Source organism: Epinephelus lanceolatus, chromosome 20 (genome assembly GCF_041903045.1).
Source record: "Epinephelus lanceolatus isolate andai-2023 chromosome 20, ASM4190304v1, whole genome shotgun sequence".
In the NCBI taxonomy this organism is placed as follows: Eukaryota; Metazoa; Chordata; class Actinopteri; order Perciformes; family Serranidae; genus Epinephelus; species Epinephelus lanceolatus.
In genome coordinates this window covers 17,656,392-17,782,725 of record NC_135753.1, presented here as the reverse complement: position 1 = coordinate 17,782,725, position 126,334 = coordinate 17,656,392, and the positions used below count along the sequence as shown (strand labels likewise).

Genomic DNA, 126,334 nt, shown 5'->3' with positions numbered 1-126,334 from the left:
CTATACTATGACGTTTTTTGACATTTTATGGCGTACTATATTATGATGTTTTTTGACATTTTATGGCGTACTATACTATGATGTTTTAATGACTATGGCGTACTATACTATGGCATTTTTCGACATACTAGACTATGCCGTTTTTTACTTTTTTCGACATACTATACTGTGACTTTTTTGACTTTGTCCGACATACTATACTATGAGTTTTTTCAACATACTATATTATGACTTTTTTTCGACATAGTATACTATGACGTTTTTAAGACTTTTTCATGGCATATATATACTATGATGTTTTTCCAGCTTTTTTATGGCATACTACACTATGACATTTTTACGACTTTTTTTATGGCATACTATCCTTTGATGTTTTATGACATTTTTTTATAGCATACTTTACTATGACATTTTAATGACTGTATGGCGTACTATACAATGACGTTTTCTGACATTTTATGGCGTACTATACTATGGCATTTTTATGACATACTATACCATGACTTTTCTGACATACTAGACTGTGACCTTTTCGATATACTATACTGTGCTGTTTTTTTTTTACTTTTTTCAACATACTATCCTGTGACTTTTTTTGACTTTTTCCGACATACTATACTATGAGTTTTTTCAACATACTATATTATGACTTTTTATGGCATACTATACTATGATATTTTCATGACTTACTATACTATGACTTTTTGACTTTTGAGGACATACTATAAAATGACATTTTATGACTTTTTTTATGGCATACTATAAAATGACATTTATGACTTTTTTTATGGCATATTATACTATGACATTTTTATGACTTTTTTTATGGCATGCTATACTACAGTATGACGTTTTTCTGACTTTTTTTTACATACTATACCATGACTTTTTTGGACATACTATACAATGACTTTTTTCGACATACCGTACAATGACATTATTATGACTTTTTTGACATACTATACTGTGACTTTTTTTACTTTTTTCAACATACTATACTATGACTTTTTTAGGACTTCTTTAGCCATATGATACTGACTTTTTATGACTTTTTTTCGACACACTATACTGTGATATTTTTTACATACTATACTATGACGTTTTTATGACTTTTTTTTTTTTACATACTATACCATAAGTTTTTTCCGACATACCATACTATGACATTATTATGACTTTTTCAACATACTATACTATGACTTTTTCATGACATACTACACTATGACATTTTTATGACATACTACACTATAATGTTTATGACTTTTTATGGCAAACTACACTATGAGGTTTAATGGCTTTTTTTGTGGCATACTATACTATGACGTTTTTATGACTTTATTGACAACTATACTATGACTTTTTTCAATATGCTATACTATGACATTTTTATGACTTTTTTCGAAATACTATACTATGACAGTTTTATGACTTTTGACATACTATACTATACGGTTTTATGGCTTTTTTCAAAATGTTATACTATGATGGTTTTGACTTTTTTGACATACTATCCTATGACATTTTATGAATTTTTGTCTGACATGCTATACTATGACTTTTTTTTTTTTACTTTTTTGACATACCATACTATGACATTATTATGACTTTTTTCGACATATTATACTATGAATTTTTCCGACACACTATACTATGACTTTTTTATGACATACTATACTACAACGTTTATGACTTTTTATGGCATACTATACTATGAGGTTTAATGGCTTTTTTATGACATACTATACTATGTTGTTTTTTGACTTTTTATGGCATACTAAACTATGACGTTTTTATGACTTTATTGACACACTATACTATGACTTTTTTCGACATGCCATACAATGACTGTTTAATGACTTTTTTTTCGACACTATACTATGACGTTTTTCAACATGCTATACTCTGACATTTTTATGACTTTTTTTCGACATGCTATACTATGACTTTTTTTTAAACTTTTTTCGAAATACTATACTATGACGGTTTTATGACTTTTTTGACATATTATACTATGATTTTTTTCAACATACTATACTATGACTTTTTAGGACTTCTTTCGCCATACTATACTGACGTTTTTATGACTTTTTTTTTACATACTATACTATGACTTTTTTTGACATACCATACTATGGCATTATTATGAATTTTTCGACATACTATACTATGACTTTTTCATGACATACTATACTATACGATAACGTTTATGGCTTTTTTTGACATATTATACTATGAGGTTTAATGGCTTTTTTATGGCATACTATACTATGACTTTTTTATGACTTTTTCCACATACTATACTGTGACCTTTTTAGGACTTCTTTAGTTATACTATACTGACTTTTCATGACTTTTTTTTCGACACACTATACTTTGATATTTTTTACATGACATTTTTTTTACATACTATACCATGAGTTTTTGTGACATACCGTATTATGACATTATTATGACTTTTCGACATTCTATACTATGACTTTTTCATGACAAACTACACTATGACATTTTTATGACATACTATACCATAACGTTTATGACTTTTTATGGCATACTATACTATAATTTTTTAATGACATATGACTTTTTTCGACATACTATAGTATGACTTTTTTAAACAGATTATACTATGACTTTTTTTCGACATACTATACTATGACTTTTTTGACATACTATACTTTTGTTTTACTCTTTTCAACATACAATACTATGACTGTTTTTTTACATACTATACTCTGACTGTTTTTTTTTTGTCATACTACACTATGATTATTTTTTTTTACTTTTTTTGGCATACTATACTATGATGTTTTTACGACTTTTTTGACACAGTATATTATGAATTTTTTCAACATACTACCCTATGATGTTTTTTTTACTTTTTATGGCATACTATACTATGATGTTTTTATGACTTTTTTGACACACTATATTATGACTTTTTTCATCATACTATACTATGACTTGTTTTTTTTGACATACTATAGTATGACTTTTTTTCGACATATTATACTATGACTTTTTTTCGACATACTATACTATGACTTTTTTAAACTTTTTTCGACATGCTATACTATGACTTTTTTCGAAATACTTTATTATAACATTTGAATGACTTTTTTCAACATACAATACTATGATTTTTTTTTTATTTTTTCGACATACTATACTATGACTTTTTTAACCAGATTATACTATAACTTTTTTTCGACATACTATACTATGACTTTTTTGACATGCTATACTTTTTTTTGACTTTTTCGACATGCTATACTGAGGTTTTTTTTTCTGACATACTATGCTATGACGTTTTTTTTTTACATATTATACTTTTTTTAAAAAATTTTTTTGGCTTTTTTTCAACATACTATACTATGACTTTTTTGACATACTATACTATGACTCTTTTCAACATACAATGACTGTTGTTTGACATATTATACTATGACCTTTTTTCAACATATTATACTATGACATTTTTGACTTTTTTCAATAAACTACACTATGATTTTTTTATTGCTGTTTTCGCTGTACTATACTGATGTTTTATGACTTTTGACATAACTACATCAAATCAATACAGTGCAGTTTCCAAAAGATGAGAGGCAGGACTAATCCACCCAAAAGCTTTGCTTACATCTGATTGTATACATTGTGTGTTCTTCATACCTGCAGTGTCCTGAGTGGGTATGGCCATGAGCTAAACATGGAGCTGGATGACAAGGAGGAAATGGACGGCTTCACTCAGGACACGTGTACCTTTTTGTTTTGTTATTTTGGGAATAAACTGCCTCACCCAAAGCCATTTTCACGCTTTGTCTTGTCAGTGTTTTCTTTGCTCATTACTTCAGTGCAGAGGCTTCACTGAAAAGTGAATGTATAGTACCATTTAGAGGAAAACATTACAGTGAAATGGCTATGTTGTACATTATTTTTTAGAAATTGAGAAGCTCCTTTTACTTTCCTTACAAATGGATATATTGCAGAAGTGAATATATTAGTGTTTGAATCACACTTAGCTTGGTTCTTGTTTAAAAAACAAATCACTAAAATCACCTTGTTGGCTTTGTTTTGTGGATAAATGATGGTGGAAAGTAAACACTTTGGCCCAAGCTTAAATGTACATGTCTGATATTCCTTTAACTCCTATCTAGAATTGTGTTCACATGTATTTAGAAAAAAGACAAACATCTATTCAGGCTCAAAGTTCAAAACAAACTTTTATTGAAAATAAAACTGATACAGTACATGACCCAGACCGGACATCACCACACCAACAGTATAAGATCAGTTCTCTTGCTTTGAGATCAAGGCAAAAGCTGTAAACCTTAATGCTGCAAGGAGTCTGGGGGCTGCACAGTTCACCCTTTTTCCTCTTAGTGTAAAAATACCTTGTCCCACAACAGACTCTAGAGACCCAGAGGCACCCCCTGACCAAGATGGACACCAGTACTTCATCACTGTTTGAATTCAGACTCAATGAAACTCATGCACCTCCTCCTTTTTGGCCACTGTGGACCTTGCAAAAGGTAGACATGGTTTCAAAGTGACACGTGCATAGATCTGTTCAAGGATTCTTATACCAGGTGAAAGAGGGAAACAGGTAAAAAAAAAAAATCATGGGTAGACTGTCAGATTCATACACAAATGGTCCTTCAAACACACAACAGCATGATTAAGGCTGAGGATCAAGTATTGTAACTGTATGATGAGATGGCCAGAATATTAAGATCATCTTTCTGCTACTGAACCTTAAAGTCCAGGATGGTTGATAAGTAACAACTTCTCCATGACTGTGTGGCACCTTTTGATGGTGGCTCATTGTGATCCCTTTCATTATAAAGTACAAAATGTTTAAAGTGGAATATGCGCCAAAATGGCTGCAGAAAATTAAATGTTTACATGAGGATGCAGTGGATCAGTCACACACCTGCAGAGCACCAATGATCATTTGTTAATACAAAACAGGTCTAGATGCTAACAAGCCACAAGCACACCTGCACTCCCTATAAAAGCACAAATAAAATGAATAAAATTAAATAAAGATCATAATGCATCATTAACAAATCGTAGTGTTTAAATCAAAAATACTGTTATTAAAATTAAACGTACTTGCACTTGTTTCAGCCATTTAATGCTTTGCAAAATTAAATAAACGGCTTAAGTAATGTGTAGATTGAAGAAAATATTTGCATGCCGACACAAGTACAGGCTCAAAGTTTATAAGGAAGGGAGATATACGTTTGACCACATTTCATTAACGGTACCAATAAGTTCTAATGTGAAAATAACCACCAACAGTGTAGCTTATGAAACTGAAATCATGTGTAACAGATATTATTGGCTGTGCTGAAAACAATAACGGAAATAAAACATGAGAACATTATTCTGAGAAACTCCCTGGTGCCACCTTTCCCCATCAGAACTGGTTTTACAATACTGCTTGTAATCCCTTTGTTTGTCCTGCCATTATTTTCCTGAACATGAACAAACTTACAAAGAGGCAAAAAGAAAATAAAAAATAATAGAGCTGCACCGCTGTGATGTTTATGGCATACTCTTGATATGATATGGTGTGGTGTAACATGATATGTAGTGTAAATTATGTCCAGTGCAGCCCTGCTTTACACTTGAACATACTCGTAACTTACTGAAATGATCCTCTTCTCCTTTACTTTAAAAGTGACTTCCTGTTCCAGATAACCAGGTCAGTTTATCACTCCTGGCCACGTTTCTACTGACTGGGAGAATACCAGTTTCCACTGTAACAGTTAAGCTGTGGAAGGTGCTCCTCCTTCCTGTGCCATCTCCAGAGGTCAAAGTCCAAGTTTGTCATTAAAAAAATAAAAAGTAACAATAAGCCAGTAAGGACAAGCTGTTGTTGCCACCAGGTAGGTGGTGCAGGTAGTCAGGCCATCGACGGCTGAGGGACGGGCTATCTGAGTCCAGCTCTGGAGGTCATCCACTCAAGGCCTTGACATAAACTGGAAGAATGAAAAAGATGTGTCAGTGGAAGAAGAATGTACATACTTAAGACAGAAAGTAGAAAATAAGTTGATTCAGAAAGTAAAGAGTTAGTACATACTTTGGACAGAAAGAAGGAAGAAAGTTCATTCAGAAAGTAGGAAGTATATATATATAAGACAGAAAGTAGGAAGTAAGTACATACTTTATACAGAAAGTACATACTTAAGACAGTAAGTATGAAGAACGTACATACAGAAAGTAGAAATAAAGTATATACTTTACACAGAAAAGAAGAAGTATGTACATACAGAAAGTGTACATACAGAAAGTAGAACGTAAGTATACTTAGGACAGAAAGTAGGAAATAAGTTTATTCAGAAAGTAAAAAGTACATACTTAAGACAGAAAGTAGGAAGTATGTGAATACTTAAGACAGAAAGTATGAAGAAAGTACATACAGAAAGTAGAAAGTAAGTACATACTTAAGAGAGAAAGTAGGAAGTAAGTACATACTTTAGAAAGTACATACTTAAGACAGAAAGTATGAAGTACATACAGAAAGTAGAAAGTAAGTACACACTTAAGACAGAAAGTATATACTTTAGATAGCAAGTCGGAAGTATATAAAAACTTAAGACAGAAAATACATACTATGGTTAGTAAGTAGGAAAAAATGGACATACTTGAGACAAAAAGTACATACTTTAGACAGGAAGTAGAAGGAAAGAACATACTTTAGATAAAATGTAAGAAGTATGTACATACTGTAGACAGAAGGTAGGAAGACTGTACAAACATTAGACAGAAAGTAGGAAGAATGCACATACTCAAGACAGAGTAGGAAGAAAATTCATACTTTAGATAGAAAGTATGAAGTATGTACATAAGCTAGACAGAAAGCAGGAAGAATGTTCATACTTAAAAGTAAGTAGGAAGAGTGTTCACACTTTCCTGACAGGAAGTAGGAAGAATGTTCATACTTTAGACAGGAAGTGGGAAATATGTTCATACTTTAGACAGGAAGTGGGAAGAATGTATGTATTTAAGACAGAGAGCGAACACTCTCGACAGAAAGTAAGAATAATGTTTGTACTTTAGACAGAAGGTAGGGCTGCACAATATATCATTTTATAATCATCTATGTCAACTTGCGCAAAAAACACATCATAAAGGCTGTGTTATTGCCACCAGGATTTCTTTTGAGTCAGTTGAAACAGAGTACCAGCAGAAAGTAATATCATTATCATAATATTCAACATATCACGTCTTCTCCTCATATTGTACAGCCCATATTCAGAAGGCATATTTCAAGGATGTTTTAATGTACTTAACACTTGGCTGTTTCTCCCCTGGCTGCACAAAATGTTTACAACATACTAGTGCTGAGCAGATAAAGCTCAGTGAGACGTTCCTCCTGTTTGTGCTGAGATAAGACGCTTCAGGGCTTTAATGTCAGCACACACACTGACCTCTGGTGGTTGGCAGTAGTTATAGCAGCCCTTAAAGACTGGTGTTAACACCTAGTCTCCATCTCTAAAGTGTGAAATAAATCTCCAAGACGCCTACATATTAAATCTGTTATATCTTTGTTCACAAGAGCTGCAATATGCTGCAGTAAAATGACATTTAAATGCCTTGTCCACAATGTTTTTTTGATACAAAATATTAATGTACCTTTTAGTGTGGTGCAGGACCAGAGTGCAGATGTGTTTTAGCTTTGTGGTTGATATCTGTGTGACAATTTATATGAATTGCAACATTATGTGATGCAATCAAGAAATATATTTATAAAACATTACATTCATAACCCTTATATTAGGTAAAAGATGGCATTATGTCCATATTTATGATTATATCTCTAAATAACTCTCCTTTCCTCTTATTCTATTTATGTATACAAACAATTTATTGAAACCAGTGTTGGCTCTTTCACAAACTGGAAACAAATCCAAGTTTGCACAAAGAAATATCTTGCTGATGCACATTATCCTGTGACAAACCATCTGTCTACATCTTTTAAATCAATAAATTTGTCCCAGTTTTTCTGTTGTCATGTAAAGGAAACATGGTATTGATTATATAGGAATGGTGAATGGAGCCTCGTGAAGCTTTGGAGCTTTCTGTTTGTGCTGAAGAAGATTTGAAGCTTTGGGCCTTCACACACAGCAAACACAGTGACACCTGGTGGTTTGCAGATGTACAGCAGCCCTTCAACATGGGCCAACGTGTCTGATTTTAATAGCTTTGGCCTCATGTGTGCAATAAAAGCTCACGAAGCCTGTGCCTTATTATTAAATATGTAAAAGTTTTAAAGTGATGCCTTAAATGTAGATGGTATTGTGGAGTGCGTCACAGTGAAATAATTAGGTACTGATTATCCAAAAAACCTACATATGAAACTTTTTTTTTTTGACACAAAGCCTTAATGTACCTGATTGCCTTTTCAGACTTTTTAAGAGGGTTTTAGGACTTTTGCAGGGCTCCTGTTCTGGAGCGTCTGTATCATACACCCATCTCTACAGTTATAATAAGATCAGTTTAAAACATCTATATAGTACTAAGTATAAGGGCTCATTTATGCTCAACGTTAGATACGGAGACAGAAGAGGCCTTCAGTCTGTACTCTGTGTTCGTGTTCTGAAAGCTGACGGATATGTACAAAAGGAAGCAGTACCACCAGAGATCGTGAAGAGAATGTAGCGTAGTTAAAGCAAGATTCAACCATAGGAGACGACAAAGAAATATCAATAATGGCAGAACTGAACAAATGGGTGATATACAATAATATAGAGGGAAGTTTGTGAAAACAATTATCCATTCACTACTTGTTGGGATGTATACAATGACTGCACAGATCACAGCCATCTACAAAGCTACAAAGCGACCTCCTCCACCATCACCTCATTTGTTGTGAGGTTGAACTTTTGACTCTTTACATAAATCGAGTATAAATAAGGCCGTAACTCTAGGTCTGTTTGCCAGATGAACAGGATCTTGATGGAATTTCATCACTGTCTAATCACTGACTTAGTTAGTAAGCATCAAGATATATCTCTTACCCCTCTCCTGTAAGTGCACAGCAGGACTGTATGTGCCAGGGGTGGTCTTTAATGGAGCTCAGGGTGAGGTATTTGGAGATCTCCGCTGCAGACATACAGTCCTTCATATCCTGCTTATTGGCAAATATCAACACAGCTGCTTTCCGCAGGTCCTGAGGGGAAACAGTACAGAGAACAATGAGACCATAACCCACTCTCTGCCACCATCTGAAGCTCTAAACAATGTAGCAGGGTGGAAGGTGGAAAATCACAGTCCATTATAAAAACAAAGTGTGTGTGTAGACTATTTCCTCACAAAGATGTGTTAAGATGGGCGTTTTACCTCATGAGCCAACATCCTGTAGAGCTCCTCTTTAGAGATGGCCAGCCTCTCTCTGTCTGTGCTGTCCACCACCAGGATGATGAACTGCAGAGTCGGAGGCAAAAATCACACTGACTGACCTCTTTTCAAAAAGACATTTACAGCAGTGAAATGCGACACAGCGGGTGGGCATTTCCGGGCCAAGGGCCTCACAATGGGTATTGGTGACTGCTTTGCTAATAAGCCCTGTTTGAATGCGAGAGACAGTGACCCCGTATGACAAAAGACCAAAGGCACGTTAATGGTGGTGTGAGGGAGACGCCATTTAAACCAAACGACCCAGGAAAAAGTTTCAACAGCACGCGTTATCCAACATGACTGTGACCCAAATCACAGCCGGGGATCTACACGAGTCTGACACTGCTTAACTGTGGAATGAATGAGTGACGTTACCATAGTAACTGCAGGGTTACTACAATATATGGTTTCTATAGTAACCTTAGGGCTCCTAATAACTCTATTGTGACAGATATTTAGTGCTTCTCTGCCATAAATCTGAGCTTCTTCACTGCTCTTTATAAGATCAAGCAATAAACCTGCCTTGTTATATTTCAAAGTATAAAACTAAAATACAAAGACAAACGTGACCCCTACAGTTATTGCACAGTATTTTCTGGATTATTTAATTATGTGTTTGGTCTATTAATTGTCAGAAAGTAGTGGGAGTGAAGCCAGCAATTTCCTCATCTGATTGATTTAACTTTTAGTCTACAACCGCAGGGGTGGGTAGCACTGCATTACAAGTAACACACGAGTAAAAAAAAAATGTTTTTCAAGGTACTTTTCATGTTCCTTATTTAAACTGTACTTCTGCTCTTTACTCAATTTATTTTTGAGCCACTAATCCACCTTTTACATTGCCACATTTTGCATTTATACCTTCGTTACAATGACTCTGCTCTCAATGCAGGGATTGAGTGTACAGGGGGAGAGCTTTTCTATTGCAGATGCCAAGTTGCAGCTGCCTGGAAGAAAAAGAAGCACCACCTGTCTTTTGACAATGATGCAATGATGATGGCGCAAAACCCAGAACAAGAAGCAGCTTTTCTTGTGTGATTACAGATATGTTATTTTTCGTGTCTAACATTAATCTTTGGTGTTATGAGCAGCCTTATCTTGTCGCTAGGGGTCTGTTGGGCTTTTAAATTAATTAATCAATTAATCCTCATTAAAAGAGGTTAGGGTTATGAATTCATTTATTTTGCACTGGTCTGCACATAAAAAACAAACAAATAAATAAAAAACAAAATGGAAAGGATCTTGTACTTTGAGGAATTTATTAACCACATACTTTCTTACTTAAGTAGGTTTCTCAAATTCTAATTTTCACATTGGCTTGAGTCAGTTCTATAGGGGTAATTGCACTTTTACTTAAGTATAGTTTTTTAGTACTCTACCCAACACTGATAAAAATTTTAAACAGGAAAGATTACAAAGTCTCCAAGCCCATGGTCGTGTCTTTAATTGTTGCCCTAAAAACAGTCCAAAACCTGATCAATTCTTGATTTACTCATATATGAAAAGGAACAAGCAAATCCTCAGATGTGAAAAGCTGAAATCAGAGAATGCTTGGTCATTTTTGCCTGGGGAAAAAACCTCCAAAACACTTGAACGATTACCAAAATATTTGCAGATTTATTTCCTGTCATTCAAACAGTCAAAAACCCAAACACAGTCAATTAACTATCACATAAGACAAAGAAATAAAGCATAATTGAGGCTTGAAAAATGACTTAAATGGTTAAGAAATGATCAAAATAGCTGCTGAATTATATTCATTCTATCAGCTAATAGTTTCAGCTCTTTAGCAGAGACATGTAAGACAGCAGGAGTTGAGGAGTCAGGTCATATGTGAATGGAGGTGGCCTTGTGTTAACATGTGACCTGAAGAGTCAAATGCAGCTTAAACTACTGTAACTCTGAATATCCCACCATGCTATGCACATGGGTTTGTGTGTGTGTGTGTGTGTGTGTGTGTGTGACAGAGAATCAGAGAAGTATGTTGTAGTAAAAAAAGTGTCTGCCAGATGTTACAGTAAAGTTTAATCCATATGGTTCTCTAGGGACCTCTCTTTAAGACACATCTGCCTCGGCTGTGACTCTCCTCTTCTTCTCCTTTCTCCAAAACACTGCCATGGCTGTCCCTCACTTTGCTTTTCAGACTGGCCCCTTTGTGAAAGGGTGACCTCTGACTTGGGCGGCCCCTGCTGCCGTCTGTGCTCTGAACAAACACGCCAGCTGCCACGCTCAGGAAGAAAACCCGCAGCTGGACAATACTTGTGTTCCCTGCCTATGCTAGAAAGTAGTACACAGTGTACAAAGTGTGTTGATGTGTTTCTCACCTCTGTATTGGAGTAGTAGGTGTTCCAGGAGGACCTGAGAGACTCCTGCCCTCCTATATCCCACATCAGAAAGTGAGTGTTCTTCACCACTATTTCCTCCACGTTGCTGCCGATGGTGGGTGACGTGTGGACAACCTCATTCATCAGACTTGATGAAACAGAATGGTAAAGTGAGTTTTTGCTGCAGTAAAGGATGACTGACTGTACATCTGAAAATAAAACTACTTACAACTGGTAGAGGATGGTGGTTTTCCCTGCATTATCTAGTCCGACGATTATCACTTTGTGCTCTGCAAAACAAATACAGCAAATAAACTGTGTGATTAGCATGAAAAACAATCTTCAAGAGGACACTGTTATCAAGAAAACACTCAAGTGAATTCTCTTCACTGTAAGTCACTGTAAAAACATTCAGTGACAGTGAGTCATCTGGTTTCAGTCTTTACAATGCATTCATGTCATTCACTGCTGCCTATTCAAAATCATACAGGCTGAACTCATTTCAATGCTTCCTGACCTCCTCTTTTCCCATCGTCGCTGAAACTACAGGAACTTCTTTCCATTCATAAAACCAGCGAGCACAGTCTGCAACAGCAAAGGCTTTGATGGCCGTGAAGCAGACAAACATAACAGACTAAAAGCAGAATCAGAGCTGACACACACATGCCAAAATATCCCACTTTAGTGCTTTGACTTTTCCGCCCTTCAGAGGCCCCTGGCAGCCGAGGAGGAAGGAAGTCTGGTCAGAGGGCTCGAGGTTCTGACAGTCTGGGTGCATCATACTGGGTGTCCGAGGATGTTGCATGTCTAGTGCTGCTACCCTACGATGACCCTGGGAGCACAACTAAACTGAATGTGGCCGTTACCAGCATCTCCAGCACATCTAACCCAGTTTGGGTCAGATTCCATTTAAATGTTATGTTACTGAGAACTAGAGCTGCACTGATTCATCAATTAATCCATCTGACTAGAACTATTTTGATAATCTAATAGTCGTTTCGGTCATTTTATTTTAGCAAAAAAGCCAAACATTTGCTGGTGCCATGCCTCTAAAATGTGAGAATTTGATGCTTTTCTTTGTCATTCGTGATACTAAACTGAGTAGCTTTGGATTTTTGGACAGTTGGTCAGATAAAACATGACATCTGACGACGTTGCTTTGAGCTTTAGAAAATTACACAGGTTAAGTTGTCACTGTTTTCCAACATTTATTAGCAAAACAATTAATCGATAAATCGAGAAAACAATGAGCAGGTACAGCCCTACTGAGGACAGAGCAGATGTTAATATAAGCAATCACTAATTTATTCAAATGGATTACCTGAAAATAGCATTCTAAGCAGATACACTTACAGGTTACTAATCTCTGAAACATTAATGTGTTTCTCACTGCAGATTTATAAAGCAAAATCGTGACAGTTACAATCAGGAGGAAAAGCTACTTTGCATGCAAGTATCTTCCTTATTGATGTCTAGGTCTTCTACCACAGAACGGAGCACTTTTTAAAGTGCTGACACCCCAGGCTTGCTTTTCTGTAGCACACACAGTGCAGCAGAGTAGAATAAAGCCATAAAAATGACATAAAGACACATTTAAAGTGAAATTAAACAAGTGTGAGCACCAGCACTTCCTTTCTTATCAGGTGATCTAATCACTGTGTTGCTTACATTCCACTCAGACCACTCTATCACCCCTTAGATATGAATAAAACTAGACAATGGGGAGGATAGCAATAATGCTACACGGGCCAAAAAACTTAAGAAAAGCCGAATATGTATATAAATACAATCAAAGGATAATAACTAATCATTGGAGCGGAGCATAATATGACTCGGTCAGTTCTCCTGTAGCTCAGCCTGCAACGAACCCAGATCCTTTGTCACTTCAGCTCAACTCAAAAACTTTCCTACTCCTCATTACAACAAAAACAATACTCACACTCTGAAGGAAAAATGCTGCACCAACCAGTATAATGTATCTTAGTATCTTCAGAATCAGACTAAGATTTCTTAGGCTTCACTTAAAAGGAATTTGCTTTGGTTTATGCTGCATACATTAAACATGAGATAAGATATTCCTCCATTAGTCACACTGCAGGGAAATATGCAGCATATTAAGATGAATAAAATTAAGGCAAAGTACTGGTACTGCAACAATCAAGAGCATGAATATAGAATAAGACAAATATAATAAATATATGACAAAGATACTTTTAAAAAGTACTATAGCATTACAAGCTGTTTTTAGTATAAGAGAGCTGTGAGGTTTGGTGCAGGATGTGCAAACATATATCTGATAAGAGAAGATTCAATTTTCTTACAAACAAAACAGCCATATTATATACCCTGCAGCATTAAATGGGAGACATAAAGCATTTTACATCCCACATTGGAAGACATAAGGGTTTTTTGGATGATTTTCTCAGCTCTTTGTTGCCCTTTACTCGTTATTCCTCTGCCTTTGTTTCCCACTTTCTGCCTGGGATAGTGACCCTGTATGAGAGCATGTAGCTTTCTGCAGAGTTGTGGTAAAGTTATGTAATGTGTCCTGGACAGTGGAGTAAATTAAAGCTGATTGACAAGTGGATGAATACGCTCCTGCAGGCTTACTGTGACTTACTCGTGTTGATTGACAAACTGATAACCAGATTAACTATGAGAGTGGCCGACAAAGGTTGCTAACTGCACTTTAAACTGTTGTTGTGACGTGCGAGTGAAACGCAGCCAGCTCAGATGGCTGAGTCCTTAAGTCACAGTGAGATGTAGCGAGATAATTCACCCCCATCTGTTATTATGGCTCTGGCTGCTCACTTTATGCTAACGGGCTAACAGTTATTATCCTCGGTTGAGTAGCTAGCGGGACGTTAGTGAGCCGTTAACAGTTTCACCGACACCCACCTTGATTGCAGAAGAAGCTCCACAGTTTGGCGAATATGAGGCCCATTGTTTAGGTTAGTGTCCGTCCGTCTGTCCGTCAGTAGAGTGGGCAGCAGCAGCGAGCTTCTCCACTCTCAGGTCCACACCGTACAATCCGCGGCTAGCTAACATTAGCTGGATGATCTCTTGTCCGCTAAACACCTCACCGACCTTTTGAACGCGGACTCCATGCGCTCCGGCTGTAACTAACACGGTGATAAAATAGTGTCAGGTAACATAGATGTGACGACTTGTTACAGAGCGGCAGAGGTTAACGTTAAAGTAAATCGCATAAACACAGGGTGGTAAGCGCAGCACTGTCTTGACTCTGCTGCTTGTACGGCGTCTTCTGCCCGTTGGCTGCTGCTGGCAAGTGGTTTACCGAAAAAAGCAACCCAAGCTGTTCAGTTCTCTTCCGGTTGCGTGATGACGTCAGGCGTTGGCCCTTCTTTGAGAGCAGCTTTCAAAAACACTGATTTATATTATCTTGATTTATATTATCTTGTGATTATAAGTGTAATAAACTGCCTCTCAAGCTTTCTTACTTTTACAGACAAGCTCTTGCAGCTTGGATGATTGTTTGCAAACATATTTTTTCTCCACATTCACATAATATGAAACAATTAGCTTGTATTGTCTAAAAACAAGTCCATATTTAAATAAGAACTGATTGACAAGGGTGTCGTATTATCCTTGATTTAAATGTATTTAAGGTATGAATATTTTTCTGAAATGTGTTTAAAAAGTGTTAAAAAAAAAAAAGAATATCAAAGCCACCGTTTCTCATCAAAGTGCATCATTATATGGCCCTTTGGAGAAATTCTCAAAACTCTTAATTGGTGGGAAAGACCTCATAGAGTATAGAGTGTAATAAACACCATATAAAAAAATAGTTACCTCAGATCAGAGTTACTTTCTAAAATCAACTATTTTATGAAAATTAATTGTTCTGGATATCATAGCAGAGAAGGTTTGGCTTGACCCTAATAATTTTTTCCTTATTCCGAATATAATATAATATAATTATATAAGTTCACCTGAAGATATTACATAGATACTACCCCAGCAATACATTAATGCACACTTTTAAAGAAGAAAATTCTCCAAAATTTTCTTATTATATTTCTGTAAAACAGAAATTGAACTTATTTCTCCTTATATGTCTTGTTGGCAAATATGACACTCATAAGGCTGGAGTGCTTTAGATTACACAAAATGTCTGTCTGTTTTGTGTTGAACTATGAACCATAAATATCTTCCTGACTCTGTTTCAAATGTAAGAACAAACAGCTATTATGACCTCTCAAATAATGGGGAAAATTATATGTCATAAAAACAAAAATGTATTTTATGTTGAGGTTTACGTCTCCCTTTTACAATTTAATGTTGTCTGTATTCATTTTTGTTTTTATGTTGATTTCTTTTGTTATGTTTCATATCGTTGTTTCACATATGATGTTCAAATAATATTTTTCAGTGTTATGAAATGAAATATATATGTGTCTGTACAATATACTGTTATATTTGAAATATAATCAATAAAATAAAGGGAGCAGATGCAAGAATACACATCAGTAAAATGTATAACAATTATAATTCATTATAATATAAAAGTTATAGTACTTATTGCAAATATTACTAGCTAATCTACGAGGCACAGTACAAATAAAATAAAATAAAAACATACAGAGGAACTGCATTTAGTCCTACTGTTTTAATTTAATGTAATTTTATTTTTTTTTATTGTTTTTATATTTTGTGTTTCTTATTTATTTTCTGCTTTATTTTTAATGCACAGAAATGGAAAAGTGTTCTACCGGCAACACTTTTTTATTTGTTTTTTTAAATTTTATTTTATTTTTTATTAGTGCAGTTGGACATGGTACACAAAGGTGACAGATTAGACCGATATAGATATATCAAAATATAGAAACAATAATAGTAAGCCATAACAACCAGACAAATGATTTATGATTTCTTACAGATTTTTTTTAAAGTGGGAGTATTGCATGTGTCATAACACTTTATTTTACCTCCCCTTATATAGCACTTAAGCTGTACAGCTGTAATGTAGATGTTAGCAAATATAAGTGTTTCTTCATTATTTTTCAACAACTATATATATATATATATATATATATATATATATTTGGTCACCCATAAGTGGAGGCTGCTGGCGTATAAAAAGATTATTAATGACAACATACTAAAAGACAGTGGTAATAATATAAAATATGTTTTCATTTGAGAACTTTAAATTGTTGATTAACACTGCACATGAATAATCACTTAAAATGTCATTATATGTGCTTACAGTCACATTATAGTGTGTATTAAATCATTTATTAAATGTCTGTATACGGTATGTATCATATATTATGTTTATCTTAATAAAACACTCACAGATCACACAGGTGCTGAGATCAACAGGCTGCATTACTGCGGTTTATGAATTCAACTAGTGTCATGTGACCAAGTCAGTGACGTATACGGAAGTACCGGTCAAAACACGGATGCTCCATGCTTCCATAGAAAGTAAGTACAGAAAGATGATTTTAAAAACCTTTGCATCGCTATTAGACTTTAATTAGGAAATTAATTTAAATGAACGCCTTTTAATTATGAATTTAAGTAGCAGATGTGTTTAACAGCGATGACGACAAGCTGTCAGATTATAAATATGAGCCGTGTTAGAGGTAAAGTAGGTTTATTATGAGTTATTATTTAATGTTAAGAGGAGACACACTCCGTCAGGTTATCACCACACACGGCTTCTGTTATTTAGATATGTCACATACATTTTATTTTAAGATAGTGCCGATAATAGGTGGGTTAACAGGATACATAAACAAGAACTATAATCAGTAAAAGACCAAACTAAATTAGTTCTTCATCTACATTTGTCTTTTGAAAACATATTATTTTAGAATTCATTTGCTCAGCTTGTTTTAATCTGAATTTTTACTGCAGTTAAATTGTGACTCTTTATAATTTTAGTGATTTTAAATTGATGAAATTATCTATTATTTTTCATTCATTATTATTGATTGATTTACTGTTTAATTGTGTTGGGACGCAAAACTCAACAATAACATAGGAACAATACAGAGCAAATCATATCAAACTTTATTTATATAGCACCTTTCATACAGTCATGCAGCCCAAAGTGCTTCACAGAGCTGCAGTAAAACAGCACAGAAAAAGTAACAAGTGAATAGCTAGACATTACAACAACAAACAATAAAAAATAACATTTAAAACCACAGATAAATGCAAAGAAAAGGTAGAAAATGCCAAAGATGACACTTAAAATCAGAGGCAATAAATGATGAGGCATCATAAAGTAAAAGCCAAGTGAAAGCCCCACGGTTTCTTTGAGGTGGAGATCCTCAGATGCTCAAGTGCACTGTTCCATAGACTTGGGCCACAGTGGTTAACAAGACATAAGCAATGTACAAATAGATACAACTTACAAACAATAATACGATAAAATTACAGTAAAAGTCAAGGACAAGCATCACATAGACCATGACCTCTTAAAAAGTGTTTCAGCTTGAGTTAACAATGATCACAGGCATGATTTATTTTGAGTTGTTTTGGTATTATTATTATTATTATTAATGTTATTAAAAATGCCTTTGTTCTGTGGGACTAAACTGCTGCAAAGAAGTGTCTTTCTCATGTGATTATAGGCCACAGTGTAATCAAGCTTTAACCATTTATCGATTTTCAGTCTCATCCAATCAACCTCAGAGGCTCCAGACTGTAACCACATCTGTCTGCAGTCCCCTACGACAGCTCATCAGTCATGATTAATTTGCTTTTCTCCTATTGATTGGATATTTTTCTTTGTGCAGATTGAAGAAATGTCTGTTTTTCCGAGGATTTCTCTGAACCCTGAAGTCACTGATTATCTGCAGAGTGTCTTCTTAAACAAGGAGGTAGGAATTGAAATGATTGCTCTCTTCTGGAGAATCATAAATGCGCATCATGAAAATAAATGTCTTTCTCTCTTTCAGTGCAAAGACACTTGCTGTGCATTCCAGTATCCATACTACCATACTGTATAGCATGTCCCAATACAGTACATAGTATTTCAAATGCAGTGTGCCATAAGCACCAGGATGTTCGATTATATTCAGTCAGATTTTGCAGTATGCATGCTAGCATGCTTTTTCTGGCTATTCTGACCCACAATCCTTTGCACAGTGAAAGATACGTCACATTGACTGTCAGAAGTCACACTGATGGATGACTTCAGGTGACTGATGACCAGTCCATTAGTAATAACAGGAATATTAATTGTTTAATTGAATAAAATAATCACAAATATAACCAACAACAAAAGAGCATAACTATTAAATAACAATGACAGAGAAATTCACAGCCTCTGTAATTTTACTATCATGAATATAATATGTGTGCATTTATTACTTATTGCTAAGTAACAACATCAGAGCTGTCAAGGTTGACCCCGTCTCTGGTGAGCTAAGTAAACGGCATTATATCTCCAATGTAATGGATGGATATATGAGTAAGAGGGTCAAAGTTCAGGGCGTAATGTTATGAGACAATAGTATGTCCCAGCTATGTGCATACTGCATGTAACAGTACATACTTTTTAAGGGCACCTGCAGTACATACTAAAGGTAAAAAGAAAAGGTATGCGATTTAGAACGCACAGAGAGAGGATGCGGGAACCTTCACGGCGTAGCTTAGATTTGAGATAAACTGATGCCATGATTACAAAATCCCGCTGTAAAACCCTCCCTAAGACAGTTTTGGCTTTTAACCAAAATGATGATATCATTTTCAGGGAAATTTATCTCCCCACACAATTGTTTGAATTGTCTTTAATTGCCTGTTTGGCCCAAAAACAGACATATGTAATGATACTGACTCTGAGAAACACCAGAATCAGCCCTAAAAAACACATTATTGTGTGATTTGTATGAAGTAAACTGCAGATGTGCTTGATGTCCTCAGTAGCAGCTGTGGGCCTGGGAACTATTTATTAATGCTGTTTAATCTGGTGACCTGAATGATGTTAATTCAAGTGAAAGTAGTGTTATAATAATAATAATGATCTTTATTTACAAAGCACTTTTTTAAAAACAGAGTTACAAAGTGCTTTACATGTCAGTCATTAAAAAAACAAGACATGAAAACATCAACTGAAAAAACTGATAAAAAACACTTGAGTATATTAAAACAGAGGAAATATAAGACACTCTAAATGAACTTAAAACTCAAGTAAAATCAAGAAAGGCTCTCCGATAAAAGTATGTTTCAAGAAGGGACTTAAAACAGATCACTGACTCGGCCGACCTGATTTCCACAGGCTGACAGCAAATGCTCCGTCCCTTTTAGTTTTCAGCCGGGCCTCTGGAACAGACAAAAGACCTCTGCCGTCCAAGTACCACAAAGTACGTCCTGGCGTGTACGGCATATAGCTGGGAGAGAGACCATGAAGAGCTTTGAAAGTAATCACTAAAATCTTAAAATCTATTCTAAAACACACTGGGAGCCAGTGTAAAGAGGCTAAAACTGGAGTGATGTGATCACGTCTCATGGTTCTGGTTAAAAGCCCAGCAGCTGAATTCTGTACAGTCTGCATTTGATTAAAAGATTTTTGATTCAGGCAAGAAAAGAGGCTGTCGCAGAAATCCAAGCGTGAAGAGATGAAGGTGTGTAATATTGTCTCTGTCTTTAAAAGTTAAGATGGATCATATTTCTGAAATATTTCTAAGATGAAAAAACCTGATTGCACAAGCTTTGTGACGAGCTGCTCAAAACTTAAATTACTGTCAAACCAGACTCCCAAGATTTCTTCCAACAGGTTAGCTATGATCCAATAGGGGACCAGCCAAAGGCAGAATTTCATGTTAATATACTGTGAGGTTGCTTTTTGGGATATTCGCCAAATTTGAAAGGCTGAAACTTGAAATCAGTGAAGTTCCTGTTTAACATTATTTTTTTCATGTCATCACGATCATGTTCAGGTGTTGGCTGCAGTCGGCCATCAGGAGGCAGAGAGTCGTTTCCAGAAGCTGCTCACGTGCCTGTCTCACCCTCCCTTGTACACTTGTGTGCGGGTCAGCACTCATCTCGCCTCCCTGGAAGAGATCAGACACAAGTTAGGAGACGAGCTGAGAAAGGTGAGAGCGACAGACAGGAAGTTACCCACAGTGGTGGTCACTGGAGTCCTAATCATTCAGTGTGTTATTGTTGTTGTTGAAGCAGCAGCTGTGTGGCTCATCAGCAGACGAGATCTCCGTTCAGATTCTTCCTCACCCGCAAATTCCAGATGTGCTGCTTCTTCCCGTCGATGGCCCGAGGTATGTGAGGAATGCTGGAGCAGTGTCTGTATCTGCTCTATGGCGTACACACTTAGCCTTAAATTGCAGGATCAGTCCGACCACTGGGCGAATGTTTCCTGAGGCCGAACCCACATGGAATGTCAGCCAATGACGACAGAATGAAAAAAGAGATTTCCTTTTTTTTTTTTTGGTGCGCATTCAGGTTTGTTTTGATCCAAAGAGATAAATACAGTAATGGCACAATAAAAGATCTGTTTTGGGGTTACATGGTGGTGTTTTCGCATAGGAGTCCCCCTTTATCTTTAATAATAATAATACCATAATAAAATCGTTAAAAGCTAAACTAAAAACTGGATAAAGTAGATTAAAAGAACAAAATAAAAAGATTAAAAAGATATAAGAGGGCTAAAACAATTACAATAATAAAATAACAGATAAAACAAAATAGAATAAAAATGTAAAACATGTATAAGTTCAATGAAAAAGGTGATAAAATTATGCAAATGTGTATAAACCATTCCTAATCAAAAGCCCTGCTGAATAGGCAGATTTTATGTTTATATTTAGAGATCTCAATACTTCCAGCAGCTCTCAGGAAGTTAAGATATGCTGTATCTCTTGAGTATCTAGGCTCTGCTACAGTCAAGGACATCCAATGTGTTTATAAAAGTGTGACCTCCCTCTGTCTCGTCTTCTCAGACCTGTGCAGCAGCTAAGCTCAGAGGTGGTGGTTGGAGCTCAGTGTGGCAGTGCCGTACTGAGAGGTGCTCATGTCTTTGTCCCAGGGATCCTCGGCAGCCCCAAGTGTGAGTGACACAAAGACAGATGCTGTTACAGTCGATTAAAATACAAATTTAGTTTGTTGGTCGTGGTTATCTAACATGACTTTGTGTCTTTATTTGTGCACAGACATGAAGGCAGGAGATGCGGTGTCTGTCGTCTCTGACCTGGAGGGTCGGTGCACCCGAGGATCCTCAGACTTTCAGGGAAAGAAAGTGTTTGTGGGGAATGGAGTCGCTCAGATAGACCGCTCTGACATCTTCTGCACAGATAAACCTGCCAAGTAAGTGGAGTTTTTTATTATTATAATGATGTGTGGACAGGACTGACACAGCGTCCTGATGTTAAAGGAATACTTCCCCCACAAAATGATCATGAGTACATGAATTACTCATCACGTGATACATTGAATTATTGAAGAAAACTTTGTCTTCTTGCATGTCTCTACAGTGAATGTAGAATCCAAAAACAGAAAATTCTTGAATGAACTGAAGTCATCAGGGGCTGCATACGCTATATAGAAATGTCTGTTTACAAACTCAGTAGTGTAATCTGTGTCATTTTGGCTCAAAACTTAGCATTCAAAACACTTTTGCATAAACCATCTCATGTACAGACAGGTGGTGCACCTCTGCAACTCAAGAAAATGCACATGCAGAGTTCAAACACACACACACACACTGGCCCGGACATGCAGCCTGTATGAAAGTGATATAAAATAGAAGAAGAAGATATACTTTATTAACCCCTGAGGGGAAATTCATTATTTGAATACACACACGCACAAACAGGACCTATACATGCATTAAATGGAGAGATATAAGGCCAGGTGGCTCTGACATCTTTGATAGGCACCCTGAGCAGTCTGGAGTACAGTGCTTTAGTCAGGAACACCTGGCACTTCTCCAGCTGCCAGTCCATGCCCCATACTTCGCCCGTATGGGGACTTGAACTGGTGACCCACCAGTTCCCAACCTAAGCCTTTATGGTCTGAACTACAGCTGCTCTGATTGGTATTGGATTGTAAGATTTTAGTAAAAATGCTTGTGTTTGGGAGGTGCTGAGCATTCGATGGATAAATGAGACTTGGATCACACTGCAAGAGTTTGTAAACAGATGCTCTGATATAGTTTTTCTCTTGTTAAATGAGGCCCCCCTTTACCCCAGTTTATCAAGAATTTTCTTAGTTTTTGGATTCTTCGTTCCCCGTGGAGGCATGTGAGAAATTCAGCGTAATACAAGATGAGTGATAAACAAATGGTCATTTTGTGGATGAAGTATTCCTTTAAGTAGTTATTAGCTTCAGTGTAATATGAGAAGGATAATGTGAAAGTGATGTGACACAAAACAGGTGCTCTTGATGCAGAGATAGGTCGTCACTGTCCACAAAACAAGACAATGGTCTATCACTCACATCTCCCCCTGGGTCAAATTGGTGATTGTCTGGCCTAAAATGAAAAGAAAAACATGTATTCAGTCCTTGTCGTCTGTTATTCTAGAGGAATAGGTGTTCAGATGGTGGAGCCACTTTATCACAGTCCTTCCTTCGACGGTGTTCTACCCGACCTGGTGTTCCTGCAGGTATTTATATTATCAGAATGTATAACAAAGTGATTATGTGTATTGTTCCCTCTACTGCTGCACTGGTTCAGTTTGTGTTTAGCCACTTTACATTTGTTGTCTTGTCATGTTGTACAGAACCTTCCCTCTGTGGTTGTGGGACACGTTCTTGGGCCTCGTCCTGGAGAACGGATCCTGGATATGTGTGCTGCGCCCGGAGGGAAGACCTGCCACATTGCTGCGCTCATGGGGGATCAGGTACAAGTTGTACAGTCAGCTGCAGATGTTTGCTGCAGAATCCAGTCATAAAGAATACATCTCACATATCAGGCTGTATCAGCAGTGGTTCCCCAAAATGGAGTATTTTTACATAGCTGTATTGAAGTAAAGGATCTGAATACTGTATAGCTGATGCTTTTTGTGCCTTGTCTGTCTCACACAGGGTGAGGTCTTTGCTCTGGACAAGATCAGAAGTAAGATCGATAAAATTCGTCAAAACGCCCAAATGTTGCAGTTACGTTCCATCAAAGTTTACTGCTTTGACAGCGCTAAAGCTGTGAGCAGTGACTCGGGACAGGACGCTCAAGGTACAGAGTGACAGCAGGGTCACATAAATATACATATATATGATGCCAGGACTCTGTGTATATATGAAGCACTTGTGTTTCTGAACGTATCGCAGGACCTCCCTTCCCTCCTGAAAGCTTTGACCGGGTTCTGCTGGACGCCCCCTGTAGTGGACTCGGACAGAGACCCAACATGTCCTGCACCTGGAACCTGAAGGAGATCTGCTCCTACCAGCCACTGCAGCGCAAGTTATTCCATGCGGTAGGTTTTACCACACAGATTAAAGCATTTAACACATTTCTTTCCCTCACATCACAGTGACAGTAGCTTATGTTGACCAGTAGATGGCAGCATTGTGTAACTGTGACACTGCTGTGTGATTAACCAGCTTGAATTCACATATTAAAGGGAGAATACACCTCAGAATATTTAAGGAAGTTTTTTCTCATCTTTTCCTTGTAAATTTGATCATCAAGAGACTTTTTAAAATTCATTGCACTGATGCTGTACAATAGAAACTTTTCTATGCTTCTACACTGACCTTGGTGTTAAAAAAACTTACACATCGTGTCCACAGTAGCTGGTTAGTTTTGCAAAACAGCTCCAGAAAGTATTTCTGCTTCTACCTTCAGCAGTAGTCACACTGTTTTTTCATTACTTGTTATACAAATATGCATAAATGTAAGCTAAAGCCAATACAGAGCTCCATCAGTGTCCACCAGCATTTCCTCAAAGTTATTCAGCATCTAGACTGAAGAAAGACTCATTTTTGGCAGATATCTGTCACCTTTATAAAGCACATACTAACAGAAGTAAAAGGTCCAATCTGTAGGATTTAATGGCATCTAGTGGTGAGGCTGCAGAACTCAAAACTTCTATGTACCGTACTGTGGCTGATGCAAAAACAGGCATGGCCCTGTCTGAAGCCGGTGTTTGGTTTGTCTGTTTTGGGCTGCTGTAGAGCAGCATGGTGGCCTTTATGGATCAGGACTCGCTTCCTATATACATATATATAGCTCATTGTAAGGTAACAAAAACAGGTGGTGGTGATTATACACTAATAAAGACATAATTAAGAATATTTCACACCATTTCTGCCAGTAGTTACCCCTAGATCCTACAAACGGGACCTTTAAACCCGCAATGGACTCTTTGGCCACTTGGGGTCAGCAGAAATAATTTGTTATCAAAATATTGACACATCATCAATATTAAAGTTGATATGGAAAACCTGTTAGTCAAGAGTTTCACATTTACACATCCAGCAGTTAAGGAAAAACATTCAGTTTCATTTGTTTGGACTCTGGATTTTTGAGCACTTGGTTAATTTAAGTCCAACAGTCAACCCTCCTTTAGCTCTTTTTAGAACTCCACTGTGTTCACTAGCTAGTCTCTTACTGTGATGGTAAACAGTTAAAGTTTGCTGCTGAGTAGGTATCACACACTGGCTTTATAAAGGTTCAGTGTGTAAGATTCAGGGGTATTTGTGGTGTCTAGTGGTGATCTGAAGATTGCAACCAGCTAAAAACTTCTGCCAGCCAGAATTCCTTCAGTGTTAATTGTTCAGAAAGTTTTTATCAGGAGCCGAATTATCCACACAGGTCTCTTCTTCTCCAAAACAAACGGACCAGGTACTTAGAATTGCTAAAAATACTGAATCAAACAGTTTCACGTTACAAATCAATGCATCTCGGACGCTATTCGGCATCTTGAGACTCACCCACAACATGCTATTGTGTGCTCACCCCTTTTCTCTCATAAGTTAATGTTTGCTCACCTTTGTCTGATCCAGACGTTCAGGAGGTTTTTACCATAACCTGTATTATCCACAGAGGTCTGTTCCTATCCAAAACAAACAGACCTGGTAAAACACAGAATAATGTAGTTTCACTTTATAAATCCATGTATTTCTGATGCAGTCTGGCATGTCACTGGAGCCGGCTAGTCCAACACATGCTAATGTGTGGTCACCTTTTTTCTTAGATAACGTAAGATCCAAACATTCAAAAGGTTTTCATCAGAAGCCGAACTATACCCAAAGGTCTCTCCCTTAAAAACAAAACAAATGGACCAGGTGACTGAAACTGGTAAAAACACTGAGTAAAGCAGTTTCACGTTACAGATTAGTGTAACTCCGGTGCTGCAAATTGCATTTGGGCTTCTTACTTCTTACTGGTTTGTCCATTCTGGGCTACTGTAGAAACATGGTGATCTCTATAAATGAAGACCTGCTCCCTATGTACATATAAACGGCTCATTCTAAGGTGAGAAGAACATAACAATTCTTATTTTCAGGTGATTATACACTAAAGAAAATATACTAATTTCTGCCAATATATCCCCTAAATCCTACACACTGGACCTTTAAGGGGGATTTAGTGGCATCTAGTGGTGAGAAGTGCAGATTGCAACCAGCTGAAATTTCTCCTGGTTAGAATTCCTTCATGTTCATTGTTCAGGAGGTTTTTACCAGGAGCTGAATTATCTACAGAGGTCTCTTCCTCTCCAAAACAAACAGACCATGTGATTCAAACCAGTAAAAACACTGAATAAAGCAATTTTGTGTTAAAAAAAACCAAACATTTTTCCGGCACTGGTCATTGTGAGGGGCTGCTAACTATGATGGACGAGGCCAAAATGTGAATGGCCCTATCTAGAGCCAGTGTTTGGTTTTTCTGTTATTAATTACAGCTGATTTAATAAAAAGGTTTTTGTTTGTTGCAGGCAGTGCGGTTGCTGAAGAAAGGCGGGGTTCTTGTTTACAGCACCTGCACAGTGACTCTAGCAGAGAATGAGGAGCAGGTAGCCTGGGCCCTCAGCACCTTCCCCTGCCTCACACTTAAGCCTCAGGTATGACACCTCAGCCTCGTGGACAGACTCACAAATATGTATTGAGATGTTTGGAAACCTCACCACATCACGCTCTCGTTTCCAGGAGCCTCACATCGGCGCAGAAGGCATGCTGGGAGCCGGCCTGTTACCTGAGCAGCTGCGACTCCTCCAGAGGTTCAGTCCCGAGCTGAGCTGGGATCAGACAGAGACTCCAGCAGCCGCCCTCCCCCGCAGAGCCGACGGGGACACTATCGGCTTCTTTATTGCCAAGTTCCTGAAAAACTGACCAGAGGGCATGTTTCCTCTTACGGCACCATGAGCTCTCACACGAGAACGCAGACGGGAACAATAGTGTTTATATTACCACACTGTGTGTGCTTTGACGGGGCAGTGTTGACAAAGACGCTCACTGCGCTGTTTACAGCATCTGCCTCTTAACAGCTGCTCTCAGAAACTGCGGGCCATATAGGGATAAGCTTTATAAACACCCAGGGCAGGAGAGAGGAGAGTGCACGGGAAAGAGAGGGAGGGAGGGAGGGGGAGAAAGGGAGGCACGTGGGGATGGAGACTGAATGAGTATTGGCAAATGCAGCAGTGCTTGCATCGCCATAACAACAGTGACGACACAGCTGCCATGGTGACAGTGGATTCACTGGATCTCAGAGATCAGGAAGTAGCGTGCAGAAAGAGGTCATGAGAGGTATTAACAATTTGACTTGATTTTTGACAGACTTGTCCAGCCTGTGTGAGAGACATGATGCTGCATGGAGCTCATCCAACAGGAGGAAATTACAGTTTTTCAAAATAAAAGTTCCTTTAAAATAAGATTCTTCTCTCTTCATGATTGTTAAATATTAAACAAGTCGTCTGATTACACTCATGAGACGTTGGTTTGAATACAAATTACAATACTTGAACACAATAAAAATAATGGTCGTCCATTAAAGCTGCTGAATTTATAGACTTGTGCCGACGGCGCACAAACATCTGGCCCGTTCTCCCATCATGCAGCATTTTGAGGACCTTCACAATGACCTCAGCTCAATCCCTCTTCACCATTAGACTCTTCTTAGTCCCTCCACCCACACATCTGTCTGGAAACGCACACCACCTCCCTGCATCTGTGCATTTCACCGTATGCAAACCACCCATTATAATGGCCGCTCTTTTCTGAGATCAGATCTCTGCGAACGCTTGTTTTTCTATTTTGGGGGCGTCTGTGTGTGGAGAAGCTATTTTAGATGCATCCCCTCAGTATTGTCATTCATGTCGATGTTGTCATGACGACTCAGGAGGCAGCCCGATGAGTCTACCTCAATTTTTCAGCAGAGTTTCAGACTATTTATAGGCACCGCTCTCCTCCTCTGTCTGGGTCCCCTGACAAAGCACACATCAAATCCTTCTCCCCCCTCGTCAGTCCTTTGTTTCCAACTTTATTCTTTATATTTATGCATTATGTACATACACATGTACACTGTTAGAAAATCTGTAGTGCTACCAACGTAGCATAGAAATGGAGGAGATCCTGTAATTACAATTGTCAGGCAAAATCAAAGGGAGTGAAGGGACGGGGTGGGTTTGTAAACAGAGGGGCAGCTCAATTCAGATCTCAGTATCATTAATTAACACATGAAAAGTTGACTCTTAAAATAGATCCTGTTGGTCAGGAGAGTGATGGTAAAAGACAAAACTATCTTTGTCTGGTAAACATTTGAATTCTGTAGTGAGGAACCTACTGAGTGAAGAAGAAATCCTAAAATGAACATTCTTAACGTGGGAATTAAACAACATTCGTTAGAAAAAAAGGGTTCAGACTTAATAGAAAGATGAACCTGGATGGAGTTTTGGTAGTAGACCTATCAGTTAGGTTGCAATGTCTTATCAAATTTCACTTTAAACCAACGTGAATCAGAAAAAAGTGCAGAATAAAGGGTGTATCAATGTTATAAAATGTTTCTGGACCCATACAAAGAGAACAGTACTGCATGTAAGAGAGGAAGTTGTCATAGAACTCGTTCGTCTTGGAAAGCAAGACTAAGGTGCACCTCAAGGGAGGCTTAAATATGTCTGAACCAAATTTTTAAAACCATGGACGCAGAATTTTAAAAAGGAACTAAGCAGTAAATGATGAACATAAAATTGGGGGAGTGGTCTGACACTTAGGGAAATATGCTCATTAGCCTTCTTGCACACAGTTTGATGGGAAGATAGACACCATTTTTACCACTGTGTTTGGTAAATATGCAGCTAGCGTTAGCAGCTGGATAGCTTACAGTACATTAGCTGAAGTTAAAGGGATAGTTTGGATCTTTTGAAGTAGGGTTGCATAAGGCACTCATCCACAGTCAAGGTATCACCTATGATAGATGTCAGTCAGCACACCCACAGTTTGAAGAAGGAGATAACAGTACCAACATGAAAGCTAAGCAACTGCTTTACGTTGCCGTCAGACAGCAATTTCCGAAGGGGAACTGAAGCCGTTCTATCCCTCTCTTGAAAGCCAGACTCTTGAGATTAATAATACTTTATCACAGCTGAACACAGGAGCTGCTGGTCTACTGCTGCTTCAGGCAATGAGTTTGTGGCAGACACAATAACACAAACAAACTAGTAGACCAACAACTCGTGTGTTAAGTGAGTTTTAGTTGTTCTTCTGTTCTTCTACTGTTCTTCTCAGTGGAGTCTAGTGGCTTTGACGAGAGCGCAGATAAGGAACTGAAGCTGTTCAGGCTTCCACTGTTGGGAAGGTTACAATTGAAATGTATTTTGTTACAGAGTACTAGTTACTTTGTTGAGAATCGAATAAGTAATGTAACTATTTACCCTATTTTACCAATGATATACTCTACATATAAACCTTTTACCGAAAAGAATATGCTGTTTTCAAATATTAACCCTTTGTAATTACCAACATTTTGATTAGTAACTGTAATTTAATACCTTTTTTCAGTAACTATTACTGATTATAACTACATTCATTTTGTAGTTTAGCATGCACTGGGGCAGTTTGCAGCCAAGTGTGAAGCGGGCGGGATGAGAGTCAGCACCTCCAAATCTGAGGCCATGGTTCTCTGCTGGAAAATGGTGGATTGCCTTCTCTGGGTTGGGAGAGAGTTGCTGCCTCAAGCAAGGGCGTTCAAGTATCTCGGGGTCTTGTTCACGAGTGAGGGTAGAATGGAGCGTGAGATGGATCGGCGGTTTGGCGCACCGTCTGCAGCGATGCAGGCACTATGCTGGACTGTCGTAATGAAGAGGGAGCCGAAATGCAAACCTTTTGATTTAGTGGTCCATCTACGTCTCAACCCTCACCTATGGTCATGAGCTCTGGGTGGTGACCGAAAGAATGAGATTGCAGATACAAGCGGCCGGAAAAAGTTTCCTTCGTAGGGTGGCTGGGCTCAGCATTAGAGATAGGGTAAGGAGCTTGGACAACCGTAGGGAGCTCGGAGTAGAGCCGCTACTTCTTCGCGTCAAAAGGGGTCAGTTGAGGTGGTTCAGGCATCTCTCCAGGATGCTTCCAGGGTGCCTCCCAACTGGTAGGAGGCCGCGGGGCAGACCCAGAATATTACATATCTCATCTGGCCTGGGAACGCCTCGGAATCCTCCAGGAGGAGCTGGAAAGCGTTGCTAGAGCAAGGAATGTCTGGAATACTTAGCTCAGCCTGCTGCCCACGCGACTCAGCTTTGGATATGCAGTTGAAAATGGATGGATGGAATTCCATTACCTTGAACTAGTAAGGGCTACTTGACAGGTAAAGCAGTAAAAATATTCTCAATATAGCGTACACTTTTTTTTAGGTGGACTTTTTTAAGTTGTCTAAAATCGATTTTGCTGCTGCCCCCTTCCACAGCATTGCTTAGCTTCCATGTTGGACTCCAGCCTGCTTCTCCAAACTGGAGGTGTGCTGACTGACATCTACTATGGGTTATACACTGTCTATGGATGAGTACCTCTTACAGCTCCACTTCAAAAGATCCTAACAATCCCTTTAAGCCCTGCCGTAAAACCAAAACTTGTGCTTAGACTTAATTTTTTGTACAGACAAAACACGAGTTATAAAGTGTTTTACTTCAGACTAGCTGTTTCTCCTTGTTTCCAGCTAAGCTAAGCTAACAGGTTGCTAGCTGTAGCTTCATATTCACTAAACATACAGTATACAATAAGTATTGATCATCTCATCTAGACTGAGTTGCCAGTTTATCAGGTAGCTAAAACTAAAGCAGTCTAATACTGTTGTGCTGTTTCTATTATTTAGACCAGTGGTTCCCAGCTGGTCCAGATTTCTCCTTAGTTACATGTACAAGGTCCACACAGTTTAATACATTCAGTGTCATACTTGCATTTGGCCTTGTTGTCAAGCTGTCTCTGTCAAGTAGCTGTCTATTAGTCACTTACTCTACAGCAGGAAATAGCACTTCAAAATAAAAGCCCTGGGCTGGAAATTCACTGTACTTCATTCACTGTACTACATAAAGTGTGTTTTTTACAAAGTTGACACATTCGTGATTCACTTGCGGTCCATTCACAATGGACCCGCGACCCACCAGTTGGGAACCACTGATTTAGACCACCCTCACTGATATAGGGTGGACAAAATAATGGAAACGCCTGCCAGTAAAACCATACGTTATATAATCAGATTGCAGTTTGCAAAATGATTCTAAAATTCAATTTCAAGAAAAGCTGAACATTGTGACCTTCATGAAGTCAGGATTTACTGCAGGACTGTTTTCTTAGATTGCATTTGTTTTAGCTACGTGTACCTAATAATCTGGCAACTGAGTGTAACTCTCAGTAAGAAAGCGAATGAGCTTATTTTCCCAAATGCCAAACTCTTGTTTTAAACAAAAGACCTCTGCAAATACAGCATCAAACTAACTTGGTTAGTCAACCGTTGCAGTCAACCCTAGCAGTAGTCTGAAGGAACAAATTATTCAAGTGGTAGCAAGCAAAACAAATTAATAAAAATAAAAATGCTAATCACAGAAAGCACAGCTCAGTACAGAAAATAATTCTGCTTTTGTGTCATGCTTTATCAAACACAGGTTTAAAATATGCATATTTGAGAATATTCATGCATATCCACACATAAACAACGTCTATGCATAGATACACACATACATATATTTATATATTTATATTTGTATCTATGTAATCAAAATCCTGCCATTGAAAAAGATGCAACAGCATTTACAAAGGAAGTGTACATAAATAGGATGCTGTGGTTTCAGGGTATAGCAGCACGATGGGAGAACAGAATGGTTACGAGTCCAGATGAGCTTCAGGAGGGATTTGGTCTGTCACTGGTGGATGTAGGAGTCTCTGGCCCATTCCCCTGCGTCACCCCTCTTTTTGGGAGCCACCTCCCCCTCTCGGTCCCTGTCTCTGTCCCGGTCATAGTAGTGGTGGTGGTGGTCACGTGCTGGCCGGTGGTGGTGCGAGCGCTGTTTGTTCCGTTCATTATGGTCCTGTTCGCGCTCCTTTGAACGGTGGTGTCCTGTGCTGTGGCCAGCCTCGTCCGCCCCACCGCGGTGATGGTGGTGGTGGTGATGGTGGTTGTGGTCCCGGTGGGGCAGTGGCTCGTAACGCTGTTGCTGCTGGGGGTGCCCCTCCCCCAGGTCCTCCTCTTCTTCCTCCTCCTCCTCTTCCTCCTCCTCCTCCTCCTCTTCCTGGTGGAGGAGCTGTGTGCGTGGCTCGATATAAGCAGAGTCCTTGCTCTCTCGGCTCTCTCTGCTCTCGGGGGTCTCCGAGTCCAAAGTCTCCTGCCGGGAGAGGCCCCGGGTTCGGTTGGTGTGGTGGTGGTGGTGGTGATGGTGGTTGTGGTGCTCAGTCCTGGTGGAAGACGAACGGTGGTGGATGTGCTGGGCTCTCCTAGAGGACTCTGTTCTCAGAGGCCTCTCCTCCTCATTGCCCTCCCCCTCAGCCTCTGCATCGGCATCAGCCTGGTCCTGGCTCTGGTGGTGGTGGTGGTGATGGTGATGATGGTGCTGGTGATCCTCTCTGGAGCCCTTTCTCTCCACTAATGCTTTGTCTCCTTTCTGCTCAGCACTGCTGCCCTGAGGTCACAAACACATGTCAGTCAGTCAGGTGACAGAAAACAAAAAACTGCACTGCAAACACACAAACACGACTCATGCAGATTAAAATTCACTTCACCCTCGTTGCTTCTGGTGCATCATGTGTTTAAATATACACACACTGGAACACACACTCTGCTTGAATATTCATCAACCATCCACTGAAGGTTAATGAATCCTGGAGGAGGCGGACTTTACAGAAAACTTCAAGGTGTTTGTATTTTCAGTCTGCAGGACCACGGCAGCCTCTGTATCTAAAACACCATTATCTGAGGGCCTCTCCACACTCACCACACTAAATCACATGTCACAAGTCTCACTCCTGCTCCTCATCAATATCAGGCATCTCCTCATTTTCAGTCTTACATTTCCCATTGAGATGGCAGTGGATGGAGAGAGGGGCAGAAGTTAAGGGATTATGCAGCATTTACACACTAGCTGAAAAAGGAGTAATAGTTATGTTACACCACACAAAATCATACCATGACAATGACAATCTAATCTGCTTAAAAAAATATAGTAAGACATATAAATTAATTGCATTTGAAATCAAAGGTTTCATTGAATCACAATGTTGACCCACTTCCTGTCTACCTCTCCTCTAAACTGCCAGCCCACAACACACTTAGGGCCAGGACACATGCTGCGTTTTTTTACCGCCTGGAAAGGACGACTCTGTAACAACTTTCAAGGGCACGTAGGCAGGTGGCGCCTGATGATGTAAAGTGACCGTAACCTGCACTATCATAGCCTGACCTGTCAGAAATCTGGAGTTCAGAGCTGAACTTCTTCCAGGTGATGCTCTGGGTAGCCCTGCACTAATATGATCAACTTCTCCTTCATATTTACCACAGACTGATATCTATGGGAGAAAAGAAAAGATATCTGCTGGCTGTGGTTGCTTGTTTCTCGTCACAAGGCATGCAGTGCTTGTTGCTGCATTCCAAAAGTTGAACACTGTTTATCTCAGAGAGCAGCCGGAAAAATAGTCTCTTGGGAACGCTTGTGTACTGCAAAGGCCTCGCTGTTGCTTCTGAGCATGCCACACTTGTGTCTACATCGACAACAATGGACTTCAGAGCGCAAAAATGTGGCATGTGTACTAGGGGTGGGGTAAAAAAATCGATACAGCATAGCATCGCGATATTTTGCATGGCAATATTGTATCGAAACATGGACGCCAGGTATCAGTCTTTTATTATGTACATCATTAATTTCTGCAAATACACATTTTAATACAACTTTTGGTACTAGAATAATAAAATCAATTGCTTTTTTAGTCCACTAGTTGGTGCTGATGTTTATTTTCCTGGTGAGGTCAGCAGAAGACTCAGTCAACAGCATTTGGCAGAAAGTTCATCAAAACGAAGATGAAGGCACTGGACAAAGAAATCGGAAACGTGCCGTCTGTGTTTAAATCAAACGTTTGGACTTATTTTGGATTTTTAACATGGAAGGAACAGAGGACTTGATAGGTGCGATTTGCAAGCATATGAGAATAAATACTCTGGGATTGACAAAGTTCATGACCTACGCCATGTGCAAAGATCTGCGTCCATACAGTGCTGTTGAAAACGAAGGCTTTTGCTACATGCTAAAATCACTTCGTTGGCATGTGACTCCGCCCTGAAGTTTTTGACCGACACAGCCATACCCAAGCTCTACAGAGAAGTGAAGCATAAAGCTGAGGAGTCTTTGAGTACAGCAGGAAGGGTGGCATTAACTCGTGACACCTGGACTTTAAGGTCAGTGGATTCATATGTGACTATAATGGCACATTATCTCACAGATAACTGGCTACTGGTGTGTCTCACGTTCTCCAGACTAGAGCCGCACACTCAGCCTATCTCAATATCACAGCAATATTGTATTATGACCTAAGTATCGTGATAATATTGTATGGTGGGTCCTCTGCTGATTCCCACCCCTAACGTGTACGGGGTCTTAATACGCACTTGTGGCAGACTTCTATCCTAATTCTGCTGTGAAGCGGTTTTCAACATGTATAAGAGCAATGTCTATCCCAGAATTCATCCCAGTTTCCTGCACAGTCCAGTTGTAGCAGTAATGAGTCTTTTAACTGGTTTGAGCACTGATAATTATAGACAGACAGAACAGATGGACGTTAAAGTTTATGATATGTTACATTCATTATGGATATTATTATTTCTGTCAAAACACTACAACAGAGAATCATTCTGTAAAACTGTATGTTTGCTCCAACTTATTGTCTATTATGTTGAAACCTCATTTACTGCAGGTTTTCTTCTTCTCTCCCTTTCCATCCCTCTAGCATTGCCTCTACCACCTCCTATTCCCGCCCTCTCTGTGGCCTCAGCTCTTGTACCTGCACGGCGAAAACTGGGGCCGGGCTGGAGGGCAGGGTGGCTGTGGGCAGCTTCGTTAGCAGTGGGTTGGGGGGGCTGGAGCTGGTGGGGTGAGTGCTTTTCCAGTAGGCCTCCAGGTAATCAGCCATATGCTCACATGCATCCTCCAGCTGGTTCTCATCGAGGATGATGTCGAACATTTCCTGAGGAAGGAGAGACGGGTGCAGACAGAGTTGAATATGAAGGAGAGGAGACATGTGGAGGTCGAGTAAACAAGATGTTAGACTGTAAGACCAAGACGTTTCTTATCTGTAAAGAAATCATCCTGATGTTTATATATACTGTCAGAGCTCTGTTACCCACTGAATTAAACACTAAATAGCATTAGGCCTTAATGCTGAGAAAATCTTAAACAGTAATTCCCTGAAGATATGGACTGCTATTTGAATTAAATTAAGCCTGCACTTTCACAAGCCTGGGGTGCTTGCTTCATTTTCTAAAATAATAACTAAGCAGATTATAGAAGAGCAGAAATAGAATTGGCATGAATTATAACGCTCCCAAAAAAATTCTGACTTCAGACATGCATGAAACTGAAACTCAAAGCCAAAACCATCTCCAAGGGTCAAAACTCTAGGTTGTTTCAGACACTGTTTTCAAGTCAATGGTAATTTGGGCAAATCTGGGCCCACTGCAGAGACTTACAGGAGGGCACTGAGCCAGCTTGTCAGCAGCCACCATCTGGACATTGAGGTGTTTGGCCTGAGACTTGCCTCTGGACTTGATGAGCCTCTGCAGCACCTGAGGGCAAATAAGGCAGCAAGGTCATGTTGGTTTTATTTTGACAAAACTGAGTTTAGGCTTCATGTGGGAAATATTATAATGTACAAAAAATCCAGACACAAAGACGACAGCTTCTTTTGAAGCCCTTACAATCAACAAACTACATCAAGTAGTGTGCTCAAAGAAGAACTGAGGTTCTTGTACTTTACTTGAGTATTTGTTATTTCTGCTACTTTATATTTCTACCCCACCACATTTAGGAGGTAAATATTGTACTTTGTAATCCACAAAAAACATATGATGAATTTATAAAACACAAGGCATTGTTAATCCAGTTTCCTACGGTGTTGTCTTGTGACTCCTAACACAAAAGCACTGTCTAGTTAGGAGCTATTGTCACATTTCAAACATGTATGAGTCGTCAGCAGTTCCATCAAAGAGACATTTCCTCTATAAACTTCTCACATTTGATTAACCGTTTGAGGCCCAAAGAGTAGCATTATAATACATTATACAAACAGTCAGTTCTGACCAGACAGGAGGCACTCCATGAGTGAGGTTGTCACGATGCTTGTAATTTGTTCACAACTTAAGTTTCACGCGCAGTCTATCAAGTCATCAAATAAAAAAGAACACTGCTTCATTGCCAGGTCACTAGCGGTGCTCTGTAGGCCAATGATAGCAACCCCTGTTCGTACCCGAGAGGATTAGAAGAGCGGTAACAAGTGCAGAAACTTAGCTGCTGCGGGGTGGGGGGTGGTCATCGTCATCAAAAGTGATTCATGAAGCCAAACTTCATTTTTCGCTTTTTGCAACCCCATTAATCATTTCAGGATCCCTCAAATTCATCTTGTGATCCTTTGAAGGGGACGCGACCTCCAGGTTAGGAACTGCCAGACTAAATTAACTGTTAGGTAAATTAGTTAGGTCCTTACTGTATCTAAGGCAGTTAACCCAGCTCAGTCTCAGCCTGCTACAGTATTAAAATGCAGCTGATGCCTTCATGCTTTAGTAAAAGAGTAATCCACAAATTTAACATGTCACTCCTGTAGTGTTGTCAGACATCACTGTTTCCCCATACACTGATTTATTGGTGGCGGCCCACCACAATATCGACATTGGCCGCCACGCATTCATTTTCTATCTGTCTTTTATTTTTTTACTATGTAAAATTCAATAGCCGATCAAATAAAACCTGGACTCTTGCTCTGATGTCTGCAGTCACTCCGCAGCCTCACTCCGTGTCCTGCCCACAGCAACATTCATTGGTTACATATCATGAGTAATGAGCCACAGACAGCAAAGACAAACAGACCTGAGCTGCTGTGCCCTCGTAAGTGAGCAAAGCTGTGTGTCGAATGTGAGGGAGCAGATATGATCGAAGTTGTGAGAAACATCAACATCCTAGAAGCAGCAAAAACTCCTGGTGTTTCTCATGGTAATGTTCTGCTGTTAGCAGGCTAATAGTAATATCTGCATGTAATTGCAGTTGTGTGAGTGTGAGAACTGCAAGGAGAAGAAGGAGTGAGGCTGGATGCAAAAGATGTAGTCCATGTCCAGATTATCATAGTTTATAAGTGATCAAAATGCAGCAAGGTGACGTACAGACATTTCCTATAACTGCTAATAGTTCTTATTAAGTATAGCATTTACTTGTAATGGAGTATTTTTACGGAACAGAAATGACTAGAGTATTTTTTCCACCACTTTTGATACAACTTGTAAAAGCAGTTTAAGTTTAGCTGTATATGATGTGGCAGCAGACGTAACTGAGACGACAGCTGGTAGAGAGAGTTTTATTTTATCCCACTGCGACTGTGACTCACACTGATGCCACTTTAATTCTAAGCTTGTATCTCATCCCTCCTTAGCTATGCCTCTTCTCATTCTTTATGTTACCCAAATGTCTGTTTTTTTTATTGATCACTGAATCATGAGCTGTTTTTACTCATGCTGAAGGTCAAAGTGATGAATCAGTTCCGTCACACACGCTGTATACACGTATTTAAAGTCACAGCTAGGGTTCCTGTTATTACACACACACTGACTGGCTCTGTGACTGGATCAGACGTTTGACTCACCTTGGGAGAGGTGATCTTGACGTAGACAATGATGGGGGCGAGGGAAGTCTTTCCGAGCTGTGACGGGTGGTTGATGGTGTCGGCGTCCAGAACAACCAGCTGTAACGTGCGGGCCAGTTCGAAAATCCGCTCAATCTCACTCTGGACTTCAGCTGAAGAAGAAAAGGAGAGGAGGAAAGTTCAACTTATCATGTTCTGTTACCTCTAACAAATACCGACTGGTACATTACACAACCCCACTCCAACAGATGACAACGTGACTGCAAAAACTATCCTACAAATATCAGAGCAGGGCATGGTGCCCAATCAGAGAAGAATCATGGCCAGGCTTCATGACTTCCAGTCACGACAAAGTCTGAAGTAAACTGATAACGTGAAAATATTCCAGCCCAAATGCTCATTCAGACCGCGAATGAGTCACCAACTCTTGTTTCACTAAATCTCGCTTAAGTGTGCCCAAGGGGTGAAACAGTTTCACTTGTTTCCGATACAGAATTTTCCTGAAATCATTTATTGTATCTTGACGCAAGGAAGGCTTCACTCACATCAAACAAATGTTGCTTAAGAGTCAAGAAAATTCATGAAAATGTTCAAATCTTGATCAAATCTAGGCAGATTTCTTTTGGAGAAAGTGAAGATTTCTGACTCTATAGAGCACGAAATGGCCTGTTAAAATGGATATATATTTTCTTTTAGATTAAGAAACTGATTAATTAAATAATGCATGTCACTGGATACTTCATCCCCCAAATGACCACTTGTATATCAGTTACTCACCATGTGCTACGTTGAAATAAACAACACTAAGTTTTTCTTGTTTGCCTCCGGTGAGCAAAGAATCCAAAAACTGAGAAAATTCTTGATGAACTGAAGTTTAACAACAGCAAAACTATATCAAAACATCTGTTTACAAACTGTCACACAACTCATGCAGTATGACCAAGACTCACTGATCCGGTCTGATGCTTAGCACTTACCAAACTGACAGCCCTTTGTGACGAGGAACTGAATTAAAAGTGAAACTTATCAATGCTCCTTCCAAAGCCTGGCTCCACTGACAAAAACAGTCATTTTACTTCACTGAACACGGGAATTTTCTTAACAAATTTAATGTAACAAGGGGTGAGTAACTGATACACGATAGGTCATTTGGGGATTGAAGTATTCCTTTAAATCTAAGAGTTTTGGGTGAAATACGGAGGAAGTTTTTGCTCTTAATGAGTCTCTATTCTAATGTATCATTAAAATGACAGTAGAGGTATTCAAGTTTCATGTTCCTTTATTTATGTCTAATTGTTGTTAATTGTTGCTTCACCTTTAATCTTGTTATAGGTATTGATTCACTTTTTTAAAATTTATTTTATTTTTTATTTATGTGGATTTTGTTTTTATCATTATCATTTTTGTCATTACTATTATTATTATTATTTTTGCATTTTCTACTGCATGTTCTAATCAGGGAGAGTTCTTGTATGTATGCATAACTTGTTAAATGTATGAAATCAATAAACATATGTTTAAAAAAACAGATGAGGTGGAGGAACTGTTGCCTTAAAGCTCCCTACAGTTTTTATCTGGGACAGCAGCACACCACTGAAAAAGACTGGGTCAAATCATCAAGTTGTAGTGTGGCGGCTTTGGGTAAAAATGAAAAAAATCAAAGATAATACACGTCTTTCTTTCAGCTTTTCCTGGGACTTTTTACTCTGCCGCAGCCGCTTACTGATGCTTTTGTTGATACATAGTAAAGATTGTCCTCTCAGTTTGACTCAGGAATCTGTTTTATTCTAATCACATCTGAACCCAGATCAACCTCAGTCAAATCAGAGCGGCTCTTGAACTTGTTATCTTGCATTTATGCTCTATCTTTCATTCCCAACAAAAGAAAACTGGCCAAGGCCTCTCCGGGCCGTCAGGAGTTATCATTACCATTGTCAAGAGTTCCTTTAATCGTTTCCTTCCTTTTCCACATAAGCTGGTCTCCTTGAAAACATTATAAATCAAAACACCAGATGTTCCCAGGCATTGCAGGGATTTCTGGAACAAACGTACCCAAGTTTGAGCGTGTGTTGGAGCGTTCGATGATGGCATGCTTGCTGGGATTGTTCAGGACTGAGCGTTTGGCAAGAGAGATGTCCGCCGTGACACGAGTGATTGATATTCTGAAACAAGGCACAAGAAAAAAAAATTTTTGACCAGATATTATGGATTTTATTTAACATGAGAAAGAAAGGCAAACACTTGTCTTGTCGGTGTGTTAAAACCAAAAATAGGGAAGCAAACAGCTGCCAAAAATCAGAGTCAGATGAAAGAGAGTAGAGTCTGAGAGTAAAAACAGAAAGAAAACAGTCGTAGATTTGTTGAAGCAACATTATGCAACTTTTCGGGAATGTTGAGTCACATTCCCAGGTCGTCAAATACCAACTTTTTGGGTTGATGCTTCAAACAATAACTAAAAGCTGGATATTGTTACTTTAAAAATCATGTCAGCACACAATATCAGTGGGGATACTTAGTCTTTAAACAGGGGTAACTAAGTTAGCTTGATTTGATTGTGGATAATTTGACCTGGATTTTACAGTTCTTTGCCAACAAACACGTTATTTCCTGCACTCTGGTGAATTTTTATGCACAAATTTGTACATTTTATGCATCAATTTATGGTGTAAATGTCTTAAATTTTGTTAAAAGTCCCCTGCTACTTTTACGTTTTTATTGGAGGGGGCAAATGGACATGTTCTAAATATTGATATTTATATGCGTCCCCCTGAAATCTACACCTATGTTGAAAGGTGATTTAAAATCAGAGCAAGTCCTTAAACCCAAACCTGCAAAAACACTGACTGGATCATAACCACGACTTCTCAGTTTGAACCCGGTGTGTGAACTAATTTTCTAACACAAATTAAAACAGTAAATATTGAGAAAAAAATAGGTGGAAACTAAACTAGTGCTGGTAATAACTATTATTATTATAATGCTATGGTAACAAATTGATATATGTTGGTGCACTAACATATTACAAGCATTGTAACAGTAGATGGTATGTACTTTTAGATTTTTTTTCTTTCTGTTTTACAAATACCATGAAGTGACATTTCAACTGTTTTGTAGAGGTCTATATTTAAAAAAACTATGGGGTCTGTTAAAAAAAAAGTTAATATTACCCCAAGGAAACAAAAAAATATCCAAAGAAAAAATGTTTGCCATTGTTTTTTTGTTTTTTGTTAATAGTGTGGACATTAAGGAGTTAATAGAATGTGCGGATCTCTTGTCTGAAAAGTTTGATTTTTGATCCAGCACCTGTAAAACTTTTTGTTGGATGTGCATGCTCTCCACCCTGCCTCCCTACACACAAAACTCATATACTGTACAACTACTCCTGTGCCTGTATTTCACAATAAGATTTTCAAATTTTCTGTTTATCCTGCATTAGCTGAACTGTGTTTAAAGAACAGCACTCAGAGGGAATTAACAGCACTGACTGTGGCTGCTGGTGGTCTGAGTGGATCTTAGTGTTGTGTAACTTCACGGCCTCTCTGCTTCAGATGGTTGGATGGACTCAACATTGAGTGAGGAGAATCCTGCTCCGCTCTAGGGCCCACTATGGCCTATTAAGGACATGGAGAGGGACTATTTAAAGCAGCAGCACACATCTCCAGGCCAAACAAACTTGTTACACACTCCCTCGGCTAACCTCAGGGGACAGATAAATACCAGCCTATAGAGTTGGAGAGGGAGAGGAGGAATGAGGAAGGAAGCAGGATGAGAGTTTGTTTTTTAAAAGGTCACAGGGATCTTACCTTCCCTCGAATCTGTGTTTCAAAAAGTCAAACAGTGCTTTTTGCATCATGTCTGTCACCTGTGGACGGACACATTTAGGAAGAAAACAGTTAGAAAGGGACAAACATTCTGCAGATAACTTCCCAACAAATGCAATGTTGTGTTTGAAAAGTTCTGATGTTACCTCGTAGCCCTTCAGTGACGGTCCAACCAGAACCACGGGCCGCATGGAAGGCACAACGTCGTACGGAGGTATGTGTTCCGCCTGAGGAGAGGAGAAGGAGAAAAACAGTTGCACACATTTATGGAGACAAACTAAACACTCACCATCACAAATCACTTGAGGGATTTGGAACAACAATGACCCAGACTAGATTTGAAAGCACTGGAACATTGTGAACCATGAAATGGGACGTCCCAACTGGCCCGACAAAACACAAGCTTTGATTTATATAATAAATTTGGAAGTTTACTCTATGGATTTAAGCATCATCAGGTCGTCAATATTTCAAAGTATCTTACAGTAAACTCCAATATTTTATAATGATTACTATCCAATATATAAATCCCCTCATTTCATGGTTCTGATGTCACTGAATAAAACTATGTGACAGGAAAGGTTAGTCGGACGGGGAGAAAAAGCTACAGTAGATCAACAGAAGCTACAACTGAAAAACGTGGAACCGTTTAGGACAAAGGTAGAAAAAGTTGGGACAAAGTGGGAGCTCAGTTTGTGTAACAGCCTCACTTTTAAAACAAAATCATCGAGGTGATTTTAACAAGATGTTTGACATTAGACCTAAAAAATCAGTTGGTCGTCACAACTAGTCCTGATCAGATTAGCCTAATGGGTATTGGTGTACCCATCAGGCTAGAACCGACTGGAACACATTAGTTTTCTGGCCAAAAATTCAGTTTCTGCTTTCCGCTCCACTATTACTGCCCTAACAATCCATGTGTGTAACCTTACATAAAATTGATTCCAATGAGTTCAACCTGGTAGCTTATACAGATATTAAATTATAAACAAAGAGGACCATTATTAAGTCCATTGAGGTATTAGATTGTGAAACTGGATAGAAAAACTTGGGTCAACGCCTCCCTTTGACAGAATATTATTCTGCAACAATCCTGCTAATCAGTGAAAGAAATACTTTTAAGAAAAAATGCCAAAAGATGTAATTATTCCAGCTTCTCAAGTGTAAGTATTTGCTAGTTTTTATGGTCTTACATGATAGCAAAACTGATGAAGTCAGCTGATTGATCACATGATTACTTTCAATGCAACTAATTGGCGAATCTTTTTCAGGGCACCCTATTTAAACTGCTCTGGCCTGCCTGCTGTTGCTGCTTCCTCTACAAGCTGCTTTGCTGCTGCTCTCCCTGCCTTAAGTTTTCCATATAGGCGCATGGAAGGGCAGGGAGGTTTGCTCTCTCTGCCTCAGACCTTCCTCGTTTGCACGTGGAAGGTCAGAAAGGTTTGCTCTATCCGCCTTAGTCTTTCCACATAGGCGTGTAGAAGAGACTTTCTGCGTAGGCCCAAGGAAAGAGCCATACCGCCAAATATAATACTGCAAATGGAAATAAAGTTTTCTTTGACTAAAGTGTTCCTGACTGAATTATTATTTTGCAGCATCACAACTAGTATGGTAGCAAATCCTGGTCCAATATGGAATGGACTTTACAGTTAAGTAGGAAGCATCTTGGGTATTTAAAACTTAACATTTTATATATATTAAAAGATTCTGCATTTTTTTGTGTGGAAAAACCATAAGAAACTAAAATGAAGTTAATTTGTGAACTTAGGTTCAGGAGCAGGGCCACGCCTCAACCACACTTGTTATTATCTGCCTAGTCTACTTATACCTCGTCAACCCATTCTGCTCTGTTTGTCTCAGATTTCTCAACCCACCCTCCCTTCCCTTCATCCATCATCCTCCCTACCTCATACCTACCAACATTCCTTCATCCTCTCTTCCCTTCTCCCCTCATCTTTTCTTATTCAGTCTGTTGCAGACCTCTCCCATGTCTCATTGTAGGTCATTTGTCTGGGGGGCCTGCAATCAGCTTGGGTGGAGAAACGCCTGAGACAGAGTCCCCACACTGAGTCTATCTCTGCCCGATCTCCAGTTCGTCCTATCAGAAGACATCCCTCTTCCACTGTCACCCCCACTTACATCCCTTCACCAGTCCTTAACAACTAACATGCCCTGAATTACAATTAAACATTTAAACGACATATTGTTGTGGCGTGGTCCTTGCTAGTAAAATCATTATTCAAATGTCTTAAAATGTGTGAAGAAGATCTTTAAATATGTCACCTTGGGTTCTGTGAAAATGCATTACATATATACAGTATATATAATTAATTAATCAATATAAATACTCTGCAGCTTAACTGATAACCGTTGTTGGCTGACAAAGATTAATAATATCCTAAAGGGAAATGTTAAAATCTGAATAACTGCTAATGACGGTTGGTTCTGGTGAAAAACAAAATGACAAGTGAACAGTGTAATTTTCTTTTTTGATGCAGATTATATTCCTCTGGTGTTGTTACAGCTACTGCCATGTTTAGATACTCAGAGTCATGTGTATAATTTTGGAGAGACTGTCGTTTTAATTTGTTTAAATTGTTTGCACACTGCTTTTACATTCTGTGTGCGTCTGACAGCAAGGCGGTGAACCTGATGCTGCTGTGAGTCCCGGGCGTCTGGCAGAGCAGCATGTTTGAAGGATGTGTGTGGATGTGTCAGCGCACTGGAGGAAAATTTAAACACTTTCTCATCTTTTAGAAACGCGGTCACAGTGCATGATCTAAGTTGAAGCTCTGTTGGAGAGCAGACAGCTGGGAGGCAGAGGGTTGACTACTTAAAAGGACTGTTGATTATCATATCCACCACACAGTATTTTTTTTCACTCATTTTCTTCCCTTATTTGTGCGAGTGTTTATGCTGCTCTCTCAGCCTGTGTTATCTTTATGATGAGTGTTTTAAGTAGATTTCATGTGTGCTCTTCCTCCTCTCTCCACTTCTAAGGATTTTCTTTCTGTCTAATGTTTGCTGTCGTCATCATGCTTCCCTTGGGACTATGTGGGAACTGATGCACACTACTGTGGACTAACACAAGGGTATTAATGGACAATGTGGTTTGGCACAAATGCTTCTGGTAGTGCAAGTTAAACTTTGCATCACATGGTTAACGTCAGCGTAGTCATGGGAAAACTGTCATGTATTGGCATTTTACAAGGTTAAATCAACCTAAAGCTGGGGGAGGCTGTTTCATTTTGGCGTCACTGGGTGAAAATCCCATAATAAACTTGAGCATATTGTATACAAGTAGTCTGAGAGAAAGCTTCTGCATGTCCTCTTGGCTCTGTGTTCAGGCTTTAGAAAATGTAGATCTGATGGGAGACTTTGGCCACTCACAGGCCATTTTTAGAGAGAGGGTGTTTCTGTTGGCTGTTCTGTGCAGGTGTGTATGTGCACATCTCTTTGGTCAAAGCCTGACTAAGTGGCGGAGAATCCTGTAGAGACAGTTGCTATTCCAGCACTGGTAACAACTGACTGTACTGCAAGGCAACCCAAAAAAGGAAGACAGACTTATCAAAAAGAGAGTCTGACAATAAACAAAATATATTACGTCAATATTGTCGAAGTGAATCGCTAATAGCTTTACTAACAGTTAAGCCTTCTGCTAACTGGAGCCAAAGTCTCACAGCTGCAGCTTCATGTTCATGTTTATGTAGCTAATGTTAGCAAGAGCCTTGAATCACAGTGTCCTCCGCCTCACTGCCCCGCTGTACAAACCACTTTGGTGGGAGGAGAGCAGGCAGAAGCTCCAGAGACAGATCCCCAGTCAGTGGCTGCAGCAACATGAATCCAGCCAGGGGAATGAACAGCCATCAGGTTAGACCTGGTGTTGCTGCTGGCCACCAACCTGTTGTGACATCCAGCACTGGGGGGTTTGCACTGGCTGAATTTAAGCCATCTCCCAAGCTGCTTCTGCCTACCCCAACTTTAGTTCATTCCTGTCTTTAAATGTGTGAGGAGATTTTTGTTGATTTTATATAAATTATAGCGCACTGCAAATACATCACGTTAATGAAACATATTCATTTGAATGTCCTGATGTTGATTTTCTACAGCAAAAGCATTAATTGCTGCTGTCACTGAAAAAAAAATCAATAAAAAGGTTTTAAAGCCATATTTTTAGGCTTAATACATCAAATGCAAAATATAACACTTCATAAACACACCTACACCTTTATGTGTGAGTTCACTGAGGCCAAATGGAAAAATAAATAAATAAACAAATAAAACAGAGTCAAATTCCTTGTATGTGTTCACATATAGTTAGCCATCAAAGCTGACTCAGATTCTCATAGTAAATGTTACTCACGGTGAATGTGTCTCTGTTATGTGGTAAAAACCAAAAAGATTAAGAGAATAACTCACATTTTGGGACATATGCTTATTTGCTTTCTCATCATGAGTTAGATGAGAAGATTAATACCACTCTCATGTTTGTCTGTTAAAAATGAAGTTACAGCAAGCAGCCACTTAACTTAGCTTAGCTTAGCTTAGCTTAGTATAAAGACTGGAAACAGCTTGTCTGGCTCTAATAAAATAATAAGTATACAAAGTAACATGCTGAATCTCCTTTGCTAAATGAAAACATGCAAAAGGAAGTTGCTGTTTTATGAGCGGTTATGTGCTCCTGTCTCTAGTATCATATCTAATGGAGGATATGAGAGTTGTATCAGTCTCCTCATCTGACTTTTTAGCATGATAGCTAATAGGCCTATTTCCCAAAATGTTGAACTATTCCTTTAGAGTCAGATCTTATTAAAAAGGCTGCCCACACTGAGCTCTCACTCCATCAGGATTACAGGTTCACTTACACATAAACAATCACACACACACACAGAGGGGATTGCAGGAGCAGTGAGTAGGGTGAGAGGTCAGTACAGAGCTGAGTCTCTATTGAGGGTTTGTACAGTTCAGACCACAAGAGGTCATCCCCAGACCCTGCTGAGCTGGTGCACTGCACACCACGACTTACCGACTTCTGCTTCTGCTTAGCTGTGGTGAGACGGAAGAGGAGAAAGAGAGAGGTTAAGAACAGGCATGCATGCTTACAGAGGGGTGCACGCTGAGGGATGAGGACGGTGTTGTAGACAAACAGGACGGACGCTGAGTGAAGCCAAGCAGGCATTTAGTCAGAGACGAGCGGACGGACAGGACAAGAAGAGAAGGCTGGGTAGTCCAGGGTTTACCTTCTTAAAAAAGGGCATTCGTTTCTCTTTTGCTAGGGGTGACATGACAGTGTTTGGACTGGCTTTAGGGGAGCGCAGGTTGACTGGAAGCTCATTGTCCTCGGGGTCTAAGTCTGTGGCGTCTATGTCAATGGCTACGCATACAGACAGACAAGACCACCATCACACAGGTGAACACAGGAAGTCACAGGTAACAGGGTACACTTCTTATTGACAGTAGCACAGAACTTATGCTACAACACATTGACAGCAAATGAAACATGTAAAAGAACAATTATGGCCATTAAACATGTAACTATGAGGAAAAGAACAACATTACTGCAGGTAGAACTATAAAATATGAGAAATCTAAGTAGCTCTACTTACCTTCAACTTGAATTCAGTGTTTAACAGTTGGTTTAAAGATCAAAGAATCTATTAAATGTAAAGCTGGAGTTTTACAATCACCTATCAAGCTACTCACCAGACGAAGGAGGAGTAGATTTCCTTGAGTTAGGAACCACTTCACCTAAACTAGAGGATGAGTTTGCTCCCAATTTACTGAAAAGAGAAAATGTGTTTGATGTGTGAGATCAACACCAAGTCTAGATTTAGTTCAGCCGATCTCCCAGCTGAGACAGTGAACTTTGGTGCAGATGAGGGTTTTCACCTGGAGTGGAACTTGCCCTGTTTGGCTCTCTGCTCCTGGAGGATACGCGTGTTTTCAAGCTTCACTGGACTGGGTATAAAACCGATTTCACAGCCTTCCTTCACCAGGCGTCCTATCCACCAGTCGTTGTTGAATTTCTGCGCAAAATAAGTGGAGACAGTTATATCCTTGTTCTGATCGTCATCCTTATTTCTCTCAACGTCAATGACTACATTCACATGTATAAAATATTGCAGTTTTTGCCCTTATTCCAAAAAAAAGGACAATATTCCCACAAAGCTATTTACATGGCTGTGTAAAATAAAGATTTCCATTTACATGCAGCTGTGCAGTCTCTGATTAATGTGCCCTACACCCTAAAAAATAATGGGTCAAGTCGCTAATCCAGTTTCAGGGGATGGGGGTATTTCTGTGTTTTTTGGGGTTGTTTTCCAATGCAGAAGGAATAATTACCCAGATATTAGTTCATGAAGCTGACCTTTTGACCCCTATCCACAGGTGGCATGTTAATTTTAAAACTGGGTCAAAATAACACATTTTGGGGTGTTACTGGACACCCAGGGGTTTTTAAATTCATGAGTACTGGGTTGGTGCTAAACTGACCCAGTACTGGACACCACGATTGACTCAAACTGGGTTAAAAGAAAAACAGTATTTTTTTTTAATGTGTGGCATCAAAATATGGAAAAGTGGAACGGCTGGAGCTGCTTGTGCCATTTTGCCTCTTTGCTTTAAAATTTTAAAAATTTTAAAAAAAGTTTTACAGCAGTGGGGGGCTATTCGACAGTACGAACACAGCCTCCCACTTTGATTCCTTCAACCGCCTTCTCGAAATGGCCAGCATTACGATATCTATCCTAAAAGCCTGTTAGATAGAAGTCTTTCATAATGTTTAAAAGTGTGTGTGTTCCTTCTTCCAACAAGAAATGTGAGCTTTTCTTTTGGGCATGCATCTCTACCACAGGCTTGCAATCTGTTGGCGAATCAGTTTATGTACAATGCATCCATGACAACACACAGAGCGGACCGTAAACACAAGAGGCCATGTGTTGCACACTGCGATTATAGCTGAGAGTTGAGACACATATTCCTAATGCACTGTACATGTCCGAAGAATGCTCCTAAAAGCTTTATGTACCTGCATATCCCTCATGTCTAAACCAGAAAATTCCTCATCTGGAAAACAGAACATGCTGTTCACATGACCCATATCGAATTCAGAGTACTTTCATATTCGGAATAATAGTGTGCATGTAAATGCAGTCATCACTGTCTTGAATATCATGTCTGATTTGGAAGTTGACCTCTCACCTCTTTGACATGGAGGAAGTCTTTAGCCTCAAAGGAGATGGCCATGCCTGGCACAGGGACATCGTCATCGTGACACGGGCTATAGTTGACATTTGTGCGGACAGCAAATGCAACTGGTTTGGTCTGCCGGGAGGAAAAAAGGAAGGAGATAAATAAAATGTCAGATTGCGCAAAAGAAATAAATGATAACCTAATATCCTGCTCCACAAGAGAGTGGTGACCTTTTCCTTACAATGTTAAATTTTTGATCTTCCAGTGCACTGTTGGTGAGCTGTGATTCTCATCTTTGCGCGAGGTGTAAAAATAACCCTGGGTGAGGGATACAAGTCAGCTCTGACTCATCCAGACTTAGTATCTCTCCATGAATGATTTGGCCACTGCACTGTCTCTCTGCTACAGGCTAAAACACTTTTATAATTCAGAGTGATGCAACATGTTAGCGTCTGCAGCAATCACCACCTCGACACTCATAGTAAAACAGGACTCTTGTCTTGCGCCTACTTGTGAGTGGCACAAACAGCACATGAATAAATGGTTCATAAATCAATCCCACAATCTTTACAATGGTTGAATCAATACTGGCCTTCCAGTCGAATCACTACTGACCGTCCTCTTAGGGACAAACAGTCCATTGAGATAATGCATACAGCTAATGAAATGTTTCCTGTACTCCTGCAAGCTGTGATATAACCACCCACACTGCTATCTGCCACATATGAGAAACAACTTTCCTTCCTTCCAGAGACATTTTTGCACAAAGCAAAAGCAAATCTCCTTTGCCCATAGTGACGCATAACATTTTCTACAAAAAGGGATTTGAATGAGATTTAATAAGGTCACGTCATGAAAAAATGTAATGGGAGAACCATATGCTGACAGACAAACCCTCTGATTTTAGATCTCTGCAGGAGTAGAATATACCCACAAAAGACACACATCGCTTTGAGACTTACATAAAACGCTTTTGGACATAATCTTGGAGCCAGCCTGGCGGTGATGGCAGCAACAGTTGGCAACATGGTCATGCCCTCAACCAGATTACATTAGCTCTGCCTTTGACTGTGTGACAAGCATGACAGGAGTCAGCTGAAAAGCCAAAACGAATGCACAGGGATATAGCTTAGAGTAATCTCCCAGCGTAGATTCACATGCTGAATATTTACCTGCAGGTGAAAGTGAGCAACGTGAGGGGAGGGGTGTGTGATACTCAGCTGGATGCCAAATTAAACCCACTAGATTTGATGCTGTAACTTAAGTTATACAGATTCAGTAAAATGCTTTAAATCTTCAATCTGGCATCCTGTAACTGGTTTCATCACAGTGGTCCTGTCTATCTGAGCAGATTGAGCGTCAATTCAGTGCGGTATATGAATCAAGGCAGATCTTCACATCTTCAATAATGTCAAGTTTTTTCCAACTTAATTACAGAAAATCAAGTTAATTTGGAATAGAAGTGAGCTTTAATTATCTTCCTATATTTTTAAAGCTGCAATAATTGGTTTTCAGGCCACTCGGGGCAGAGGAACATCACAGTGACCTGGAAAACACAGACTGTATTACCAATCACATAGTAAGGGACCTAATTCTTATAGAAAATAAATTCTAATATCTGATCCCTACAATTAAAGGAGATGTTCCTGATGGAGTCCAGGGCTCAACAATAAGGATTGTCCGATTGCCTGGGCCAAGTAAAATGTGCGTTTATATTTTTAGAGCTGGAGATGGAATTAGCTAAGGAGTGAGCTCTGTCTAAGAGCTGAAGCATAAGCAAGCATTTCAATTATCCTGAAAACTGTTTAGTTGGGTGGCATGAGAGTGATGGTTCCCAGTCCAAATTTCTCCTTAGTCATTAGTTCAAGGTCCACACAGTTGAATATATTCAGCGTCATACTTGCATTTGGCCATGTCGTCCAGCTAGTGTGCTCACTCTGTCAAGTAGCTGTCTGTTAGTCACTCACTCTGCAGCAGGAAACGGCACTTTAAAATAAAAGCTCTGGGCCAGAAATTCACTGTACTTCAAAATAAAGTGTGTTTTTAACAAACTTGACACATTTGTGGGTCACTTGCAGTCTATTCAGAATTGATCTGCGACCCACTTTTGGACTGGGTGCCACTGCGTTAGAGGATGTGGGCAAATAAAACAGGGTCATTATTTATGACAATTGCCTATAGTCTTTGTTGATATTTGACAACCACTAATGAATAAAACAATTTGTATATGGGCAAGTATATAAAGACTTTAGGCAGGTGGGTATCTGAACCACCTGCCTGATCAGGCAAGTAATAAAACATTAATGTTGAACCCTGGAGTGGTGAATCTGCACTCCGCAACGATCATCACTGTTATCAGCACAAGTTGTTGAGCTGCTTGAGACAAAACTGAGTTAAAAGAGAGTGAATATTGGGCTCACATTAATCAGGTGGACATTTGCTAACAAGTTTGAAATATCAACCTTAAAAGTGGTTAATGTTGTGTTCACAGCTTGTTCCTGCTGCACCCAAGTGGCCAATAAAATTGCTTACTGCAGGTTTAAATATCCAATGTGAAATGACTTAAAGATTAATATCCTTCATGCAGCACTTTCCCTTTCACCTTCAACCTTCAACAATGACTGATTGGACTTGCTTGGATCTGAATGCTACTCGAGATCTTTCAAAGCGATGCTCAGTGAAGCTCACTACTTAGAGAGTAATTCATCAGTGGCTGCAAGAGGGGCTTTACAGACACCGAGCGCTCTCTTTCATCATCACTGTCCACTACTGCCTCATTGATATACAACAGGTGTGAAGTGACTGTGATGAACTATAAGGGATTATGGAAATAATACATTAGTGAAATCCTCCTGGAATCATTTTCCTCATGCGGACAGCAATGTAAATATTCCATGAAGTGATGGTAGTAAGCTGGATGTGTGCGTGTGTGTGTGTGTGTGTGTTTGAGTGTGTGCTTGTGACACCTTCACTGGGAACATCATCCAATCCAGCGCCAGGACCCATAGAGGACAAAGTGTCCTTGGCTTTTGCATGCATTGAGTCACATGGCTGCATGAAGGTATGAGGTCCATTAGTACATAGTGTCTCATGGACCGCTGCCTCTTGCCTCCCTTCCAGCTGCTGTACTCGTCTTTATCCATCATGGCCGTCTGTCAGCTTTCTAAAGGCTTAATGACATTTTACAGACCTATAGGCAATCACACACACACATATATGTCCTAACATGCCACCTTGTATCACAGGTGACTGCAGGATTTGTACATAATGGCACATTTACAGTGCTGTAGAGTATCCCTACACCTCCTGGCTGAGCCCATACTGCTCTGTTGCTTCTTACGTAACACAGGCCTTCATTATGGATGCCATATTGACTGCAGTGAGGCAGGGAGAACGAGAGAGGCGGAGGGTTAGAGACCGGGTAAGAAGCGTGGGAGAAGGGGAAAATGGAGGAGGAAAAGAAAAGAAAAGGAGAGGAGATGGACAGAAGGATAGCACACATTGTAGTGCAAAAAAAGGAAGCAGAGGACAGGAAGTGAGAGGAGACACATTCATAGAGATAAGAGGCAGAGTAAGGATAACACAGAGATAACCAGCTCAAGAGAAGCCCTATCTGTAACTGGGAACCCTGGGAGGCAGCGCTATGGACCACAGCCAATTAACACCACACGACGCTCGTCACAATATCACATCGCACCATGAATATTTCAACAGATAGTACCTCCCGGTCCCCTCTGTGCTTGCAGTGACTGAGTGAACACTTGCCCTTGCTGTGGCTGATTTGCCATGTAACGTGCCACATGTCTCTCCATTAGCAGCACACTTAGGATCTCGTGCTATAAATCTAGTTTCCCACATTGTTTCACCTTGAATGTTGCGGATCGATTTGAAATAAATTTTCTTCAGCTGCGTGCATTGGCCTTAGGCCGTATGAGAGCCTGTAAAATGTATTATATGGTACGAAGGGAGCCATAACCTTCATTAATTTACTGTGGGAAGATATTTCCATAATTATCCAAGATTGTTTTAGTATATTGTAAGTATACACATAACCTAATGATACATGAAGGCCACTGCAGCTACCGGTTATTGTTTCTTTTTTGCCTGGAGTTTTTAGTTGGAGTGAGATTATGCTTTCTATTATGTGTTATCTACATTAATCGATTATGCACTAATCTAACAAGTCAGATTCCATATTTTATCCATTGTAACAAAACTTCTCAAGTGACAAAGTGAGAGAAATGAATCTGACTCAGATCTACACACATCAAAAAAACACTCCTTTTTCGTGACTGGATATTTTGGGGGCAGCTGACACAACCTGTAAACACACATTATCATGCTACTTTTGACTCTGTTGCGTTCTCCACCAACTCCTGAAGGAAATATCTGGTTGTTAAGCTGCTAAATGCTTCACCTTATTCAACAGCTAGTCGCTAACTTTGTCTGTCTGTTGGTTGGTGCTGAGCAGGGCTGTCTCAATGAACTCAAAATGGCAATACCCTGCTATTGACAGGCCAACTGCATGGGATGGCAAGTCACTCCAACAACCACCTGGTGAGGTATTATTCTGCGCTGAGTGCTGAATGTTTTAATCTTTCTTCTGGTTACCGAGAGTTGAAGATTATTCAATTTCAGGTAAAACGCTGCAGCCACTCGTCACTGTCACTTTTTACCCAGCTGTCTAATCACAGTGGAGAAGGGGCAGGGCAAATACCACAAAGACCAACCGTCACGTCACAAAAACACAACAATGGAGGAGAAATTAACACTAAATCCACACAGATGTAGGTCCATCCTCTCTCCCTATGTGCTTCAGCCTTTCCTTCATCCAGAGCAGTTACTCTACTTTGTGCTGACATTTTTACTACTGCAGATATTCTGTATCATACCAACCAAAGCATCTTAGCTGAAAAAACACCGCTTCCTTACTGCCCTTCATTGCCCTTCTGTATTCTGAATTTGACAATGAACAATTTGTTTTAAAAGGTTTAAAACATGTCATCTTTGTCATTTAAAATACAACATTATACCTGATAATAGCCTGATAATAAAGCTATAAAGCAGGATAAATGAAGTCATTTACAACAAAAAATGGTGGTAATACCACATATCACACTGCTGAGCCACCATTAGTTACCCTACAGCCGATGGGTCGACTGTCTACCAGAGCCTTTTTTTCTGAAAACAGCTGTCTGCTGTGGCCAATAAATAACGCTGATGAGAGCAGTGAGAGTCAACCAAAAATGTATTGTGTTACGAGCTGGAAAACCAAAACAATCAGCCTATAGATGGTGAAACGCTCTGTAGAGCTGAAAGAAACTGCAGAGTCGATGATTATCTAAGGGTTCAAATCGCTGTTTAATCTATAGTTAATACAACAATATTGATTATAGCAGCTTTGAATAGGTACAAAGCCAGTCACCTTCAACACCTGCATCCTGCCTTTGAAACAGATTACAGTCTCATGACATCAGTCTAGATGTGCCACTAATCAGGTGACATTAGAGGTCAGACTAAATCATCTCTGACATCAATGGGCCAACTACTGGGCCGAGTAGCTTTGTACCACAACTGCAATTGTAAAAGAGACCATGTCCCTGAATGGCAACCGCTGTTGCTCACAAATATATTTGTGAGTATAACTGTAATATATATCCATTAGATGTTTTTCCATCAGAAAATAGATGTGGACTTGACATCAACATGGCCGTACTTTAAAAGTACCCGAGCAATTTCGTATTGCACTTCCTAACTTCTAAGTTACTAGACTGGGATATCCGGACTTTTTGTCCCCAATATAGGTCAAGCTCCACAAACCCTTGATCTTCATATTGCAACTGTAATGCTCCCTCTCGGGTAAATGCCCTCACATTTTTAAACTGCACTCACATTTGAAACTTCAGTCTATAGTGTAGCTTTTTCTCTGAACATTTAGAGGCTCCAACCCTAACCTGAAATAACCTCTGATTATCTAAGACTTGACAAAGCTTTTTTGGAGCCACAAACATTATACAACCATTGTCACAGACTGAGTGGTACTATTACTTATTTTAATGTGTAAAATTGATTAAGTACCCATTTAGGGTCAATTAGAGAAAGTGGAGAGTGGTTAGTGTGTGTGTGTGTGTGTGTGTGTGTGTGCAAATACATGTAATGTAATGTGAAGCAGTGCATCAGGGCAATAGGAAATCTTGTACACAGCATCACAGGCATCAGCCCTATCCCCAGTCCTTATGAATATCTGTGGTATGTTAGGGAAGTCATTGTGAACTACTGCCCATAAAGGCTCACAGTCAGAGAGTCTGCACTTCCTCTGACCCCAGCTCACTCTCTCTCTGGTGGCCAGACCACTGAGAGGCTATTTTTTACCAGTCATCTGTCATGTAAAATGCCAGCGGGGGTAATCCATGCCAGGTTATCTATAAAGCCAACTTATCTTTTTAATTAGTGAGCCAGAGAGGGTGACTCTGGAAAATAACAACATAGATCTGCTGGAATGATCCGTCTTTGCCAGCTATGAGCTACCTCCAGACACAGTGCAGGAGGAAAATGTCTGCTCTAATGGATAGACAGCCAAAAGCTAAGCGCTTACAGCTAATGAACGTGCTAGCTGTTACAGACACTAAACACCCAGTGAAAGACAATACACCAATTATTCACTTGCTCGACTTAATATGCAAAATAGAAGTTATCCAATGAGCTGTAAAGCAGGAAGAGGACACAGTGTGCACAAAAGATTGTTGAATTATTTCATAGATCAAAGGCATAAATCTTAACAGTGCCAGCGATTTGAGTGATTCTGTGGAAGCGAGCGCTGATTGCAATTCCTGTCGCGCAAAGGCAAGCCTGCTCTGCCGTGTGTGTGTTTGTTTATATGCTGCTAATTGTGGCCCAGAGCAGGCGAGGCTTGGCTCTGATAAACAGCGACGCTGAGCCCTCTGAGGCCCCTAACTTCTCACATCAGCAGCCCCCAACAGCCCTTTCCTCGTCTTAGAAACCAGCTAAAATCAGCTCCTGCTTCTCTCACGCTCGCCATAGCCAGTCCTGCAGCATTTTCCACTAATCTCACCCCAGGAACAGTACAACAACATATGATTTACCATCATTGTTTTAATATCTGAGTGTGCGTGAGATGAGGGGAAGCCAGAGATAAGGAAACTTTGCTCTGAGTCAAAATTACACCAACTTTTAACAAAAAATTCAACCAGTATGGACATAGAGACTGTTTTTCTCAATGTCCTCCACTGAAATCTCACTGGTGAACCCCCCTTACCAGATTGAGAATACGATAGCTAATTTTCCTGCCATGATAAACATGTAGGCCTAAGAAATGAGACCAAAAAGGAAGCAGACGCAGCTTTTAATCTTCCAAAAACAAACCAGGCAGTGTAAAGTTTACATTATCATTTGACTGATGCCGGACATCATTCACTGAAGAATAATAAACCAGTTTTTGTCAGTGTACATAGACTTCTATACTTGTGGGGACCCCCACTGGCAAAATGTATTCTCAACTACATGCCTATCCCCTTTATCCCAAGCTTAACTTAAAACTCATTTTGACTTTAGGCCTAAAACCTAGTCTTAAAAGTGCCCTGTGGAGTTTTCTTGCAAATAAACAAAAGTCATTGGTCATTCTCACCAAAACACACTTTGTTTATCCTGTTATTTATAGGTCATAAAACATTTGCATTTTACATGAATTCATTTTTGCTATCTTACAGTCTTCTTCTTTGTTGCCTTAATTAAGACATCAATCCATAGTGCTACTAGTGGCCCAAACCTCTACAGGTACCTTTAACCCTCAAACAGTGCCTTGAAGCAGACAGAAAGTCCTCACTTTCCACAAATGTTCTCACTCAATTGATCACTGCCCTTTCTTCTCCAAGCCTGTGCCTCCTGTTCAAAATGTTCCTGACACACTCTTCGTGGCCCCCCAGAGAGCAGATGTCTCACGAGGTAAAAAGTGGACAGAGTGACCTTAGCGCTGCTGGACACCAACCTTGGCCTTGTCGAGCTGTGCCTGAGCCTGTCGCTCTGCCTCTCTGCGCACTGCCTCCTTATCCTCCTCGAGGGACACATCGGAGTCTGATGGACGGCTGGTGTAGGAGTCGGCCGAACCCTGCAGAGACACAAACATTAACACTTCAGCGGCACACATACACTGAAGCTCAGCTTTGTCCGTCTGGATTCACACTTTAAAAAACCACAGGTGTAAGAAAAGCAGTGGGCTTCACAGCATCTTGACTTAATTTGCTTTGCATTGCCCTTCCTCTTCATAGAAAAACTTTGCAGTTGAGCATCTGATGAGCAACTTACAAATGTGCAAAGACACCCACACACACTGAAGTGTTAAACTCGGATCATCAAAGGAATTTCAGTTGATTTCGTGAAATAATGAATGTAGAGGCTGTGCTCAATAAAATGAGCAGGCATGTGATTCTGCTATCAATCACAGCACTGCAACAACTTGAGGAAACCACAGGAGCTGATTGAATCTGCAGCAAATTATGGACACTTCCTCTTTTTCTGACAGAGGATGCCAAAGGACACAAAATCTGTCTGTCATAGAGTCACATCACCAGCAGCTCTTCGTCTATCCTTAGCTCTCTCTCTCAGCTGCTCGCCTGCAGAATTGTTGTGATCCTTGTGTGAGAAACACCAGGGGAAAAGTTGAAGAACACCAGTTCCCAGTATGTCTCTGTGTGATATGTGTTTGCAACAGATCTACTCATAAACACGCAGACATACCAAAGCACACACTGTTACTCCTGACTGCAGTGCACTGGTGCAGCCAACACTTACTTGTTACATACTACATGAAAACACATCATAAATAATTGCTGAGGTAGTTAAAGTAGTACCTGCACGCTATATAGACTGCAGTGTTTACAGTGCTCTACAAAAGGCAAGGAACAGTTACAACAGACATGCTTCGGTTGAAAAGAAACAGAGAAAGGCTTTTCAGTTTTCTGGCTGACTGTGTGGATACCATTTAAATGTCTTTTCAAACCACAAGAAAATCATTGACATAGACCATAGATAAAACCTAACTGTACGAAAGCTAAGTAGGTGGGAAAAACAGTATTTGCGAACAAAATGTGCTCTGTGAGCTTTCTATCTATCATGAAAACTACTTAACATATCAATTTGACATTAAATTCATTTAAAATTGTGATTTAAAGGTACTTTAACCTCACCAAATCATGAATTTGGTGGTGCTCTGCTAAGCTAAGCTACTTAGCCAACCTTTAGCACAACTAATTTAGCTGTTTTTATTCTGTGTGACCAGATTTAGCTATACTTTATTTGGGATGACAACAAAATTATCAAGAAGTTAGTTCATCACAATTCATACATTTTAATTACAGGACACAAAGAAGGGGTAAAAGAAAAAAAAGTACATTTAGCTTTAGGTGCAGAGAGCTTAGCTAAATTTGGCTCGTTTGTTTTGACTGTCTTTAGCTCCAGTCTCTTTTTTCTTTTTTAAACTGTTAATCTGTATGGCCTAAAAATATACATACACATGTAATAATTATATTTAGATAAAAAATAAAAATATTTGATTTTAAACAGTCAGATTCTGGTCTTAACTACATCTTGACTGGTGTAAATTTGCAGTTACTGCATTTTTGGTTTGTAGGACAACAGTGATAGCTATAGCTAACTGAAGTCAAATTTAACACTGATGAAAAACAAGCAAGTTTTATGAATTAATTTGTGGATCTTGTAATGAATCCAATACATATGCTCGTACACACCGTTCTACTCACTAAACCTGAACTTTGGTGGTACGTTGCTAAACTAAGCTAAGCTAAGCTAAGCTGAGCTAGTTAGCTAACCTTTAGCATGACTAGTTTAGCTGTATTTATTCACTATGATCAGATATAGCTACTGTTTTATCTATGTGGGAAACAAACCCACCAAGATGTTATATCATTAAGATTAATACATTTCACTTTCAAGAATTAACAGAGGGTTAAAAAAAAAAAAAAAAGTAAATTTAGCTTTAGGCACAAGTAGCTTAGCTAAATTCGGCTCTCTTACTTTGACTGTCTTTAGCTGTTTTCTTTGAAATTATACATTTATAGGGCCCAAAAATATGTAGGCCTATACATATAATTAATTGAAATAATGTATATACATATAAAATAAAAATATTTGTTTTAAAGTAGTCAGATTCTGGTCTGAACTTTGACTAGCACAATCATGCTTTGAAGGACAGCACTTATAGCTACAGCTAACTGAAACAAAATTTAATAAGGGCTGCACGATATGCAAAAAAATAAATTAATTCCAAAAATCAAACCAATTATTTTGACAGATACTGCGGATGCAATAAGGGTCGTTATTTTAGTGGGAATGGTAAATTTTGCAATTAATTTTTACTAAAAAAATATAAAAAATATGATGGTGTGATTTCTGCTGGGGTCTGTAATAGGGATGCACCGAATATTCGGTAACCGAATATATTCAGCCAAATATTGCAAAAAACCACACATTCGGTATTCGGTAGAATAAGTGAAAAGCAAGGCTGAATAATAGCAGCGTGTTTTGATAACGCAATCAAACAACGTGCGGTGACGGACGGAGTAAATTGTCGGCAGTGTGGCGATATTTTACTCCATCCGTCACTGCACTCGCATTTGCAACTAAAAATAGTTTTGTTCGAGCAAAATAAATCATTCAGCACGCTGTGTGAGTACAGATTTCAACCAGCAGCAGAAACGAAACGGCGAATCCCACCAGTTGTGGGGTTAACGGGGGTCACAGACACAGACAGGAATGTATTCCTGTCAAATACGGCGGCCATAGGCTTACTGGCGATGGAGAAGTCCGGCTCCAATAATGTCCTCTTCTTGGCATCATGACTGCCCAAAAGTACCTGGACAGCCGAGCCGTGGCAGCCCACAGGTATGTGGCGTGTCAGAGGGGAAACGAGTGGTTCACATTTCTCTCTTTGTGGCAGGTAACAGTCCACAAACCTCACCGCACTTTAGGGACTGTTCTTTACTTATGGAGGGACTGTTCTTTACTTGTCAGGGGATGAGGGTGGCTGGTTGATTTTTATTTTAATTATTTATTTTATTTTGATCCCCCCTATGTTAATCACTTATTGATGCTGTTTTTGAAGTATGAATAAGTCAACAAATAATTTATTCCATTGAAATATCATTGATGTATTATAGAAAAGTGATTTATCTTTTTATAAATGACAAAAGGCACATCTGCCTCATTTTCGCTGTGGTATCGTGATACTACTCAGAACCATGATATTTTCACTGGTATCGTACAGTGGGATCCAATTTTGGTACCGTGACAACACTAATCTGGAGGGGGTTCATCTGCAAATGCTAATGAAAAACTAAACAACGGTATTCAGTATTTGGTACTCGGTACTCGGTATTCGGCCAAGCGTTTAATTTTATTCGGCTTCGGCCAAAAATTTTCATTTCGGTGCATCCCTAGTCTGTAACAAACAAGCATGTTGTCTTACATCTGGAATATGATTTGCAGACCGGGGCATCTCTGAAGCACAGTGCTTCATATATAATGGTATGTTGTGACACAGTTTACCTTCATCAACAAATTGCATCTCCCACTATTTTTGGCCATAATGCAGTTTTGATAATATTTTGATTAACTGTGCAGCCTTAAATATAATGCTGGCAAAACACATACAAAATGCGAGGGAAAGTTTTATGTTTTCATTTGTGGCTGTTGGAATGACTGCAACACATTTGCACATACACTACTGAATCATTTCCCAGTGCTGCATATCACTTTACCGTATGTATAAATCATGGTCTAAGAGTAAATAAAGGTATTTTTTTTAACAAAGTGAAGGCAGTGTAAGCCTTATCCTTACCTGCACGCCACTATGCCACCCACACAAGGTCTTTCATTCATCTCACTGCACCATTACACTCTGCTGTCTGAGTTAAAAATAGCCTCCCTCACTCTGTGCCTGATTAGACTTACCCAGCCATCACATACATACAAAGGAGGATGTCCTCTCCACTTATATTATCTGACTTATGTATAGAGACTGCAAGGGTTGTTACCACTCATGATACAAGGTTATATATATTAATGTCCTGCGTCTTACAATGAAACCCTGCTGCTTGTCAACTGCCTCTGTGTCTCATCCTCCCTACTTTGTACCTGATATGAATAACTCATTTGAAAGCAACCTCATTAATTATCCATGTGTTGCTTTTGTTGTCATCGCATCCATGATCAAAATAATCTCCTAGTGGCTCTCAAAACATCAACAAGCATCTAAACCATGTGTAAAATACTGCTCAAGCTTGAGTATGAATGTGCAGCACTTCCAAATACAGCTATATATCCTAAATCAGCTTCTTATTGCACATTAGTGTCTCCTTTATGAGCTACATCTGGCCATGAAAAGTGCAGGTGAAAATACCTGGTATGATTATTCCATCAGGTCATGGCTAACGATGGGGCGTGATCAAGAACATCGTCCCAGTGGGTCAGAGGGAGGTGATATGGAGCTCTGCCCAGAATCTGACAGCCATAACTGATAACAACATCCAGCTTCTCATCATCACCAGGCAATACACAACCGTGCCACACTGACCCCAACACTGTGGACTGATGGATGAAGTAGAGACACACAGACTTGCACATGCACACACACACACACACAAAAAGAGACGATGTAAGCACACTCAAAATCTGCTTACACAGGCATCGGAGCTCTTGACGCGACCTCCCTTGGCTCGTTTCAGCAAGCGGATCCAGGTGGCCTTCATCAGCCACACTGGTCATTCAGTGTCCTGAGCCGCTGCCCCCCACTGCTACTGCTACAACTACACCTGACTGCACTACTGTGGTCACTTTTGCACCAGTGCTGCAGCGACCGTCACTGCTCTGGCTACAGGTACATTCAACACTGTGGCACCATGGACAGCTGGTTCCTGTTACACCTTGGCTGTAAATGCTACATTCATCTCTGGGTGTATTAATAGCCTTGAAGTTGGGGCTCCTTGTTTTGCTGCAGCTCCAGCTAGCTCTGCTGCTATCTGTAGAGCCACAGCTCCTGATCCTCCTGCTGCTGCTGCCGCTGCCAAAGATGGGGAATCCACAGGAGCTCTCTGCCCCGCGCATAATCTCAGCAGCTCTCTCTCTGTCTGCCCCAGTCTCTTTGAGTGCTCAGACTGCTGCTGCAGGTGCCGAGGCTGACTCCCAGTATGAGTCAGGTGGCAGCGATGCTTCTCAGCCTCTCGCTCAAGCTCTGGCTTCAGCCTCGATCTCCTCCTCCTCCTCCGCTGGTGCCTCCCCGTGCTGCTCCACAAGCGATGGATAACAGCAGTTTGTCTACACGAGTCCTGGTGTGGCTGCCTGTGAGCGACTCTCCCCCTGATGCTAATGAAGCTGCTGCCTCTCAGGTGCTGCAAGCTCCCTCTTTCTCACTCTCTGTGTCTCGTCAGTGCGTGTCCTGCACGCTCTCTCAGTGATTCTGCCTCTCTATCTCTGTCTTTATGCACCCCTCCTTCTCCTCCTCCTCTGTCACTCCCCTCATTTTTTTCCTCAGTTACCCCTCACAGTCAGTCCATCTGCTCAGTGTGTCTCTGCAGTGATGGAATGTGCAAGTGCTATAAGGATACTGTTTACCATTACTGTCCATTGTGCATGCTGTTTGTTCTCTTTACATGTAAGCACACCACAATCACCCTGATGAGCTTTATAGTTGCTAAAACAATAGGTGTCACATTGCCATCTTGTCAGAGGTGAGGAGCTTGTTTACAGCAGCTGCTCACTTTGATCATGCATTATATTAGAGCTGTAACTAATGATTATTCTCATTATTGATTCATGCACTTGCTCTCAAACTTTCCCTTTCAAGCCCTCCTTTGGAAGCTAAAAATAACTCACATCCCCCCTACCCCTGCCTTGTAATATTAATCAGCCAAGAACAACACTGGGGACACTAAAGCAACAAGACAAGGAAAGCTGAAATTTATTTTAATAACATTATCTAGAACTGGATGTTTCTTTCGTATTTCTGAATGGTTGCTGGTGCAAAATTCTCAATAAAACACAACGCAAGGGTTTCCTGCTATACTGACATAAGATTTGACTGTGGTTGCTCAATAAGCATCACCTGAATAAATTTGCAAGTGTATTTTTTTATTACTTGATTGTCTAGTTTGAGTCAAGCAAAACAACTGTATTGTTTGAGTACAGTTTTAAGCAAAAATATTTAAAAAAGAGCTGGTAGCAGCTACTTAAATGTGTGTATTTTCAGATTTATTTTTCTTTAATATCATTGTTGGACAAAAGGAGCATTTTTATTAACAATTGTCTGACATTTTAGGGCAGGAATGATAACGTTAATCAAGAAGTTGATTGACAGAAAATTAATTGCAGACAAATCTGAAAATCTTTTAATAATTTCAGTCAAAATAGCTGGTTTTAGCTTCAACATTAAAATGATTTGCTGCCATACATGATAGAAAACAGAATATTTTGGGTTTTTGTTGATCAGACAAAACTTGTGTGCGACACAAAGAGACACAAAGAAATAAGAACGACATTTACTGTATTATTTTTTTTAAATCATCTCTTCTCCTCTCTGGTCTCAGCTTTAGGGATTCTGAGGTAAAAGCTGCTCTAAATCCTCGCCTGTCAGATCAGTGGTGATTCATTACACGTGAGCGGAGCATCGCAAAGCCACACAGGACAAATGAGAATAATTACGGTATTAATTAAAAATTTCCCATCCTCATAAAAGGAACAGCCAGAGTTAAACCCTGCAGTAGGATTATTTAAAATGTCCCCTTTATTTGCACTGCTCCACTGCTGACGCATGATACTCCTCGTTCTGACCCGCCATGAGGTTGTGTGAGGTCAGAGGAGTCAGGGGTCGGCCCGTGAGACCAGCAGTTGAAATAGGCTTGCTGGTTTATGACCGGCAGTCACTCCCCAAGGAGCACTAACTGTAGATCAAAGGATGACATGCTAATCAGTGGTGCTTATCATAACCAATCAATGACACGCTTCCATCTGCTCAGGGTCTTTTCAACAAGACACATGCACTTAAAAATGACACATCTTACATGAAAGGAAAGGCTGGGGAGGATAATGTGATTTTAGCTCATTAAGACCAATTAGCCTAACGAGGAAGGCGATTATCTGAGGTAGAGTATGTTTTGAACATAGATGGAGGACAGGAAAAAATTATCTTGTCAATCGTAACATCAAACTTCTCTAATCACCTAAGCTACAGCAGCAGGTTAGTAAAGAAAACAGCTCAACAATCCATAGTTATGTGCAACGGTCACATATGTTTCAATAAGGTACACTGACGCCTCCAGAGCTCTCAGGGCGGGGCACAGATGCTCTGAATGTGGAGCTGTGGAGCCTGGAGATGAGTGGTGGGGCTGTGAAGGCTGTACTCTGATAGCAACACTGACAAAGATTCACAGCGACAGAACGAGCCTCCAGCTGCCTGACATGACTGACCTCTAGACCCGCTGCCACACTGATACTGACAGCACTGTGTCACCACACAAAGGCCACTAATAATCTAACAGCAGTATGATACTGCTCAGGTCCGTGAGGAGAGGTGCTCTTTACTTGGGCTCACCAAGTGGACTGAGAATCACAGCTTCATTCAAGGAAGCAGGAATTTGTTCTTTTGGTCAAAGACATGTCTGCACAGGTGTATTTTACAAACCTTGTAAATTGTCTATATGCAGCATGGTCTTCCTGTTAACTTAGTCATGATTCAGAAAAAGCTGAAAGCAAATCTCATCACATTTACCGAACAAAGCGTTGATATGGTCTGTACCTGACTCATGTCAGTCAAATTTTGGCTGGTCATTACGAATATGTGACTATTCGTTCCTCTTTCGTTCACATGAAATGTAAACAAGCCAAGTTAGCCCTTCAAGCTAATGCAAGCTAACTACACTAAGGATGAATCGGAAATGTGCAACAACACTTTTGCCAACACTAGATATCAAAGAAAAGCCAGACACTGTATTGTATTAAGATGCTGTATACTTATAAGCAGAAGGCCGAAGATAACGTTATCTCGGAGCATGACTTAGCAAAGAGTCTCTTCCTCCAGGCAGCTGCCTACATCTCACTCAGTACCAGCCAGCGTAAAAGTGAGGAGCGCTCATTCTGAGGCTAAATCTGGGGTCCAAAACGGTCAGTCAAATGAGGGGTCTCTGACTGATGATTCAAATCCTCAACTTTCAGGGGGCAGCCCTAGCATTAACATCAGACAATTCAGCAAAACCCTGCGTTTCCTTTGAGGGCTGTTGAGACGGCAATTTCTGTTAGACCACCACTTTAGTCCAGACTGAAATATCTCAACAACTTCTAGAGAGATTGAGATGAAATTTAGTAAATGCATGGTACTGACTTGCAAATATTTTTGTTTTTTAATGACATGTCTCAACAATTATCAAATAGACTGCTGTGAAATTTGTTACATATATGCATTTTAAACTTTTCCTGTGGTGCCCACAACAGGTCAAAGTCTTCACTCATATACGAAATGTCTCAACATCTACTAAATTGGCAAAAAATTTGGTACACAGTGATCCTTTAATTTTCCTCCAGCTTCATCATTAGGTTCGAAACAGACATTCATGTTGCCCACAGGATGAATTCTACCAACTGATCTCTTGGCTTTCCATCTAGAACGTTCTTCAGGTCAAAATTTTAACTTGTCCACTTTCATTTGTAACCAAATGAATGCAAAGCACTTTTTGATTTGTGCTAATATTGTGCTAAAACACACTAAACTTAATGGTGATCATGATAGACATTACACCTGCTACATTAAATGTTGCAGCACTACAGTCCCATCCACGACTATGCCCTCTACACCCTTTGCCTTGCCACATAAACAGCTCAGTGCTTCATGCATTGGCGCTGAAAGTTGGCACTGGGCCTAAACAGTGTCCTGCAGAAATGTCCCATATTAATCCTACTACTTACAGGAAATGGGCTGCGAATCTGCACTGGCAACATTAAGAGGCAGAGCAGACAAACAGGAGAGTTGGCTTTCTTCGTGCAATGGTCAGAGAAAGAGAGATGAGGAGGGGAATTGAAAGGGTAATTGTCTTGTGGTCTCTATATTGGTTTTATTGATTCATCTGGACAGAGGTCTTTGCTGTAAGACAACCAATGACCTCTACATGCAGCAGTGGCATGGCGATCATTACCTTAAGACATTAGAAATCACTGTGGCTATTACCACAGGAGGCTGTATATCAGTCACTGCTGCCTTTTGCATCTGAAAAAAAAAACACCTACAGTGGACGAAGCCGTTACACCAAGGAATTTCATTTTTAGCCACTATAGGAGTTCTTCTCTATATGTATCCACTATAAAAATGGAGAGCTGTAGTCATGCAGAAAATAATGGCTGTGCATGTGAGCTATAAAGTGCTCTTATGGTCAAGGAGTCCTTGCCAAGAACGCCTCAGTTTTTCACATCAGTTCTTACACACAGTAAGACTGCTGCTTCTTTCCTTCCACGCAGGCCACACTGAAAACTCACTTACGGCTTGTTTACTGTTGCCAATTTTATTTTCATGCACGTCCACATTAATGTCTCCTCGCCTTGCAGTGCCCCAAATGTTCTCTCACTCTTCTTTCTTCCATTCTCACTTCATATCCCCTTTTTCTGTTTCTTGTTATCCCATACTGACCCCTACTCTGCTGCTCTCATCTCCCGTCTCTCTGGGGATTACAAATGGCGTCCTTGCCTCTATAGTTTCCTTAAGAAGGGAAAGGATGTGCATCACTTGTACTGCAACACAATGAATACCAAGCACTTGTGACTGTAGTGGCTGATGCATGGTATCTCAAAAATCATGCCCGCTCTTGTCACTGTTGTCACTATGTCAAACTGAATGCACAGAATGTCTCCATTCATTTTTTTTGAAGTAACAGAGGTAGATAAGATGGTGCTTACAGTAAACATCATAATTGCTCACGCTATTATCATTGTGAGTATGTCAGGATTGAGCCAAAAGCAAAGCTGTCCCCAAGAATTACTCATGGGTGGGTGAGGGGGGAATAGATTCTTTGCAGTGTTGCAGTCAAGACCACCAACCCCAAGACTAAGTCATGACCAAGACCAGAGTGTATTGAGACTGGGACAAGACCAAAACTTAGTGGGGTTAAGACAAGGTCAAGACCAGACTGATGTGAGCTCCTCTGGAGCCTATCCTGGCTGACAGACACATTCACACCTACGGGACCAGCTCCTTGGTCTTCAGCTCCTCACCAATTAAGCTAAGCTGCATGTCTTTGGATGGCAGAAGGTAGCAGGAGTACCCTGAGAAAACCCACACTGACATGGGGAGAACACTTCGCCCAGAGAGGCCACCCCACCCTGGGTTTGAACCAGGAATCCTCTTGCTTTGAGGCGACAATGCCAACCACTGTACCACTTTGCCGCCGTGAGAAATGTCATGATAGAATAATCAAATAGCATTGGAGAAGTAAACTTTATGTGTGGAAATTTTCTTTTGTTTTCAATGAGAAAACAAATGAAAACAAACACTAAGGAAATGAAATCAACCACTCTTGTTTTACACAGGCAAGTTAGTGATATCCCTGCAGTTGTGGTCTTGAAACAAATCCTCAGTCTTCTTTGTCCGAGACCGAGTCTGAAACCTTCAAAAAGGGCTTTTTTACACAGGTCGCGAGTACTACAATACTAATTCTTAAAGGCATCGCAATTCTCCTCTTGAAAGATTGTGTCCTTATGCGGAAATGTCAATAATCTGGAATGTAAAACCGAATTCTTCACATTATGATCACCTCTAACAATTTTGTAAGGCCGAGCTGTACATTGCTAACAGCTTAACCAATGGGATGGTCAAACATAACAGGTGTAAACCTGTGTGTCTCGTTCTGTTCTAAGCTATGCTGGGCTACGCCTGTATTTTATTGTATTAATAAAAGATCATGGAAGTAAATTCATGTTAATTTGACTTGTGATTCAATACAAGTAGGCTATGTTTTAAAAGTAGCAGGTAGTCACACAGTGAGAAAAAAAAATCAAGTTTAGATATTAAACATTTTGATGCATCAAGATGCAGTGATAATTGCACGTAGCCCTCTGAATAAGACTCAAAACGAATCATAAGGTGCCAAGAGACTCCCACCCCTTATAAGTAAAGCCTCACAGAGTTGCTAGTGTTGCTGTACACTCTTAGTCTTGTCTTAAAGTACCATACACATTCCGATAAATGGCATTTTGTTGGCAGTGTATTAACTTTACTCATTCCTAGAAAATAAAATGTCTCAGCTGAGACATGTAGTGACACTATGTCATAATCCTGAAATATAAAAGGAAATAAAAGCCGAGTAAAAATAGACTACAGTTCAAGTGGTTAAAGGAGTATGAAAGACCCAACCGTTTACTGTGCAGTTTGTAAACTTCATCATCTTAAAGTTCAGACCTGCCAACAAAATGATCCAAACAGCCAAAATTCAGAGTAGCGTCAGCAGTGAATCTAATGGGGCAGCATGGTCAGACTGCACAGTATACCTCACATTACGCATCATGATCGAAGAATGAAGATCAGTGCTTGTGCCAAGTCATGTTCAGTTCTGGCTGACGGACTGTAGCCGACTGCAGTGGGCTGACAATAGGCTGAGCGAGTGTGCTAGCAGTTTCAGGCTTGGCATGACTCACTCTTGGCTGGAACCAAAGCCTCTTTCCCCAACCATCTGTCCATCACTGCCACTTCACTCAGTGCAACACAAAGTCAATTAAATCAACGGTGCACAAACGGCGTCTCCGTCGTCACACAGAGACAATGAGAGCAAACATGACAGCCAAGAGTGAGAGATGTGTGACTCCCACAAGGAATAGTTACTAATATTTAACACAAAGGAATTAATACTAAGCGAGGAAGAGAGTGAAGGAGAAACAGATTGTCTGTACATCTGTGAAAGAAAAATAAAGTGAGCGCGAGAGAGAAATGAGGAGAGAGATAGAAGAGGGGGGAGGAGTAATTATCCCTCTGGCGTGGCAAAAGAGGGATTGGCCGCATGGACGTCAAGGTGACACTGACAGGCCTATGAAAAAAGTGTTTACCCAGCATCCCATGATGTGCCAGTACATTGGATAAGTGCATTATCCCATTGAGGTGATGGACCCACTAGCTGTCAATCACATGATCTAAGAGCACACAGTTACTTGCTAGAAACTTAGAAACCAACCACATGGTAAGGGGACTTAAAACTGTATACACCTTTTGAATATTTTATCTTAAATTATGTCTATTATATACATGCTACATTTACAAACCTTTTGTGCACAACTTCTATTATTATTGTAAAACTTAATCACTGATAAATTTCACAATAATAAAGAAGTGGTACAAGGAAGACAAAAAAAAAATTATAAATAATTCTTTAAAAAGCTTATTATCAAAATAAGGCAGAAGATTAGATTGTTTTGGTGTTAGTTGCCGAGCCATAGAGATGTCTGCCTTCTCTCAAAGATAATAGAACTAGATGGCACTCAGCTTGGGGTGCTCAAATTGCAAAAAAAACATACCTTTGAAAACTCAACAGCAGTGTGTCTTTCCAGAAATCATGATCTGGTGACTCAAGATAATCCACAGACCTTGTTGTGAGCAATTTTCTAGGAGCTATTTTCTTTCTACCAAACCACACCTGCCAACTGTATCACTGTGTTAATGGAAGCATGCATCTACTACTAGCTCACCTAGCACCACTGAGCTAGCTAACATTCCAGCTCCGCCGACAAGGACATCATCAATGTTTACAACTTGCACTGTCTCAAGCCTCTTGTTCATGAATAGATGCATGCTTCCCTCTGTACAGTGATACAGTTGGCAGATGTAGTTTGGCAGAAAGGAAATAGTTCCTCCATGCAACTGCTCACACCAACATCTGTGGATTATGTTGAGTAACCAGGTCATGATTTCTGGAAAGAGACATTGCTGTTGAGTTTGTCAGATGTATTTTTTTGGCACTTTGAGCACCACAAGCCGAGTGCCATCTAGTTCCATTATATTCTAGAAAAGGCAGACATCTCTACGGCTGATGTCTCCAACACTCAGCAACTCACACCAAAACAACCTAGACTGATGACGAGCACTACAGGTGTAAGGAAAAATATGAATTTTTAAATGTGGGGTGAACTGTCCCTTTAACATGCACATTTGTTATTATTATGCTTACATGATGATGTTCAGCAGGTATAATGTTTACCATGTTCACCATCTTAGTCCGGGATGTTAGCAGGCTAATATTTTAGCACTAAACTGATAGGAATGTCCTCACATTTGCTGGTTATTAGTCATGAACCAAAGAATAGGACAAATACAACATTTTAGCCTGATGGTGGTGCTGGATGAAAGGTCATATAATCATGAACATCACTGAGATTAATCCTCTGGGTGCCATGGATAGCTACCAAAATCAGCCTAATGCATTCAACAGATGTTGCAACTTTTCACTAGAAAACAAAAATATCAACCTGCTGGTGGAGGTAAAGGAAAAGGGGATCACCAAAGTTAGCAGGATTCATGGTCTGGGGAAAATCAGTGTTTGCACCACATTTTATAGGAATCCATCTGATAGTTGTTGACATATTTTAGTCTGGACCAAAGTAGAGCCATTGCGAGAGCCCCAAAGTTAATCAGATGCACAGATTTCAGACTCTGGCACAAAATATTCCCAGTATCTAGTCCAGATACTGGGAAGCCATCCTTCAAAACCTCATGCTGTTCTGGCTAACAGGTACCTAAATGAACATGTACTGTCTGGTGGTGCACCTCATAGAGAGTAGTTCAAATTCCTGCAGCAGTATGACAAGACAAATGCAGGGTGACGGGACCTCTACAACTGCAAAATATGTGCCAATTCTTCTCCTCCAGTTGGAAATACCTGCAGCCAGCAGTCCCTTGAGGAGCGCTGCTCTCATTTACAGTGAATCCCCTCACAGCGAGATCTAGTTTATCTGGCAGTTCCTCCCCTCTCAGGTCCCTCTGTGGAAACACAGCACCATAATAGGATGATGGCTGATCAAGGCGAATACAGCGAGAGAGGCCAGGGGCTGCTCTGCGCTGCTATTTTGTGCTTGCGTCATCAATATCCCGGCAGTTTCCTGGTGTATGAAGCGGGCTGCGGATGATTGATGAGAACTGGCTAAGAGAGCAGAACGAGCTGCTAACCATCTCCAGTGGAGCAAAACATACCGTCCAACAAATGGGACCGTGCTCGAGCAAAACGATTTCAGCTTCATTTATTTTATTTCATACAGAGATAAATTATATACTCTGGACCAATTCCTGGCAAAAATTGTGATTTATGTAAAATTGATCTTGCTGCAGAGGCATGGGGGTTTCCCAGAATTCAGTGATAAATAAAACAAAAAACCTCTCTCATAAAAAGCCCACATTAACCATTAAAGTAACCATTAACGTATAGCTATTTTCCCTTTATCAGAGACCCTTGGGGCTTAGATCATACCTGAAACCCTAAAAATACTCAGATTATTATCAAATATGACAAATAAAAGCATCACAGTCACATTATAGAAGCTGTAATCAGTGAGTTTTTGATCATTTTGACAATTGATTCAAACTAAAACTCCACTTACTGCGTGTCATACTACATAGTACTTTAAAATACAACTCCTGAACAGATAAAAATCATACTGTGTGCATGAGTAACTGGTTTACCAAGACCTAAATGAACAACAAACAGCAACAGATTGAGCAGCAGGTAGATTTTCATACACCCACAACTAGAAATCATCCAGGAGGAAATCAAGAACCAGTTCCAGTAACTAAGTTCCAATTTTTTCGGTCCATTTGAATCATATGCCACTGAGCTTATCAGCTCCTTTTATTGATGCCGGCATGTTTTTTTCCTGACGTGTGCATTACAAACAATGGCGTCAGGACTGGACACTATGGAGGAAACCTACATATTGTAGGGTTGACAAGAAATATTTACACAATGAGATTTTTGATAAATAATCATCAGTAATGTGGATATAATAACTAAGTGGTTAAAGGAAAATAACAGAGGAGCTAGAACAGTCTGGTCAGTTCAGAAAATGACACCACTTCACTGTAATGCACCCTTCAAAACCAGGAAAAGACAACACTTACAATATTCTGATATCCAAAATCTAAGAAGATGTCTAGTCTCATATCACAATGACATTAAATCTCATGTGTATACGCTGATGGAAACTTGCAACAGGAAGGAGTCAAGGCAGAGATGAAGAAACGATTCACAATGCGGCTAATGAAGAAAAATGACATTACTGCTGCTTGTAATGTCCGTCAAATGACCAGTTCCAGTGAGGACTGAAACACCAGCATTATGCTGACACATCTCTCAATGCAACATGTCATGTATTTGACACTGTGACTGAGACTGACACTACTGAGGGTAAATATACCATGTTATAAACGCCAGGCAGGAAAGCTCTCAAAAATGGACACGCCACAGACACACATGCGTACTGAAGACCTAGATAATATAGAAACTAACAGCGTTAATTGGTCATCACTCATATAGTAAGTTATTCTTGACTGGTTTCAGGTTAACTTGTGGTGTCTCCCTTTTCTTATGCTACACAGTTACACAGTATCAAACTAAATGTATTCTGTGTCGTCTTGTTTGAACTCTTCATTGAAGGCACTGATGTTTACATAGTCAAATGTACAAACCCAAGACCCAGTCTGCTTGAAATCAGCCTGACATATTTGATAACTCAACTAGAATTTATAATAAACTCCTGCAGGTTTTGAACAGGGCTTTCTGTGTTAACTACTGTTTCATACTTGCTTTTAGAGGCTGATTAGACTATAATACACGGGTGTGGCTGATGACAATTACTGATTATTATCACAGGAAAATATTTCACCACCATATCATTCACACAATATGAGTACAGGAAATGTCTGAAGTACTAAGTAGAAACTTACAAGCACAGGACATCCACTCATTTACACTGATGGTGCCCAAAGTTATACAAAAAGAGCAACAAAAAAACCTACAGAGAGTCTATGTTTGGCTCTCATGGCTAAGACAAAATGTTTTCTCCAGGTCAAAGCCAACTTTTGTGCTCTCTACCGGTCTCTGTACATTAAGGACTAAGCTTACCCCAGCTGTTTACTTTCTTTCCTTCTCTCTGCCTGCCTCAGCTCCCCACTTTAAGCTAGCCGTGGTCATGCAGCCGTGCTCACAAATTCAGACAAGATGCTTAAATGAGCGTCCCCGTCTCAGACAGCACACTACGAGGGAGTCACAGTGTGCATCTTGAGCATGACTCTCACTAACTTTCAGGCAAAGCAGCGACAATGGAGAAAAATAGGAAGTGTATAATAACGCCCCTTTAAATCCTGCACTAATAACCTCCATTCTCCTGCAGTCCGAGTCCTTCCTCTTTGTTCAGAGGGTAGAGAATGAAGAGTGAGAGGTACAGCCGAGTTGGGCTCAGAAAAGTGTGAAAGGATACTGTTTGAGTAGCAGAAAGCATGTTTACTCAAACTTACCAGGTCTGACTCCTCACTGCCGGAGTGATACATTTCTGCCCTACCCGACTCTGTGCTGTTCAGCCCGGCTGGGAGAAAATCTCCTCAGCTGCTGCCCATCTCCTCTCAGAGCACAGGAACTCCTACTAGCCCGACTGCTTCGCTCCTACAAATCCCCTTGTCCCAGCTCCAGAGGGGAATGGCTTTGCCTCTGTAGCCCGAGCAGAGGAAGTCGGAGCCAGAGGGAAGAAGTTAGTCCCTCTCAGCCCTTCTTTGGCCTACTTTAGTCCCTGAGAGGCAGAGAAAAGACCAGCGTCTTTCCCACGCTGGGAGAACACTCCTTCAGAGCGCCGCAACCGTCCTCCAGCCCCAAAAACAAGCCCCCCTGCCCCTCTCCCCTCCCACACACACACACATACACACACACACACACACATATATATACACTCACACACACACACACACACACACACAGCCAGTTAGGAAGTAAGATATCTGGCCAACAGGGCCGGCCTGAAAATTCCAGAAAGCACCAAAAGCAGCTGCTGAAGCTTTTTATGTCTGTGTGCGAGTGTGTGATCTGGGGAGTTTACATGTGTTCCCTTAAAGAGGTTACACTCCGAGGAGAGGAAGGCTAAAAGATTTGAACTCACTGTATCGCCTCGACACATGTTGTTCAGACCAAAACGTCAGGAAGTAATTATCTTCACTACATCGACGAAATGCCATATTTGCTTTCATCATCAAGGGGACCAAAGTCATTGAAACCTTCCGTTTGGTCATTTGATGGTACACCATTAACCTTACATTAAAAATGAGACAAAAGGAAGTAACTTTGTAGATTAAGAGCACGTAACACACTACAAACTCCTACATCTATAAAATTAAAGCCATATAAAAGTTGGTTTAGTAATGAAGTGACAGATTTCTATTACCAGTCAGAGCTCCAGTGTAATGCAGCTGGTATGCATCTCTGAAACTGTATTGTGGTTACTGTAAAAAGATAAATAAATAAAAGCACATTCACTTCAAAGAATCTCTTTGTGATGTGACATCAGACACTCTGAAGCTGTGATGTGTGTCTCGTACTCGCGCTGCTGTTACGTCACAGCTCATTTAAGCTGAGCAAGTTAAATATTCTGCTAAAGCCGTACAGCGTGAGTCGAAACACAGAGTTCCAGACTGCAACTGAGTCATGAGTTCACAAAATGAAACCATGACTGCTTTAAATGTTCCTGTTATAAAACAGGAGCAGCAGCAGAGGAATGCAGCTACAGTATGTCACTGGTGAAACACACCAACTGAGCAGCACAGACGAGAACTGAATAGTTACACTGTATGTCCGACCTGTAGGATCACACAACTATAAAACTACAAGCTCTGAGCTTTATTCGACATCCCACTAAAGCCCAGATTTGTATTTTTCCGCCGGGAAAAATGTTTTCTGGGCAGCCCATCCTAAATCCTGGATTATATTGTGTTTGATCAGGGTTAACCCCTTTCTGAGGATTATCATCCAGGGTGTGTGCTCTGCACGTGACAAACTGTGGGATAGTTATCCTCATTTCACCAGGACAATGGTTGGAAAAGTCTTGATGCATCACTTTGCAATAAAAACTAAAAGCTGTCTGAGATAATAAAATCAGCTTGAAAATTTAGTTGTTATGAAACGTGACCTATAATATTATATTATTATAATTAATTATATTGTGGGTTTTTTTGTGAGAAATTTGCTAAAATTAAGTTTCATGATATACATAAAGGGTACAACTTGCAACTAAACCATTGTTTGCTTTCTTGCAGATGAGTAGACCAATCCAAGAAGCAACAGCCAGCAGCTAGTTAGCTTAGCTTAGCATCAAGACTGGAAACAGGGGGAACAGCTAGCCTCTGTCCAACTGCATCTGGTCATAAATAGTTTTTTTTATAGATTAAACATTTTGGGGAAACACTGAGTTATCTGCCAAACATCAGTATCAGCCAATATTCACCTTGTTGACTGCCTTTTGCCTGTGGGAAAATAAGATGACATTCACTAATGGCAGTGGCCGATGTTTTTCTGTTGGGTTACCTCCATTTCACACAGGCAAATCCGTGTTGAAATCGGCAGGAGGAAAGATAGTTACTTTATGATGTGTTCAGGTCTATTCAATAAAAATAAATATCGGGCGAAGATAAATTATAATGTTCTTATGATTGGTGAGAGACTTAAAGCAGCTGTGCGGAACTTTTTACCATTTATAAAACTGTCCCTAGTTCGTATCACCTGCCCCTTGAAGATCTGCATATTTATTTGAACCCAACAGCAACAAAAAAGCCTTTGTCTATATGGCTATTTAGCGTAGCCTGGCTCGGGTCGGACACAGTGGAAGTCAGCAAACCAGAATACGGCACCTGGAGGCAGAAGTAAGTCTGCACGCCCGCAGCGGCCCGCAGCCATTAAACCACAGAAGAAGAAGGAGCCGTGTTTGCGAGTAGGATTTAAGAAACAGGCTAAATGACATGTAGTAGGGAAAAGTGAATGATTTCGGACACATTGCACACTCTTGTACAGTAGGTGGAGGTATGCACCTGGAAGTTGTTTATGATCCGCCAATAAATTGAGAGAAGAAGACGAGCCGTGTTTACAGAGAGTTTTCTTCAAGTAAGCAGCATGCAACGGGCATTGCTGAACACATAACAGTTTTACCAGATGTGTCTATAAGGACTTGGTTGTACTTTCGATGTCATGGCAGATAAAGAAGGAGCACCATCTAAAAGAAAAAGAACAGAAGAAGGCTAAACGGGACAGTGATAGGGCTCGAGCCCAAACGTGTGTAAACCTCGGTCGGGCATTCACCAAGTGGAGAGAGCTGAGAGATTTGAAAGGTTTTAAAACTGATCCCGAGTTGGCCCTTTTCCTAATCGACAGGTATGTAATTTTTGTTTTTATTTAGAGAATATACCGCAACTTGTTAGACATTGTTTCACTTCAATATATGACGACATGGAAGTTATAAGCAAGCTAAATGTAACGTTAGCTGATGTGAACCGCTTTTGTCTAATAACGTTACAACAAACACCACAAAATTATCTGTGACTGTGACCATGAACACAAATATACAGCAGGCAGTTGTCCTCAGTTTATAAGAAATTCAGAGCTACAACGGAGCATTTATGATTTTCCTCTCGCTCTCCAAAACAAATGCATGCGGTAATTGCCGGTTGCAGTCGAGATTTTACAAATGAAGCCGAAGGCTGCAGTCGGAATTTTACGACACCAGGCTGTGGGTGTCATACCGCTTCGACCAAAGGGGGCACTATAATCAATGAAAACGGAAAGTTCCGCACAGCTGCTTTAAATAAATAGAGCTGTTTAAAGGAGATGTGTTGTTTAATAACTTTAAAACAGGTCAGTTTTTTAAGAATAAAGATTATTAAAAAAATAAATAAATAAAAATAAAATATTATTTTAAACATCAGTATCAGCCCAGAATTTCCCAATCGGTAATTCCCTAAAACAAATTAGATATAATATGTCAACTAGTGTGTTTAAGATGTGCTCTTTTCCACTCTATGTGCTCAGATAAGTCAATTATCTGAGCAAGAAACTCTTGTCAAGTGTTTTTGAATATTAACTCCAGTTCTATTAAATGTGTTAGGGCTGCAATTTTCATTAGCAATTCATCTGTAGATAATCTTGATTAATTTTTTCATTAGTTGTATCTATAAAATGTTGAAAATAGTGTAAAATGCCAAATGTTTTCCAAAGCTCAAGCTGACAGTCAAATGTTTTGTTTAGTCCAAATTTTAGTCACAGATATAAAGCCATAAATTTACTATCAAATAAGGGTAAAGAAGTAAAAATAAAATCATTAAATATTCACATGTAAGAACCTGGAACCAGTGAGCTTTTGGCTGTTTTGCTTTTCAGCCCTTAAATATAACAGTTTTTAGTTGAATCCAAACCCTGTAGTGGCAACATGAGGTCAAGGTAAATGAAGGTGAAAAGCAGACTATAATTAAGTTCAGCCCCGGAGGCAAAAACCTCCTCATGCTGCGCGTGATGACAGTTGATCAGGAAGTGTGATCTAGTGCCTCTGAATTCTCACTAAAAATGACTTCTGCATGTGGCGTCTGCAACGCTCTGCAAGAAAATCAAAGCAATGAAAAAATCAAAGTGAGATTATGACCAGGAAACACTTTAAATTTTAAGATGACACTTAATAATCAAAATAATGTGTTGAAAGCAGTGTATGTTTATGGATCCTGTGTACTTCCAGCTACCTCGGCCAGAAATTTTATGTAGAGGCCACACATACTACAGTTTACTGTGTTCAGTGGGTGTGATGGGTTTAGCTGAAGCCTCTATAAGCATTTACTGTATACTATATGTCAAATTAACAAAGGCAATAAAGCTATAGTCCAGACTGGCTGCTTTATTTTGTGTAATTACTTTAATGTAATGATACAGCGGCATTCTTCACTGCAGACAGCAATTATCAGCTCTCTCTGAATGGGCTCTCTGAACGGGATTTGACAGATCAATGTCTCCCAGTTCTGCCAGTGCTGGCAAATGAGTGCCGGCATTGTCTTTGGCTAATCGATCAATATACATGCACACAATGACGTCAGCAGGCATACACACTGACAAGCACACAAAGGCCAACGAGCATAGCTTAGAAAACCAGCATACAATAATTGGACTACGAGGGGGAATCAATACAACATCCCATTGTGTTTCACTTTGAAAAAAAAATGACATTGCCAACAATTGTTTCCTCTCATTTTATAGTCAGTTTCCTCTCATTTTATAGTCACTAAAGAGTCACCTTGTGCAGTATGAAAAGACTGATGGTGGACTAACTTCTGATTCTGCTGCGCTTACACTTTACCTAATACAATAGCCCTGCAATATACAGACACACTGAGACAGTTTCTTTAAAAACTGAATACTGTAACCTTCATGAAGGGTTAGGGTTCACTGCAGGACTGTTGTTTTGTAACAGGGATAAAATGTTTGAATACGTGAATGTTACTTGCATGAACACAATTTGGTTTATGCTGTTAAATGGATAAGGTTGGTGTCATTCTATGTATGTATTTGTTTACATCAACAATTAGCTCATTAAAGAACAAGGCCCTTAATGTGTTTTTAATAGTTTCTGGTTGCCTGGATCCAGACTTCTGAATTCACTGACTACAGTTCAAGTTGACTGATTGAGTGACCAATGAGCATCGTGGGGGGAATCGATTAGCCAATCAGCATCATGGGCGGGATTAACAGCATTGTCAAGCTGTTGTTAAGCATTGTCAGTAGTAATAACAACAGCAGTGAGCACTATAGACATGATAGATGCTGCTATGGAGGCTGTTCTGAATGTCTTTTCAATATTGCCCAATATTGTAGTTTGTTTGACTTTGCTTCACTCCACTCTTAAAACCCCGGCAAAATAGGTATGTTGGCGTGGCTATGCATCACTGTGGACTTGCAAAGACGTTAGATGCAGGTGAACACGTGGGTTTAAGGTGACTGGTTAGAGAAAAATCAAACCTCTTGACAGAAAGTGTTGACAGAAATCAGATCATCATACTGGGCGCAGCGTCAGACTGAAGATGGAAACGGAGTGTTAGGCCCTGATCACACAGAAAGCGTTTTAGCAGCTGGAAGCGTCTTTTGTAATTGTTTTTAATAAGTATGTGGGTTTTGTGTTGCAACGCATCCCGCGTTTCAGCGGTCTAGGTGCCTGACATTTTTGCCAGAGTGCTCTGAACCCCTCGAGTTAAAAAAATTCAGCTCAAAGTGGAAAAATGCCCCACGTCATCTTGTCTTTTGTCATCTTTTTTCCCATTGTACAATCGCATGATTTGAGAGGTGGGTCCTCTGTTGTCATGACAACAAGTTTACAGTGGTTAAACAATGGAGAAACTGGTGGTAGCGGTTGTTGGATGCCCAGAGCTATACGGCCCGATGATAGACAGCAGGTTGTCAAACTGCCCCCAAGTCATCCTAAAATATGCTTGGAAACAGCATCATCGAGGCGAAGATCCGGGACCAACTGGTGGTATTCCCCGTGATCCACCCTTTTTTTTTTAGGGTCTCATGTACCCACACAGATCTATGTTTCCCTGTGTCCAACAAAGTATTCGCTGACAGCCTCTCACCCTCAACCAGAGCTACAGCAAGTACCCTCTGCCTGAACATTTTAGGAACTAGATACTAACTACTGTCAAATAATTGAAATAAATAAATAAACGGTAGATCGATTACATGGGAAGGTTAGAGTAAGGAGGTGATGCCTGGCAACACTAAAAAGGCGCAGCAAGCATTTTTTTTTCACTGGTGGCATTCAATTAAAAAAAAGGCAGTGTGGCACACCTTGCATTTTGCAACCTGCAAAATGCTTTCTGTGTGATCGAGGCCTAACAAGTTAAAAATTCTGTCTGATATCAGGCAAAGTTTTCTGGACAACAATAGAGGTCATAACAGCTTTTGCTATATCGACAAGAGGTTTACTTGTTAGTAGCATCAGTTCATTGTTGGTTTTGGTCTTTTAGAGGGATTTGTTGACGACAACAACAAAAAAAACAACATAAAATATCATCTCTACATTGTGGTAAATATTTTGTATTATTTCATTACATTCCTAAATGTCTTTTTATTTTGGCTGCAACTAACAATTACTTTCATTATCAATTCATCTGGTGATTATTTCCTTAACTAATCAAGTAAAATTTTGGTCTACAAAATTTCAGAAAGTACTGTAGTTCTGTGACACCTTAAAACAGTTTGCTTTGCCAAAACCAACAGGCCACAATATAAAAGATATTTAGTTTTAAGTCAACTAAGAAAACCTGCAAATATCGCATTTGCAAAACTGGAACCAGTGAATTGTTTTAGCATTTTTGCTTAAAGAATGTCCAAATTGTTGCCTCTCAATTATGTGTCTACTGACTATAAATTAATCGACTAATTGTTTTAGCCGCATCATCCTTTTTTAAAGAGGGAAGAGTGCAGAGTCAAATCAAAAACCTGGGAGGGTCGGTCTACAGTATAGCGTTGATCACACCTGTGCACTTTTAGACACAGGACTCTCACATGTCACCAGTCTGTTCTACCTCCATATCAGGAGATGCAACACTTGCATGCCAATGTGACACCACAATGGCCACTACTCACTATTAAAGTAAACAGTCCAAAAACTCTCCACTCTGCCAAGCGCACTCAAGGGTGTTAAAGCACTCGGGATCATAAGTTAATACTGTGTTACATTAATACAAGATCATAACACTGCAGACATCATAACACAAGACAAAACAATGCCAGATACTGAAGATAATTGATTGATTCTGACCCCCAGCATCTCGCCAGTGACAGAAACAATATCCAACAACATCAACAGTTTTTTTGTGTTCTGTCAAATATTCCATTATAACGGACCGTGACCCATACAAATCATGTTATGGATGTTTAGTAAACTTGAAAAGATCACTAATGGGCTAAAATACACCACAATTAGATCACTGAAGATCTGTCAGAGAGGCTCCTCCAAAGGTGTTTTGCTTTGCCAAGAATGCTATTACACTAATGAAACTGGACGACAGAACCTCAAGTGCTGGTGGATAAATCAATTTCCCTGGAAGAAAAAACCTTCCACGATTCTTTATTCACTATAGGCCTATTTCTTTGTTTTCCACAACACAGAAAAAGGCAGTAAAATCTTCTATTTAGCAAATGCAGCACTGTATTCAGTCAATCCTGTAAATAACCCTTTACGATCAGAGCTCTTCTTCTCTCACATGCTCTAAATCACACTGCATGTCAGTTAAATGTCTGAATTGATACAGCTCTCATATCTGCATGTAGCTATATAGGCAGCAGCTAGTTAGCTTAGCTTAGCATAAAGACTGGAAAAGGGGGGAAAGAACCAGCCTGGCTCTGTCTAAAAGGTAAGAAAATCCATATAACAGCACCCCTAATGCTCACTTATTACCATGTTGTATTGGGTTTGTTTAAACATACAAAAAATGAAGCGTAGAAACAATAATTTCCTAAATATTTCTTGGCTGGGAGCAGTAACTTTCTGCAGTTTTTGTACAAAATTAAACACATGAGATGTAATGTTTATTGGAGCGCTTTAGGCTCCCATCAGACAGAGCGTGTTTTATTGGCCTAGGGTGGCTTCTTATAATGGTTTTCAATAAGAGTGAAGCATTTTGCTCGCTGCTTTTGCCTTGCTGACTGCCTCCCACTTTTGCAGGAGCGCTTTTAATGCCTCGAGATTAAAAACTTCAGCTTAGAGCAAACAAGCACCTGACGTCATGGCGTATTTTACCACTGATGAATTAAGAGGGGGGCCTTCTGTGGTGGCGATGACAACAATTAATAGCATTTTAAAGGGCATTTTATCCAATACTAAAGCCAAAAACTGTGGTCAGCATAATGGTGTCAACTATTGAGCTCATCCATATTAAAACTAAGTTACAATCAATAGAAACTTTGACAGATGAACTTCTGCAATGTCCGACTCAGCTGTGCTCCAAGCAAGCTGACATCCAAGCTAATTCGACTGAGGATCTAGTGAGACTGGATGATGGTCTTAAACCTTCTCGGAGCCCAGCCTGGTCTCCGGTGGTACAGAGAAGGCTTTCTATCCCCCTTTTTGACCTCTGAGAATAAGCTACCCTGAGTATTCTATTGTTGTAGATGAGATTTATAGATCCCCTTCAGCCGATGCTGGGTCTATTCATTATCTTGCAGAGTTACTCTCCTGGTGTACTAACTCAGAGATGATAGTTCTGGGAGATTTTAATATTGATTTGTTGACTGTTACTTCTGTTGACTTAAAGGAGGTCACTTCTAGCTGCAAAGTAATTCAACTGATCAGTGGCACCTATCAGAAGAACCCTATGATCTGTATTCATTGATTACATTTTTTCTAACATGAGTGACAATGTTAAAGCAAGTGGTGTTTTCGACTTAGTAATTAGTGGTCATTATTCTGTTGCATGTGTTAGGAACACAGGTTTGAAGAGAATGTCGTCATCGTCGTCGTCGTCCTCCGCTTATCCGGGTCGCGGGGGCAGCAGCCTCAGCAAAGAAGCCCAGGCAGCCTTCTCCCCAGCCATTTCCGTCAGCTCTACCGAGGGAACCCCGAGGCGTTCCCAGGCCAGCCGGGCGATGTAATCCCTCCAGTGTGTCCTGGGGTGGCCCCGAGGTCTCCTCCCGGTTGGACATGCCCGAAACACCTCCCAAGGGAGGCGCCCGAAAGGCATCCTTACCAGATGCTCAAACCACCTCAACTGGCTCCTCTCGATGTGGAGGAGCAGCGGCTCTACTCCAAGTCCCTCCCGGGTGTCCGAGCTCCTCACCCTATCTCTAAGGCTTAGCCCAGCCACCCTGCGGAGGAAACTCATTTCGGCCGCTTGTACTCGCGATCTCGTACTTTCGGTCACTACCCAGAGCTCATGACCATAGGTGAGGGTTGGAACGTAGATTGACCAGTAAATAGAGAGCTTCGCTTTCTGGCTAAACTCCCTTTTCACCACAATGGACCGGTTCAGCGCTGCACCACTGCTGACGCTGCCCCAATCCGCCTGTCAGTCTCCTGCTCCATCCTACCCTCACTCGTGAACAAGATCCCGAGATACTTAAACTCCTCCACCTGAGGCAGGACCTCCCCCTCCAACCTGGAGTGGGCAATCCACCCTTTTCCGGCTGAGGACCATGGCCTCAGACTTGGAGGATTCTCATCCCAGCCGCTTCACACTCGGCTGCGAACCGTCCCAGCAAGAGCTGGAGGTCACTGTTCGATGGAGCTAGGAGGACCACATCATCCGCAAAAAGCAGGGACGAGATCCTCCCGTCACTGAACCTGACATCCTCCACCACTCGGCTGCGCCTAGAAATTCTGTCCATTGTTATGAACAGAACCAGTGACAAAGGGCAGCCCTGGCGGAGTCCAACTCTCACCGGGAACAGGTCCGACTTACTTCCGGCCACATGAACCAGACTCGCGCTCCTTCGGTAAGGAAGCAAGGGGCCACCAACCCCATACTCCCGGAGCGCCCCCCACAGGATGCCTCTGGGGACACGGTTGTAAGCCTTCTCCAAATCCACAAAACACATGTGGACTGGTTGGGCGAAGTCCCATGCCCCCTCCAGCACCCGGGCGAGGAGAATGTCATCATGAATTATAAAAGCTGTACATTTTTTCACAAATATGTTCCTCTCTGTCGTAAATAGGCATGCACCTATTAAAAGGATCACAGTGAAAACCAGATCTAGTCCATGGTTTTCCCTGAACTTTCAACCTTACTCGTGACAAGAAACAGAGCTTGGTCTCTTGCTAGATGCACCAAGGATGCATCTGACTGGGTTTCATTTAGAAAAATTAGAAAAAAATGCACAACCCTTGAGGTAAAAGCTAAATCTGACTATTATCTGAATTTGGTCTCTAGCCCTTACTCAAACCAGACAAAATTTTGGAAAGTTGTAAAAACTAATAACCAACTCTTAAGTTTAATGATTATTTGGAGGAGGACCATGATGAGATCTGCTCTGCCTTCAATAGACACTTTGCAGTCGCTGGTCACATTTCTAGGACAGTAACATTGAGAGGGGGTCTCTCTTTATCATGATCATGATACACACCTCCCCCAAGCTGTGTCTCTCAGTTTACTCAAGACCCTGTTTCTGTCTGTGAAATCACTAGGGCTCTACTTAGAAATCCACTGGGGAAGACATCTTGGATCCTTTTTTTTATTCAACTTTCCGCTCCATTAATTTCTGAGCAACTAATTTTTAATCTTTCAAGTTCCACTGGTGTAGTTACCGACTCTGGAAAACTGCTCATGTTGTCCCCCTGCAAAAGGGTGAAGAAAGGAGCGATACAAATAACTACAGACCCCTATCCAAATGGTCTTGTTTGGCAAAAATGTAAATTGTAAATTGTCAACTCAAGAAATTAGTTAATGTGTACTCTGTTCTGAGTCTTCATCAATTTGAGTCTTGAGCCTCTTCATAGCACTGTGTCCACTGTCATCTTGGTTGTAAAATGTTGTAAATCTTTGTGGATCTCTCTAAGGCATTTGATGCTGTTGATCATTCCTTTCTTTTATCTTTTTTTTTAGTAATACTGGTTTTGGTTTAGGTGCTCACGCTTGTTTCCAGAATTACCTATCTGATCGGCAGCAGTCGGTGAACCTGGGAGATATTCCTTCAGAATTTTTATTGATAAATAAGGGTATTCCACAAGGTTCCATTCTTGGTCCAGTTCTTTTTACAATTTATATCAATGGTATTTTTTTCATCTGTAACTGTCATGCACACTTATATGCAGATAACACAATATTATTCTGTATTGAAGACTCTGCTCAGTCAGCTGTGGAGAACCTGTAACATTCTTCTGACATTCTCCAAAATGTACATGTTGCTCTTAAACTAGTTTCATCATTACAGCTTGTGTGTGTCAGCTACTTGCCACAAAGCACCTCAACTGAACATCATCTAAAGGCTGTATTCTGTAAAAACAAACAAACAAACAAACAAACAAAAAACTGTGCTTTTGATCAATATATCTGAGCCCCATTTTAACATCACATTTTGCCGCCCCATTGCATCCCTATGTGCACCACAATGCACATGAAGCTAGCATAGCATCACCTAACTAAGCTAAATAACTCAGTACCACAGCTGGAAACTAAAACATAATGACTGACGATTCACTGCATCAATTGAGCACTGAAAAAGTTGAGGCCAGCTCAACTTTGATTTGTAGCAAATCAATGCTGTCTGTAGTGACAAGTGTTGGGTGTCAGTTTGCAGCTACATGTCACCAGCTTCCAGAGAAAATGCCTTGTAGTCTGTTACTGTGGCGCTTATAGTGTGAACACATTATTAGAAGTGCTGGCTGGTGGATTTTTTACCTTTGGACAGAGCAAGCCTAGCTGTTTCCCAGTTTACAGTCTTGATGCTATGCTAAACAAAGCTAACAAGCTGCTGGCTACAGCTATGTATGCACCGTACAGATACCAGAGAAGTATTGATCTTCTCATCTAACACTCTGCAAGAAAGCAATTAAGCACATTTTCCAAAATGTCTGACTAATTCTTTAAAGACCAATGTATTTGAGAAGTTTGGCTTTTTTGTTACATAGGAATAAAGTACAAAAACATTTCAAACACCCAACTCTACTGACATGAAGCCTGAATATAGAGCAGGACTAATTCTGATGCATAATATCCAGACTGTAGAATCCACACTAGGCCCACTGGGACTGTGATTCACATCTAATGAAACCCCCAGGGCCTGCAGCCAGCATCTGACTGAGGTTACCTAGCTACAACACATGCTAGGCCACTTGAGCCATGGGACCATCTCTAATTACAGACAATGAGACAAAGGAAAGAGGGAACACGAGGGAGATAGACTGAGAGACAAGGGAGTAAAAAAGAGAGATGGAGATAGAGGATGAGAAAGAGGGATAGAAGCCCCAGCTGTTGTGTTTTCTGCTGCCTCTCTGAGCAACTCGAAAGTTCGACTGCTGTTTCCTCCACTCCACCAAAGGGCATCCTGCTAGCATGTGTGCTAACCCTGAGAGTAGCACTGAACCTGTGTACACATCATACAACACTGCCGCACTTCTCTGTACAACTGATAGCAGAGAAGCCTCAGCCTATTACAGTGGTATTAGAACAGCACATTTCCAGTTGAGAACAAAGACTGAAGTTGAATAAAGCTTACCCTTCCCAAGATGTGTTTAGTCAGAGGAGACAAAGATAACTTGTCAAGCATGCCCAACGGAATGAAGATCATGAGCTCAGTGTTGCTGGACAGCGAGTGGGAGCAAAGATTTGATGACTTCTGAAGCGCTGACATGTGTACAACAGTGTAAAACAGTGTACAGCGTTTGGCGGCTGCAGTGCGAGTGTGTGGCGCTGAGTCACTTCATGCTCGCTGAACACATCAACACATCGGCTGTCCCACATGGATTCATAGGAAAAACTCTTCAGCCGGCAAATTGGGAGCATTGTGACCAATACAGTCACGCACAGGTCAGGCAAACACTGGCAAAGGGCGATGCACGCCCACACTGTACACAAACACACTTATACAGTAACTCCCTCTGCCCTCTGGTGACACAGATATGATGGACTAAAGAGGAGATCAAGAGACACATGATTGAGCAAGAGTGGGTTTGGCAGAGAGCTGGGGTCATTTTTAATTAGTGAAATGGACGGCCTGATATCTGGTAATTTAGTGATTAGGGTTTGTTACATTTTTCACAAACACACAACAACTTGTTTCTGTTACTTAAGAGGACACGTCATTGACTTACCCTACATAGTCTGCCAAAATACATGGGGCATGGACATGATGCGTCACGTAGGCCGGGTGGAGCGGGGTTTTTCACTTGCTACACAGACTCTCTTTGTAGCACGTGGTTGGTTCCAGCTTCACTGTGTCCATATTGAGTTTTGTCAAGTGATAATGCAGTTGATTATGCAGTGTTTGAAAGTGTAGGCTATATTAACTGGTGCTGAATTAATTAACTAGATCGTTTTAACCACAGGATGCATTGATTCGATTGATTTATTTTAATGTGAAACGAGAGAAAAAACACCCACAAGATTGCTCTACTGCGTAGCATTGTCTCTGGTACAAAGAGGTATTTATTTTAATACTTTTGTAAGCTGATTATACTTTTTTTTTTTTACACAGGTCTATGTAGTTTGTACTTGTTTGAGAACCAAATAGCTGCATGTGGAGGAAAAAAAAAAAAAAGACCAGCCGCACAATTTCCAGATTTTTAAATCCTTGCTAAAATCTACCTTGTGCTTGCAGTCAGATTAATATGCTAAAATATCCTATTTTAGACCCATGCTCCTGAACACATCATGATGCATTAAATGTTACCTCACATAACACACAACATACCTCCCTCTTTACCTGTACACTTTCAGACTAACATAACCACTTTTGTGTGCTACTGACATCGCTGATGGGCCCCTAGTTCGAACACTGTCCAACAGTTCGAGCAGTTCAGCGAGAGATGATCATCTGCTGTGTCGTCACATGCTCCCCTCTGTACTGTACTGTACATCTCTACAGGAGGGAGGGAACGGTCCATGCTGCACACAATAACACCCACAGGGGTGATTGCTTGTGTCCACTTGATCCCCTGACTCACTTTGTCATGATTGCTTCTCTCAGTAAGGAGATTTAAATCTGCTTCTGCCTTTCAACCAATCCAGGATTTAGAGTAGAAGAAATGACAGGAAACATGGTCAGAAATGGTTAAAATCTATTGAAAGACTTCATATTATACAAGGTAACATAAAAAGTAGAGTGTGCTCAACAGCAAGGCTTGCTAACAGATTCTCCTCTAATCTCTGCCTTTTCTCTTGTTAATCCTGTGAAGTATTTGAACACTAATAGCACTATGGAGTAATATTTTTACCCCATTTGGTTTATATGATACCCCCACATGCACTCAATAAATATTCCTGCTGACTATCTCTTTTATCTATTTTCCACTATTACTGGGTTGACAATTGCTGGCAGTAACGCATCAATAATAATGCACCAACAAGGCCAGTAATAAATAAGAAACTGGCTAGCAAACATGAATATAAACAATCCACAATTTAAAATAATAAAAAAGCATTTTTTATGATAAGGAAATGCCCTCAATGAGTTTATCAGGCTTAAGATAGACACAATATGTGTTTTGGTAAATTAAAATTAATGTAAACATTACTTCATTGATGAGAAAATTTTAAAGAACATCTTTAAGGCTTCTACAAAGTCTTGAAATAGAAAGAAGGAAAATAAAATATGACTTCAGTTGAACTAGTCACAAACACATAATGCTTAATTTCAAAGTATCACAAGTTAAAAGGTCGGGAAACACTGCCCTACATTGTGTAAAATGACATCTATTAAATCATGCTGCTCCAAACCGTCTAAATCAGTTTAGCTGCATGAACAAACTCTTTCAAAAGACTTGTTATCTACACATGGAAAAAGAAAGACAACCCAGCAGATTGTCTTTCACCTTTGAGCATCAACGCCTTTCAACCAGACTAAAAAGGCAGACACCGTCCAGCATGAATCCATGATTAAAAACTAAGCTCTACTTATAGAAGGTGCATTCCCGACAGTATAGGCCTATGTAAACAGATCTCGCAGACAGGATATAGACTGTGACACTCTCGCTGTTGTCACAAACCAAACTGCACACGGCAAAGAATCCGCAAACACAGAGAAAAAGTACTGAGCTGATGCAAGAGCTTTCAGAAAACAAGCCAGTGCTGCAACTAATAGTACAAGCTCTGGATAGATAAGTAAGCTGCTGATTTACACAGAAACAAGAACAGGTTGTGTTGTTGTTTTTTTACCTTTGGCTTCTTAGACATGCTCGTTCTCCCACAATGCCTGGGACACCTGGGTCGCCTCTCCGTTCCACAGCGACTGTAATGAATTATGCAAATCCCCTGGTTTTTGTTCAGAGTACCATGACCCAGGGGTGCAAGCAGCTGACGCCTGGCATGAAAAAACCAACCTCTCTGCCTCAGTCAAAAAGGGATAACACTAACTGCTGCGCTACCTGGCAAGTTGCTCTTAAATACAATCGTGCCACTGCCGAGGTGATAACTTGAAGAGAGGAAATGAGATGTGGTCATCCTCGAGAGCTCTTCCAACAGCAAGTGTCATGCCTCATGTGGAGTGAATAGTCTCTCAGACAGATCTCACACATACACACACACGCACGCACACTCACATGGGCACAAGCAGAAACACACAAACATGCACAAGCGGATACACAATTGAGTGTTTAAGCTCTGCGGTGTCATGGTTAGCTCTGGAGTGTTTTTCTTCAGCTGGCCGGGCATTAAGCTTTAATTTTATAGTGTGACATCTGTTGCATGGTCAACTCAACTACATGGCACTATAAGAGGCGGACAGAAACCACATATACAAACATACCTTAAGAGTCCAGAAACACTCTGTCAACAGATAGTTGTGATAGTCAGCTTTAGTGTTACTGATGAGTCTATGTGATGCTGAGCTGCTGTGCTGCAGCGGCAGCGCTGACTGCTGTAGTAAAACATGTGACCTCTTGCAGCTGTGCATCTGTGGCCAGACAGACAGTCAGGCAGTAACAGCACCATCTGGAGTCCTAATCCGCCTGCCACTGCCCACCACTGTGATTATGAATGTGGCCCTCAAAGTCATTAGGCTTATTGGATAGATGAGTAGATACCTGGGATCAGCGCGCTGCAGAGGCGCTCCAGCTGCACTGCACAAACAAGTATTTTCTGCAAAGATATTAGCAGCAAAATTCACTAAAGTTGGTAGGAATGACTAGAAGCGAGTTCTATATGGGTGACATATAGTGTATGACACATGTGTGACACATTGTGTATGGGGGGATTTATTTGCTCTACTAGCAGCAGGATCTAAGGTTAGCAATTGTTTGGTCAGTCGAAGTCTATCCAACACTTTGGTCTAAAGCATCTCAACGGCAACTGTCCATATTGTTATTAAATTTGGATATTCAATGTCCAAGGTGTTTTCAAAAATGCCTCAAACTAATCTCAATGGCAATCTGTCCACGAGTGAGTTTTAAAACACTGTCGTGAGAGCTGTGGACAAATCTATGTTCAAGTTTCCATCCAAAGGTAGCACACACTGTAACCAATTTTTCAAAAAACTTGCAAAAGAAAAAGTATGTGCTTCTCCATCCACTACAGTTATGCGGATATTGGGAGCTGGTTCACTGAGATAAGCAGTAGGTGGTTCTAATTCTTCAGTCAGAAGCCCAGTCAAACGTCAAACAAAGGAATATAATGGAAGAATAGTAACAGAGCGCAAACTGGCAAATGGATATACAAAGTTTTGAACAACTAAGTGTTCTTGGTAGAGTTCTGGTAGCAGCTCTGTGTGCATACAGTACATAAACATGTTAAAAGCCATCCAAAGGTGATGAAAAGAGCTTGGAGTGCTCTATACAATGAGGGTATTGGCTGAATCTGTGTTCATTGCACTTCGTCACATTTACCTTTTATTGATACAACTTTTACCACTTCTCCAAGCTTAAAAACATTTTGTGATATTTCAAGATTTTTACAAAATTTCGGTGTTTTCACTCAGACTTTGTTTCATACAGGAATGCTCCCATCATAGATTTAATTATTGAAACAAATGGAAATACAGTTATGTGTGGCGCCGAGGGCTCCGCTCATTAGGTGCCCCCTGGATTAGACAAGCAGCATGTTATGCCAAAACACAATGAGCACAATGAAGAAACCCCTAGGGTATACAAAAGTGGGCACAAGCAAGACCATTCAGGACTCTGAATTAGAAAGGTGGAGGCTGGGGTGGTGGAGATAAAACTTTGCCTGGAGCAGCAGCAGCAGCAGCAGCAGCAGCAGCAGCGGTGTGTGTATTCTAGTGGACCGCCTTGTGTGGGAATAGGTTGTGATTGGTGTGTGACTGATAAGAAACAATGATCTGATCAGCTGCCTGTCAGCTGATTACAGCTGGGGCGTATGACGTCCGTGTCCTGCATGAACTAACGCAAAGCTTCATTTTATGGGCAAAATGAAAAGGTGCATAAAAACAGGTGGGTGGAAATGAACCTTGTATCAAGAACACATGAAAGCTGCTGTCGAAGTCCAAGTAGAAAAGGGGAAGTTGCAGGTGGCATTACGCTGTTAAACTAAATCCTCATTCTTCTCTTTAAAAAAAAGTGGCAAACCAATTGCCAGTGCCTTATGAAAGGTGGTAGAAGAAGAAGTGGCTGAGTCGGGGTACTACGGGCCTATGAGCCAATCATCAACAAGAAGTTCAGGCAGGTGGTGGTGCTGTAGGCTGTAACTGTGGAGGTTTGTGGAGCTCAACATGAGAATGCAGTGGGCCTAACTTCATGGCCTTACTCATAAAAAAAAATTCCTTGACAGCAATGATAATTTTGACAGCTATTTTAGATTTACTCTCAGTCTTGAGATGAAAATGCTTATTAGTTTAAGTCACATTTTAGTTATTTTCATCCTTCATGGTTTATTCGACAAAAATTTGAAACATTTTAGTCAACTATTAGTCATTTTGTTTTCAATGTAATTCATGCATCAGAAATTAGAGTCAAGGTGAAACGTTGTATAAAAATTTTAATATAAACGTTTTTTTCTGTAACTACAAAATAACTTCCACACACCTACACACATGCATTTCTGTTTGACAGATTAAAGGGATGATTTAAGAGCACACGCTCAATGATCATAATTTGAAAAGCTCAACATCTCTCTATTTATGCTCTCAAAAACTTTGACACCACAAATAACTACTCTGAGACAACTAGGATTTGTACTCAGGTTCACTGTAAACTCTCACTTATCGATCAATGTTATCTTTCAATGTCACATAGTCCACCACGAACATTTTTGTCACGTTTCGTCTCCTTGACAAAAAATAAAAATAGTTTTCCTTTTAGTTTTCATTATCAAGACTTATTTTTAGCTCGTCATTGTCTTGTGTTCATGGAAAAAAGGTCATTGATGAAAACTAAGACAAAAATTAACATTGCCCTTGACCTTGAAAAAAGGAAGAAAAAGAAAGAAACTTGAACACAAGACATATCAAAATCCAGTGGATAGACTGCAATGAAACTCACATTCATGCCTCCCAGAGGATAAACCTCTTTCCATTTTGGACACACTTTCTTCTCTAGGTCAGCTTTGCAAATACAGTTCTCATAATATCATGGGTACATTACCATTAAATGTGCTGCACACAATCATGATCCCAAAGGGATAAACACTTTTTTATCTTAAAAAAAAAAAAAAGCTCAAATTGTTTTTACACTGTAGGCCAACAGCTAGTAAATCATCATCCATCAATATGATCATCAATGGCCATGACACACTCGCGGCTAACTAATAAAAACTTTCCTTGAACACATCAGAAGAATCACAAAAACTGGGGCCACGTGACTATCAGCATTCAGTCAAACCCTTCCTCCTTTCCCCTGTGTGGAAGCTAAATCACTAGTTAGTTCCTAATCTAAAAACAATTCCACATCTCTTCACCACTTTGAACAGTCCTGTTATATGCATAGAATACAAAATGAGCAAGTAAGTAGTGATATTAGATGCTCCCCGGGCAGTTAAAACCTAAATTACCACTGATTTTCCTGTTTAGATCCTTTGACCATGTAGACATTAAAGATTAATATCAAAGATAAATGTGTACAATATTATGCAACCCTATGTGAACACAAATAGTTCTCAATGGGTGTCTCCTTTCACTTAATTAATGAGTGTTTAATACTCAAGAAGGAACATTGTTGTTAGTTACTTTTTTTACTGTTGTAATTGGGTAAGAAAAATAAATAAAATAACACTGACAAAAAAGAAATTGAAATGAAAATGCATCTGATATAAAAACTGGCTAGACTTGCTTGACTGATTGTAGTTAGCTAAATTAATTATTAATTAGAACTGAGAGGCAGGACCGTGTCATTATTTCACCAGGCACGAAGGTACTTTAAGCTACTCAACTTTCCAGCTCCGAGTGTGAGAGAATGATCAGGTTCATTGTGAGGACAGAGAGCTGTCTTGCGCTGCAGAGAGCAGCAGCGTGACATATGCGGCATATGGGTGGGCTGAGCAAAAGTGGAGCAGCGTTTCCCTCCGGAGGAAAACACATATGTACATCTCTATTTATGCACACGTGTGATATACTGGACAAAGACACAAAGTTATCGCAGTGTCAAACATGAATGCCTGTTTAGGGGAGTACAGCATATGGTGTATATGGAGGAGATAAAGCCTGAGGTTTATCACACCATGACTGTGTCACTTGCACCTGACGTACAATAACTCCAGCAACAGAGGTTACATAACAAAGAGGCTGAGCTGAGTGGCTGGAGGTCATACAACTGCAGAATCAGAGAGGGAAAATGTTTTTTAAGTCCACTGACAGACAGAAGGTAGATTCTGGAGTAACTCCATCACATCCTCTCCTCCCTGCCCCACCCCCCCTTTCCCCAAGTAGCTGATTTCATCCTCCCAAAGCCACTCTCACTCTAATCTCCCCTGATCCGTCTGTACTGGCAAAGAATCAGATATCAAACTCACACACGATCAAACAAAACCTGGGACAACATGATAGAAAATAGTATTTTACCTACTATTATTATGAGCAAACAAACTACACATTTTCTTGGAGATTCAGCCTTGAGTTTGTACTTTCAACTCATCAACATCAGTCACACTCCTTGTAGCACAGGCAGAGTTGGCAGACTGATAACCAGATTTCATAAAGTGGGCATGTAGTAGCTTGTAGTTATATAATACCTAAATCTCTAAGCCTCTCTTTGGAATAGCCACTGGGCACAGGAGCAAAAAAACCAGGGGGAATATACTGTAATAGTCTCTACATAATCTGCTCAACCAGAAAATCTTATCAATAGTGATGCAGAAAATGTTACATCGCTTTATGTTGTTTTGAAAAGACCACAGCGTAGATAGAAACAGCCACACATGCAGAAGTAGTTCAAGAGTGTGGGAGAAATCTCCATCACAACACCTCACTTACCCATGAGACATTTTTATTCTTGGTTTGTTTGATCATGGCAACGAAAGCAGGCCGGTAACGTGGAGAGAGGCGCCCCCTCCTCAGCAGATTTCAGCCCTGCAGCCTGTTGTGTGGGCAGGTCTGAGCGGGATCAGGGGTGATGGCCAGGGGTACGTCGCGCTCAGCCATAGGTCATCATCTGCCCTGCAAACCTGCGAGCCCAAATCGCCTGCTCTGACTGAACCCAGCATCTGTCAGCGGGATCAGACCACACTTCACACAGAAGATGATAGAACAAGTTTTCTTCAAAAAGTCAAGATCCCATAAGAATCGGCCAGCAAAGTCAGAGTCTGTTCCTCTTGACAGCACACAGTGACCTGATGGACTGATTATGTATTCACACTGAGTATGAATATGAAACATCCCAGCAGGTTTAACCCCGCCCTGCTGAGCCTCAGCGCGTGCCCAATCGCGGAGCAGATCTTTGTGGCCAGCTCCCGAGGGTGAGCTTATAGAAGCATTAGGATGAACATCCTGATTCTCTGGAGGAGAGGTCGGGGCTCTCCACTGACTGGCAGGTCACTGACACTGACACCTCCAGAAAAAAAAAAGGGACAGCAAAAGGGAAACTTCAAGTACTTGACCTTGTCTTCATCTAGTGTAGGTTTCCTCCTTCATTCATTATCCTCCCCTTTTCCTGTTTCATCCATTCTCCCTTTCTCTCCACCTTCTTAATCTCACTTTCCTTCATCTATACTCTTCCCTCCAGCTCCCTCTCAGGCGTATGTCTCCTCGCCGGCTGCTACCTGTTGCCATGACACCTCTTTGCTAGGAGACGAGTGCCGTGACAGATAAAAGATACTTAATGAAAATGGGATTCCCTCTCTCTATCTTTCATCTCTTTTCATCAGCGGTGGCCCGGAATTAAATCTACTCTCTAAATGTTGTCCTGACCTTCCCCCCTCTTACTGTCATACTTAACTTCTACACCCTAACTCACTTTTGTCTTATCTTCCTCTCCCTGACACCATCAGCTCCTCTCCCTCAGCTCCACACTTGTGGCAGTCTATTTGCACAAGTCAATCCGAATTACTTGTTAAAGATTAGTGAAGAGTTTTGAGGCTATCTGCGCTGATTTGAGTGGCTGCACTTAAGTGGAATTAAACCACAGAGAAGATGAAGATCTTCAGATCAGCAGTGGCAGAAAAGACTACAGACTGTGCATGAACAACCAGTGCTTTTAACTGGAATAAAAAGGTGCCAGTGCTTCAAACCAACAGCAGTGCAGTGCATTACCACACATTTTATAGGGAGCAGTGATTACATAATTATTTATCTTCATTCAAAACCCTTTAAAAACTAATTTTGGGATTACATTTTCTTACATTTTCTGTCATGTTTCATACTTTGAATTGAATTAATTGCAATGCTGTCTTATTTAAGTCTTTGTAAAGCAGTTAACTTGTAAAAAGCGCTATGTAAAGTCATTACTATTACTATAGATGACCAACAATTGGGGTACAGTACTGTAGTTACATTTCCAAACACATCAGGATTGCAGCTCACAATTATTTTCTCAATGAATCAACTGATTAGTTGTTGAAAAATAGTAGGCTTGGGCGGTATTACAGCATTACGATATATCAGGGTATTTAGAAATTCCGTCTATATGATTTTAATACCATCAAAAATACAGACATTCCTCTTTCTATTAACCTTATACTGGAGAGGTTATAATGAGGACTTTTTGGATGTAGTGCACATCACGCACCACTAGAGGCCAGTCTGATGCAACAGGCAGCTAAGCTGACTGTGAGTGGTGGGGATAATGTTACAGGACTATAAACAGCCGGCCCACAACAACAGAGATAGAGCAGAGAGACCGTAGGGAAACAGTTTATTTTCACATCTAACTCAGTGAATTAAGGGTTTCTTTCAACCAAACCAAAGGGGATTATTGTTGGAAGATTAACCAAGATGGTTTTGGTAAGTTTAATTTTGTTTCAGTTGGGTTTGAATGAAGTGTGCTGACGCTAAGTTAACAAGGCAATGGAGCTAGTCTTAGGCCCAATCCCAACACCCCCACTTGTCCACTACCCCTTAGCCCTTGGCCCTACCCCTAGCCCTTGCCCACTACCCCTTGGTCCTCAAAATGAAGCAACGAGGAGAAGGGGTAGAAATCTTTCCCTAGGAATTGGGACACCACTCACTACGTCACCGCGACGGTTATGTTCACACATACGTAACTATTTTAAACAGGAAGCTGCGAGCCATCTACATTTCCAAGCGGCATCTACAGTGGAGTCTCATTCATCCTACCGATCGCGTTTGCCGCATTCATCATACTTCGTTTGATGAACAACAGACGACAGGGGACTTCTGCTAGCTAGCTAACCAGCTAACATTACGAGGCAGCATAGTTATACTAGCTGGTGTGTTATCGTAATGTGAAAAGTCTGACAATTTTGCAGAACAGGACAGATGACAGACGCCAGATAGTGCAAGCTAGCTAGCTAGCTAACAAGCAACCTGACGACAGTAGCTATGTATGAACTTTTTTCCCCGTCTCTTGCTCAGTGGTAGCCATGGCAATGTCTACCCCTCGCTGGCAAGTCAGCATCTGAAATCCCTCGCTCTGAAGGGCTAGTTTCATACCCACCTATCCCTCGTTATGCCCCCTACCCCTACACACAAAAAGGAATTGGGGCACCACTACCCCTCGCGGGAATGCGCAAATGTAGGGGTAGGGCCAAGGGGTAGGGCTAAGGGGGGGTATTGGGACGGGCCCTTTGTCTGGTGAAAGAGAGAAGCATAAATTCTGAAAGTGTGCGGCCGAATTTCTCTGTTTAACAATGAAAATAGTTGTAAGAATATAACCTTCTTGACATTTTGTGAGACTGAAAATGCCAAGATAGCTTGTTGAATGTAGTGAAGTTGTCTTGCTTCATGGCTACATAGGGTTAGTGCTGCACTTAGTGCTCAGTGTTTCCCATTAATTAACGAAACTATGGCGGCCCGCCATAGTTTAATTTGACCCGCCATAGTTTCTAAATAAAAGATTTAGGCTGCCGAAAGTATTGACTTCTCATGATATAAATAATATCTTGAACGCCGTAGCATTTTGTGCCGATGTGCTCGATCCAGCGCTCGACAGTGCGAGCGTTTCACTTGACTAAAAATACGTGTGCGAACTGTAAAAAATATTTAGGGGCACATGTGCGCATAAAAAAAAAAATCAGCCGAAGCAGTCTATATTTTTGTCAATAAAAAAATATGATAATCTAACCGCAAACTCCAGCCGCCTTTCCTCTTCCCTGTGTGACACGGTTATGGGCGGTTTTCCAAGCCACTGTCGGCACAATGAATATAAGTCCCACTGTTGGCTGGGTGGAAATAAGTCAAAGGGCTCTAGTTTCTTGGCGCAGCGCAGGGTGGCGAACCCCGCGCAGAGCTAGTTTCGAGCAGCGCAACCCGAGGCGCGCTCAGTTTGGTAGTTTGGCAGACCGAGGTGCGCTGAGATGGGTGTGGTGGCGCAGCAGGGGGAGGTGTTGACAGATCCAGCTTGGCGCAGTGACAGTTTCGTGCCAAAAGGCTTCGCCGAAGGTGCGCTAAAAGCTCGCCATCTGAAACCAGGTCTACTGTCAGCGCAGGGGGAGCGCAGCCGGTGTAAGCCGAAGTTTGGCTGACCGGCGGACAGTGCGCACACGTCACCAAAACCTCACAGGCAGGTTTCCAGAATATCAGGCACATTAACGATGCAATAAATAGCCACAAAACCACTATTCAATGCAACTATCTGCAATCAGCACATAAATGTATCTCTATATCGACTGTCCCATCACATCTGATGTCAGATCAAAGGGGATTGGCACCGTTTGGCACGTTTGGCACGCGTAATGGAAACCCAACCTGATTTGATTAAACAGCTGCAAACTAGTGAGTTCACATCCCTCTCAGCCAACCACAAACAGCCACAGCATCAGATAGGGAGTATATATTCAGCATCCGTCATCTTAGAAAAGTCAAAAGAAAAGAAACAGAGTGAGACTGTGAGAGAGAAAGAGAGAGCGCGCGCGCACACGAGAGAAACGCATCATTGATTTACAATTGTGGTGACCTCCTCCCAGCAGACCTCCCGGACCAAAACATCAGTTTCCTCCTGGGAGAAGTTTGGCCGCCTGACGCTGCTGCTCTCTTCTGCCATGGCGAATTGAGTAAACTCTCATTACACCTTTGTGCGGCATATTTAAGGGCGAGGAGAGGGGCTCATTTGATTGGTGTGATGTGTGTAAAACCCACTCCATGCCTTCTCTCCTCCCTCTTTCCGACTTGCGCAGGTAGGAGAGACGGAGGTGGGAAAGAGGAGTAGCTGCGCCAGCGCGCACGGTGTGCCAAACTTGCAAAATCCGTCTGGCCACACCCAGTTGGCGAAGCGCAGGTGCGCTGCACCCCCGCCTCGCCCAGTCTGCCAAACTAGAGCCCAGAGTGTGGAGAAGAGGGACCGGGAAAAGCGGCGGACCTCCAGGGAAGCCTGCTCCGTTCTCCCCGCAGTTAGGGACCGTTCACCACAGTACTGCTGCTGGGCAGGGTGGAAGTAAGTCCTGCAGAGTTACAGAGGACCTGGAGAATGTTTTAGGATAGTAATAACATTATATAAGATAATCATATTACAAAGATAATATAAGATAATAACATTAAAGACAAAATTAAATTGCAATACTTTATCAAAACTTGATGATTTTACCTTTCTGTACATTTTGTATACAAATTCATTTCATTTTCAATTTACAATGTTCAAAATTTTCTTCTATTGTCTCACACATAATTTCTTAGAGGCCGCAGAAATGTCCACAATTTGCTTATTAAGCCTGACTAACAGTCTCAAAATGAAAACTGACTGATATATATGACAAAGAAAAACAGTAAATTGTCACATCTGAGAAAGCTGAACCAGAAAATGTTTGCCATTTTTTCTTGAAAAAGGCCTGAAACTATTAATTAACTGTTAAAGTTGTCAATGTAGTATACAGAAGAATTCAATTAAATGACAACCACTAAATAACAAATTACAAACATATAATTAAAACCCAATCTGAGGGTCCAGGAGGTCCGGGTTTTAAAGCAAGACTTTACACAGCTCCTGATCCATTTATAACGTCTGTCGTTCTAATTAATTGTCTCTAGTATCCATATGGGCCGGCAGCCCTCCTCTGGTGCACAAGGTTGTCTGCATCTCTCTGCTGTTAATTGGCCTCAAAGAACATCTGCTCCTGTTTTAAGTGATGCTCGGTTTGGCCTGGCTGCCCTCGCTGTCTGAGGTGCCGGTTTAATGGGTGTGAGCTGAGCCCACAGCTCCTTCATCTCTATAATAATAACATGATTGTCCATTTTGCTGCAGATTCTTTACCTTCTGTAGGTTTTCACTGGCGACACTGTGGAAAATAAAGACAAGCAAGAGGATAAGTGAAAGTGCGACATGAGGAATTATGGTGTCATACTCAACTAAAATGAACCTTAAACTAAACCTTATGTCTCATACAGAGAAAATAAAAACAGCTCCACTACAGAAGTATGTCTTCCCAAAGCCATGTGTCGTAGCGTAACGTGACGACACTAGTAAATGGAATTACTGAATGGATTGTGCCAGAAACTGCAAGCTTCACAGAAAAGGATGACGGCACTCCAGCCCTCAAAGCAACTGCTTTCCACTGATAGCAGCGAATCAGCCAATATGACGTTTTGGAAGAGAGAGAGAGAGGCGGCTAAAATTAACATTCACCACAGGGGGCAAATTACTTCATATGTATGGCTCTCATCATGCAGCAGGTTGTAAAACTGCAGACTCCAGTAGATTCTTCACATTATATATTTATGGACACCGGCCATACATCAGGTCAAAATGTTTATTTTGGCCTTTGACCAATACCTACAAAACTAATGAACGATGCCCCGGCTGTGGCTGTAGACTCTTGGTAGACTGAAGATATAATTTCTTGTTGTCATGTTTATTTTGAATGTGTTAAAGTTTTTAATTCCACTACTTTTTGTGGTACATTGGTTTTGTTAATGATGTTTAAAAAAAGGTTTTTAATCAAAAATACATATGCATGAGTGCCCGCCGTGCATGTGTTTTCTTGAAACACAGGGAAACCCATTAAAAATAGGTAATAGACTGCTTTTCAATTGCCAGTAGACCAGAGCTGTGTTTCTGCTAGGTCTCTTTCAATGTCACAGATGGGCCAAAAAAAAACAGTAAAGCCCTTTTCACACAGAGCGCGCAAAGCGCAGACCTCCGCCGACGAACCCATTCATTGTGTATGTGCTACTGCAGTGCAAGAGCGCACCGCTCTGCCGGCGAGCTGAGCGGCGCACGAGAGGGCGCATACCGCGGCGTCTGCGCTCGAATTGAACATTTTTTCATTTCACTGCAACGCGCTGTGACGACACCTCGGCACGTCCAGTAGCAGAGAATAGTCTGAAGTAGACCCGGAAGCGGTCACCATGGAGCTGTAGCTCCTGAACGAGCCTGTACTCCCCCAAATCCTGTCTTGCGCGCCTTGCTCTCCACTTGCTCTGCGCCCTACCCCGCGGTGGGCGCCGCAAAAATCGCGCTCTGTGTGAAAGAGGCTTAACACATTAGTAAACAGTCTGAAGCAGCATGGAGGCTGGTGAAAATGTTGTGGTGGTTATTTTATACTCTTACTTATTCAGTATTCCTCTTAAACTTGGTGCAGACAAAATTCTAAACCATGTTCCAGCACTACTTGGACCGAGATGTACAGTATTTTGTGACAGCCTGTCAGCGCATTCTGCCGGCAAAGGGGTTAAATTAGCATGTCCAACCAGGTGATGTATTTCCATCCCTGCCGATCGAACCCAATTGGAGCTGGAGCAGATAAGTACACGACTCCTGCAGAGTCATTCGTCCTGGGAGTGAATGCTGATTGTAACCTTTGCTATTAAATACAAAAGTCAGATGTTAACGGATGTTTTATTTGTCCAGTGGGAAAAGAACTTGATGGAAGCTGTTATAAATGTGAAACTTAAATCTATATTTTTACTGACTACACCTGCAGAGAATTGTAATATGACAGGAAATACTGATTTAAAATTAGGGTATTTCATTAACTTGTTGTTGGCGTTATAAAGTCATTTCCTGCTGTTTGGTAGTTTTACTTTAAATGAACCATTTCTGTGTAAAAGGCTTGCATACACCTTGCATTAAAATATAAATAGAAGACTGTCCAATCTTAACATTTGTAGAGGGGATCACCATAGCACATAAGCACCACTTGTGTGCTGCTCTCATGCTTGGGGTAGCCAGTTTATTAAAAGTGGAAGTGTAGTGCTGCAGTGTGGCGAAGGCGTAAGCCAATCCAATTACGTATTTTACTTTTTTTCCATTTTCCCTTATTTTGGACAGCTGATAGTGAAGGCAAAGATAGCAAATGAGGGTAGAGAGAGAGGATGGAGGTATGACACACAACAAGAGCATCCAGCTAGAACCAAACTGGCTTCCTTTCAGTTATGTTTAAGGTTTGCTTGTTTGTCATTTAACAACACAGGGTTGCTAAATGAAATCAAAGTTGTTCATATGCATCACTCTACAACCAAGATACCACCAATAAGTGATTTTCAAGCAAACAAACAAGTAGAAAGCCCATCTGTAATAACTGATTCATGTAACATGACATTACATGACAGAATCCCCTTATCAATCACCTTTCACATAAGACTGTATATTTCGTAGGGAGTGAGCTGAATCTTTCCCTCCATGACCTCACCATTTCCAGACAAGTGAGGGGTTTAAAACTCAGACTGTCGCAGCCCAGTCGTAACTGAACCGGGGTCAGTGCACACAAATTCAGCACACAGTGTCCCTGACATCAGTGTTTCCAAGCTGGAGTGAAGCTATACTCTACATAGATATATATCACACTTTCCAGTCCCACGGTGAGGTGATAGATTATGTAAAAGCAGTAAAAATCCACCAAAATCCGAGACATTCCTGAGGGCCTCTGTGGCCAATTAGCTGCTCAGTTTCCGGACATTTCCATATTCTCTGGAAAAGTGAAAGAACGCACAAGTGCTGCCAAGGAAATCCTGCTCCAGTCTGCTCTGAGCTGGCCCGACACTGCTCCCTGGGCATGCATCCCAAAGCCTGGAAAACTGGGAATTCCAGGACACACTTTCGCCATGGGAGATTAGCTCACCACTCACACAGAAAAACTCCGTATTTTCTGGTAATAATTACAGTCTTGTGTAATACTCCAGTATCTGCCATTTCTCATTCTTTATTAGGTAGTTCTGGTGCCCTAAGCAGGTCAAAGTTTTAATATTTCACATGAAATATCTCAGCATCTAATGAATGGATTGGCACAAAATTGGGTGCAGATATTTATGGGCACAAAGGGATCAATCTAACTGATTTTGGTGATGCTCTGACTTTTCCCTCTAGTGCCACCATACGGTTGACACTTTAAAGAAATTTCTTGGCAATTGACCCTTCGCTAATATATAATATTCGCTGATATTGAACCAGCTGCGTGGCATCGCAGTGTGTGCAGATGAACAGTGTTTGGCTTCGCCCCCGTGCCACCACCAGCAGTCAGACCTCCGCCATCGGACTGTCGTGGAGCTCAGGGGAAAGTCGAACACCATTCTTCTGCGCACACTGTGATGACACACAGCTGGTTGAATATCAGCAAAGTTTCCTTTCTTCCCTTCACTGGTTCCTGTACAGCAGGGTTGGTCTTTGTTTCACTGTTATAATCATTAAAAAGCAAAAGCAGCATGTGTATACATTCAGCGGGCTATATGTTCAGTAGCTAGCTAGCTAACTCTACACTTTTCAGGGTTTGATTTTGGTTTTGGAACATGGAAGAAACGAACATCTTTTTCCAACCTCTCCAGGTAACAAGTATCATTAATACACGACGTGCCCCAGGCACAACATTTAGCTCCAAATCTACAAAGCCAGCCTGAAAATGAAGGAAAAATGAGAGAAATCTGAAACAATTGCGTTGTTGTTGTCGGACCCTGGTCTGAGCCGGCCTGATGCTACGTTATAATTGGTCAATCTGCATCCGGGGGCGGGACTGAGGGAAGGGTCAATTACGTGATGGATTGCCTCCATGCATCCACCCCAAAATCTTTATCACGTCATGGTGCACATGTTAGCATGCTCAAGTTATTTCTGTTTTTCTGGTCTATTTATATTTGCATCTAAATCTTACTCAATCTTAACTGATTTTATTCCTGTTTTTATTACTTATTGTCTTCAATGTAATTCTATTGCTTTCCTTTGCCTATATAAAGCATTTTAAATTGCCTCTGTGTTTGAAATGTGCTATATAAATAAAGCTGCATTGCCTTGCCCTGTAAGTACAGCATCACAGAGACGCTATCATGGCTGTAAGACTTCTTAGTTTTGTTTTTACTGCAGCCAGAAATATACTTAGATGTTTGGGGAATATGCAGGGCTAAATTCTTTAGATGTCAACAGTAATTAGCTGATAAAAAAAACACATACTTATAAGGCATCTGCAAGATATTACTGATGTCAGGAAGTGTACTGCACTGCATTCATGTGTCATATACTTCCAAGAGTGTACCGACTTTTATACATGACAGACTGTCTGTGCATTTCACTGGCTCTCAGCTGAGCACACAGATGAGTGCTGGCTACCTCTGCTGCATCATGGCAAGCAGGAAAACCTAGAAAACAAACCGGGGAACGGAGTACAGCCTGCTGTCTTCAATTAGCTGAGTTTCCGTGAGGAGTGTCTGGGACTGGCCACTCAGTTTGTCAGACGGAGTCCCATCCGGCCGGGTCTCCGTGCTCCACATTCCATCCAGAGCGGAATTACGTTCCGCCCCATTTCAGACGTAAAACGGCAGTTTGGTGCTCCATATTGGAAACATGTGAGCAGAGTGTCATAGTAAGAGTGGCGTCTCACGGCAGCTGGGGTCCTCTCAAGGTCAGCACTGGCTACACTTACTGGACTGTCCCCTGTGAGCAAAAGCTCTGATTTAACAGTACTCATTATATTCATTTCAACATGCTTAGTTTGAGCACAGTAATTAAACACCAACACATGTTGCCGATGATATTCCAACACACTGAATGGTTTGTTTTCATGCAAACACCTTGCACATGGGGCTTAGACCGTCCAGTGCGGAGTATCAACAGCTGGTCCTACACTAATCCACTCATCAGTTAAATTAAAGCTTACTCAGTTGTACAGTAGATGTTGAATCAGCCTAGTACAGCCTGCAGAGCCACACTGTGTAACCAAACTGCAGTAGTCTACACAGGACCACTTGCATTTTTCGTTCCCTACAATGTGAGGGGATAAAGCTGTCGTCCCATTCAGAGGCTGGACCTTCAAAGTCCACATTTCTAGACGGAATACGTCATAATGGGCCCAAAAGTCTTGGTCCACATTCAAAGGCTGCTCCAAAGAAAAGCAGCCTTCTATTGGCTGGATTTTAAAAATGACACAACTAGTGTATCACTTGCAGCCCTAAGCCTTACATAATGCATTCTGCACCTGTCAGTTGTTTAATCGAGCATTCAGGTGATCCTTGTTAACCTATAAAGCCCGGAAACTTTATATGAGCATGCTGTTTTAAGCTTGTGTTTGTGACCAGGTGCTCATTGCTCTTTAGCAAATTCGTCTATTAGGGCTGGAACAATTAATTGATTTTATGGGTTAGTCAACTGATAATTTTGATAATTAATTACTTGTTGAGGTAATTATTCAATTTAAATTGCCAAACAACCCAATTGTGTCGATTTTCTGCTTTTCTTTATCTTATTGAATGATAAACTCAGTACTTTTAGGTTTTGGACAGTTTGAGGACATCATCTTGGCCATAAATTGTGATGTGCATTTTTCACCATCTAATACAACCAACTATTAATTGATAAATGAAAAAAATAATTAGCATTTTTATCTGATTATTTGCAAGTTGTCCACTATGTGTTGAAGTTAAATGTATCATGAGTTAGTTTCCCACTTTTCCATAAAAGGTTACTTCACAGCGATAATTTCTAAATGTTTAACTTAACAAATTGAAGACCGCTGCTTTAAAACATCATTAGTTTCCGTCTGTGTGAGGCCAGACAGTGTCAATCAGGCAGGTGGCACAGCCTAACCTTCAGGTCGACTGATGTTTGCTGCTTTGGTGTAGCTTCTGTTATTGTTTTGTGAGGGACCCAACTTAATAGTCTTTTGATAAAGCACTAAAGAAAAGTTCTGCCAAAAGGTGTTTCCCTTATTCCCTCACCCACCACTCAGAAATCAATTATACTTTATTTTGGCGTTAGATCCTTTTGAAATGTGTCTCCATAATTCACAAACTGGTGAAGGAATTACAGCAGATATAGGGATAAAACAAAAGCTGTGTGAGAGAGGGACGTGGGATTGGAGCTCTCTGAAGATGCTTGGTGGGACAGTTTAATTCTCACACATACCTCCTCACTACGTACACGACACGGCCTAATTAAATTTAAAGTACTTCTCCATCTCCATTACTCGAGGGGCACAGACCCCGGCTGTCCGAGGTGCAACCACAGTCCAGCCTCAGTAGGACACATGTTCTGGGCATGTCACCTTTTCAACAGCCACTAGGGACAAATATTTGCTGTAATTTTACATATCTAAAAAAAAAAAAAACATAACCCCTGATTTTTCACTAGGGTTGCACAATTAATCAAATACTAATCACGATTTTGGCTTCCTACAGTCAAATGAACAAGATCGATTGTGATGCTAACATTAAATATGTGTTCCACTTATAAAAAAAAACTTTGCTGCCTATCAAATCGAGCGCTTCCTAAACTAAGAGCCAGCTTCCACTTTTGAAAAGCTGTCGTGCCACTGAGCGCACACCCTGCAGCAGCAGCCTGTGAAAAATATTCCTGACTGTTGCAACTGCAGATGGGCAAAACAAGTGGTTTAACAACTGTATGAGCCGCAAAGCAACACAGCTAACTCTTAAAACCTCCTGAAATAAACATCACAAGGCCAAGAAGACTAAAATCAATAATGATAAATAATCTTGATCTCAGTGTTGATCAAAATAAGGTGCTCTCTCTTCTGCCTTTAGAAAAACTCTGGTATAAAGTTTGTAAAGCCCGCAAGAATTTCTTTTTAACCTGGAATCTTGTCATAGGCTTATCCAAGACTTTCCCTTTCGTTGAAGGTACTGCTTGCATGGTTGTAACCACTTGTGGAACAAGACTGTGCTCAGGCCTGTGCATAAAAATTTATTTCATTATTAATCTGCTGATTATTTATCTTTTTTTTTTTGTTGTGTAACATGGGAAAATTGTGAGAAATGGCCAGATTTTTTTAATCCTTCACCCTAATCCTACTTACTTTACTACTGTCATACAAGAGACAACAAAGCAGCAAATCCTCATTACTAAGAAGCCAGAATCAGCAAATGTTTAGCATGTTAAATCAATTTTCCAAATGTAGATGGACTAATTGTTTCAGCGCTACAGTAGCTGGGCTGCAAACAAACTTTGCACAGTGGTAACTACTAACATTTGAGCTGTAATACCCCGTAATTATGTCACATTAGAGGAGTAGGTCCTCAAACTATTAAATAAACACACAGACCTTTCTGTACTGACATATAATTGTTTTAGTCAATATTAGGCTGCTGTGGCTCACTGAGCTCAGAACATTTTGTCCAATCAGCTTCTCTCTTAGAAGTGGGGATGAGATCATAACTCATTTTGGACAATAAAATCAAAAAATTACACCTCATGAAAACTTTATTTCTGAGCCTAGGGGGTGTTAGAGCATTTTCTCTCTGCATGGAAATGGTGTGTTTATGCATTTATGAGCGTGTGTGTGTGTGTCTGTGTCTGTGTGTGCTTGTGTGTGAGCGAGAGTAAAAGTGTAATACGGCCATCTAGTGGTAAAACTCAATTAGGGAGGACCGTATTTATCTGCAGTACTGGAGGATTGTGTGGAGATAAAAAAATAAGAAAAACATCCACATCTTTGCATTGCTCTGTTGGTGTGATAGAGACTCAAGAAAACAGGCGAATCCCTTGTCCTTTTTGCGCTACACAAGCAAATCTACAGAAAACAACCATAGCTGAATGACAGAATGAAGGATGGAAAGGACAGGACGGAAAAAAATGCATGCATCATCAGATTTCCCATCTCAAGTCATACCTGTTATCAGAAGCACACCCACATTTTCCTCTCACTGCATTCATTACACCAAACAGCCACAGTTGTTTTTATCCTTGTAATACACAGCTTTTAATACCAGACACTAAAACTCAAAGGACACATGAAATAAACAGCAAAGCCCAATAAAGTAGAGCTGTCAACCGGGCATGTGCCTGCAGTGTGAACCCTCTGTGAACATTACAACCTCAGCTGTGTCCCGGAATAAATATGAAATAAAAGATTTATCGTGTCTGGCGGCATGAACAGAGCTCTGCAGAAAACTGTCAGGCCAGTGCAGCTGAAATATTTCAGCTAAATCCTGCAGCATTTAGGACTGGTTCAGGATAGAGATCTCACACAGAACAGTGATCAACATCGAAGGGGAAAGCTGTCAGTTTTCCACTGATCCATTCAGTGTGGTGCTTTGAAGCAGCACTGACATTTTCAGTAAAGTTGTGCATGTATTGGAACAGCACAAATTAATTATTCATACAGCACAACCCATCGTGAAACAATCATAATATAGCGCATTAAGCACATTAGTCCACACATGCTGGCAACCGTCGGCTTTATCAGCTTCTCTTAATCTCTCTCACGCACGCTCTCTCCTCTAACCCTTGTGATAAATCAGCACCGGAGCCACAAACTCACATATGGAAGCTGTGCTCTCCGGCGATGGCCCAGCCCACAGCACGGCATGAAGGGGACCAGGGCGGGGAGGAACGGACGGCCGTCTCACAGACTCCCTGTCAGGCAGCAGCATCCGCTCAGCCTCGGTCCATGCCTGCACACTTGGCCCACGAGGGGTGCAGACCACCAAAAGACGCAGAGAAGATGACGAGGACTGAGGAGATCTTTACCGGAGGAGTGAGCAGAGGAGAGCAGAGGACTGACGTATCCACACCAGCCCCCTACTTCTGTCCACCCACCCCCCACGTGTACGCCAAATCCCCCCCTGACTCGGAAACTCTCAGGATTCAAAAAGTCAGATTCTGATGCCCCCTCCTCCTCCTCTTCATCTTCTACCCATCTCCAGACTGTTGCAGCAGAGTGTCCACAAGCTGACAGTGAGATGCACGTCTGAACTGACTGTTTACCCCACCCCGAAATCTGTAAGCGCTCCAGCAGATCCTCTGGGCTGCCAAATCCTCTGCAGTGCTGCTGTGCTGTGGCAGAGAGGTACAGTTGCAGGCTGGCACACTGGTTCAGCTGGTGGTGGATTTAGACACACTCATCATCACACACACAAGTTCCTTCTCAGCATGGGAAGGAGGTGGAGTTCTGAGTGTCCTTTATTGACCGCTGTCCCTTGCTTCCTGATGGGAGGATGCCGCCTCTTTACTCTCCGCCTCCTTTCATCCAAGGTTCAGTCTGCTTTAAAAGCTTGACACACACACTCTGGCTCTCTTCCTGACTTACTGTCTGCCCTTTATACACAGATTTTACTGCCTCTTCACTTAATTTTTTTCCCTTTGTGTCCTGCACTCCTCATTTGCATTGCGTTAACCTTCATACTTTCTCTGTGTGAGTGGTTAGGACAGAGGCTGACATAGCTACTGGTTGCTGAAGAGACTGCACTGTGCTTTCATGTTACAGAGGAAGAGTGTGTGTGTGTCTCGTGCAGAGAGCCGAGCAGCAGCACAACTCTAGCCTGTGGTGCAGAGGGAAGTCGCTTGCACAGTTCAGTCATGCCGAGTGTGAATGCAGGGCTTGTGTGATTGTTTCTTCCCGTCACACACCTCCACTCCACTGTTGCCCTTCCCCACTGCGTTCAGGTGATTGAGTCCAGACTGACTGGCAGCCTCACTGCTGCGTCGTAACTGCTGTGTCAGCCAGAAGTGCAAATACTCTCTCTCTGCCTCAGTGTTCAATGAGAGACACATGTGGAGGGGAGCTGCAGAGGTGATATCCATATACACAGCATGACTGTGGACGAGTTTTTGAATCTAATCTTGCAACAAGGACACACAGCATGAGTGATGGACTTAATTCAAATGAATTAACAATGCCCTTTGGCTTTGAAATGTCTTTTAAAGCTTGCAAATAATTCATCAATTTAAGACGTTTGTAAATGAAAGGAATCTGTGGGAACATGAAGATATATCAGGAGGCATTACAGTAAACACATCATGGCTTTTAATGAAGCTGCATCAGTTCAGTTGGGTTGCATTCAACAGTCTCGACTCAGTTCAATAATATTTGCATAATTTGACTGGATGGTACAATTTGGTGAAAGAGTTGGTAATCTTTCTGCTTCATGCATTAATTATGTAAATGTATTCTGCAAGAGTAAAGATCTTCTCACATTTAATAAGCTAAAAGTTTTTATTGAAGGGTTTACTGAAAATGTAAAGTAGTGCCTTTCAGAGAGTATTTTAAAAGGATGACAGCTCAGAATCAGATATTAAGATAATTAAGATGGTATATCGATGTTAAAAGATGGCCATTGTTTTGGTATCTTTCTGTGAAAAGCACTTGGCTGTGGTGCTTTCCCATAATACCCTAATTGTCACCCTCTCTTTATTGCAGCCTCATAAACAGTATGCTCCATCTTAAAAATGTGCTGAGCTGACTTTGATACTGAAGAGCCGAAAATTTGTTTCATAAAGAAAATGGGCAGCTTGTCTGATCTGCTGCGACACACACTCTATCAGTGCATGAGGTGCCACACAGCGACTGCGGTTTGGCAGGAAAATAACAACATGATTTCAGCTGTCAGACAGATAAAGACAAACTCAACTATCTGACTCTACAAATCAGGAGGATTCACCAAGCAGTTTCTCCTTATAGAAATAAAATATTTGGCTGTCTTTATCATATTGCACTTTTAACCCTTGAGGTTTGATAAAGAAGGCATCATAAGAAGTACCAAGAAGGGCACCTATACTTAGCTACAATTAGTTTTGGGCTCTGGTGGCTGTTTCCTCAGCTGGTAATCTAAATGATCTGTTGTGCATGGTCTAAAGTGCATAGTGCAAGTCCATGTGGGGCATGTCCAACTCCACTTTGTTAGTTAAAATGACGCATAATCTGGGCGCAGAGTAAGACGCAGACATTGTATTTAGTCCCTTAATTAACCATCGGCGTGTTTTGAGTGTAACACGAAGTCATTCGACCAGAGTGTCATCCAATCCAATGACTTAAAAGCAAGGTGCACCTGCATTTGGTGCACGGCTACTTGCACTGCGGATCCTGCAAACTTGAAAAGAAAGTGTTTTTCTCCTGAGCGTAACGCAGCAAGAGCAGTGATATCACTGCAGCGAATATTGTGCCACATTTGAGCAGAAAAAAACTAACAACTGTAGTTATAAACTTGACAGAGGAAACTAAAGTAAACTTTTAGCTTCAGAAATAATCAAGAAATTAACACTGCTCCTCATGCGTAAAAGCGCACAGTGTCTCTCTTAATGGAGCAGCAGAGCAGCAGCAGACAGCAGCTCTGTAATTAACATTTTCCTCATAATGATGAGTTATTTCACCAGCACACAACCCATCTGTGTGTCCCTGTATATGTAGCAAGCAGAGTGCTGTGAACCGACCTATGTAAGTGCTTCTTACAATCTGAATAACTTCCCCTGTAAATAGCAGGAAAATACTGCCCTATTGACTTTAGACCAGGTTTCTCTTGCTAAATGGTGCAATCACGTTCTGCTGCCTCAAAATAGAAATATGGCAATAATGTGCCTGACCACACCTCATTTTAAGACCTACACACCCATGAGAGCACAGATGGGTTTACTGGCTGTGAAAGTGACAACTTCATTGGACTGAAACTAGCACTGACAGCTGTGCTGCACTGTGCACCGCTTTGCACCAGGTGTTAGATACGGCCTCGAGTCAAATGAATGTTTTCTTTGAATGTCTGGGTTCAATTTTAAGGGGAACTCCACCAATCTGACACATCAAAGTCTCTTTCTTTTGGAGTGCTACTTCGTATATGACAACTACTGTATAATGTATTTTGTGGCTGCAATGGAAGCTGCACAAAATCTGACAAATCAAGTGATGTCTTATATGTAAACATGCTAAATATGAAGCTACAGCCAGAAGCCAGGAAGTTTAGTTTAGCATGAAGACTGAAAACAGGAGGAAACATCAGCCTGGCTTTGTCCAAATGTAACCAAATCAGACTACCCACACCTCTTAAGTTCACTAATTAAATACTAATACTACATACACACACGCAAAAAGGAAGGTTTGTCTTTAAGTACAAGGTCTTTGGATCAGTCATGTTTTGGGCAATACAGGCAGCATTTCTGGACTCAAGTGGCCCTGTGCAGATGGTGTGTATCCTGCTGTAAAGCTTCGTGCTCATCAGTAATAGTATCAATACAGCAGTGGTATATATCTCCTGCTCCGGTCTAACAGAGCGCTCAGCCCAACATAAATCTGGCAGCATCTTTCATCAACATTGGAGCTCCTTTAGATCACTGTCAATAATTCACGGGTTGACATGTGTCCGCTGTGATGGAATGGCATCATTATAAACACAGAGATGTGCACCTTACAGTGAGAAGGAACTGCCGTCTATCAGGTCATCTGACAAAGCCTGTCCCCCTTTGAGAAGTCATCATTACTCAGCTGCTGCTGACATCATGAAAAATACTGATCATGTCCACAAACTGAAATACTGCCTGTTTAGTTCAGGTTCATTATGCTTTTCAGACACATCATTGAAACTATAACTGAGATCATTTATCTAAAAAAACAACATCCCCTCTTGATATCATATCTGTTAAATTAACACGTATATGAAACAATTATTGTTAAGCTGATAGAAACCAACTGTGATAAACCAAGAAATACAACAAAGAAAGACATACACGTCTCCATCACTACCCAGAAGACAGTCTTAATCAATCACAGAGGCAGCAGACATCTGATGACGAGACCAAAGTTCCAGTACCTGGGATGGAGCTAATTAAATGCATCCATCTCAGGATTAAAAAAATGCTGCATTGTGAATAACTTCAGAAGGCTCACTTTCCCAGTACACAGTCTAGGTGTCGTGCCAATTGTAGTGAAAGAAATATGAATACAACAGAAACAACTGACGGCTTCTCAACTGAGAGGAATTCCTCCTTTTCTTTGTCTCGTGTGGTAGTAAACTGAAAGTCTTTGGTTTGTGGGTTGTTGGCTGGACAATACAAGCTGTTTGAAAATCACCTTGGACTTCAGGAAATGCTTTGTTGAGATTTCAAAACAAGCAAAGCAACAACATAAAATCCCAGCAGCACTCACATGCTTACAAACACGACTAAAATATGAGCAATAGCAATACAAATCCACAAAGTATGAATGATTCAAAGTATTTTTCCTCAAATCACTGGTGCAGAAAAGCTCTGTAATGTGCTGCCTCCATCCTTATAACCTGAAATGACGTGTCATATAACATTTTGATGGACTGTTATGTAAATTGATTGAAGACTTTGATCACTCATAATAACAGCAGAAAGCATTGACCTTGTCCACAAGGGGGGCAGTGCATCTAATCAGTGCCAAATTAATTTAGCCTTCGCTGTAACACAGCAGGGTGGGGCGAGTGTGGAGGCTGAGAAACTTGGATTCAGGTCACTGTGAAGGCAAAGTACGCACTGCTCAAGTGTTTGTAGCAAATCTCTCTATGTGTTCTTTCCCTCTTTTCTTGCATTTGCTTGTTACTTACATTTTTAGCACTTAAGGACTGCAGATGCTGTGGATTACTTATGTTTCATTATATGCTGCTACCTTCTTAATAATATGCTACTATCATTTTATTCTCAGGTTGAGAGAGAGCCAGGGCATAATGTGTTTCATTGCAATGAATGTATACTGTACTTTTTAATGTATGAATGTGACAATAAACTTGAACTTTTTTTTTTTGAGGGCAGGTCCATCTGCATAATTTTTCCTGTTTTTCAAATGCAAACTCCCACTCAGCTGTTAGCAAAAAGTGGCAACGTAGGTTGCAGTGCCCCCCACCCCCGTTTGCTGACAGTGTAAGCATGGAGTGAGAGGAAAGTGTTCGCTTGGAAGCGGAAGATGGTGCTATTCTATTATTTTTAAACCTTTATCTAACCAGGTGAACACACACTGAGATTCAGTATACTGTCATACTGCATTTATATGGTATAAACACATTTATAAAACCATAGCAAGTGTGTTACTTACAGTAGATGTGGTCAACAGGTTTCCAGTTTTGAGAAGCAAATTAAAAGTACCATGGCACAGAAGCTAAGAAATGTACTGCTGTGGACACCATGTTAATTCAGTTTCAATAATACAAATAAACTAACTGATCAGAGGCAGCAGACGGTTGGCAAGCAACTCCTTGTGTTCTGCAAGGTAAATATATATTTCTGTGAAAGAAGTCTGGTGGCTTTGGACGGGGGCTGCAGCAAAAGGTATTTCAGCCTCCTAAAAAAAAGAACACCTAAAAAAAAATGACTTCAAGTGTACACTACATTTAGATAATTTCACTGCTTTACCTTGCAGTCAGGCAACCCTTTCCAACATGGAACCGAGGCCATTATATCACCCTCTTCACAGCCACCAGACTCCATTGAAAGAAACAGTGATTTTACCTCACAGAACACAGGGGCTGCTGGTCTACTGCTGAATAGATTGTTTAATTTGTTTGTATTATCGTAACTGAATTAACATGGCATACACAGGAGTAGTCAGATTTATATGTAGTAACTACGTCACATCACATGGGGCAAAGTTTTTAGAGGGGCTTGGAAAAAAACATTTTGATGCTGAAACATACACAAAATTTGAATTTTCAGATTTGAATGCATAAGGGACACTACTGGAAAGCTACAGAACTATATAAAAACCCTAAAAATGAAATAAGGGATCCCCCCTAACAGTAAAACATATGTATATATAAAAAAGAAACGCCCCTGGTGGGTTTAGTATTAAATGTCAGGGATAGATGCAACTCCCTCACCATGATCAGGAGAAATTCAGAGCCCAAATACAGATTTTGCAGCTTGATTTAGTTCCTCTGGCACTGATACGGTCAGTGCTCTCATAGTTAAATACTTGCAGTCATTGATTTTGCCACTAGATGGCAGTCTGGTGCTTCTATCATGGCTGATAGAGTGGCAGTGGCAGTGACATTTCCACATTTATAGTATTTAACTCCATGCATCATTACTGCAGTCTGATGCCAGAAAACACATATGGCTCTCCGGCAATATGTGCTGTTGGAAAACTATGACATACGTAGCTCAAAGTTCAGGCAAAGGTCTGCAGGGTTAATGTTACACTTCACTTTTCCAAGATTTCCAGTGGCAGCTTCTCCTTACCACTACAGTATGGCACTGGTATTTGTTACATAAAAAGCCAAGGGTTGCCAGATCTGATAAGAGTCAGAAATAAGCTATTTGCGTCACCCCTTCTCTCCATTAAGAGAAAAAATAATTCAGAGAATGATGAAAAAGAAAAATGCCCGCAATCAGGAAGAGAGTAAGAGGGGTTTCCTGCCCTCACCACGCCCTGTCAGGCAGCCTTTCATCACCAAATCCATATCTCCCGCCTGACATAGCAGAAAGAGAGGGTTGCACTGCAACAATGTGTGTGTGTTCAATGTGCCACACAAAAGTTGCTGCAGTGGGAGACATCAAGACACACTGTTATATAGGGATGGAGGTGGAGGCGATACAGCCTGGTGCAACCATTTACATAAACAGTGTGAGTGTGGGACGCAGCAAGAGGTTAATTATGACATAATGCTCTGCTGCTTATGCAAATCACAGTTTCTCTCATTGTTACCTTATATTGTTTCTAATGCAGCAAAAGTCTCATTCAAGTTATCTCCCCTGAGCCCCTAAAATCCTTTTGGCAGATGCTTTGATAGTGAATTGATTCAGTCATTTTATTACCTGCCTTCTTATTCCATTGTTTTGCTTTGTTTCCTTCAAATTTAGGTTTCCCTTCATGTGTTACCTGTCAGTTACAGAGATGATTTGGTAAACACTTTTATAGTCTGCTATCAATAACTACATCTTAAATCTAATATTTTACAAGAGCCAGGGGTCACACTGCCTCAGCAATGAATATAAGAAAAAAAAGGTGATCATCATTAGAGATCCTACTTTTTGGAACAGCCTGACAGAAGAAATTATGCCTGCAAAGTCGGTGTCTTTTTTTAAATCCACTACTTAGGACAAACTTTTGTAGACTCGCTTTCAAGCAGTTCTCCCCTTCGTGTTTAATCCTGTTGTTTGCTCTGAGCTTTGTTTCTCACTCTCTATAAAGCACTTTGTTAACTCTGTTTTTAGAGAAGGGCTATATAAAGAAAGTTTATTATTATTCAGGGTCATGGGGGGCTGGATCATTTCCCAGGATGCATTAGGCACAAGGCAGCCTCTCTAAACACATTGCCAGTCTACAGATGGACAATCACTCACATTTACACCTATTGGCTGTTTTGAGTTTCCAATGGGATTAGAAAATACAGCACTCATCCATAAAATTGACTGTGCACACTAAAAGATAGTTATATTGTGTTTTGAAAACAGAAAAAGTTTAAAGAAATAGTTTTTTGCTTCTAGAGATGTCTAAATATGAAGCTACAGACAGCAGATGGTTAGCTTAGCTTAGCTTAGCATAAAGACCAGAAACAGCTAGCCTGGTAACTGTTTGATCTTATTTGTTTTGTTTGATCAAAAACCAAAGTGTATAAATGACAGTTTACTACTTTACAGATGAATATGTGCTGAACTAGTTCTAGAGTAGTAACTTCTAGAGTTTCCACTGGCTACCTGGCATCTGCTCCTGGCAAAGAAATAGTCAATAAAACAGCAAATTTTCAAATATTCACTTTATATCTGTTTGTTTAATCTGTACAAAGACTAAAGTGTTAATTAGTGAGCTTAAGAGGTGCTGATAGGCAGACTTTGCTATCTTTGGACAGAGCCAGGCTAACTGTTTCCCCTTGCTTCCAGTCTTTAAGCTAAGTTAGGCTAAGCTAGTCGTCGCATCTATGCCCTTTGTTGTTTGCATGTTTGATAAAAGTACATTTTCCTCCACGTTTTAGGTCACTACAACTCAGACTAATTAAAACACCTTCTAAGGCACAGCCATTTCAAAACTCCAGTTACTCTGCATCAGTGTGGACATGTAAAATGCATCATTTGGGAAACGATGACGTTAACTCATTTTACGCATTCCCATTGTTGCTTAGTGTAATGAGTATATGCTAGAAACAACTACAACAATGGCGGACTTCCACTTTGTTTGCATCTTGTTAGAACTGCTTGGTTCCATGACTTCTTTACACCGAACCTAGTTTTGCTGCACCACTTCACGGACGAACTAAGACATCTGCTGCACCCAGTGCTTTTGCTCCACCTCAGCATCCACGGTTTATAGTCTGCCAGAAACAACGGTTTGAAATCAGGCCCGGCTGAACCAGCAGATGGTGGGACACTTACCAAAGTGGGATTGCTGTCAGTGAGAAATGGAAGGAAAACATAAGCATGTCCAGAGCATCACTTGTATGTTGAGTGAGCTCTTTCATCCTTATATCTAACAGTCAACACTGATGAGATCTCCTGTAGGTGTTTCAATTAAGTCAGCGTTAGCCTGTACACTTTTTGTGACGAGGGGAGACTGAGAAAGGTAGCTAACGCCAGCTGGAGTTTAGGGTCACTTTGCTTTCTAGTGTGGATGGAGATATTTTTTTTTAAAATGGAGGACGAGAATATCAGTTTTAAAAAATACCTGAACACGTGCAAAAACAGTCTAACTCTCAGCAAGAAAGCAAATAAGCCCAAAAGTCAAAGTACTCCTTCAACTAAGCACGAGATGGACAAACAGATATATCAGCTTTCAGCAGCTTGATGCTCAAACATCTGTTTTTATGCTCCCTGAGAAATGGGTTGACGTAAACGTCTGGACTGTAAAAGGAAATCCATGCAGAGTGCTAAAACAATGATGTAGAGAATGTGATCCTAATCTCGATACTATTTACTAGCATCTGTAGCCGCTCACCATGTGCATAAACAGATGGACAAAGTGCTACAAATCACAAAATGTTTGGTGAGACCTTGTCTTTGCTTACACTGCAGGGGGAGACCACCTCCACAAAAATAAAAATAAACCATCCACCTGATGTTGAAGTTTGCTGACAAATCTACGACATTTCTGCCCTCCTTCCTTCTCAATGGAGGGCTGTGCTCCAGCTCAACACTGACCTCGCTACTCCCACGGCTGAGCGGTTGGGGCTGGCCTGGACCTCCGCCCTTCCCAGCCTCCTCCATACTCCCCCGGGCATCAGGCCATGACCACAGGGAACGTCTCTCATCTTTTCTCTCTCAACCTACTCTCTGTCTGCCCTCTGCCCTCTATCTCTAGCAGCATGAGTAATTCTGTCTTTTAGGAACTGTTTATGTGCAGTTACTGGAAAGCCATTTTTATGACGCTCGAAGCGGCGGTGGATCGATCACACAGTGACCTTGGCCAGCCTTAGCTGTTCTAAAGACGCCTACAGGGATGCCAGGACTATGAGGCACAAAAAACAACAGGTCAGACAGGAGGGAGAGCAAAAGACAATATACAAAATCTTAAATCCAGTCTGAAAACATTCTTTAGAAAACATGAGCTTTAACTGTTGATGGTGAGGAGAGAAATGATAAAACAATGAGGAACGAGAACCAAATGACAGATTGATGAATAGGCAGTGAGGTGACCACACAAACGTTAGCTTCATACTTTCCCTGGATGGTGTTAGTTCAGCGATGTAAATATTACGTTCTCATTCTTCTGTGAAAAGTGAAAATAATCCCAGGCAGTATGATTGAGCATGAGGGCGAGGGAAATAGGGTTAGATTGAAACTGCTGTTATGATAACACAACTGAAAAACAGTATTTACATTATTATCCAAACAGAAGAGAAGTTACTGGAAGGTCTGCTATTTCTGGGGCCCTCTTGCGGCAAATATCTAAAAGAGGATATTTCTGCTCGGCATGCGAGAGCCTTACTGACCCTGAAACACATTACTCCTCCACTCTCACCACATCCCTCTACTGTCTTTTACTTTAATGGCCTCTTGTTTCTGTAGGATGTGGTGTTATGTTGCAGAAAGATGCTCACTCTCAGTATAATTGAGTTTATCTGTGATGACTCAGACTGGAGGGGAACATTTGGGGACAGGACTGTGGGAATGGGCACGAGCTCCCATGGGTGATGGTGAAATGAGGAGATTTCTCACTAAGCAGCTCCCGCTGAGCTGATGATGATAGCAGCTCATTCAGAAGTTCTCGATGGCCTTGAGACGAAGCAGACGGCAGGCCAGGAGGTGCCGCTTTTTTGCTCTGATCTCCTCCAGCTTCCCGTCGCTCTGCAGCTACTGTGCCAAAGACAAGGCAATGTGAGCCTCCTCCAAAAAAGGCAGAAACATTTAGGCAGGGGCGCGCATCCTTAACCCAGCCCATCTTGTCCCTTGCAGGTCTGCTCAACAAATACCAGACACGTCGAGTGTGTACCTCGCAGGGTCTGCTTTATAACAGGCCACTGTGTCACTGCTGAGGATGCAGCACAGAGGAGAGGCCTCCACTTAACATACTGTACCCAACAGTGTTTACAGAGGGCTTTCACTCCAATGCATATCTCATGCCTGATAGATGATGAAGACTGAGGCTGGCTCTCATGCCAGTTACCATCAAGGATTAACATGCACACTCGTGCATGCAAACAAGTGTTACATTCCTGAATGAAGCAACCGTAGCCAAGAAATGTTATTACTCATTATGATACTCATGTATGCGGCACAAAACGATCAGGTACAAACAAAACTTTGTCTGTACGCAGTAGAAACCTACTCTCCCCTTGCCTCTGTGTATAGTCCACAGGCTTTGGCACTGTTTGCTTTAGCAATCTCTATATTTTATGCATCAGACAGCTGATAGTAGAGACATGAAAAGAAATGAAGAGAAGAGAGATGAGGAAGGACAAAGATCCTCAGTCAGATTCAACCAAGTATTTTCGCTTAACCCCTAAGACAAAGGGGTGCCCCAAAGTTTAAATGCATTTGAAAAGTGAACTGTCGTCCTTACCTGGCGAACAAGGCTGTTGGTTGTGGTGTCAGAGGAGGTGCTGCCATCTGAACCTTTAAATCGACCTTTCCTTCGAGCTCCTTTGCCTTGAGACTACAGAGAGCCAAAAAAGAGAGAGTGAAACTGTTAAAAAAGAAGCATGTCTTTTCCAGGCCTAAATACAATACATGCCCATATGTACACTTAAACTGTTTATTGTTGCTTTTATAGTTCCTCCTGTCCACACTAGCCTTTCGTACTTTCTTTATTTCATCATTGAGGAGGGACACATATGAAACGGAGGGTTTCGGGGTCCTAGAACAGGAAATTTTGTGTGTCAAACACTTAATTTCCTGCATTCAGGTGAATCTTTATCCGCCAATTTAAGGTGTAAATGTCTTTAATGTTGTAAAAATAAAAGTCCTCTGCCACCTTTGTGGATTCAGGTGAATTTTTATCCGGCGGTTTACGGTGTGTAAATGTCTTTAATGATGTCAAAATAAAAGTCCTCTGCTACTTCCGTGTGTACACGTGAATTTGTATGTGTCAATTTACTAGAGATGTACCGATACCACTTTTTCCTTCCTGATACTGTTTCCGGTAACCGAATCTTATGTATCTGCCAATACCGAGTACCAATCTGATACCAGCGCATAAAAAAAAAAAAAAAAAAAAAAGAATTGGATGGGATGAGTTCTATGCTCTATGTAAAATATTAAGAAATAAATAATAGTACAATGAATGCCATAAAACTTTTTTAAATTATTATTATCCAGTGTTGACACAGATCAAGACACAGGTCTGCCCTCTGTGCAGCCACACAATTTGGTAAAAAAGACATTTTAAAGGCTACAGTATAATGCTTTTTAAACTCCCCTCCGTTTCCGTTTCGTTTGCCTGTAGTGTGCGTATGCGTAATGACGTGAAGCAAGACGTGGTATCGGATTTGTCATAGGCTGTACTCGCCGATACCCAGTACCGCATTTTAGGCAGTATCGGAGGCATTTCCGATACTGGTATCAGTATTGGTACAACTCTACAATTTACAGCGTAAATGTCTTTAATGATGTCGAAATAAAAGTCCTCTGCTACTTCTGTACAGTCAAATGAATTTTATCCACCAATTTATGGTGTAAATGTCTTTAATGTTATCAAAATAAAAGTCCTCTGCCACTTTCATGCATTCAGGTGAATTTTTATGTGCCATTTACAGCGTTAATGTCTTTAATGATGTCAAATTAAAAGTCCTCTGCTACTTTCGTGCATTCAAATCATTTTTTATCTGCCAATTTACAGTGTAAATGTGTTTAACGATGTCAGAATAAAAGTCCACTGCTACTTTCGTGTTTTTATGGGAATCTCTTCCTAACACTACTCCAATGTAAAACATAAGGGACAAAATTCCAAGTCACTGTTCAACATTTTGTCTTCCAAGTAGGACTGCAGTTGTTTTCATTATCAAAGCGTTTGGTCTATTAAATGTCAGAAAGCTATTTTGATAATAACTGAAGACATCTTTTAAACAAAAACGCCAAAACTGGGTTGCAGCCTCTAGAAGGATTTTTTACACTTCTCTGTTTAAATCACAGTAAACTGAATATTTTGGGGTTTTGGACCGTTGGCTGGACAAAACAAGCTATTTGATGACATCAACATGGACTTTGGTGGGCATTTTCTTCTGTTTCCTGACATCTCGTGACCAAATGATTATTTTAATGGAGAAAATGGTTTGCAGATGAATCATCAATGTAAGTAATTGTTGGTTGCAGCCCTTAAACTATTTATCAGTAACCAAAAAGTTCCTTATTATCTTTCTGACAATGTGCAAACAGAATAACTGGTTCAGCTCTACATGTAGATACAATATGAGCATGTGAGTACTGTTTAAACACAGGCTTAAAAAAAGCGAACCTATCCTTTTAGTGCAGATAAAGAGCCTCACTGTTAGTTCAATTAGTTAAATACAGCTTTGGATGTTTTATTTGAAGTGTAATATTATGACATGTATCATGAAACAATGGTAATTATGTGGGTGGTCTCAAATATGCAAGCTGATATGAGGAGGGTCTGGAAAAGTAATGCTCTCAGCTCAAGTGTTCATCCAGCATGTGTTGCTAGTAGTAACTGAAAAACAGAAATTCATTTCAAATCTGCCTTTTATTCCAGCCCGCTCCCCCGGGACATGTTAATCATGCATATAAAAAGAGACAGCGAGATATTCAGACTGTTTCTTAGGAGCCGGTCATGTAGAACAGTTTGAGCTGCAAAGAAAGAGTCTGGAGGAAAAGGATGCGGTTTAATTAACCTCAATAAGCCAAACAGAAACAGCATAATACATGTTAAACAAATGCTCTTTGCTGCACGAGAAAGATAATGTATAGTCCATTCTGTAATATTTTACCTGAGGCTTTATGAACATCCTGTATTAGCTGATGTTTTCATACAGTAAAACAATGGTGAGACAAAACTAAGTACATTTACTCAAGTACCATTAAGAAGTACTCGTGTTTTTATAATTTACACTGGCAGGAGAATACTGCACTTTTTCCTCATCTGACATCTGTAGTTACTTTGCAGATTATGAATTTTTGGTCAAAACATCTGATCAGTGTTTAAAATAAATTACAGTGCATTAGTTAAAAGAGCAGATAGGATCACATTGTATACCCTACATATGACGAATAAATGATTGATGATTGAGTGAAATATGATATAAATTGTTGAATTCAAACCACCCCACAGCAAATTAGTTCAAATTTGCTTTACTTTTAGCAGCTGCAACATTAGCAAGCTGCTAATACGTCAACACATCATTGAAAAAATAAAGACTTTTACTTTTTTGGTGTATTTATACATTGTTGTATCACTACTTTATTTGGCTAAGGGACTGTTCTTTATTTTTCAGAGGTGGGTGTGGCTTGCATGACGCTCCCTCCACTATAAATTAGTTATTATAAATGTGCTCTTTGATATTTAATATTTAAAACTTAAAGTTGAGGATGAAATCCTGGAGTTGAAAAAAAGCCTTGGTTTTTCACTCTTGTCGTGCATTCTGGTTAGTTAGTGCAGAGACCATAACGGCCCACTTTAGATTCACTTCCTGCATCTCAACCCACATGACACATGTGGGTTTTGCCAGTGCCCTGCCTCTTGAGGAGGCTAGCAGCGGTCCTGAGGCTGAAAAGTGAAATGGCATTTGTTATAGACATGTCTCTGTCTCAGCAACACACTAGTGAGATCTGGCAACATCTGACATGATCTTACATTTGGTTGATCTCAGACAACAAGCTAGCAGATAACAACAAGAGGCAAAATAAGCATCAAACATGTACTATAGTGTTGTATTGTTTTGAATGTGATGTCATCCACAGATATTCCCAGCACTTCCAAATGAGGTTGGGGTATACAGGGGCGAGACGCCCACGCCCACTTACGAGACAGGAAGTCAATACCATTTCATACCACTGGCACAGCTTATGATGCGTTATCTTTTGTTATAGTGTCTTTGGTTGGCGCAAATGTTTTGTAAAACAAAGTGATTTTGATCAAATATTATTATTCAAAGCTTAGGTTTTACTGGGGTTTTTTTAATGAAAGCCTATGTTGCACGTGTTCAAGAACCGTCGGTAATTTGAAAATCCAACTCTAATTACTTTTTTTTCTCCAATAGTTTCAAGGTATGATATTTGGCGTAAATTTGTGGATTTTTAAAAGAAAAACATGCCTTCCAAACCCACTGGCGAAGTTTGGGGTTCAGAACGTATTTAAAATAAAAACAAAATACAGCCATTTGAAGTTGTATACTCTGTCCCCCTTAAGGACAGCTGGGCGACATAGACAAAAATTCATATCTCTATATTTCCAGGCTGAATGTATTTTCTGTGAAATGGGCTTCATGTTCCGTGGCAAGTCAAAGCCACATTTGAGATGTCACAATCGCTTTAATAAAAACAGACTGTGATCACAATAAAATTCAAAGGGGTTAAAAAGTCGTTTTCCATCACCTTTCAAATGAATCTAGTACTGGAAAAAGATTTAAGTATTTTTATTTATTTAGGCTATTAATTTTATTGTAAAACTTCATCAACAGAGAGACCGAGGGAGGAAAGGAGCGAGAGACACTTTGTCCTCATCTGTCTGTGTCTGTGTTGCTGCTGCATTTTTTTAAACACATCTGTTGCCTGCATCCAGGCACTGTCTCAGTGTCACACTATAGACTACAACTGCCAAGAGGAATGGCGATGCGTTGGGCTTCACCTCACACACAAACTAGCAAACGAAGCTCACCTGTGACCTGACACAATCAAGCGGTTCAGTCTCCCACACATACAGCACAGCGCTGTGCAACTGCGGTAATTTAATTAATCCCACAGAAACACATAGACCAATGTCACACTGAAGACTAAATAACATACAGATGAAACAGAGTAGCAGCTTCATGTCTCTCTTAGTGTTGCTGGAAAACTTGTGAGTGAATGAGTGAGGCTGAGCTTTGAGAGAGGAGAGATGCACACTAGCATACATTATGTAACACAACTTTACCCTATACCAATATAAATGCTTGAAAATTGCTTGAAAATATATCAATATATTGTACATAGTCATTGCATCGCCTAACCCTACCCCTAAGCCAAAAAAAAACAAAAAACAAACATAAGTCCCTCCCCAGTTCTTGAAAAATTATTTGGTATGGCATCTTCCATTGCTGGACCACAATGGTTTCACTTGAAACTGTAAAAAGTCCAGAAAAATAACCAAAATAACCACAACCAAATAAAACGTTTCTGGTATGGTACTTGGACAAAAAATGTTGAGTCACCAACCTCATTCACAGCAACATAAATTAACATTCAAATATAACAGCTTCAACAACACTTTTAATTTAATAAAAAAAAAACACAAGTATATCCCAAATGCTTAAAAAAATATTTGGTGTGGCTCCCCCTTTTTGAAACACCCCCTCCCACCTCATTAGTAACGAACAGTCCCTAAGTAAAGGAAGCAAAAACTTCCTCCTTCACTTGACTAAAAAGGCTCCACTTGAAAATGTAAATAAGTCCTGAAAAATAACCAAAATAACCACAACCAAATTAAATATTTATGATGTTTTAAGTATATTTTAAATACATTAAAACAGATACTTTGCTTAAAAGACAAAAAAAAATGTTGAGTCACCAACCTGATTCACAGCAACGTAAATTAATATTAAAACATACCAGCTTCAACGGCACTTTGAATTTAAACCGACCGTTAACATTCAAAAACGGGCACTCACGAGGCGATGTCCTCGCGACTGACGGCACATCATCAAAACTTAATGTAAGATAGCAGCCATCAATGGGCGCGAGGAAGTGGACAGGTGAGCTAAAGTTGACCTGCTTCTTTCACATGCTAAGCTAACTTTCGACAACTACACCGCGCTGTTACATAAAAATGGCATGTCATTTAAATGTTAATTAACTTACTTGTATCATGGGATGTTCCAGCGAGTCCATGTGTCTGCCCAGAGGTGTTTCTGCTCTTGTTTTTGAAGTGTTACTGACGACCCTTACACTAACTGATAAAAGCACATACTCAACAGTCGGCTCGGACAGGTGCTCCAGGTGTGTCTCAAATTAAAGATAAACCGCATTTTGTTTTTAAAAAAATCAGTCACCGGTTAACGGGAGGAAGCCGAGGCGCTGCTGCTGTTGCTGCTGCTGCTAAACTGGCACCGCCAATCTTCAAGTTTGAGACAGGAGGGTTTAAGGAGGAGCTTGTGCGGAAGAGATTTGTGGAGCAGTTTCCCTCTACTTCAGATGATAGTGATGATGATCTGAATTCTCGGATATTATAGTCTTCAGCACCACAGAGCCTCCTCATCATCAGTGCCCTCCTACTGTACCCACACTGGCTGCTCCATGCGCCCTCATCCAACGCCAACACCTCTGCCTTCTCACAGCATGACAATGAATAACATGAATAACAACAAGATGTATGTTTGAAATCCTTCATACAGTAGAGTCACAATAATGATCTAACACATTTGTTGGAAATAATATAGACAAAGAAATAGGCAAAAAACAAAGATAACAAAGCTGAACAAAGGCAAAAATAAAGATTTAACAATTTACACTGTGTAGATCGTAAACAGGAATAAAATAGTGCAAAAGCATGCAGAGTACTGAAATAAATATTGATTCATTAATGTAATAGGTTAGTTTATATAAATGAAGTAGGTGGATATACAACATATATTTACAGTAACATTGATGGTGATGTTTAAAGAGTGGGTATTCAAACTATAAAATATATCAGTTAATACAAACTGAAAGACTTTTTTTGTCATTTTAAGGAAGAGTTTTAGACTCAAAGCCAAGCTGATGCCAAATCATTATTATCTGTGACTGTTTACAGGCTGAATCCAAATTACACTGTAGTTAGTTTTAGTGAAAACAGTCTTTTCCGGGTGAAAAGGAAAACATAAAATTCACTACAATAAGGCAGATCATAGGCAACAGGAAGGCAGAATATAAATGCTCATATAAGGCAAAAAGAAGCCATGGGAAGTAGGGCTGCAATGATTAGTCGACTAATCGATGACTAATCGACTATTAAAATAATCGGTGACTATGTTAGTAGTCGACTAATTGGTTTGAGTCATTTTTCATAGAAAAGTATTATAAAAATACCCCAAAATACTCTTACTGCAGCTTCTTACGTTCAGATATTGGCAGCTTTACACACTCTCCCATGACGGTGAACTAAAACCCTTTGGTGTGAGTACGAAATAAGATGACATAATTTGGGGGTTTGGGAGAGACAGACCAACATTTTTCAACATTTTAACACATTTTTCAATAGAATGATAAGTCGACTAATCGAAAAAATAATCGACAGATTAGTCGACAATGAAAATAATCGTTAGTTGCAGCCCTAATGGAAGGGTTACATACACCTGACATTTTGACACATCACATGTGGTAAAAGAGATTTTTAATTAATGAAATTAATGAGGACTGACTTTCATTTAGCTGCTTTGGTTTTAAGGTCTT

At 40.5% G+C, this 126,334-nt stretch overlaps 3 protein-coding genes across 10 annotated transcripts; 1 reads left to right on the top strand and 2 right to left on the bottom strand.

Moving 5' to 3' along the window:
* Positions 1-4,550: 4,550 nt before the first annotated feature.
* Positions 4,551-15,039, bottom strand: arl8 (ADP-ribosylation factor-like 8). Its single transcript, XM_033639302.2, has 6 exons — positions 14,625-15,039; positions 11,956-12,016; positions 11,727-11,874; positions 9,346-9,429; positions 9,024-9,175; positions 4,551-5,981 (listed from the first exon to the last, which is right to left on the bottom strand). Exons 1-6 carry the CDS (start codon positions 14,668-14,670, stop codon positions 5,933-5,935), a joined length of 540 nt encoding a protein of 179 aa, XP_033495193.2. The 5' UTR covers positions 14,671-15,039; the 3' UTR covers positions 4,551-5,932.
* Positions 15,040-17,132: 2,093 nt separating this feature from the next.
* nsun6 (NOP2/Sun RNA methyltransferase 6) lies at positions 17,133-27,526 on the top strand. Of its 2 annotated transcripts, none has more exons than XM_033639164.2 (12): positions 17,133-17,177; positions 18,500-18,583; positions 20,645-20,800; positions 20,886-20,980; positions 21,662-21,768; positions 21,872-22,025; positions 23,242-23,323; positions 23,441-23,560; positions 23,745-23,889; positions 23,985-24,130; positions 26,594-26,719; positions 26,805-27,526. In XM_033639164.2, the coding sequence occupies exons 2-12, from the start codon at positions 18,509-18,511 to the stop codon at positions 26,985-26,987; spliced, it is 1,389 nt and encodes a 462-aa protein (XP_033495055.1). In that variant the 5' UTR covers positions 17,133-17,177; positions 18,500-18,508; the 3' UTR covers positions 26,988-27,526. The 2 variants fall into 2 exon arrangements, with proteins under 2 accessions (XP_033495055.1, XP_033495053.1); XM_033639162.2 differs by having other exon boundaries at positions 20,883-20,980.
* Positions 27,527-28,121: 595 nt separating this feature from the next.
* cacnb2a (calcium channel, voltage-dependent, beta 2a) lies at positions 28,122-125,200 on the bottom strand. 7 transcript variants are annotated; one of them, XM_033639169.2, is made up of 14 exons: positions 124,766-125,200; positions 119,322-119,414; positions 56,988-57,107; positions 48,992-49,114; positions 47,681-47,817; positions 47,495-47,571; positions 47,032-47,165; positions 41,938-42,018; positions 41,774-41,832; positions 40,023-40,132; positions 37,971-38,122; positions 35,812-35,907; positions 35,127-35,309; positions 28,122-32,758 (listed from the first exon to the last, which is right to left on the bottom strand). In XM_033639169.2, the coding sequence occupies exons 1-14, from the start codon at positions 124,793-124,795 to the stop codon at positions 32,003-32,005; spliced, it is 2,151 nt and encodes a 716-aa protein (XP_033495060.2). In that variant the 5' UTR covers positions 124,796-125,200; the 3' UTR covers positions 28,122-32,002. The 7 variants fall into 7 exon arrangements, with proteins under 7 accessions (XP_033495060.2, XP_033495065.2, XP_033495062.2 ...); XM_033639174.2 differs by lacking the exon at positions 47,032-47,165 and adding an exon at positions 46,818-46,837 and having other exon boundaries at positions 124,766-125,199; XM_033639171.2 differs by lacking the exons at positions 119,322-119,414; positions 124,766-125,200 and adding an exon at positions 107,928-108,174.
* Between the last annotated feature and the right edge of the window lie 1,134 nt (positions 125,201-126,334).

Coding starts and splice junctions, on each gene's coding strand:
- nsun6 (XM_033639162.2), top strand. CDS start 18,509: ATGTCTGTTTTTCCGAGGATTTCTCTGAACCCTGAAGTCACTGATTAT. Junction 22,026..23,241: donor TGCACAGATAAACCTGCCAA/GTAAGTGGAGTT, acceptor CTGTTATTCTAG/AGGAATAGGTGTTCAGATGG. Junction 23,324..23,440: donor CCGACCTGGTGTTCCTGCAG/GTATTTATATTA, acceptor CATGTTGTACAG/AACCTTCCCTCTGTGGTTGT.
- arl8 (XM_033639302.2), bottom strand. CDS start 14,670: ATGGGCCTCATATTCGCCAAACTGTGGAGCTTCTTCTGCAATCAAG. Junction 11,875..11,955: donor ACCACCATCCTCTACCAGTT/GTAAGTAGTTTT, acceptor TGTTTCATCAAG/TCTGATGAATGAGGTTGTCC. Junction 9,176..9,345: donor ACAGGATGTTGGCTCATGAG/GTAAAACGCCCA, acceptor GTTTCCCCTCAG/GACCTGCGGAAAGCAGCTGT.
- cacnb2a (XM_033639169.2), bottom strand. CDS start 124,795: ATGGACTCGCTGGAACATCCCATGATACAA. Junction 47,166..47,494: donor ATCTACTCCTCCTTCGTCTG/GTGAGTAGCTTG, acceptor CTGTATGCGTAG/CCATTGACATAGACGCCACA. Junction 38,123..40,022: donor CAACACACGCTCAAACTTGG/GTACGTTTGTTC, acceptor TTTCTTCTTCAG/CTGAAGTCCAGAGTGAGATT.